The 118,988-nt window shown below is 42.9% G+C and overlaps 1 protein-coding gene across 1 annotated transcript; it reads left to right on the top strand.

Moving 5' to 3' along the window:
- Positions 1-32,825: 32,825 nt before the first annotated feature.
- Positions 32,826-109,250, top strand: IL17RE (interleukin 17 receptor E). Its single transcript, XM_061618883.1, has 18 exons — positions 32,826-32,899; positions 39,923-40,025; positions 43,197-43,351; positions 60,171-60,186; positions 70,851-71,003; positions 73,365-73,468; positions 74,669-74,786; positions 76,094-76,233; positions 77,571-77,639; positions 77,931-77,997; positions 83,560-83,747; positions 87,308-87,355; positions 88,463-88,508; positions 96,937-97,088; positions 97,248-97,316; positions 97,513-97,564; positions 99,948-100,058; positions 102,238-109,250. The coding sequence occupies exons 3-18, from the start codon at positions 43,235-43,237 to the stop codon at positions 102,930-102,932; spliced, it is 2,145 nt and encodes a 714-aa protein (XP_061474867.1). The 5' UTR covers positions 32,826-32,899; positions 39,923-40,025; positions 43,197-43,234; the 3' UTR covers positions 102,933-109,250.
- Positions 109,251-118,988: the final 9,738 nt, after the last annotated feature.

Genomic DNA, 118,988 nt, shown 5'->3' with positions numbered 1-118,988 from the left:
GATTCATTAGAAAAGATAATAATGCTTTGAAAAACAGAATGAAGTAGAAAAAGAGGAAGGCCAAACAAGAGATGGACTGATTCTGTAAAGGAAGCCACAGACCTGAACTTACAAGATCTGAACAGGGTGGTTCATGACAGATGCTCTTGGAGGTCATTGATTCATAGGGTCGCCATAAGTCGTAGTCGACTTGGAGGCACGTAACAACAACAACAAACTCTTCTGTGCAAAGGGAGAAGCTGAAGAAGGCAACAGGATTGCTGCTTTTCTGGTAAGCCTGCCTCCCAAAGCAGCTTACAACTAAAATTCACCAAAAAAACCCCACACACAATATAATTAGGAACATGGTGGTGTCTGTTTCAGCCCTTGGCAGTTGGTGATAATTCCAGGTTCTTTCCTCCTGAGGAGAAGGGGTCAAAGGAGTTGCAGAGGGACTAAGATACTGCATGTTGATAACAATGCTGATTCACAGGAGCAATCCTTCCATTGGTCTGCAGAGTCAAGCTGGTGCACTTGGTATTTCCTTTCTGAAGCCATTTTTATTATAATTATATATAATATTAAAGTACACTGTGCTTACAGTTCAGATGGGGAACCTGAGGCCCTTGGCCTAATTTCTTGTGGCCCTCAGCATCATCCTTCTCTCTGGATGCTTCTGGCTCTCTGGACTTACCCTTCTGGCAATTGCTCCTCTTCCACTTTCTGTGTGTGTGCAAATGTAAGAGAGGGAGAGAAGAGACAGGCTGTTACGGAGAGGAAAGTTATGCAGTGCTGCATACTCTGTTCACTCTTGACTCTAGCTCAGATGCGGGGAACTTTTGGCCAGAAGTTGCTGAACCACAACTTCTAGATGCCTGCCCTAATGTTTAGCTGAAATCTACTCCTGTAACTGAAGCCCACTCGATCTAGTTCTGCATGCTGGAGCAGCAGAAAGCAAATCTTTGCCCATGTGTTTAAAAAACACATAACTGCTACTTGCTTTCTCTACCAGCAGAATGAAAGGTAGGAGTCGGACTGGTACAATTTTTATGTCCACATGGAAAGAAAATTAAGCAGAAACAGAAGAGAAAGGAACATGGCAAGGCTTACTATACGAATGCTACATACGCAAACATTCCTGTGGTGTGGGGAGTGGGGACTAATGGACAACAAAAGTGGGTTCTGTGGGCCCTCGTTGTGTCTAAGAGTTATACTGCAAAGTGGGCAGGAGAAACATCCACTACCACACTGGTTTGAAGATCTCACTGCCCTTCCTATGTTTTTGAACACATGGCTTATAATCATAAATTTTGTTTAAAAACCTTTTTGCCTATATTTTATACATTTAAATCAGGATTGATGAAATATTCTTATCGTTAATGTCAGCTTGTGCTGTTATTTGCTGTTGCTGCCTGCTAGAGCCACACAACAATGGAGCCAATTACCTAGAGAGGTAGTGGGCTCTCCAACACTGGAGGCATCCAAGAGGCAGCTGGACAGCCATCTGTCGGGAATGCTTTGATTTGAATTCCTGCATTGAGCAGGGGGTTGGACTTGATGGCCTTATAGGCCCCTTCCAACTCTACCGTTCTATGATTCTAACTATAACTCAAGCATTCATGCCACATTGTCTTTTTCTGTTATATTTGCAAATAAAAGCAGCTCTGTGTGTATGTGTACATTAGGGTTCATTTGATTTAAATCGCTTCTCTCAAAGACTCAATGATTTAAAACACAGTTTAAATCACTAGTGAGGAAGATTTTATTAAATCATTTTTAGTAGAACTACATTATTGTTTAATATAACCTTAATACATATTCAGAGATGTAGGTTTCATTAGAAGGTAGGTACACACTAAGCAATTATTCTGAATTGTTTTCAAATTAATTTTAATAAAAAATGGGATGATACCTTGGTCATTTTAGTACTAAAGAATAATGAACTTGTGAAGACATTCAGGAGATGAACTAGCTCCAACTGTTCAATTAATCAAGATATTTTTGTCACGATGTCCGAGAATCAGTACCACCAAACAGGTTTTTAAATTGTACTAATAAGATTGTTTGTTATTCTGGTTAATTTTCTTCAACAAGCAACAACATTAACAAAACACACACATGGATTTTTTAATAGTTACCTATTTCAGTTTTTAAATAAATGTAAAGTTGCTTAAAAAATAAAAGGTAAGCAATTTCAACCAAATAAACATGAGAAACTTAAAATATTGGGTGGTACAGTTAATTCAGTCATCTTCTTCACCTTTGTCTTTCTTGTTCATTGTCTGGAAAATAAAAGCTTTCCATTTTTTTCAGTTCCCAACTAAGGCTGTAATCCAATACATGTCTACTCAGAACTAGGCTCCATTGGGTTCAATGGGACTTACTCCCAAGTAAATGTGTATTGGATTGCAGCCCTATTTCTCAATTTAGAATAAATTAGTCCAAAGGAAGAAAAAATTCTGTGCCTGCAGAAGAGGTTACTGCTGTAAAGAGCTGGATTACCTCTTCAGTGGTATCCTCCTTGTTCAGATCTACTGTACTCTGTTAATCAGAAATTATCACTCTGCTTCCATTTATGAGTCATCAGAATTCTACTTCATCCACAAACATTCAGTGAAAGTAGGAAAATTCATGTTGAATGGAAAACCAAAACCTTTAGAAATGGAAAGGACTTTGTCACATTGAAAATGCTTTTATCTACAAATGACTTCATAGTAATAGCTTGGTTTTCTGAAAAAGTGATGGCACCATTCTTTCACATGACAGCAGGCTCTTCCAAGCGAAGGCAAGCTGTCAGATGGTATATATGCTTGATAATCTGCCCTGTGAACTGCAAATCAATTCTTGCAGGGAAGCTAAACTGCAGCGGTGCGGGTAATAAACTATGCCACTGCAGCTTGGAGCGGAGTCTTTGCCTGTTAAAACACACCCCTAATTCTTGCCTTTGCTGTGTGCATTGCCTTTCATGCAGGACTCTTAAAAATAAGGAAATAAAAATACTGCCCTGACAAGCTGAATTTTGTAATCTTTAAAATCACACAAATTTGCAATATATGGCCTTTTTTTTGCATACTTTATTGTTCTGTATCTGCTAGTTATAGGAAGGAGCTATGTTGGGCACAGAAATCCCACTCAAGAGATTGTCCCCCCACCCCTTGAAAAGTGTTGCCAGGATATTTTTTAGGAAGATAATTACCCCAGGCTTCACACATGGCAAGAGCCAGTATGGTGAAGTGGTTAGAGTATTGGACTACGACCTGGGAGACCAGGGTTTGAATCCCCACACAGCCTGAAGCTCACTGGGTGACCTTGGGCCAGTCACTACCTCTCAGCCCCAGAGGAAGGCAATGGTAAAACCCCTTCTGAATACTGCTTACCATGAACACCCTATTCATAGGGTCGCCATAAGTCGGGATCGACTTGAAGGTGGTCCGTTCCCATTTTCACACATGGCAGAGACTACATCAATATTAACAGCCCACTCCAACTAATGAAAAGAAGAGTCTCAGATGACCATTCTGCCCTTAGGCCTCTCACAGTGCAATTCTATACATGTTTACTCATAAGTAAGCCCCAAGGAGTTCAGTGGGACTTACTCACAGGTAAGTGCGTATGGGACTGCAGCCTCAGTCAGAGTTTTGAAAGTCCATATATTATCAAATCTATCTTCTTGAGGGTTAGAAACTTGCATTAAAGTTAACAACAATAATAATAATATGAAGGCTGATGTTTCATTTCCACTAGTATGAAGGCCTACAGTTACAAGACAGTTGCAAGGCCCATGCCAGAAAGGCTATAGGATGACTTCTGAGGGTATTTAGCTACCATACTGGGGGGGGGGAGATTAGGGGAGATGGTAGACCACATACCTTGCATGCAGAAGATCCTGGGTTCTGTCTGCGGCATTTCCAGCTAAAAGGATCTCTTGCAACAGGTGCTGCGCAAGACTTCTGCCAGAAATGGGGAAGGACTGTAGGTCAGTGGCAGAGCATCTGCCGTGTATGCAGAACTTCATGTACACCGCCTGCAGAATAGGACTGATCAAGTTATCTCCCATCTCCATAGGCAACATATTCGTAGAATATAATTAGAAGTTGTATAATTAGTATTCATGAAGATATCTTTGTCCTAAGCTTTTTTTACTAATTGTTTTAAGAAAATTTTGAAATCTGATTTAAATTTTTAAAAATTGATTTAAATTTAAAAAACTTTACAAAAATTGTTGATTTTTTTATCAACTCTGGTGTGTCTATGCATGTATATAAACATATTGCTGAAGGCTGTACTTTATCTGCTGTATTTGTTTATCGTGCAACAGATAGTTGTATTTATTTTTTATTAATCACCTTTTAAATTCTTCTCAATTTACAAATGTACCATAAAAGCAGCTAAAAATAGTTTTAAAAACAGTACAAAAATATTAATAAATACAGGTACAAAAACAATACAAAATGAACATCTAAAACAGAGACATTTTCATCTAGCTGGAAAAGCCAGTGTGGCGAAGTGGTTGGGGTGTTAGACTACAACCTGGGAGACAGGTTCAGATCTCCACTCAGCCATAAAACTCACTGGGTGACCTTGGACCAGTTACTGCCTCTCTGCCTAACTTACCTCACAGGGTTGTTGTGAATATAAAACAGAGATGGGGAGAAACATGTACGCCACCTTGAGCTCCTGGGAGGAGTACCCGGAATATGCTGGGGGATAAAGAAAGGCCGGGGAAGGAACTGGCAATCCCACCCCATATATATGGTCTGACTAGTAAACGTCACAAGACGTCACCCTAAGAGTCTGAAACGACTCGCACTACAAGTGCGGGGACACCTTTACCTTTACATTTTATGACTTTGTAACATTAATTTTATAACCTGACACTTGACTATATTCTTGTTTACCATACGTTTACCTTGGTGTATGGATTACACAGGATTTAGATAGTATGACAGAATACAAGAGAGTAAAGGTTGAAGTGAGAAGAGATCTAGCTATAATTTCCAGAGTGGTTTAACAATCATTCTCTCTTCCCAGGAATCTCTGGGAATTGTAGCTTTGTGAGGGGAACAACTCTCGGCACCCTTAACAAATGACAGTTCCCAGGATTCTTTGGGGGAAGCCATGACTGTTTAAAATGGTATGATACTGGTTTAAATGTATGGTGCAGATGGGGCCTTTTAGGGCTATGGATGTGTGTTAGGGACAAGATGCATCCATCACCATCTCACCACCTGCTCAGTTTGTAAAGACCTGGGGAGGGGAGAGAGTTGCACTCTAGCAATTTGTATGAACCATATTTTAAGAAAGCCATTCTCCATCTCTCTCCAAAAGGCAAGAGGGACATTGATTTACCAGATAACAGAGAATAAAGACATTTAGAGCATTATTATGTGGGTTCACAAACTGAAAGGTGTGCTTATCTGTAGAATCAAGAAAGACTCTTGCGATACCTATAATTTCTTTCTAGAAAAATGCTGGGCAAGTGGCATTCATTTAGCAAGAAAAACCAGTTTTCTGTTAAAATGTTTTTAATTAAAAGTGGAAGAAATTGCTTGAAAAGCTGTGGTTTTTAAACTAGACTGATGCACAGTTTTTATAGAATCTGGGATGTGGGCAGCATGATCCAACTGACTTTGATGTCCCTTACATCCAGATGACTTTTCCCCACCCACGCTTTTTTAAAAGAGAGACTTTGTTGCATGATCTCTCCCCACGCACTTTCTTGGTTTTCTGGTTATATACCTCCTCCTTACTGCTTTCCTTTCATTAAATTGCTAATTTCCTGCTTGAATTGCATTTTTACTCAGTTGTTTACATGTACAACATTCTCTCTTCTTTATTGGGGCAGGATTTCACAGGGCCAATGCTCTCCTTAATGCTGTTATTTCTACCTTGCCCTCTGGTTCCTGCAGTCCTAACATGTTCTCCTGGGGCATTTGATGAAAAACCAGCAGTGCTCAAATTACAGAGGGGGTAGAGGGGGGAGAGCTTGGAACGTCCTGGCCCCCTCAGCTATCATTGTCAGTGTGCCTGTCATGTGGCAAGGGTGCTCTGGAGAGGAGATCCGCTATGTACATCTCAGCCCCTTTTTTATATTGTATCTTCAAGGGATAGCACTGTAGCCTAAGAAGCATGTGTTGGAGGCGTTTTGGAGCAGATAGCAATTACTTCTAGAGGCTTATGATCACTGTCAAGCTTAATGCATTTCTGACCTCGTATATATTGGTCAAATTTTTCACAAGCAAATTTATTTTATTTATTTATTAAATTTATTAGTCGCCCATCTGGCTGGTTGTCCAGCCACTCTGGGCGACGTACAAAATAAAAACATACAAATACATTAAAACATTAAAAATCTCAACAACAATAATAAAACCTAGCCCACCCCAAAAGCCTGCCAGAAGAGCCAGGTTTTCAAGGTCCAGCAGAAGCTCATCATAGAGGGGGCATGGCGGAGATAATTTGGGAGGAAATTCCACAAAGTGGGGGCCACAATTGAAAAAGCCCTCTCCCTAGTCCTCACCAGTCTAGCTGTTTTAACTGGTGGGATAGAGAGAGAAATACTATTGTTAAGCATTCTTTTTCAATTTGGGCATAATGGCGTTCAGTCTGTGATAAAGACCTTGATGCAAAAACAACAGGCTGTCCTTTTTGCAAAAGTACAGCCCCCAGGCTGGTTTCACTGGCGTCACATTGGATGCTGACATCTTAATTCATGTCATAATACTTCAACACGGGATGTCTAGTAACCAAGTCTTTGATCTGTTGGAGGGCTGCATCATGTTGAGGTAGCCACACCCAAGTTGCACCCGTATCCAATAGTCGTCTGAGAGGCTCACAAACATCAGAAAAGCAAGGAAGAAATTTAGTCAGATAATTAACAAATCCTAGTAACTGCTGAAGAGATTTCGTACTGGATGGTTTAAGCATCTGCTGGATAGCTCTCAACTTTTCTGGATCTGGTTGTAAGCCTTGCAATGTTAGGTGTCCCATATATCTGCGCCTTGTTCCTTGCTGCAACTCCTCTCATGGATGGGTTCCTCATTGCTCATCTGCTGTGCCCACTGGCCTGCGTGTGTTGTTGTTTAACGCCAGATCGGTACACAATAAGACCATTCTCATCCATGATTTGATTGTGGATGAAGGTGTTGATTTGGTGTGCATTACCGAGACCTGAGTGGGTGAGCTTGGAGGAGTTGATCTGACCCAGCTTTGCCAACCCGGATACTCGGGGCAACACCAGCACAGGCTACAGGGACGGGAGGGGGGAGGAGTTGCTGTGGTCTACAGAACTTCCATCTGTCACCAGGAAACCACTCTGTCTTGGAGTTGGCTGTGAGGGCCTGCACCTGGTGTCTCGCTGAGGAAAAAGTTAACTAGGGTTGCTGCTGGTGTATCGCCCACCCTGCTGCCTGGCAGCTTCTCTGACTGAGCTGGCGGAGGCAGTCTCGGCTGTGGTGTTGGAGGAGACCGGAACGATAGTGCTGGGTGATTTCAATGTCCATGCTGAGGCTGCCTCTAGTGTTCCGGCTTGGGATTTCATGGCCTCCACGATGACCATGGGGCTGTCTCAAGTTGTCACTGGCCCAACACATAGGGCAGGGCACACCCTCGACTTCTTTTTTGCTCCAGATGGAGAAAGGGGTGGTCTGGAGATGGGGGGGTGGATGTCACCCCATTGTCATGGTCAGATCACTTCCTGGTGAAGTTTAGACTTATGGTTCTGATTCTTCCCTGCAGGGGTGGTGGACAGATAAAGATGGTCTGCCCCCGGAGCCTAATGGAATCCACTGGATTCCTGAATGCCCTGGGGGAATTCCCAGTAGATAGAGCAGGTGACCATGTTGAAGCCCTTGTCGCGCTGTGGAACAGTGAGGCACATCGGGCTCTTGACACAGCGCCCTCTCTGGCATTGTGGAGCCCGGCTTGCACCTTGGTACACAAGTGAGCTAAAGGCAAAGAAACAGGCTGGATGACGGCTAGAGCACAAGTGGCAAAAGACGTGCTGTGAGGCTGATCGGGCACGAGTAAAACATCATAATTATGCCTACTGTGTGGCGGTGAGGGTGGCGAAGAAGACCCACTTCTCTGCCTCCATCACATCCTCAAGTAGCTGTCCGGTGGAGCTTTTCTGTATTCTCAGGGGTCTGTTGACATCAATTCCAGGAAATGGAGTCTTAGAACCTTCTTAGGCCCACTGTGAATTGTTTGCAAGGCACTTTGAGGGTAAAGTTGCTCGCCTCTGTAGCAGTCTTGTTGCTCCATCCACATCTACTGTAGTCCCCAATGAAGTGTCCAGTGCAACTTCTGCTGCAACTTCTTGGGAATGGTTTCAGTTGATGCGGTCTGATGACATAGACAAGTTGCTTGCGATGATGCGGTCAGCAACATGTCCTCTCAACCCTTGCCCTTCTTGGCTTATTACAGTTTGCTGAGGGAGTTTGACCAAGTGGATCCAGGGTGTAGTCAATGCATCGTTGCGGGACAGAGTGGTTCCAGCCACCTTGAAAGAGGCGGTGATTCGACCACTCCTGAAAAAGCCCACCCTGGACCCATTGGTTTGTGACAACTACCGACCGGTTGCAAATACCCCCTTTTTAGGGAAGGTGATTGAGAGGGTTGTGGCACAGCAACTGCAAGTACTCTTGGATGAAACAGATTATCTTGACCCGTCCCAGTCTGGGTTCAGGCCTGGTTATGGGACTGAATCGCCCTTGATCGCCCTGATGGATGACCTTTATCGGGAGAAGGACAGGGGAGTGCGACCCTGTTGTTCTTACTTGATCTCTCAGCGGCTTTTGATACCATTGACCATGGTATCCTTCTGGGCCGACATGGTGAGATGGGTATTGGAGGCACTGTTTTACAGTGGTTCCGATCCTATCTCCAGGGTCACTCTCAGAGAATAGCATCAGGTGATTGTCTTTCATCACTCTGGCAGTTGTGCTGTCGGGTGCCAAAGGGTACCATCTTGTCCCCCATGCTCTTTAACATCCACATGAAGCCCTTGGGAGCGGTCATCAGGAGATTTGGGGCGAGGTGTCAGCAGTATGCTGATGATACCCAGCTCTATTTCTCCATAACATCTGAATCGGGAGAGGCCGTGCAAGGCCTGGACCGTTGCATGGACTCGGTAGTGGGCTGGATGAAGGCCAATAAACTGAGTCTGTGGGTTGGTTGTTTCCGAGTTCAGATAATTGGTCAGTTGCATGCTTTGGATGGGGTTGTACTCTCTCTGAAAGAGCAGGTCCGTAGTCTGGGGCTGCTCCTGGATCTATCTTTGTCACTAGAGGCCCAGGTGACCTCTGTGGCTAGGAGTGCCTTTTACCAGCTTCGGCTGATAAAACAGCTGCAGCTGTTTCTAGGCCGGGATAGCCTGACCACTGTTGTCCATGCACTGGTAACATCCAGGTTGGATTACTGTAATGTGCTCTATGTGGGGCTGCCCTTGAGGTTCGTCCGGAAGCTGCAGCTGGTGCAAAATGCGGTGACGAGACTGCTCACTGGGGCAGGATATTGCCAACACGTCACCCCGCTGCTGAAAGAATTGCACTGGCTGCCCATTAGCTACCAGGCCAAGTTCAAGGTTCTAGTTTTGGTGTATAAAGCCCTATACAGCTTGGGACAAGGATACCTGAGAGACCGTCTTACCCCTTATATGCCCAGTCAATCACTGTGCTCTGCAGGTGAGGGCCTCCTGCAGATACCATCTTATCAGGAGGTTTGTTCTGCACAATATAGGAAACGGACCTTTAGTGTAGTGGCACCTACCCTGTGGAATTCCCTTCCCTTAAATATTAGGCAGGCGCCATCTCTGTTATCTTTTCAGCGCCTATTTAAGACTTTCCTCTTTCAACAAGCCTTTTAAGTTGAGACCTATCCCAATTTAAACAAACAAACAAACAAACAAACATAGTCAGTTATAGCCTCATCTTATTTTTATTGAGTTTCAGATTGACTTTTCTCACCCTTTCCAGGAGATGAGATTGCGATCATGGTCAGCTATGGCATTCTCCCTTGAATCTCCACAGCCATATACCAAAATGTCATCTGCAATTACACTGATTCCTTTGAGACCTGCCAATGCATCTTGTTGGTGGCGCTGATACTCTTCTGCTGCTGGTTTTATTCAAAGGGCATTCTCAGCCACCTATAATGTCCTTCTGGGGTCCAAAATGTAGTAAGGTGGCTGCTTTCTTCATCTAATAAGATTTGCCAATACCCATCTTTTGCATCTAAGACAGAATATTTTTGCCTTGGCAAGTTCTGGTAAGATTTCTTCTATGGTGGGCATCTGGTAGTGAGCTCGTAATAATGCCTTGTTTAAATTACTTGGATCTATACAGATGCGAAGTTTACCAGGTTTCTCTATGGCTACCGTGCTGCTTATCCACTTGGTAGGTTCTGTCACTTTGGCAATTATTCCATCTTTTTCCATTTGTCTTATTGCAGTTATGATCTATCTATCTATCTATCTATCTATCTATCTATCTATCTATCTATCTATCTATCTATCTATCTATCTATCTATCTATCTATCTATCTATCTATCTATCTATCTATCTATCTATCTATCTATCTATCTATCTATCTATCTATCTATCCCACCCTTCCTCCCAGCAGGAGCCCAGGGTGGCAAACAAAAATGCTAAAAGCACTTTAAAACATCATAAAAACAGGCCTTAAAATACATTAAAACAAAACATTAAAAAACATTTTTTTAAAAAGCTTTAAAATCATCTTTTTTTAAAGGGTTAAAAGCATATTGTTTTTTAAAAATATATTAAAAAGCAATTCTAACACAGATGCAGACTGGGATAAGTCTCATCTTAAAAGGCTTGTTGAAAGAGGAAAGTCTTCAAAAGGCGCCAAAAAGATAAGAGATGAATATTATTTATTTATTTATATCCCGCCCTTCCTCCCAGCAGGAGCCCAGGGCGGCAAACAGAAACACTAAAAACACTTTAAAACATCATAAAAGACCTTAAAATACATTAAAACAAAACAACGTTAAAAACATTTTTAAAAAAGCTTTAAAAACATCTTTTTTTTAAAAAGGGGTTAAAAACATTATTAAAGAAAACATATTAAAAGTAATTCTAACACAGACACAGACTATTAAATGTGCCAGGGACTCCTCGTGGCATATGTTGCACCGGTTGCACAGTGTCATCCACTTTGAAATGTAAGGTGCCAAGTCCCTCAAAGATGTCATGGTAATTTTTAAGAATTTGTGCCTTTGCTATGCCACCTTGTACTTGTTCCACAGCTAAGGTACTGTTGGCTTCAAGTCTGAGTGTATGAATGTCTTATGTAGTATTCAATGTTATCAGTTTCATACGTTCACTAGTGCTTGCTAAGAGGAGGGTCTTTTGCCTAGAATTCACAATCTGGAATTCTAGCTGATATCTTTTTCCTTGATATTCTGCCTGCAGCACACATTGACCTAGTGGTGTGAGAATTGTGCCATCATATAGCCTCAGCTTAGCTTTCCTTGGTGATGGCTTTGCCTCTCCATCTTGCATAGTATTGAGATAATCTCTGTAACTCATTACATTTTGAGATGCACCATTGTCTATTTGACATTCAGTGTCTTGCTTGAGCCAGAACTGCAAAGTTTCTGGGCAAGGTGCTAATACAAGTTTGACAAACCACTTTTTTGTCTTAGGGCTCATCCAGACGACTGCAAAATGTGTGACACACCCGCTATGTGTGTTCATTATTTTTTGGTCGTCCAAATGACGTCTCGCGCTGTTACGCATTTTCGCGGGTTAAATCCACTCCTTGCAATACCGGCAAAAATGCGATTTGCTGTTTAAAATCAGGAATCATCCGCTGTGCCTTCAGGAGTTAGGATGCAATACTGCGGACTTTACAGCTGATGGGCGGGTTTTGGGCTTTTCCCCTTGCCCCTTCTCCTTATTCCAGCCAATCATATATCTGCACTTTTCCGCATGTGCAAGAATAAGCCCGGGAAAATTGAACCAATCATCACAATGGTGGGATGTTGGGGGGGGGGGAATCTGTAACTACTGCGCAGATGCATTTTATTTTTTGCCAGCCTGCAAACTGGGCGGCCGCTCGGGGTGAGATCTGCAACGCACAGCAAGCGAGAAAGGGGTGGTAGTAGGTTTCAGCCTGCCTCCGGAAAGCTTTGTCAATTTCATTGTACTTGCTGGGGTTTTTGCTTCAAATCAGAAAAGCATACATTCCTTTAAGTGTAATATCACAAATGCAAACAAGAAAAGGGGTTCTGGTCAGTTTCAGGGAGAAGGGGGGGTGACAGGTTTCTTCCTTTTTTTGAGAAATAAGTGCAATTGCCAGCGTGTGTATCTCCTTAAAAATCAATAAAGGCAGAAAAGCATACATTCCTTTAAGTGTAATATCACAAATGCAAGCAAGAAAAGGGCTTCTGGTCGTTTCAATCCTGCTCCTGAAAGCTTTGTCAATTTCATTCTCCCTGGGAAGAAAAGGGAGAATACAAACAAGGCAGGCGTGAAACCGACCAGCAGCCTTTCCTTCCTAGGTGAGAACTTCTTTACAGCCATATTGTGCTTCGTTGCAAAGGAGGAGAGGAGCATACATCATTTTTTTTTGCTGACCAATTGGTTGATAGGGGAAGGTTTTAGAGGCAGAGCTTGGAAAAAGCGAAAAGAATGTAGGGGTCTTACCATTGCGGGTGCAAAAAAGTGTGTTTTTTTAATTGGGAAAGAGCAAACTAAAAGGCAAAGTGAGGACTATCAGATGACAAACCGAATATGGAAACCATGGATTATCCCACTCCGTTTGGATAAGCCCTTAGTATGTACTGTTTTGATGTCATGCATGTAGAAAATATCACTGTCTGACTTACTGTATAGATCATCATTGCCGATCTGTTTCACATGCTGTGCAGATTTTGTTTGCAAACTCTTGCATAATGATTTATTTGATCACAGCTTCTGCAAATAGTTCCAAATGCTGGGCATTTGCCACAGTATCCACAACTCTCACTTTGAAATCTTCTGGGCTCAGCACTATTTTTGCATAATGGCATATGCATGCTAGAATGTCTATATTTGCTGAAATAATGCATGCTATCAGCTTCTGAAGGGTGCATTTCTTGCATTTGCACAAGGGTTTGTTCAATAGCCTTGCATATGTCTATGGCTTCCTGCAGAGTCAAGGCAGGCCTTCGGAGCATTCTCATCTGTGCTCCCTTGTCCTTAATGCCTATAACCAATCTGTCTCTAATCAATTCTTCTTTCAAAGTGCTATATGCACATGAATCTGCCTTTCTGCGTAATTTAGTAACATACTCATCAGGTTCTTGGGCACATTTGTTACAGAGATAGCATTCATATATAACATTTCTAGTAGGTTCAAAATGCCTTTGAAGCTCTTTTAGCAATTTGCAAGGATCTTGTCTGTCTGCTGCTGTAATATCAAGGTGCTGCTGGAGCAAATGACATTCTTTTCCCGTCACTGATAGCAGTGTTGCAACCCTAATCTGTTTATCTTTGCCATCCAATCCTGTTGCTATTTCAGAATTCACCCACTGCGCTTTGAAAAACATCCAGTTATTAAAAATATCACCTGCCATGTTCATGGGCCCTGGAACTGGAATCATGCTGGCCACCAGTGTTTTTGTTGCCTTTGCAAGCAGAGGTGCTTATTTATTTATTTATTTATTACATTTTTATACCGCCCCACTAGCATAGCTCTCTGGGCGGTGTACAACAAAGCAATACAAATATATACAATAAAATCCAATAATAATATACAACAAAAATACAAAAAATACAAAAAGCTAAAAACAATTACAACACATTTTAAAACTGAATTAAGATAGATTAAAAAGCCTCAGAAAAGAGGAAGGTTTTAACTTGGCGCCGAAAGGATAACAATGTCAGCACCAAGCGCACCTCATCAGGGAGACTGTTCCACAGTTCGGGGGCCACCACTGAGAAGGCCCTAGTTCTTGTTACCACCCTCCGAGCTTCTCTATGAGTCGGAACTCGGAGGAGGGCCTTTGATGTAGAATGCAGTGTACGGGCAGGTTCGTATCGGGAGAGGCGTTCCAACAGATATTGTGGTCCTGCGCCGTATAAGGCTTTATAGGTCAAAACCAGCACTTTGAATCTGGCCCGGAAGCAAATTGGAAGCCAGTGCAGGCGAGCCAGAACAGGTGTTATATGTTCGGACCACTTGGTCCTCGTTATCAATCTGGCCGCCGCGTTTTGCACAAGCTGTAGCTTCCGAACTGTCTTCAGAGGCAGCCCTACGTAGAGCGCATTGCAGTAATCCAGTCGCGAGGTTACCAGAGCATGTACGACTGATGTGAGGTCCTCCCTGCTCAGATAGGGACGTAGCTGGGCTACCAACCGAAGATGGTAGAACGCATTCCGTGCCACCGAGGCTACTTGAGCCTCCAGTGACAGGGAAGGATCTAAAAGAACTCCCAGACTACGAACCCGCTCCTTTAGGGGGAGTGTAACCCCATCCAGGACAGGGTATATATCCACCATCTGATCAGAGAAACCCCGCACCAATAGCATCTCAGTCTTGTCTGGATTGAGCCTCAGTTTGTTAGCTCTCATCCAGTCCATTATCGCGGCCAGGCAACGGTTCAGCACATTGACAGCCTCACCTGAAGAAGATGCAAAGGAGAAATAGAGCTGCGTGTCATCAGCATACTGATGGCAGCGCACTCCAAATCTCCTGATGACCGCACCCAACGGCTTCATGTAGATGTTAAAAAGCATGGGAGACAGAACCGACACCTGCGGGACTCCACATTGGAGAATCCACGGAGTCGAGCAATGTTCCCCAAGCACTACCTTCTGGAGACGACCCGCCAAGTAGGAGCGGAACCACTGCCAAGCAGTACCACCAACTCCCAACTCCGCGAGCCTCTCCAGAAGGATACCATGGTCGATGGTATCAAAAGCCGCTGAGAGATCAAGGAGAATCAACAGAGTTACACTCCCTCCATCCCTCTCCAGACATAGGTCATCATACAGGGCGACCAAGGTTGTCTCAGTGCCGACACCAGGCCTGAAACCCGATTGAAATGGGTCTAGATAATCGGTTTCATCCAAGAGTGCTTGAGCCCTCCTTTTCTTCAGAAAAGCAGATTCACTTCTGACACTGTAAGAAACAACGGTTCTGAAGAGACCAAGACAAGATTTTTAGTGAAGCAGTTTCAAAAGCTTTATTATACGTTCTTGCAACGTCTTGCAAGAGCGGGTGTCCACAGGATGGGCACACCCAAATGACATTGCTACAAATCTTTTATCCTCTAGCGCGACGCTGTGGTCCCTCCCCTGTTTCCTCATTGGACAGAGTACTCCAGAGGTTACAGCCTATCAGAGCCGCCTGTCCCTGTCACATGAAACTCCTCCCCTGTTTACATCTCCCATTACTCAGATTTAAGCTACCTCATACCTATATTTATTATTTTCCATATATGGTATTTTACTCCCCTCCCTTGCACATTAATTAAGCAGAACATTCTCAGAACACTCCCATTACGACAAGCAAAGTAAAATTTCCCTATGACTCTGCCAAGCAAAACCCCCCTTTCTATATTAAAACAGACTTTGACCACAGATTGTCCAGATAGCCATCTTACTTCATTATCTGAGCATAAAAACACCTTTTAATCATTTAAGCGTAAATCCCCTTACTATTTTAAAGTGGAACTTTGACTGCAATCTGTCTGTTCTGGCTGCTTTTTATTTGAACTTCAGACAGATGTCCTATTCTAAGAAAAAGTCCCTTTTCTTCATCTAAGTTAAACTTCAGCCTCTATAGCATATCTATTACAAACAATCTATCAATTTATTAACTACTTATTCTTAACAATAAAATAACATTTTATTTATCCTTAGAATATTCTGAAAAAGCAACACAATATATACACTTCTCACAATCCCTCCTCTTTTTTATTTCATCCTTTTTGTTGTCTTTTTCATTAAGTCTTCAGGTTTTTGTATGATCTCACATCGAGCTTCCTGGAAGGACAGAGAATCTTCCTCTGATTCTGCTAAGAGCAACATATTTTCGTTATAAGGAGGGGGTTTCAAAAGCATTTGTTTAATTACAGCTGTCTCTATTACTTTTTGTGCTAACCCACGTATACATGATATGATGCAACATCCTACAGCAGTCAATACCCCTGCTACTATTATCAGTGAGGTAAATATATAAAATCCATCCCTTCTATTTTCCAAATTTGGACTCCAGCCACCCAGTGAGTTCTATACCTGATAGAGTCTATATAAATACCTTTGTCAAATGAAGAATCTATTGCCTGTCTTTTACTTCTTCTACTAAACATTTTAATTTGTTCAAATGCCAGGGTAAATGGTTTTGCCAATTGTGCTATAGCACATGTCTCTGTCCAGTCTTCAGGAAGGATAGCCTGTAATGTTCCACCTCCGCAATACCACCATAAGTCTGCCCGTGCTACTTAAAGGTGAGAAGAACTACTTGACCCATCTCCTGTACAACCATCCAAAGTTCCCACCTTTTGGGTGGTTTCTAGAAACTCTGGCGAACACTGGAGGTGCCCTTACGTCTCTAGGTTTTAAGGCTGGGAACTGGTGGGAAAGCTCTTGACAGGTCTCATTGTTCCAAGCACTCCCATGCTGGTATAGAGTCAACAGGCAACTTATTTTGGTGGTACTGTCTGGTCCTTCTATAGAGGAGGGAGCTATTTGTGCTATTAGCCTGCCTGTTGCACAAGCATAGCAGTTCGACTATATATTTTACCCATCCTACCCAGGCATTTTATTTCTCCATATCCTGTCTCTATTTTGAATATAAGCACACGGGCTAGGACCGTCCTAACCAAACTGCAATTTAGACTCCTCCTACCTTCTCATGAACTCCTGTCTCGCCCCTCTGCCTCCCACCAAGCTTCTGCCGGCTGCCCCCCTTCCTCTTCCTCTGGTTATTAAGGCAGAATACGCATATGTTCCTAGCCTGTTTGTCTTCCATCTCGCCCCTGGTGTTGTAGAGGGTGTTGAGGCAGGGTTGTCCCTCCTCACTGTCCTCGCCTAACAGCAGGACATTGGTCAAGTGGGCGATATAGCTAGAAGCCAGGCGCAGTGTCTCAATCTTGGAGACGGGTTTGAGGGGAATGAGGGTGCGGAGGGTCATAAAGGCCATGTTAATTTTCTGGGTCCGGACCTTCTGGCAGGCATTGGCCACCTGCCGCTTTTTCACCATTATCATGAATTTTATATTTTGACATATATTTCCCTTTCCTGGTTAAACAATATAAACACAAGAATTAACACTTATTCCTATTGCTATTCCTGTTCAAAACTGCCCATCCTGAACCTCCATGACTTTTACCCTATGGAGGTCAATCTGTGGTGGACTGAATGACTTTTCTTGGGCATTTTTGGCTCTTTTTTTTTTCCTCTGATGGGAGTGTTATTATCTGGAAACAACATTCCAAATGTTATTTTCCCCCAGGTAACACAACTCCCATTCTAACTTTCACATTGTTAAGACTAATCCATCTCTTCATCTTTGGTAATCTCCTCACAAAACCAGAGATATAAGAAAATGATCAACAGACAAATGATTATTATTATCGCAATTCCAATCCCAACAATTCCTGTACAGCCCACCTCAGGGACCATTATACGTTTAACCCCTACCCGGGAGTATTCTATCAGGTGCAGGTCCAATCTCAAGGGGTATTTGTACTAGAACCCTTGGTCTTAAGTGTTCAGGTTTCTTGTATACAAATATTATTGGTTGAAACCCCCCCACTCCCTAACAGGCAGAAATTTGGTTTCTATTATAACAGGTAACCTTCTTCCCATTTGTCATTCAATCTTATTCCTTAAAGGGGGTCCTAACCCAAGTTTCCTTCCATCCCCACCCTGAAGTCCGAATATCTATTTCTGGGGGTTATAAATTCTTAAATCTTTCTTTATCTGTCCAATCTTGATCCTCTAAACCAATTCTGTAGTAGTCCTTCAAAGGAGTAGTCGTGATGTCTGTCCAAGAATTTATTTGTGTCTTATCAACAGCAAATTCCAACGACGGGGTTTGGGCCAAAGGTCCCTTTTCTCCTTAGAGAGGATATAAAAGAAAATAATGCCAGTATCTAATTTTTCAATAACTGATTCTTGGTCTCAAAGGTTAGTGTGTTCCCCACACCCCCAAACATGGTAGTCTATAATTTCCAACCACTATACATATTAAGTCCTGAAGCACTGGGTCATGAAGTGAATGTCCACCCTCCTTGTCATGACCCAAAACAAAACCAAAATATTCTTTTGCCCAATACTTGTTGTTTATCATTATGTATTGAGGCAATGAATGTGTATTATTCTTGACATAAAAATACAAATAATTTTAATACCATGATTATCTCTGATATTATCCCAAAACACCCCTCAACCACAGAAGAATATTTTCTATAGTTAAAGAGTATCTTAGGACAACACCAGATAGGTATCCAAGTATTCCATTTTACCTTATCCCCAAACAAAACAAAACAGAGAATTCCCTTAGAGTGAAATTCTCACATAAATAACCAGACACTGTCCTGCCATGAAATTTACATGCCCTCACATATACCCCCTTTTTCCTGGCAAAACAGTATACAGATAAGAATCCATTGAAAGGACAACATCAGTCTAGGTCCACTGGTCCAGGCAGTTGGCCACCTGCCACATCCATCGGGCCAGACACAATGACTTTCCCCCTACAAAGGACTCCAATATTTAACACTTATTATTATCAAACTTAAAACCCACACTGGTTTTATAATTATATTGCCCCTTATTTTATAACGTTGTCACAAACAGGCACTTCCTCCTGTTCTATAAATAGGAATCTGTCTATGTTAGCACAGAAACAGTTCCTTTGTGGGCAGTTTTTAAAAAGTTGGTCTTTTCAGCCTGTGCTGGAACAATTTATCAAACTACTAGTTTCTCCATATTAAATATTAAAAAGTAGAGGTTCTGTTTCAGGTGCTTTCTCCTAAGCCAAATGTCAGGCTGTAGTAAAAAAAACAACAACGCACGCATGTGAACCTTCCCCTGAGCGACCTGCTCAGCTGGGAAAGTCCCTGCCACTCAGTTGAGAGAGAGAAATGAAGTAGTCTCTTCAACTGGATGTTACCCCAAAAGTCCATTCAGATCTGGACTTTCCAGATGACCGTTGGACTGGATTTCAAGGAAACTGGCACAGCTGAAAGTCCACTTCAGTAGACGCCCAGCTGTGAAGTTTCTACGGTAGGAATACCTTTTAGTTTCTTAAATATCTCTCCTTACTTTTCATAGACTAACATTAATATGATTTTTATCCTATCAAATGATTAAAGTATACACATGTGCCAATTCTGTATACAGAATTTCTCAATGTTTTTCATCTAACAATTTACCTTAAAATTGTGTTTGATTTAGCAATATTTATAACACTATTTCCTAATTAAATCAATCAAACTCATTTATATCTCATTCTCCTTATATGTAATTACTATAGTCATGACTCCCCTTTCTCTTCTCATGACATTGTTCACTTTCCTGGGATTATATACTTATAACCAAATATTGTCTATCTCAATTATTTTTAATCTTGAGTGAGTGTCCCCACTCAGGCACTACTTCATAACTACTGAGAAACATTCCAAGTTTTCCTAAGAACCTGAATGTTTATACATAAATCCTTACTCATTAGACAATAAAGGGGTAGGATAGAGTAAGGATTAGAGTAATTTCCCTCGTAAGGGATATACATGTAAAATCATATGGCAGTTCCAAATTTTTAAAATAATTGGCCCTACACTAATAACCCAAATAAAATTTATATTCATCCTATAACTTATCAGAAATTTAATAGGCTCTCTTCTCATTTAGGGGGACCTAGTTGTCAAAACTGGAAAACCAAGTCCTACCTTCCAAAGCCATTTTAATGATTTTAATTCTAAATCAAAGATTCTTCTGGGAACTGCTGCTTTTTGCTTTAAGTGCTTATATGAGTATGCCACAAAGACAAGAATGCTACTGAAAACATGCCATATTTCTCATACATTTTGGACTTTTTACTTTCTTATTTTCTGCTGCAAAAGTGACAAGTGGGTAAAACTGACCACCTTTATACACATTTTACTTCTTTTTGCTCTCAATTTATTTTTCTCCACAACAAATCCTCTATAATGTTTGGGATCTCCTTACAAAATCCAGAGGATGGGTTGTGGGGTTTATCTTAACTTGGGTGCATTAATTTTGGTCTGAATCCTAATATGACCTCCTGCACTTGGTTCTCATTTTCAAATTCCACTCTTTATCTAACAACTTTCTCCACCTCTCAATTGAAAACACTGGAGTGAAGGGAACAGCCTTCTTCTAAATTTTCCTTTTCTTCCTTTTCCTTATTTAATTCGTTTTCTGTGGTTGTGGGCTTCCCCCAGGCACCTGGTTGGCCACTGTGAGAACAGGATGCTGGACTAGATGGGCCACTGGCCTGATCCAGCAGGCTCTTCTTATGTTCTTATGTGGACATTACCTGTCCCACACCACCCTTTCTAACACATGTACAATGTCCAGACCACAATTCTCACCCTTATTGGATCCTTAAATTAATGGCCTTGACTTAACTTCACAACATTGTCCATCTCTTTTGTCACATCCTTAATTCCCAACACCAACAACACCAAATGATTATTCAAACCTAATTTTCTAATTGTTTTATTTCCTGTTTGATGAAACTGGGGACAATTTCTATAATTGGTACTGATGGAACTAATATATTAATTGTGATTGGTTCTGACTGTAAGGCAGTTTCTCTTGCCTTTTCATTAACTAACTTGTTTAGTTACTGTATAAACACCCATACATCCATAACTTGTATCCCCCTGTGACTTCCTTTGTGTAGAATAGTCATTAATAGTGGGTCTTGTATCAGGCTCTGTTTGAGTTGTTGCAACTTTACTGGAAGTTGATGAGGGGCCAGAGGGAGCTATGGATGGACTGAGGGAGACCATCAATTTATCCAAATTAATCAGGTCTACTCCAGGCAGTTCCCTCAGTTCTATATTTCCTGAATAGGGTGGAGGGTCCCAGGGAGGACTTTTAGATTTCTCTACCTCCCTTGTCTTTTTAGTTGGTTTATTAGTTCTATCCTGGATCTTTCTGAATCTTAAAGAATAAGAGTTCTCACGAACATTTCCCACCCAACATGATGCATAATCTGATTCTTCCTGTGAGAATGGTTCTTTATTGTTTACAAACAACAACAACAACAAAACTTAAACGTTGACAAAGCCAAGCCTCAAAGGCTCCAAATTTGGGCCAAAGTATGGCTGGAGGTTGTAAGGGTTGGCTTGGCCATTCAAAACAACAATATCTAATCATTTTCTTCTTGTCCTTGTCTTTTGTACAAGGCAAGTCTTCCCATACTCTCAACATTACTCCCCATTTTATTCATTAATCAGATTTTCTTTCACTCTTTCCTTTCGTTTCGTGTTTAGAACACGTCTCAGTCACTCACATTCAGGTCTGACACACACTCACACTTTTAAGGCTAGTACCTTCCTCTTCCTGTTTTACACACAAGAAGACAGGTCCAGCCCGGGACTTTATCCCCACTCCTCCTGTCTCACACACAGGACAGTAAGGTCCAGTCCTCGACCAAGATCAGGGAGCCTCTAACTCCTCACACCTGGACCACCAAAGTCAGGGAGCCTCTAACTCCTCACACTTTGACACCAAGGTCAGGGAGACTTCAACTCCTCACACCCTGGCTATTTTCCAGGTCAGGGAGCCTCTAACTCCTCACACCTGGACCACCAAAGTCAGGGAGCCTCTAACTCCTCACACTTTGGTTTACCAAGGGACTTCCACCCTTTTTCTACTAAGGTATCACGTTTCAATCCCAGAAACGTAGCTCCCAAGGAGTTTAAACCCCCTGGGCCTTCAGAAGGGACTCCCACCCCTCTTACCTTGTAGTCTGACCATCAAGGCAATACTCACACTAACCTTCCAGTGCCTTTAATGTTTTTCTTACCTTGATCCGTGCACGGAGTTGCCTGGTCACTTCCACGCGTGTCTAGGTGGCGTGCCTACCGTTCCAGGCCTTTCCTTTCCAAGGGACTCACACCCAAGGAATTTCCCCCTGGTTCACAAAATCCTGTCTTATTAAATTAGGTCCTGGGACCTTTTTGTCAGTTGAAGGACCAAACTGTCCCCCTTACTACCTGGGACTGTTGAAAGGTCAACAGGACGCGTCTTCCCACAGTAGAACTGGGACCAGTGGTCACTCCAAAGACTGTATCCCGGACAAGCCCCTATCTGTAAGAAACAACGGTTCTGAAGAGACCAAGACAAGATTTTTAGTGAAGCAGTTTCAAAAGCTTTATTATACGTTCTTGCAACGTCTTGCAAGAGCGGGTGTCCACAGGATGGGCACACCCAAATAACATTGCTACAAATCTTTTATCCTCTAGCGCGACGCTGTGGTCCCTCCCCTGTTTCCTCATTGGACAGAGTACTCCAGAGGTTACAGCCTATCAGAGCCGCCTGTCCCTGTCACATGAAACTCCTCCCCTGTTTACATCTCCCATTACTCAGATTTAAGCTACCCCATACCTATATTTATTATTTTCCATATATGGTATTTTACTCCCCTCCCTTGCACATTAATTAAGCAGAACATTCTCAGAACACTCCCATTACAACAAGCAAAGTAAAATTTCCCTATGACTCTGCCAAGCAAAACCCCCCTTTCTATATTAAAACAGACTTTGACCACAGATTGTCCAGATAGCCATCTTACTTCATTATCTGAGCATAAAAACACCTTTTAATCATTTAAGCGTAAATCCCCTTACTATTTTAAAGTGGAACTTTGACTGCAATCTGTCTGTTCTGGCTGCTTTTTATTTGAACTTCAGACAGATGTCCTATTCTAAGAAAAAGTCCCTTTTCTTCATCTAAGTTAAACTTCAGCCTCTATAGCATATCTATTACAAACAATCTATCAATTTATTAACTACTTATTCTTAACAATAAAATCACATATTTTATTTATCCTTAGAATATTCTGAAAAAGCAACACAATATATACACTTCTCACAACACCATGTTTCAATAGTGCTTTCTTTGCTGAGAGAAGAAACCTGCTTGCTTACAAGATCTACAGTGCCTGCTCAGGCTCCTCCCACCTTTACACTAGAGCTCAGCCTTCAGATCTCCATGGCAGTCTCCCTGCAGTTCCCCCGTTGGATGGAACTGCTACCTATTCTAACAACAATCACATGACATTTTGGATATGCAGTTTGTATTGTATATGAGTCACAGGGGTGGGGAGAAGCAGGGATATTTGTTTATCATTGTACCACATGCGCAGTTTGCTGTTTGAAAACAGCACTATTGCATTACAACAGCTTCCTGTGCTGGGACATGTGGTAAGCAGTCTTTTCCAGGTGGTGTTCTAACCAAAATGGGGAGGAGGCAGAGACGCGGAACATATTGGCGTACTGATAAGACGGAATTGTGTTTGAAGATGATTCTGCAAACTGAGGGGATAGAGCATATAATGGCTAGCACTCCTATCCCTAATTCTCAAATATTTGTCAAAGTCTCTCGCTTAATGAGTCAGGAGGGCTACGTAACGGATAAGGCCCAGGTGGTCTCCAAATTCAAAAGAATAAAAAGTGCATTCTTCGATGCCATGGAAAAATGGGGGGGGGATTCCCAGAGAATAGAGACCACCATTCTATAAACAAATGTGATGGCTATGGAAGGCCTGTGGGAAGCCATCGTGGGAGGACAGGCACCCTCCAAGTAAGTATTGTCTCTTAAAGAGTTTTTTTTAAATTCTTTATTGAAATTTCAAATACACTCAACAAAATTTTTCTGCTGCAAAAATTATAGAAAAGGATTGTTAATTCCTTCACATTACCCAAGTCTGCAGTGTCGTAACACTTGCATGTTTACATATGTGAATTTTGATAGTAAGTTTGTTTGCTCTGTTCCATTTCTAATAGAACATTTGTAATTTGTGATTACCCTTGCACTGAAAAAAAGGCCCTAAGTGGAATTAATGTTCCAAGCCTTACCTATGTATTAACATATGTTTTTTAGCGGCAAGAAGAAGAGTACTCCAAAGAAATAAAATTACTGAAGAAATACAAAATGAATTAAGTGCGTAAGATGAAGATGTGCCCAGACTAGAGGTAATCGTTCGCCATCAACCTGTGGAGGAAAGTGGATATGACTCAGGTACGCATCGTGTTCCCTTAAGTCCTGCTAGCATTTACCCATTTTTCATTGCACTCTGCAATTGTATTTACTATATCCATTACTTTTTATTCGCAGTTCATACATTCACAGACAGTGCTGTTCAAACTGACCCTATGGTGAATAAATCCACACAGACCACAAGCCTTGATGGCATCATGCGGAATATAAGTGGTCTGGATCGCAAGGTCAATGCTACACGTTAGGGTACATTTTAGTTGCCTACCATATGTTTATTATGCATTTCACATGTTGCTTTGAATTTATAATTAAAACCTCAACTCTTAGTTTGAATTTGTTGTGTTCTAACTTTTCTGTTTTTTTCTTTCCCCCCCCAGTTAAGATGCTGTTTGACAAAGTTGAACAAATAAGGAATGAAGTAACACAACTAAGAGAGATGATACCTGCATCTGACAGAAGTGAATAAAAGGACCATAGCATTTTTTCTCTGATGTAAAAGAGTTGTTTATGTTTTCTAAATTAATTTTGTTACTCAATATGAGAGGGGGTTTGGGGCGTATTTTTCTCTGATGCAAAGAGTTATTTATGTTTTCTAAATATATTGTGTTACTCAATATGAGAGGGGTTTTTTTACGTATTTTTCTCTGATGTAAAGAGTTATTTATGTTTTCTAAATTTATTTTGTTACTCAATATGAGGGTATTTTTACTTATTTTTCTCTGATGCAAAGAGTTATGTTTTCTAAATTTATTTTGTTACTGAATATTAAAAAAGCCAGCACCTTGGATTACAGATATTTATTTTTACTTTTATTTTTACTTTTATTTTAGTACTCATCTTTGTAAGAAAACAACAGAAATAACCATGTTGCATTTACAGTAGGGCCCCGCTAATATGGTGGGTTAGGGACCAGGCCCCCGCCATAAAGCGGAAATCACCGTAAAGTGGGGCCCCATAGACTATAATGGGCCACGTCGTGAAAAAATGATGCCAAAACAGCAAAATTGGCTTTAAAACGGGGAATTTCCCCTGCTTGAAAGCTGCCACATCAGCAGAACCCCGTAATGCGGAACGCCGTAAAGCGGAACGCCGTAAAGCGGGGACCTACTGTAGTTTGAAGAAAAAATATGTTCCTAGACAGAATTTAATGGCTTAAATAAAGAAAACTTGTTTTATTGAAAAGGGTTGTTTTTTTTAAAGAAAACAATTGTAGGGGTTGTTTCATACATGAAGAAGCCCCTCCGCATGCCAGCTTGTGTGGTGAAGTGGTTAGAGTGTCGAACTAAGAACAGGGAGACCAGAGTGCACATCCCTATAGGACCAGCCAGTCACAATTTCTCAGCCTATGTTATAAGGGATAAGGGATATCAATGAAATATGAAGATATGGGAACTTTAAAGAAATAATTTATTTTACAGAAAAGGTTGAATTTTTTATTTTAACAGTTACATTTATGGTTAATGTCACAAAGATATACAGTATTATGCATTTTAAAAAGCCCTGTTTTAAAGATTTTGTAAGAGCCAAATACTGGCTTGCAGTCCAATATACGCTTTTCCTCAGGCCCAAATCTTAAAACTAAAAAGAAATTAAATAGTGCCGTAATTGAGATGAGATTCCTCAGACTGCATACACGTCATACATTAAAAGCACCTCCTCCCCAAAGAATCCTTGGAACTATAGTTTGTTAAGGATGCTGAGAATTGTAGCTCTGTGAGGAATAAGCTACAGTTCCCAGAAAATGTACATTTAATGTGAATTAAATGTATGGTGTGAATGCAGCCTCATAGCAAGAACTAAAGAAAGGTTCATCATTAGATATTCAAGATTAAGGCTGCAATCTTAACCTCACCTGGGAGCAAGCCCCATTTAATTCAATAGGGTTTACTTCTAACTTGACATGGTTAGGATTACACTGAAAATTGGTGTGCATACCCACCACAAAATCAGTAGGAAGAGGACTTGGATGGACTCAATTTGATACATTTGCTCTGAGGAGGGAGCTGATGCTCCTCATCCCATTACCATGGTTCAGAGATGGCCTTAATAATACAACAGCTCTAGAGTGTGAACAGATAACTGTTGACTCAGAGGGTGTAGATAGATCTCCATTTCATAAATGCAGATTGCTTCTTTTTATTTATTTATTTATTTTATATCCTACCTTTCCTCCAAGGACCTCAAGGTGGCATACAAACAGGGTTCTCCCCCTCCCAATTTTATTCTCACAACAACCCTCTGAAGTGGGTTAGGCTGAGAGACAGTGACTAGCCCAAGATCACCCAGTGAGCTTCATGGCTGAGTGGGGGTTTGAACCCTGGTCTCCCAGGTCCCAGTCCAACACTCTAACCACTATACCACACTGGCTTCTGAGTTCTGTCATACTTTTTAACCCCGTTTTATTTACATATTCCCATCAATGTGATTAACAGGCAAGATAAATCATACTGTATGACATATGGTAATCACCATTGGTTTATTTCATTCTGGATTAATTTACTTGAAATGTTTTCATCATCTCTAATGTGAATTTGAAAGATCTCCTCATGCTTCATAAGTTAGGGAGGATTTAATAAAATCTACAAGCCTGACCCCTTACTCTCCCCCCCCATTTTGGTCAAATCATAATTCTTGCCCACCCCCACTTTGCCTTCCAAAAACAGGTGGGCCATGAGAGAGCCAGTGTGGTGTAGTGGTTAAGGTGTTGGACTACGACCTGGGAGACCAGGGTTCGAATCCCCACTCAGCCGTGAAGTTCACTGGGTGACCTTGGGCCAGTCACTGCCTCTCAGCCCCAGATGAAGGCAGTGATAAACCCCCTCTGAATACCGCTTACCATGAAAAATCCTATTCATAGGGTTGCCATAAGTCGGAATCGACTTGAAGGCAGTCCATTTCCGTTTCATGCTGAATCGAGCGGAGGCTTGCCTCTGTCTGCCTCCCCCTGTAATGCAAGCATTTAAAGCACATTGTCACAATACATACAGTTCAGAACAGATTAGATCTCCTTCACGTACAAGTTAGTTTAAGGGTGGCCTTTTGTAGTAGGGCCCAACCAGCTATGACAATTACAACCAGTTTAAAGCCCGGCAACTTGCAAAACCTGAAGCACCCAATGATTGCTGGAAGTGTTTACAAAAAATAATAAGAAGATCGATGGGAGATGACATAAGAACTATGGCAATGTTACAGGATGAACAGATTCCCTTTTTTGGAGAAAAGGAATTTGTATACGTTGCTTTCATACCTTGTTGCTTGCATACGTTGTTTATATAACTGATTGTTTATATAACAGTGCTGTGCAAGCCTGTGCGTGTTGACTTAGAAGCAAGTCCCACTATGCTCAGTGGGACATACTCCATGATAAGTGTGTGTAGGACTGCAGCTTAAGACTGTGACCCTAAATACAGTTACTTACAATAGTATAGTGGCAAATTCAGAAGTGCAGGGTCCCTTCATGTTAATCACAGCCATGGACCCTCCCTGTTTTTTGTTTTGCTGTGGGGTTGAGAATGAGATCCTTGATAATGCCTAGGAACCAATAAACATGAAATAGGAGTGTTAGCTATTGAGAAAGGTCTTTTCAGTGTTTGACTCACCTCCTTTTACTCTGGTTGGCTCCAATCCACAGGAAAGGATAAGGCAGCATGTTAGAAGACTCTTCTCAGTGGCTAACATACTTCCCTTTCATGCTGATTGGCCTGTAGGATGTTGCAGACAAAGTAAAGGGTCTAAGATCCCCCAAGACTCTGCACAACAACACCCCTGGTTACTCAGGACTAAGCCTCATTAAGCATAGGTGGGACTTCAGAGTCATCATGCATAGAACTGCACTATCTAGAATTCCCAGCCTGGGCCCTCCAGATTGTTTTTGAACTATAACTCCCATCATCCCTGACCAGTGCCCAAGCTGTCTTAGGCTGATGGGAGCTGGAGTCCAACAACATCTGACTGAACAGCACCAGGCAGAGGAAAGCTGGTGTAGAACTGGATAGCTGATCAGATTCTGTTTAGGTGGAATCATATGTAGTTTGAGTCACATGCACATCCTGTGACAGGTCATGCCAAAAGTTATCAGACGGAATATTTCTTCTGTTGTAGTAGTAGTAGTAGTTGTTTAGATTTCTTACCTGCCCCTCACCACAAGGTCCCAGAGCAGGTTACAGCAATTTTAAAATCAGTTTCAAACAAATACAATCACAATAATAGAGTGGGTCCTAAAATATATCCTATCTTTGTATTTTCCATTTCTGACAATTGACCAAGAGGATAAAAATAAAACCAAATTCTGGTTAAATTCTGTTAAAGCAGGTAAGTTCTCAAGGTGGGCTGTCATCTGTTAGTATGGGCAGTTGACCCCAGACTAAGATAGCTATAAGTATATTCAGGCACACATAGTTCATGCATACATAGCTCATTGTGGCTTCCAGAACATCTCCAGGCAGGCTTGAACTTAGGGCCCTCTCATTTTAGAAATTAAGTACTGCTCAGTTAATAAGGGAAAGGTGCTCTTAAGTAATTATACTTAATTACATACCGCCTACAATCAAACAGGAGCAGCTCCTTAGTGTGATGCCTCTTGGTTTTTAAGCTTTCTATCATTATGAAGTTTGAACATTACTATTTAAGTGGTTGTTATCTGCCCTGATAGGACTTGATGGATTCTAACTATTAATATGTTAAATATTAGTATGACTTCATATGTACCCAAACTGAACTCCAATGAACTTGGTGTAAATTAACCCTTGCCCTTATTCTGATAAATTGAATGTCAGTTCCTCTTTCATTGTAAATAACTGGGAGGAGGGGGAATGTTTAAGCCAAGGGCTTAAAGGGTTAAATAAAATCTCCTTCCTTCCTTCACCGGGGTCCTGATCTTGATCCCACACACAGAGAGCTGCTATATAAAGTTTTTTTAAAAAAAAACATGCAGGACAAAACTATTTCTGGAGTATGGTTCAACCCTTACCAATCAATGGAGCTCGCTACCAAGTAAGGCTACAATCCTATTCACACTTGTGTGGAAGTTGTGATGGGGAGAAATTTCATTTAGTTTGCATTTAAAGCCAAACCCTTCAAACTCACACTTTCCAAAACAATGTAAGAACCAAAGCTGCTATCTTTTGAAATTCGGACTTATTTGAATTTTGCAGTATAGTTCTTCAACCAAATAATGGTTCGAAGAATACATATATTAGGGGAAAGTGTGCATGAAAATGAATATATTGGTGAAAATAACATACAAAATGAATTGTATTAGGAGAAATGGCTAGCAAAAATGTGTACCTTAGTAAAAGCTGCTTACAAAATGGTTTATTAGGACAAATTCACACTAAAATGCTGAAACGTTTTCATGAGGATTTTTTTTAATTGCATATTGCTGCAGAAATGTGGATAACTGAATTTAAGACTGGGAAACTTAGAAATGGAGAGAAATGAAATTAACAGATCCTTCCATCCCTGTCTGGAAGTGAATCCCGCTGAACACAGTGGGCCCTACTTCGGATCAAACATACACAGGCTCAGGCTGCACATGTGCATATTGGCTTACAGTATTAGAATAATTAAATTAATTTATAATAATACCAATGAGATGAGGGGCAAGATGTCCATGATATGAGAAAATGGCTCCAGTAACAAATAGAGACCAAAGATTCAAAACCACAACATGCAGAGTTGGTACCATAGTATGTTGTTTCTGGTTTAATTTGTTCTAATAAGCAATTATTTGTCTTTTTCGTGGTCCATGTTATCTGCAAAGCTCTCCTCCAACACCACATTTCAAATGAGTTGATCTTTCTTATTTGCTTTTTTCACTGTCCAACCCTCACATCCATACATTTGTTGTTATGTGCCTTCAAGTCGATTACGACTTATGGAGACCCTTTGAATCAGCGACCTCCAAGAGTATCTGTCATGAACCACCCTTCTCAGATCTTGTAAGTTCAGGTCTGTGGCTTCTTTTATGGAATCAATCCATCTCTTGTTTGGCCTTCCTCTTTTTCTACTCCCTGCTGTTTTTCCCAGCATTATTGTCTTTTCTAGTGAATCATGTCTTCTCATGATGTGTCCAAAGTATGATAACCTCAGTTTCATCATTTTAGCTTCTAGTGACAGTTCTGGTTTAATTTGTTCTAACACCCAATTATTTGTCTTTTTCACAGTCCATGGTATGCTCAAAGTTCTCCTCCAGCACCACATTTCAAATGAGTTGATTTTTCTCTTATCCGCCTTTTTCACTGTCCAACGTTCACATCCATACATAGAGATTGGGAATACCATGGTCTGAATGATCCTGACTTTGGTGTTCAGTGATACATCTTTGCATTTGAGGACCTTTTCTAGTTCTCTCACAGCTGCCCTCCCCAGTCCTAGCCTTCTTCTGATTTCTTGACTATTGTCTCCATTTTGTTTAATCACTGTGCTGAGGTATTGATAATCCTTGACAAGTTCAATGTCCTCATTGTCACCTGTAAAGTTACATAAATCTTCTGTTGTCATTACTTTAGTCTTTTTGACGTTCAGCTGTAGTCCTGCTTTTGTGCTTTCCTCTTTAACTTTATAACCATAGTATAGTCCCACTATATTTCATTACACTGGAACTGGAACTTAGTTTAGGAAACAGACTATGATAATGTTATATAATTTAGGGTCTTGGCTAAGAGGGTTAATGGAACAGAACTGGACACATCTGTAATGGCACATTGTTAGTGGCACATCTATTGTCAGGGAAGGTACAAGTTAACAGATAGGATATTCAGATAATAAGATAGCTCAAGAAGGCTAAGTGATTGTCAGAGGAGATGATTCCTACTCAGTCCCCACCAACTGAGTCAGGGGAAGGAGGCAATTGTCTATGTGTGAAAAGGACAATAGGCTGCAGTTTTGGAGAGACAAAGCAAGACACAGACAAAAAAGTGAGTTTGGATTCTATCAGGCCAGAGGTGGGGAACCCCCTTTCCGCCTAAGGGTTGCGTTCCCTTCTGGGCAGCCTTCTAATGCCTGCATGCCAGTGGTGGGCAGGGCCAGAAGCAATACTGGGCAGAGCAATGAATATAAATGTTACCTTTGTACAGTAGGCTAGCTTCTACCAACACATCCCAGAAAACAAGAGGCATGATCAATTCAAGGTCACATTCCAGCCAGGCAAAAAACACTTGAAAAGTATTGCCAAATAGGGACAGTGGGAGGTGTGGGTGGGTCTGGGGAGAGTTCTGAGGGCAAATTAGAGAAGCCTGGGGGGCTACATCTGGACCCTGAGCTTGAGGTTCTCCACCCCTGCTATAAGCCAACAGATACTTGGGGTGTTGGCTGATTTTCTATCTTGAGATCTGATTTGGGAGCAGTGAACTTGGCCACCCATTTGGAGTGTTCATGCCTCCATCTATGCTCAACCTGTATGTTTGTAACCAAACTCAAACATCACAAACCACCATAATATCTCTAATTACCTCCTTCCAAAAGAAACCAAATCTGGGTACGCTGCACACCCTGGAACATCTCATTTTTCAGAGAAATGGGATGAGTGTAACAGTGCTTGTTTCCAATATGATTGATCAGTTGCTGATTGGTTGTCTGAGGATGGTAGCTCTCTTTCTCCTTAGGCCACAAATACAAAGGGCTCCAGACTACTTGTTTCTTCAGCATTCATGCTGATTTGCTCACACAAAGTTCACATGGTTGTTAGTCTATGTCCAGTCTTTATTGAGCATTTCTTCTGATTTGTTTAGAGGGAGGTTATATGACAATGAACACTCATCCTGATTTTCTTGGGGGAGGTTTACACATTTTCCCATTAATCATGCATTCATTCCATACTTTTCAATGCATTTCCCTGTCAATAAGATCATTTTTAAAAATATATATATTTGTTTTGCTAGGGTGACAGAGGGGTTTAATTCACCTTAATTATGCAAACCTAAAGTTCCAGTGTGTATTTAAATCCCTCCCACAAAATAGCGACAGTCTGGAGCCACTCGAAGGTTAGCAAGCTTTCCCCCCACTTTTTTTTTTGGCAGGAAATTTGGGATCAATGTTCAATAAATTGCTTTGATTTCTGGTAATAGGTAAAGTGTTTGTATTAATATGTCAACCTTCTCCAGCCTCTTTGTTCAGTCTTTTGATTCAAAGCAGCCAGCACCACAGAGATGGAATACATATCCCAACATACAGCTGAGGAGAGAAAAATTGTGATCTGATACCATCCTGGAAGTAGATCCAAGGACATCTATTCCTACAGCAATATCTGCTAGCTCCAAGCTACCTGGCCCATAGCACGAGGCATGTTCTGCATGACTCATGGGTGGGTGGTGGTGAAGGTCCAATTGTATATAGTAAATATAAGTGGTATTGGCACTACAGAATGAGATACACAGAAACAGCTGCAGTGAGCTTTCATGATGGGCCAAAATGCGAAAACAGTTGTGAGCTTTCATACCTAAAAAGGGTGGGGGGCCCTTTTGAGACAGTTATTTGGAGCAAAAGTAGAATCAAATATGATGAAGGAAAGCAACAACAACCAACCAAGTCTTGTTTTACTTTAAACACTAACACATTTATTGAGGCACACACACACCTTTTTGCGGACTTGAGCCCAGTTCAAAGTCTGCTGCAACAGACTGAAGAAGAGTAAACCAGCCTTGAGAGTTTTAAAGGCTGCAATTCGATGCACCTTTACTTGGAAGCAAGTTGTGTGGAACTCAGTGGTGCAGGTAAATAACTTTAGATTCTGTACTTAATGGTCTTGCTGGGGGTGTGGAGGGGGAATTTCTTTAGATGGCAATATGTATTGCTTCAACTTTCAAAATATGGTAAGCCAGTATTGCTGCATTTTGAGCCCCTGCTGCTTAGTCTGCTGAGTGGGGCCCTGGATTTCTGCCCCCAATTCCTGCCCTGCCAACACCACTGGTGGGACTTAACTTCTGGTATAGAAACAGGCTACACAGCTGTTGATCACTGGGGATTAGGATTGTCAACTTCTTTAACACCTCCTCCTCCTGTGCCTTTATAGCAGCGTCATCTACAGATGTTGGGAAGACAGATAGTGCTTATCTCTATGTTGCAAAGGCCTCATATCCTGATTTCTGTGCAGGGTAGCCAAGGTTTTTTCCCCCTGGTCAGTTGGCAATCCTTCTTAAAATGCACTGAGAACACAGATGTTATTTCATCCAGATAGCAATTTTATAGCAGGTTATAGAAGGGAAGGTAGGAACTAGTGGAGCGCAACGGCCAACAGACAAAGCCACAAATCTGGATTCCCTGCTTTGAATCTCATGCCTGCCATGAATTCACTAGATCTTTACACAAGCTGCTATCTCTCAACCTCAGTCTCTCCCATCTGCAATATGGGAATAATCATACTGCCCTATTTACAGGGTTGTTATAAGGATTATGCAAGATAATGTGTGAAGTAGTAGTATTATTAGCTCACAAGAGTATTACCCAAGGCCAGGAAAGCTAGCTGAGAGATATGAACACAGGAAGCTGCCTTACTATTGACCGTTCTAGTTTAGTTCTCTTAGTGCATGTTTAAGGTTTTAGACAAAGATCTGCCCCATACCCAATTATCTTAACTTTTAATTGTGTATGCAAAACATGTACTCTTATCACTGAGCCATGGCCTTTTCATTATGAAATATACATCTCAGTCAGGTTTTGAAAGGGTGACCATCCAATCTCCAGGTAATACACCTAAACTGCAATTGACTCAATTGGGTCATATTACCAACTTAATCCTAGTTTAGAGTAAGAGAAGTCTAATTATTTATTTATATTATTGCATTTATACCCAATGCACCTCAAGGTGCCGTACATGTTTCTCCCCCTCTCCATTTTATCCTCATAACAACCCTGTGAGGTAGGTTAGGCTGAGAGGGAGTGACTGGCCCAAGGTCACCCAGAGAGCTTCATGGCCAAGTAAGGATTTGAACCCTGGTCTCCAAGGTCATAGTCCAGCACTTTGCCACATTGGCTCTCATACATTTAGTGTATGTATGTGTCCCTCCCCCACCCCACAATATCTAGTTCCTGCCTTAGAAGAGTATTCTGAGGCCCATAGATGGACAAATGCTCTTGCAACATGATGGGTTTATTTTATACCATTCCTGTTCTTAAAGGCCATGTAATCTGAGATAATCCCCTACCCCTAGAGGGGTACATGAGCCTTCATTTAAATAAAGGGCCTCTATAAGCATTCATTGTGATTGTACTCTAGGAGACAAATTGCTTAACAATAAAGGGGCTAGCGGCACCTCAAAGTCTAACCAATGGCATAAACTTTTGTTGCTCAGAGTGCCTCTTCATCAGACACATGAACTGCCAGTTTAATATAACGCATCTGATTAACTGGACTCTGAGCAACAAAAGCTTATGCCATAATAAATTGGTTAGTTTTTAAGCTACCATTAGCTCCTTAGTTGTTTTTCCTACAAGAAACGAACATGGCTAGCCCTCTGGAAATGGTCTCATAAGGATAATTTCACCCTGGTGGTTTTTTTACCCCAAACAGAAGAAGACAAAATTAATTTATGTGCCTAGCCCTGTGGATGTGTACATATAGCAGTTTAAAGTGGATTCGATGCATCCAATGTGTATACATGTTTTTCACATCGTCCATATGACGTTGTAGCTTGCATTCTCCCTGCCCGCCATTTAATCTGGATTTTCCTGATCTGCAGATAATGCAGTAAGGGGAAAAATCCAATATAAAATAACATGTTACCCAAGTGTGAAAGCACTGAAGTGGATTGTGAAAGCAGGAGTTTATGTGTGGTGACATGTTCTTGGTGCCATTTATCACAACACCCCTTACTTCCATTTGTTTCTCACCTGAGCCCAATCTATCCAGTTTGTTTCCATTAGGGATAGGGGAGAAATTTGATTCGGTTCACATTTAAAGGAAAAAGTATCAAGGTTGCAATTTCCAAAACAGTAATGTAATGAAATAGGCAAATATAGTTTGGGAATTATAGTATGTGCAGTGTTAATTTGACACAGCAGAGAATGTGTTAACCTGATCCACATAGAAGCAGAAAAACAAAATTTCTAAAGTGCTGTGAAGGCAGGATGTTCTGCTAGCTTGTTCACCCCATGTAACGGGACACCATCCAAGTAGATAGTGCTAGGAACATGGAGGAACGCTCAAGGCCAGAACGCTCTAAATGCAAGACAATGGAGCACACTGAAAAGTGTTGCTAACAAGATGGGAGGGGCTGTGTGCGAGCCATATATCAATGTATCTGTGTAGCTATGCTTGAGACTAGTATTCTGGCGATAGCCGAATGCTTCGTCTCTCTTTTGCAAAAGATATTGGTAATCAATAAAGGTGTTGTTTTATATCCTGGTTTCCCATCTGGTAATTATTTGGAGTTTCCCCCAGATGAAAAGAGCCTTTTTGGTGTAACAGTAAGAGAAATGAAATGCAGCCATCCTTGGAAATTTGCACGTAAACAAATTTTACAATGCAGTTCTCCAACCAAACAATGTTTACAAAAATACATATATTAGGTGAAAGTGTGCCTAAAAATTAATATATTACTGAAAATCATGCAAAAATGCATTACATTACGAGAAATTGCTTGTAAAAATGTGTATGTTAGTCAAAACTGCATACAAAAGTTTTATTAGAACACTAAAGAATTTTCACAAGGATTTTTTACAAAAAATGCAAATTGCTGCAGAAATGTGGAGAACTGAATGGAAAAATGAAAAACAGAGAGAAAGCAAAAATGGCCTGCTGTATTCACCCATTCCTAGTTTCCATCAGCCAAAGGAAAAAATCCAGTGTGCCTAGTTCCTTGTTGAAAGCACATCCACAGTATTTTATTTTTAAAACAACTTTTTTTGTGCAAAACTGCATAGAATAGCTTATTTTAATAGCTTATTTAGAATATGCATAAGATAGCTGTATTAAAAATAAAAATAAAATTGGCCCTTGCAGATAGAGGAGGCAGGAAAGGAAAAGAGGAAAGAAAAATGCTATCTCCAAGTCCAAAGTCCCCTCTCGACCCAAATTGCTCTCCCCATTCTGCCTAGGCTGTGTGAAATGTACTGCTTATGTTCTCCTTCGAGTCATGCCGCAGCTTCCTGTATTGGGTAGGTCTGGAAATCAGAGGCGCCAGGGCCTTAACCTGCCCATCTGTTCTTTGTCTGTTGAGATGCTCCTCAGTGGGCTCTCTGCTTGGCGGGGTCAGGGGCAACACACAAATATATTTTTTATTTTTGTAACTGCTGTTTTGTGTACATCTGGTAAATAGTTCAAAACTTAACCCTTTTGCCCACTGTGAAACATGCTTGAAGGTTTGGCTTTGGTGATACCTTGTTGTTGTGCTGTCTTTCCAAGACAAAACAATATTTTAAAATTGGTGCACATGCACAGGCAAACAGATACCTGTGTGCATGCCCATAACAGACCTCAGGTTTCCAGAACTTCCAGAGAGTGGGGAAGTAGTAACTATGGGGAGGGGACATTGCTCAAATACATCCTATTTAGCTCCATCAACTAATGTGGACAGAAAACATCAAGACTGGTTTAAATGGAAAGCATTCATGTTTGGACCAAAGTACACAAATCGGATCTGTGCAATTCACATGCACATTAAAACCCTGATGTGTACACAGCCTGTAGTATGTGCCTCTCAGTAGTATAGGGGTGGAGGTGGGGATTTAATCTGAGCTGGGATCCATCTCTAGGGTCTGTTTTCAGTGCTGTGGCTCAAGGCCTGGAACCCATTATTCCCACTAATAGAACGAGTGTCTCTGAACATGGACAGAGACATTTGCTCAGGTCTTTTCAGAAAATTAGTCAGTCCTCCTTACACATCAGTAGTGAAGTGGCTATGACACTGAGGCATGATCCAAGAAAGCTCCCCTGGAGATCAGATCTTATCTCAGCCATGAAGTCACCCAGTGGACATGGGGCAGCCATTATTCCCTAGTGGTAAGACAGGGAATGGTCATGATCTATCTGTGGTTTCTATCCTGGGGGTTGTGAAGTCATCCCAGGGGGTTGCAAAGAGCCAAGAGAATAATTATTTATTAATTTTAATTTTAAAAAATTAATGAATGGCTGGTCTGTGCACCACCAACTTGTGAGCCTGCACTGCATGTGCATGCAGCCGCTTCCGCTTCCCCTTCCATCCAGCTGGCACAGTCAGTTCCTGCTGCGCAGAGAGCTGAGCAGTACAGCACTCAAGCAAGTACGTAAAGAGAAGGGGCCAGCTGGATTTATTTAAGCTCCAGCACCTCTCCCTCCACTCTCTTTTGTCAGTGGCAGTAAGGGAAGATCAATCAAACTGATTGGCTCTGGTTGTAGAGACAGAGGGATCCTAGGAGGGGTCCGCCTGCCAAAAATTAATGGGACAGAGTCCTGGTAGGGTTGTCAGGTTCTTGGCCTGAGACTGATCCTGTATCTTTAGGAGAAGAGAAAGTCAGCCAAGTGCAGGTGTTCTTGCAATACTGTAATGGGAAAAACCACAAGGTGGAATTTTCCCTTCCCCCTGCACAACTTTTAAAGATACAGAAGACCTCCTGGTTGCCAAGCCTGGCCTCCAAGAGGTCCCGGAGCTTCCCTCCATGAATACACACCTGGGCACTCGTTAAACATTCATTATATAGTTAACTTGTAGTACAAAGTACACATGTCTACTCAGAAGTAAATCTCTTAATATTTAATTGGGCTTACTCCCAGATAAATCAAATTGCAGACTATTCTGTTGAAGCTTTGAAGCTGTACTGCTTTTTGGGGGGGGACATTGGGCTTTATAGTACAAAGATGTATCATTCTGGTTCAGGGGCGTCACTACCGGGGTACAGAGGGTGCGGCCCGCACCCAGGTGTCACCATGAGGGGGGTGACACCCAGAGCTGCCCCGCCCTGCGCCGTTGCCCAGCAAGGCTGCTCCAACTCCTTGGAGGCGAGCAAGCGCGGGAGCAGTGTCGGTGGGGTGAGGGAGGTGTGCCAGCGTTCCCAGGCCTTCTCCGGCTAGGTGCCCCTCCGGCGCGCACCCTCCCAGGGGCATGGACGGGGTGGCTGGCCTCAAGTGTGCACTCGCAAGCCCAGCCACCTCGTCCATGCCCCTGGGAGGGCGCGCACTGGAGGTCCGCACCCCCCCGCACTCCCGCTAGTGACGCCGCTGTTCTGGTTAAAAGAAGTAAAAATTTATGTCTATAATGCCAGGATGTAAGTTGCAACCAGGTCTACTCAGAAGTTCTATATAATTCAGTGGTGCAACCGCTATATCAGGTAGGTTTGTCTGAGAATTAGTGGCGATCTAAGACAGTAAGTGAGCAAAAAATGATGGGCAAAGAAAGTTTTTAAAATGTTAATACATGTTCAGTATATTTTTATTGCTGTTTATCAAGGCTTTCATACAGTTGTATACGTTCATATAAAATATTTTTTAGAATATTTTAAAATGTGTTCAGTTGTCCAAATTTTGTTGTTTTTACTCTTGAGTTGGTATTGGAGGAGAGCAGGGCTCTTGTGCTTTAACAGCTGTGTGGAAGGCAGAAATTAAACAGAAACTAAATTAAGTCTTTTCTAGTATGTAAATATAATTACGGGGAAAGCTTCACCTGTTGTCATTCTCTCTGTTAGACATATTATTATTACTGCCATATGGAGCTTCCTGAGCCAAGGGCTGCAGAGGAGGCATCATTGTGTACAGGTGGAACACTTCAAACCAGAGTCTAAATATCCTGGGATCAACCAGGCTCTGTCCAAGACTCTGGATGGTTTACTTTTATCTCCTTCAAAATTTGCTAAAAGTTGTTCTATATTTTTGTAATCTACCCTGGAAACTTTTGGTGCAGGGCAGATATAATCATCATATTTGTTTTGGTGATGAATAAAGAGTGACATTATTTAATGCTTCATTATGTATTTTCTCAATTAACAGAGACTAAAATTACAAAAATTAGAATGTGGGGGTTGTGAACATTTTTGAGGTTACAAAGGGGGTCCTGTACTCATAAAGTTGGGAACCACTGGTCTATCTGAACTGGCACATGATGTAGTCACCTTACTGGAGGCAAGCAGATCTGGGTGTGGTGGATGGGAACTGCCTGGGAACCCTGTGTATTCTACCCCAAGGAAGAAAGGTGGGATATTCATGTAATAAATAAATAATGCTGCTGACCTACCTCACAAGTCCGTTGTAATTGTAAAAGGATCTCTGAAATAATGTAGTGATGCATTTTGAACACTATGCATGCTAAGCATTAGTATATTGGAGAGAGATTGTAGATCACGAAAAAAAATTATTTTCAGGCTATGTTGAGCCCTTTGCTTTTAGCAATTAAACATGTTTGGAGCCTATTGAACTCTTAGTACAGTCCCTGCCCAGTCTGGACAAAAACTGGGTGGTCTGGTCTTTGTAAGCTTTGTGGTTCTCCTTCTAATCAATGTGCTTTTCTTGTATTTGTGCCCTTGGATGTAGCCATTGCCCATGTGGTGAGGATATATGAAAAGAGAGCAAGGCTTGGGTGTGGTGGAATCAGGCCAGGAGGGCTGGCACCTGACAGAGCCTGGGTAGAAGAGCTTCCTCTCCTCTCCCTTTGCGTCTCTCGCCCAGTGCTTTTGCACATGCTTCCCTTACCACATTGGCTTCTAGCTTGGCGTAGAGTGTCCCCATTACCTGTAGAGTCAGCCTTACAGGAAACCTCAGCTAACCAGGTCACCCACAGCTTGTTCCAGTTTCCCAACTTCAGTTTTTCATCAGGTTTTTCTTTCTGTAGGTGGGGACAGAGCAGAAAAGTGGAGGAGGGATGACTCTGTGCAGTAGCTGTCTGAAAGATGTGAGGAGGGGAATTCACTCTGATGGGGAGCACGTAGAGGCTGGTAAGTTTAAGCCTATCTGGGGAGCATTGCATGTTCTGGGGGGCTGGACTTAAGCAGAGAGGTATTCAAACGTGACCCCAAAAGCTCTCCCTTTAATTTGAGCTTCAGCTGTAAAACCCTCCAAAGTTTCAGACAGGGAGCCTCTCCCAGCCCAATCATAGAATAGTAGAGTTGGGCCTATAAAGGCATCCAGTCCAACCCTCCACTCAGTGCAGGAATCCAACTGAAAGCATAAGCTGGTGCTATTCCATGGAGCTGAACTATTCCCTGGGAATTGCTAGTTCAGGCACCTCTCCCTCTCATCTGGAGAATACAACTCCAACCCCATGCTTATCAGAGTACTCTGTCCTCCAAACCTGGATGCCATCAGAGATCCTGACTCTCTTTGCTGTGCTGCCATTGTCTGCAGTGCATATAGGATATAACAGGGGTAGCCAACATGGTGCTCTCCAGATATGGTTAGACTTCCTACACCTCGAGCCAGTGGCCAGAGATGATGGGAGTTGTGGTCCAACATCTGAAGGACAACATATTGGCTACCCTTGGTGTACAGTGTAAAGCCAGGCTTGTGGTGCTGTGGGAGCGCTGCAATTTACATGCGGTGCACATGCACACGCACACCCATACACATCCATTATGGGAAGCCCTGCTCTAAGCTGGGAGTGGGGAAACATCACTGTAGAAAAAGAGCAATGCTGGCACTGAAGCCTTAAAGCAAGGCTCAGGTGACTTGGGAGGAGTGTCCCTTGATAGTTACATAAGCAGCAGCAGACAAGGAGCACCATCAGAGTCTCTCTGGAAGGAAGGTTCAACACTGGGGGGGGGGTTGCAAAGGGAGCTTCATGATTCCTCTATCACACAATTTTCGGTGTCTGTTTATGCTGTTATTCTCCGCATGGGTTTTAACAGACTTAGAGTTCTGTGGTGAGTAGGGATGGGCAGCTACATCCATTTTGGTTTATAATTTTTGCAGTCTTAAGTTTGGTTCTCTACTTTTTGACATCAGGGTGTTCCCCAATCCTCATGAAAATTAATCAGCATTTCAGTGTGACTTTCTTCTAATACACACATTTTTGCATGCAGGTTTTCCTAATAACCACATTTTTTTGCAAAGCAATTTTCCCTAATATTTTTGTATGTTATTTTCACTAATGTGTGCATTTATATGCACCCTTTACTACCATATGTAGTATATGCATTTGTGTACACATTAGTTAGCGGGAGAACCGCATTGCAAAACTCAGAGAAGTGCAGATTTTGAAGGATGGCTGTGTTGCAGTTCATGTATAGTTTGGAAAAGTATGCATTCCATAAGTACACCTTTAAATGTGAACTGAATTTCTTCCCCATCCCTAATGGTGAGGTGTGGGGAGGACAGATAGACAAAAAGCTGGGCAGGATTATGGCTGAGAGGGACAAGGCTGGGAGAGGATCTGGGTGATGGTTCAGGCTGGCTCCAGCTGAGGAGAATTAAGAAAGATGTCCGTGAAGGAATATCTAGAGGAAGAATTCCCATTCACAGCAATCTGCTCTAACAATCGGAGATTTCAGAGAGATAGGCAACCTGAAATAAGCTCCTCTCCCCTCTTTCCCCATCTTCCTTCCTTAAAAGTCACCTTCCCCCCTCCCCACTTTATCTTGATGGGATTTCTTCCCTCCTTCATCTCTTCCAACCCTTTTAGTCCTGACTTTAGTTTGCATTAGCATTATTTTTGTCCCAGTTAAATACTGGGTTTCTAATGTAAAAATACTGTGCGCACTTCATCCTGACAATTGGTGCTGAACAGAAATATCGCCTCAGTGAAACTTCAGTATCAATTTTCAGGTTGTGACTCAAAAATAAATGTGCTCCCTGAAACATATTTAGTTCAGTTCATTTGTGGCAATGCTAGGGCTAGTTACTAGTTCCCAGCTCCTTATGTGCACGAAAGTTTGAAACATAGCTCAGTCAGAAAAGTTTAAAAAAGAACTGAAGATTTTATGTCCCTGAACTCCAAAGTAAGCACTGGATATCTGTCCTTCAAGATCAATAACGTTCCCTAGTCAAAACTGTCCTGTTTGTGCAATGTTCATAAGCAGGCCAGCTGTTCCTGATCTTCCCAATGGTTTGCAACACAGTGCTAGAAGATTGCGGTGTCCTTGCATTACCTAGGCAGCAAAGTGACACTCCTTATTTTTTTGGTGGCTCACATCACAGAGCTGACAGGAAGTCAGAAGTGCTGCCTGGTTGCCTAGGCTACACCGAGTAGCTGTCTTCCCCTTATCCTCCCACCACAATGGGCAGATGTTGCCCATGTTTGTAGCCTATCCCAAATATTTGACTAAAGGGGAAGAGTCCTCCATCTTCAAAGGCCACAAATAGGGCTGCAAAATTTGGGTTGCTACTTCATTTCTGCTCTTCTTCAAACTCTTCTCCACTTGGTCAGTATTATTCCCATTTTACAGATGAGCCCTGCCACAAGTTCAGAGCTGGTTGCAGTGGTCCTGTATATGAGAATGTGGGATTCAAAGTCCAGTTTACTTACTGCTTCAGTTGCAAAGATCACCCAGAAATATAAGAACTGGGTGCAGAGACATAAGGCAACAGGTCCCTAGAGCAAAGCCTTATGCCAGGAGGGGCCACTCAGACCCCACAGGACTTTATAAGCAGCAGGATATGATAGGCAATATCTATCCATTATTCCCTCAGCCTCAATTCTCCATCTGTAAAAGAAGACTATCCACGACGTACTTTGCAGGTTTGTTGCAAGGAAACCTTGCTCCTGGGCACAAGCCTTGAGTATAGGATGGGCTCTAAAACTGTAGAGCACCTATGTGAAGGGGAGCGCACTGTTGGCTAATTCATAGGAGCTGATTGCCCTTTAGCCTCTTACTAAAGGCTAGCAATGATTAATCCAAGGTCTGCTGCGTCCTCTCAGGGAATCCCACAAAGACATCATGGCCGAGGGGGGGAAAAAAACCCCTGAGTTTCGAGGTTTCTCTGGGTGTCCCAGCAACATCCAGCGGCTTCTGTAACAGCTGCAGCAGCAGCCAAGGAATGCAGCCAAGCAAGCCGAGTTACGTTGGGGCAGGGCAGAGCTCTGAACGGAGAGACGGAGGGGTGGAGACTTGCCTCTGGCTGCCTGGCCTAAGTGTGTGTTGAGATTTGACTCTCCGATTGTTTAACAACAGCCATGTTCCGGCCTAGCTGAGCTCCAGCCCGGCATTCCATGGGGAGGCCCACGCCAAGTGCTCTGCTGCTCCTCACCAACGTCCTGCTGAGCCTTTTGTCTGCTGCACCCCAGAGTCACCTGCCTCCTGCCCGCTTGCGACTCCTCACCAACTTCGTAAGGATGTTTACTTTACTGGTGCAGTAATACGTTGTTATTTTGGGGAAGGTGGGAGGGAGAGTAAGGAAAATGGATATTCCACTCATTTGTATGGTGCAGGAGTTTAAACAACGTGGGTGTCCCAGAAGCTTGGGCACTGACCCATTATTGGTTCATGGGAAAGAAAGCCGTGGAGAAAAGCTGGGCACCCTTCGTCATGCCCGTTCCTTGAGCAATTTGAAGCTCACAAGCCCAGGCCACTGTTTGTTTTTGTTAAATGTGTGTTTCGGGAGGATGTCCTCCTTGTCTCAGGTGTCCACTGTGCTTCTTCCACTTTCCCCTGTGGTTGACTTTGGGGTATCTGGAGGTGATCAGTTTGCTTTTTATGTGGCTCTGATGCGCTGTTGCGTGATGTATCGGCCAGTGTGACTGATCGGAGAACTGGAGGCTGGGAAAAGAGGATGTGTGCTTAGTAATGGCATAAATGTGATTAGTGGTCCATCAGTGATGCTGACAGCAGGGTAGGGTTGTAGTCCCCAGTGGAGCAACTGAAGCAGGAGCTGCACATGGTGAAGGTGCAGGATAGGCCCCTGCAGTGGAGTCCCTCAGAAGGATCTGGCAGACGCCCTGCTCCTTTGTCCACGGCATTGTTTTTCTCTTGGCTATTGCTAACACGGCTGTGTGCAGCTGCTGTGAAAAAAGGAGAATGCCATGTTAGGGACCATTAGGAAAGGGACTGAAAAAATAAAACTGCCAGTATGATGCTGATATACACTTGGCATTCTGTGTACTGTTCTGGTTGCCTCACCTCAAAAAGGATATTGTAGAACTTGCCAGGTTTCAGAAAAGGGCAAGCAAAATGATGAAGGGGTTGCAACGTTTCCCCTTTGAAGAAAGGTTACAACCTTTGGGGCCTTTTAGTTTGGAAAAATGGCAAGTAAAGCAGGGGTGGGGACGATAGCTCAGGGCCATCCAGTGAAGCTGAATGTTGGATGAGGACACACAAAAGAAAGTACTACTTCATCATTAAACAATGGAATTTATTCTCAAAAGATGCAGTGGTGACCACTGATCTAGACAGCTTTAAAAGAAGATTACACAAATTCATAACTCACCACCATGGCTGTGTTCTCCCTCCTCTGTCAGAGGCACCATGCCTCTGAGTCCCAGTTGCTGGGAATCACAAGTGGGAAAAGTTGTTGAGCTCAGGTCCAGTTTTCAGGCTTCCCAAAGGCATCTGGCTGGCCACTGTGAGAACAGGATGCAGGACTAGATGGGCCAGCAGAGCTCCTTTTATGTCCAGTGCTTTGGTTGAGCCAGCCCCAGTAAAATGTAGCTTGGCCATAAGCATGTGAGTGAGCACGCACAGAGCACATTTGCTTCACTATTGACTTAATACAGCTAACCCTCATGCAATAGGGAATAGGTGGCAGGCAGCGTTTCAACCTGATATGGCTTTGAGGCAACTTTGCGCCTCTTTTGAAAAGAAATTAGACAGTGACTGACATTAAATTGCAACCTCTTTGGCTCCTCAAGCACTCTGTGTCCACCCTGCTACACTCCAGGCAATCTCCATTCATGCACGCACTGTTGTCTAGGCAGCCTTCCTCTCTACACATGTAGAACTGAAGGTGCTCCCAGGGTGTCTGTTTGATGCAGATTTTGCTGAACAACACCCATCAGCCACAGCAAACATGGCCAATGGCCAGGGATAATGGGAGTTATAGCTCAGCAACATCTGGACAGCCAAAGGTTCTCCAGTCCTGATTTAATGGGCACATCAATTCCTATTTTCTCACTATTAGTTTCTTTATTTAGTATTGAAATTGGTATTGCTGCCTTTCTTAAAAAAACAAACAAACTAAGGTGGCTATGTGTATTAAGCCACAAAATTGTATTGAATTATATTGTGTACTGCAGCTTAACTGCCCGCTGGATCTGTATGATCAATATAATTGCTGTCTCTCTCATACATGTTTTGAACAGGCTGAAGTGTGATATGACTATGAAAAGAAACACTTCTACCTACATGAACAAAAGTGCCTTCTGGTTTGTAGAGAAATGCATATTTTCACATTAACATTTCAAAATATTCCTAGGGAAAAGGCACATTACCAGACCTCACCAAATTGCCCCGCTCATTTGGTTTGCTGGTGGCCACACTGAACATGCCTGCCAACTTCTGAAAATCTGAGCAAGCAGAAGATGTGCAATCTGTTCCTATACACAGGGCCGGCTCCAAAGGGTGGCCAGGTGGGGCTCTGGCTGAGGGGCCCTGGGGCTACAGGGGCCCCTCTACTCCCCTTCTGTGATTTGCGGCAGGATTGCTGCCGCGGATATCATGGCGAGAGCTCCGGAGCCCCCGCCATTCCCTTGCTCAACTTACCTTTCTCGGCTGTTGTGCGGTTGCGTGCACAGTGCTGCCCTTAACCAAGATGGCAGCCGAGGCTTCAGCCCCTTAGGAAAACCTCAGCCACCATCTTAGTTAAGCGCAGTGGTGCACGCGCAACTGCACAACAGCCGAGAAAGGTAGGTTGAGCAAGGGAATGGAGGGGCCTCTGAAGCTCTCGCCATGCGATGCACGACAGCGATACTGCCGCAAATTGCGGAAGGGGAGCACTGGGGCCCAGGGCAGGCTTGTGCCCAAGGGCCCTGGCATATCTGGGGCCGACCCTGCCTATACACCAGGTTGCCAACCTTTTTGGGTCTGTGGGCACTAGAGGAAACTAGAGGAACAATTGTGGGCACCATGCACCCCCCCATACAATAATGCACACTCATTCTCCCCCTGCTAGCAATTAGGCTTGAAAAAGCCTTCAATTGGCTACACAGAGGCTCTTTCAAGCCTCATTTCAGCAAGGGGATGAAGGCTGTGGGCACCAGGGAAGGCCTCTGCAGGACCATGAGTGCCCACGCACACCATGTGGGCCACCCCATTCTATATACCTTTGCTGAGAATGAAATTCAATTGACATAATATCAACCCTCAGGCTGCAAGCTAGGAACAGCCCCTTTTCAAAAGCTGAGTTGCAATGGAACTCAATTTACACGTTCAGCAAAATTATTTGTGTAATCTGTTTGTTTACTTATTTATTTACTCTATGAAATTGTATCCTGCCTACATATATAAAAACCAGTACAAAATATGTGTGTGTTTGCTTAAAAAAAAAGTACGTCCTTCCTTTCCACCAAATGGTATTCAAGGCGATTATCAGCAATAATTCAGATACAGTATAATAAAATATAAAGTAAATATATAGGTAAAACACCAGTAAAAACAACCAGTAAAAAACAATTGCAACAGTTAATGCAGTTTATGGACCAAAAATCTGCCTAAATAAAAATGTCTTTGCCAACTAATGGAAGGTCATCAGAGACGGTGTTAGACAGGCCTACCTCGGCAAGGAGTTCCAGTGCCTTTTTGGTGTTGCTTAATGTCAGCATGATATTTAGCAGGCACAACTGTTCCTCTTCCATTGGCATCTATTCCTGCTATGCACAGAAATGTAAGCACAATTCTGTGTTGTAAGCACAGAAACTGTTTTTGGGTAGCAGCTGTCAATATTACTCTTGTACACTTTCACCTGCATATAGGATTGCCCGGTTTTCAACTCATCCCTATTCCTGTGCCATTCACAGCCAACTGAATTGCAGCTATTTCTTTACGATAATGTTTACCTCCATGCTGTGCAAAGCTTCACCTGCAGACTTCTGCACATTAAATGGCAATAAAGACATGAGCTGGTCAGTTGGTAACCCTTGCTCCATTGGTACTCCCTTTGCACTGCTCCTGTCATCTGCTTCTTTCATTGCTAAGCAGGGCACTTGGCCTCCTGAAAGGTGCTTACTCCGTTAATCCTACCTAGAGTTTTCCCCCCTCTCTGGCAAGGCATTTCTGCTGCTAACCACTGCATGACTGCAGAAATTTGACACGTGACAATTTTCAGTCATCAAATTTCCAGGTCAGGAAAAGCAAACGTCTTGAATATCTGCCTGTTGTGCAGCTGGTAAAAGAGAAAGGAGCCCTGCCCTTTGTGTGTGTCTATGTGGCAGGGCAGATATAACTGTCCTACCCTGGTGCACAGTAATTTTGCTTCTTTACAGTAGTTAGTTACTCCAGGTTCAGAAACTCCAAGCCTTTTTTAAAAAATCCCCAACTAGATATATAAAAATTCCTTAGGTTTTAATTACAAAAGCTGTGCTCCCTTGAGCAAAGAGCGTTAGAGTTACAGTGTTAAGGTAGGCTCAAGATTATGGAGGAGTACATGCCTTCCCCCTGTTCTATCTTCTCATATGCTTTTGTAAAAGAGCCCGTCCCTCATGTTTTCCTCTCAGGTAATAGAATTACCACCTTTTTGTATGCCATTAACATATGGTAGACATCAATATTAAGTCAGTGTGGTGTAGTGGTTAGGGTGTTGCACTAGGACCTGCAAGACCAGGGTTCAAATCCCCACTCGGCCATGAAGCTCACTGGGTGACCTTGGGCTAGTCACTGCCTCTCAGCCTAATCTCCCAGGGTTGTTGTTGTTGCGATCAAACAAGGAGATGGAGAACCATATGTGCCACCTTGAGCTCCTTGGGGGAAAAGGTGGGATGTAAATGCGATAAATAAATAAAAATAAATAGAAGCTTTTCATATAGCAAATATACATTGGATAATGGAATGGACCAAGGAATTTCAGGAGGAAATCACCATGTGCTTTATAGATTACAGCAAAGCATTTGATTGTGTAGATCATGAAAAACTATGGAATGCTTTAAAAGAAATGGGGGTGCCACAGCATCTGATTGTCCTGATGCGCAACCTATGCTCTGGACAAGAGGCTACTGTAAGGACAGGATATGGAGAAACCAATTGATTTCCAATCAGAAAGGGTGTGAGACGGGTGTATTTTATCACCCTTCTTGTTTAATCTATACACTGAACATATCATACGGAAAACATGATTGGACCAAGATGAAGGAGGTGTGAAAATTGGAGGAACAAATATCAATAATTTAAGATATGCAGACGATACCATACTACTAGCAGAAACTAGTTAAGATTTGAAATGAATGCTGATGAAAGTTAAAGAGAAAAGCACAAAAGCAGGACTACAGCTGAATGTCAAGAAGACTAAAGTAATAACAGAAGATTTAGGTAACGTTAAAGTTGACAACGAGGACATTGAACGTATCAAGGATTGACAATACCTTGGCACAGTTGTTAACCAAAATGGAGACAATAGTCAAGAAAACAGAAGAAGCCTAGGACTGGAGAGGGCAGCTATTTATTTATTTATTTTTATTATTAAATTTATTAGTCACCCACCTGGCTGGTTGTCCAGCCACTCTGGGCGACGTACAAGGTAAAAACAGTACATAAAACAATTTAAAAAATTAAAAAACAGTAAGAACCTAACCCGCCCCAAAAGTCTGCCTGAAAAGCCAGGTCTTCAAGGTCCGGCGGAAGCTCATCATAGACGGGGCATGGCGTAGATCATTTGGGAGAGAATTCCACAGGGTGGGGGCCACTATTGAGAAGGCCCTCTCTCTAGTCCTCACCAGTCTAGCTGTTTTAACCGGTGGGATCAAGAGAAGGTCTTCTGAGGCTGATCTTGTTGAGCGGCATCCCTGCCGATGCTGGAGGCGCTCCTTCAGATAAACTGAGCCACAACCGTATAGGGTTTTAAAGGTTAAGACCAACACCTTGAATTGGGCTTGGTAAACAACCGGTAACCAGTGCAACTCCTTCAACACAGGAGTGATGTGATCTTGCCGGCGGCTGCCTTTAATCAGACGAGCCGCCGCATTCTGTACCAGTTGTAATTTCCGAACCGTTTTCAAGGGTAACCCCACGTAGAGCGCATTACAGTAGTCTAGGTGAGTGGTGACCAGGGCATGTACCACCGGTGGGAGCAGATGGTTGGGAAGGTAGGGGCGTAGCCTCCGTATCAGATGAAGTTGATACAGAGCTGCCCGGCTCAACGCTGAAACTTGAGCCTCCATGGACAGCTGGGAGTCAAGAACGACCCCCAGGCTACGGACCTGGTCTTTCAGGGGCAAACGTACCCCGTTAAGCACCAGGTCTGTATCCCCCAACCTTCCCTTGTCTCCCACAAACAGCACTTCGGTTTTGTCAGGATTCAGCTTCAGCTTATTCCTTCCCATCCAGCCACTCACCGACTCCAGACACTTGGACAGGGTTTCCACAGCCAACCTCGGTAAAGATTTAAATGAGAGATAGAGCTGCGTGTCATCCGCTATGACACTATGAGAGAACTAGAAAAGGTCCTCAAATGTAAAGATGTATCACTGAACACTGAAGTCAGGATCATTCAGACCATGGTATTCTCGATCTCTTTGTATGGATGTGACACTGAAAAAAGCGGATAAGAGAAAGATCAACTCATTTGAAATGTGGTGTTGGAGGAGAGCCTTGCACATACCATGCACTGCTAAAATGATGAAACTGAGGTTATCATACTTTGGACACATCATGAGAAGACATGATTCACTAGCAAAGACAATAATGCTGGGAAAAACAGAAGGGAGTAGAAAAAGAGGAAGGCCAGACAAGAGATGGATTGATTCCATAAAGGAAGCCACAGATCTGAACTTACAAGATCTGAACAGGGTGGTTCACAATAGATGGTATTGGAGGTCGCTGATTCATAGGGTCACCATATGTCATAATCAACTTGAAGGTACATGACAACAACAACCACCCATCATTTCATCTACATATCAGGAAAAGCTGTGTTCATTTATATTCCTCATGCCACTTTTACAGATGGCTTCCCCCTCTGTCATTAAGTTATCCCTTCCTTGTAGGCCTCCTGTTTTGGGCCTGATGCAGGACCAGATAACAGTGTCATGAACAACTCAGGCAGAAGGGTATGGGTCTTCTCTAAAATGGGATCTGTATTCTCATGCATGTCTTAATTTAAACCCACTACATCTCTCATCCACAGAGGCACATACCTAATTGAGTAACATTTCAGTGATAACACAGGTTTGTCAGTGGTTTGTTATTGCTAAGGTGTTACACAATCAGAGCTCTCTCTCTCTCCTGTACACACGCACCATACGCACCACCCTCATACACGCACCACCCTCATACACATGGAGAAAACTACATCTGTAGTGACTTGTTAAGTATATATCGCCAAATCCATCCTTGGTGAGAATGGAACACAGAAGCTGAAGCAGCCTGTAAATTGCCACTTTCCTGTGATAAGAATCACTTGTGGGCGACCAGACAGAGAAGTGTTACAAAACTTGGCTTGCTTTTTCCCCCTGTTAGGCCACAAATGACTAATATTGGATTGTGTGTGTGGGTGAACTAGTAGCTTCTGTGAACTTGTTTCTCAAAGCCGGCCCTACCATTAGGCAGAGCGAGGGAACTGCTTCAGGCAGCTGATTTTGAGTATCATGCAAAGGCAGCATCTTATTAGCTATTTAATTTATCATTACCACATTTCTCTATTAGGGTGAGGAAGAGGTGCTTGTGGGATTGTCTCGCCTCAAATGCCAAAATAACGTGAATGGCGCTGGGTACTGTGCACCTTCACATTTTATGTATTTGGAGAATATGTTTTATGCAGTTCTCATTCAGTTCTGGTCATTGACTATAGTAAAGTTTGATTGATTGATGCGCCTCGACTTTTGAGTAGGGATGGGTGAATATGTTGGTTCTGCTTTCTCATTTGTCCATTCTTAAGTTCAGTTCTCCACATTTCTACATCCGTTTGTGATTTTTTTTAAAGTCCTCATGAAAATTCAGCAGCCTTTTAGCGCGAATTTCTCCTAATATATACTTTTTTTAATGCAATTTCACCTTATACATATTTTTGTGAAGCAGTTTTCATAGTGTAGTATGTTTTGGTATGCTATTTTCACTAATATATATGCATTTCTGTACACATTACTTGGCTGGAGAACTGCAGTGCAAAATCTGGAGAAATGCGCCTTTCTGAGGATGGTTGTGTTTTGGTTTCTGTATTGTTTCAGAAAGTACAAATTTCTCCACCATCCCTACATTAGAGGCAGGAAGTGCCATTTGCTGATCCATCTCAGGCAGTAAAATGTCTGGAGCCAGCCCTGATGTTTTTGCTAGTTTGAGTTTAACCAAGGCATCAAAACACAGAGGCTAGTATCTCTAGAACCCTGATGTCCTGTCCTTCCAGCCTTTTAACATTTCGCCAGCACTGAGAACCACAGATCTTTTTCAAAGAATGTAAGACTAGCCCTGCTGGATCAGTCCAAATGTCCATCTAGTCCAGCATTCTGTTTCTCAGAATGGCTGATCGGTTGCCTCTCGGAAGCCCACAAGCAGGGCATGAGTGCAATAGCCTGCTTGCCAAGCCTGGATTAAGGTGGTTACAGCATAAGCTTTCATGGACTACAAAAAATACTCTTGAGTATGAGAAGTTTCACATTTTAAAGTCAATGCTGTTCCAATTTTTAAACTTCCAATCCTGACTTGGGCCAGTCAACTACTCTCAGCCTGCCCTACCTCACATGACTGTTGTAAAGACACAGGAGGTGGTATAAAATGGCTGCAAAAGGAAACATAGCGCTTGTATCATAGACATCAAATGTTGGTTTCTTTAACCAGAACAATGCATCTGAAAGGGTCATGTTTTTATGCCCCTCCTCCCATATTAGTTTAGCTCCAAGGCTTCAATCTGAATCTGGCCCAATTATTGTGTGTTTTAGATACACAAGTCCCACTTGTGTATAGCTGAGTCTACTCCCAGGCTAGTGTGCATAGGGACTGATTCCTAACAGGAGTTATCTCTTAGGCCTGTAGCTAGGGTTGCCCGGTCAGAAGCATCCCAAACCCTGAGATTTCAGGGGTGGGCCCTAGTGATGTCATGGGGGTGGGCCCAAGTGATGTCATGGGGTGGACTCTAGTGATGTCATTAAGCATGATACATTAAGCATCAACCACAGTTGCTTGGAGCATACAATTCAAACAAAAACATTTCTCTGATTGGAAATTAAGATAGAAATCTTAGCTAAAAGATGGAGCCTGGGTAGGGAACATTTAATCTAGCCAACTTGCTTCTAGAAAGAAGGGTTTAAGTGCCTTCAGGCCAGGCCAGTCACCAGAAGGCCACTGTAAGAAGTAAGGAGCCTAGGATTGTGTAGATGTTAGATGGGAGCACTCAGGACTAAAGATGGGTGCCCCTGAAGGCTGCATCTAAACACATTTACTAAGGGACTAAGCCCCATAGAACTCAACAGGACTTACCTCTGAGTAGATATGGTTAGGATTGTGCTGTTGGTAAGGCTTGACTAGGGATCCTCTGCAAAGATATCGATATCCAAGCAGGGTTGGCAACCCCTGCCTGCAATGCCCTGCCCTTATCTTTTAACATGGCTGCTCCAAACTTCTTTACAGATTTGACCCTTCACTTCAGAAAGAGGTCTGAGAAATGAATCAGAGTAAGAATTTCTACCTTTTCTGTCTACCCTGTGGGCTGCTATAAAGTTATTGTAGTTATTGTAAACCACCCAGAGAGCTTCGGCCATGGGGCGGTATATAAATACAATAAATAAACAAACAAACAAACTCACTTTGACAACCAACCCAATTCCAGTGAGTAATAATTGACAGAGAGAGAAAACACGTGGTTTGGTCTACCTTCACAGGCAGCAGCTTGGGAACAACAATAGCAGCCACACTTCCCAGTATGTGAATTCTCTTTTACCGCTATTGGGCAAGAAACAAACCATCATGCAACCAACAAGGTGCATCATCAGTGGGTTTAAGGGGATTGAGCTGAGTGCATGGAACCACTGTTGTTGCTTCTATGGATGTAAGGGAGTGAGGTTAAAGGTAAATGAATTGCAAATAAAAACAACAACAAAAGACAGTGATGATTTCCTAAATGTAATACCATACCAACCACAACAAGATTCCTATGAGTATGGCAGAAAACTCAGCATCCCACAACCAGTCAGGATTCATAACCAAAACCCAAAATTAAACAAATCCTGGCAGCCAGTCAGCCAAGGTCACAGAAATCCCCATGCAGCACAACCTAACCTGGAGGCTGCAGTTAATGGAGAATGCTATGGCACGATTACTGACATGAGTGAGACCATATCAGCACCTAATACCTCTGCTCTGAAATCTTCACTGGTTGCTGATTTGCTACCGGGCCAAGTTCAAGGTGTGCTTTCCATGTTACAGGTTCCACATAGTACTTGTTCTGCTCTTTTAAGAAATTCAGTTCAAAGGAACTCCCTGCCTATTGACATTAGGCAGACACCTTCGTTGTACTGTTTTCAGTCCCTGCTAAAATCATTTTTTGTTTAGGCAAGCTTATCCAGGCATGTAGAAGCTATTGTGTTATTTATCTGTTTTTAACCCATTGTTGGTTTTGTTATTTTGAATGTTTTTAAATACCTGTCTTTAACTGTTTTTGCCAATAATTCTATTGTTTTAATTCCTTCTGTAAACCATTCTGAGATTTTTTAGAATAAAGTGGTATATAAATGTTGTAAATAAAATATATAAATAAATTTTGGAGTCACTGTGGCCCTTGAGTCTCTTTCCAATTTTAGGCACAAAGGAATCTGTCTTATACTGACTCAGGGTGTTTGGTACCACCTAGCTCAGTATTGATGACATGAACTAGCATTGGCTTTCCAGGATTCCAGGCAATAGTATTTTCCAGAAATTGAATTTTGAACCTTTGCGTGCAAAGCATATGTCCTACCACTGAGCTACAACCCTTCCCCTGTTTAAAAACGTATATTTTAGAATTGTTCTCTTCCATTTACTAATGAATGCTCATCGTACCTAGGGCAGATCCACACCATTAATTTAAAGCACATTCAACACACATTTGAAGAACATGAATCATACCACAGAATCATCGGAACTGTAGTTTGTTAAGGTGATAAGAACTATAACTGTGAGGGGGAAACTACACTTCCCAGGATTATTTAGGGGAAGTCATGGGCTTTGAATGCAAGTTGGATGTGTTTTAAATGTATTGTGTGGATCTACTTAATAAACTTTGCCTGCATGTAAATCATTTTAATTCATTTTTCAAAATGGAAATGAGATATAAAGTGTACTGGGTGACCATGGGCTACTCATCGTCTCTCAGCCTAATCTGCACCTCAGGATGAAAACAACAAAGGGGAACCATGACCACCCGAAGGAAGAAGGGCACACTTAAAATATAGAGGAAATAATAATCTAGAACCACAGTGTGAAATCAAATACTTATTGGGACACAGTATGAAGAAATATTTATATAAGGCATGACTGTCAAAGATGTTTATTGCTTACACAACCTATAAAGATATTTATAGTGCAATCCTGTGTTTGTTTACTCAGAAGCAAGTCCCAATGTTTTCAATGGGAAGGTGTTTCAAACAGGAAGGTGTGCAGAGAACTGCAACCTCAAGTGATAAGGAACTTAATTCACCCAACCCAAAATTCAGAATCATGCCACTTGAAGCTGTTTTGCAACTGTTTATACTTATTTTTATGGTTATTGGATTTTAAAGGGATTTATTTCTTATTGTGAGTTGCCTTGGTTTCCAGTCACCAACCCTACTCAAAGGGTTGTTGGAAAGACTCCACATACACACACAAACTGCAGATCTAAAAATACATACACCCCATATAATAGTTTATTGTCAAACCAGTTGGTCATTGCAGAACTTTTTTTTTATAAATCAGTATTAATTTCCTACATAATAAAAACTGTGATACCTAAGTAACCCCTGCCTAATTGCTTTTAAAATAGGATTGGAGAAGGAGAGAAAAAATTACAATACAAACACAATTCTTTGCTATGTTTACTCAAAAGTCCTATTAATGTACAGAACAATCCTAACCATGTCTACTCAATAGTAAGTCCTGTTGAATTCAATAGGGTTTACTCCAGGTATGTGGCATTAGCATTGCAGCTTTACTCCCAGAAAAGCAAGTATTGGATTAAAGTTTCATATTGGGAAGGTTTTCAAAACACTGCCCTCTTTGACAGTCCAAGAAAATTTAAACTTTTTAACTCCTGCACACAAGAGAGAAAAAAACTGAAAGCTATATACTTACTCAATTTATGAGATTTTCAGATAAACAGAAAAAAGCAACCATTTTCTGGCGTTACAATGGGGTCTAGGCACTGCCTGGAAGTCAATAATTCACAACCCTGACTTCACTTATTGGCTACGAACCTGAAAGGGCAGGGTTAGAGCAGCCTGCTACGAGCTGATTTAACAGAAGTTGGGGGTGGTTATTGGCTGATGTTGTGGTATATATCTTGTGAACCAGACCACCTAGAAATTTAAATGTTTTAAATTAAAGCTGAGAGTCTGGAGATTAAGGTGACCCACCTGGAGACCTGGAGCGGACCCCCAAAATCTGGAGTCTCCAGGTGAAAACCAGAGATCTGGCAACCCCACCTGTAGCCACTGGGGTTGAGGAAAGCAGTGTGATCTACTTTCATTTTTAAAATGATTTATTTAATGTTTATTTTTACAAGTAGAATCATACAGAAAAGCATACAGTCCATATTTTCCCTAATTGCTCAGTAAATTAAAAAGAAAAACGGTTCCCACTTTCCAGTGTTCTGTCCCAATGGGAAAACCACTGAGATAATTATCAGTATTTTTAAATTTATAGATTTTTAAAATTAAAAATAATTTGTGTTAAAATTATTATTTGATGTTATACCTCTTTTTTATAAAATAATGTTAAGTATAGTGGGCTGCCTGTATTGTTCTGTTTGTTTTGCGTCGGTACTGACCCCCATCCTTACTATTAACCCTTCTGCCCCTTCCTCACACACAAAAAAGCCAAGGCTGCAATCCTGTATCTACTTACCTAGGAGAGTAAGCCCCATGAAACACAAAAAGACTTATTTCTGAGTGGAGATGTATATAATTGTACAGTAAGTTAATGATACAGTGAATTCTTAATGAGCCCCTGGACTTCGATTCTTCCATAGAAGGAGACATGCCTAAGCCTCTTTGCAAAGTTTTCACACTTTTACCATTTGAGGGAAAGTGATTCTTTAGCATCTACCCACAATTACTGTGTAAATGTACTTGCAGAAAATAACTTGTAGGAAACACCTGATTTCAGGTGAACCCACCACAGGGAAGATACATCCTGGTTGCTAAGAAGGGCAATGAGGAGCAATCTAGTAGCCCTTTAGAACTATGGAGATTCCAAGGACTAGAAAAATCAAACAGAAGCAGGAAAGAAAAGTGTAATAAAGGGGAGGGGAAAACAGCACATCTTTAGGAAACCTGGAATTCCTATAAGCTGGTGTTCAAACAAGTCAATCATAGTTTTTACTTTACTTATTGGCTAAAAACATGGAAAAATGGGAGCTGCTGGGCTGGCTCATCTGACAAGAAATAGATTTTGGTCCATAACTTTCCCTCTAGTAGGACTAACGTTTTAAAAAGAAAGAAAGAAAGCTCATAGTTCCACTTTCTCTCAGCCTAACTGTTGGCATGGGCCCTGGTGTAGTTGTTCCAATTCCATAATTGTAATGCCTCTCACCATGCTTTGTTTGAACCCGAGCAACTACTAGTCAGGGCACACTGCTTCTGACTGAATGTGGATGTTTCACAGAGCCATTAAGGCTGCCACCTAGGCCACTGGCCATCATTTCATCTTGTGGCAGTGGCTGCATTGTCATGTCATGCCAAGCCAAACCATGATTTAGCACAAATGCGCTGGCTCCTGAAGAGAAGATCACAGCCACTTTGCTTCTCATCAGGGCCAGCACCAGAGGGCGGCCAGGTTGGGCCCTGTCTGACGGCCCCTAAGGGGCCTCTCCTTAAGGTGCAAAGGTGGCACTCCCATTCTGCGATCCACAGCAGAGTCAGATCCTGCAACCCAACCCGGCTGCATATAATGAAGAGGGAGCTCTCGGGCACCCCCCAATACAGAAAGGATGGGCTTCGGACTTCCGGGAAGGGTGACTTAGCCTGTGCCTGCTTTTGAGACGGGCTCCTGCCTCAAAAGAAGCTTATTCAGATATATCAGTCAGTTTTTTCTTTTTTTTTTGACTGATTAAACTTCTCCCGGGTAGGGAGAAACGAAGAGATTAACCTCAAAGCCTATTTTTGTTGGGACGACCAGATCTCATTAATTTATGGGACGAGGTCCAGCCGACGAAGGTGGGACGGATTTTCAACAGCAAGCTCTATCTGTTAAAGCGAACGTTCATCTTATCTTCTAAGAGAGAACGCACTAACAGGCAAGCACCCTTCTTTCTATATTTTTCTTTTACTTGACTTAAATTGTTGCTGTTTAAAAGAGATTTGCCAGATTGATCAGTTTTTGACATCTCACTGGGGAGCCATAACTTCTCTCTGCTACGCACTAATTAATAGCTTATCTCTGTTTTTGTTGCAAAAAGCTGTCCTGGATTTGCATTCTAAAGATATACACAGAAGAGGGATTTCTATTCCAGATTTTTATTTTGAAAAATATTATACTGTTTTGAGACTACTCTCTTTTTGGTCTATTTTATTTTGACGAATCTGTTTCTTGACGATTGCCATTAATTGTTTCGATCCTGGGAACTGCATTTTGTTTACTTAACTATTGGAGAGATAAGGCTGTCTGCTCTGTTTATACTGTGATGTCACCAAGTTTGGAGTATTAACCCAATTGTTGCTGAAATAAGAAGTGGTTTTCCTATATTTTTCTTTTAAAATGGCAATTAAGAAAGTGGCTGAAAATCTGGAAATAACTATGTTTCAGAAAATAATGGATGAGATTGAGATAACGAAAATTGAATTGAGTAAAATGAAGCAGGAGATTAAAGATATAAGGGTCCCTGTGAGAGAGGTGACCCTGGAAGGGGTCCCTGTGAGAGAGGAGACCCCGGAGATTGGAACAGGGGTCCCTGTGAGAGAGGAGACCCTGGAGACTGGAATAGGGGTCCCTGTGAGAGAGGAGATCCCGGAGATTGGAACCAACGTGGAACAGGAACAAGATTTGGAGTCTATGGACTTTAGAAATAAAATCTATTGTTTGGAACTCAATGTTATCTCTGAAGAAATGAATGAAGATTCTAGAGATAAAGTTATCAATGGCATGGATAATCTTCTGGACTGGAATGATGTGATGGAGCCCAATATAGAGAAAATCTATGGAATTAACTGCAGCCATGTGACAATGGAAAAACTTTTAAGAGATGACCCAGTGTATTTTGAAAAAAAGAACAGAGATATGATTTTACAGCAGTATTTCAGCAACCTATTCAGAATGGATGGCAAGAAAATATTTGGGATAGAGGTAATTCCCATCAGACTCTTACTATATGACTATGGCTTTGACAGCAAGATTATTATGGAATACTGATAATGGAAGATTGGATATTGAAATTACTGGACTTAACAAGACTACTGAAGATGGAAGATGGAAAATGGAACTAATAGAGATAATAGAATAATGGCTACTGAAATTATTGAACCTAACAGATTCTGATGTGATGGATTAATTGAAATGTTTATTTTGACTATGGTTATGACAATAAGATTATCATAATTAGTAATGAGATGGATTAATCGATATGCTTATCTGGAAAAAAAAATTGATAGATATATTTCTTAAAGAATTGAAACCTCTCTTTGACTTTTTGTGGAAAGAATAAAGTAATGTTTATGAGATTTGATGATTAAGTAAGATAACTACTGGAGGAAAGTGATTTTATAATATGACTTAAGAGACAGGATTGTTATATATTATAGACTTATAACTGATTTGATCTTTGACAAATGGGAAGTCAATATTTTACTCTTTATTTTTTATTTTTGTTTTTTTTTTTCTTTTTTTCTTTTTGTTTAACTATTTTTGATTTTGTTTTTTGTCTTTGAATGTTTTATGATTTTGTCTTGTATGTTTTATGAAAATCTGAATAAAAATTATTGAAAAAAAAAAAAAAGAAAGGATGGGCTTCAATAAGCCTGCACTCATGCCTCACTTACCTCTCCCATCAGTGTGAATGCTGTGCGCTTATGCCTGCCATCACCCAAGATGGTGGCAGGGGGCTTCCCTAAGGGATGGATGCCTCCAACTGCCATCTTGGTTGATAGCATTCACATGATATGAGAGGTAAGGGTGTGTGTGTGTGCATGCTTTTTGAAGTCTGCGCTGTTTGTATTGGGGGGAGTGTCTGGGAGCTCCCTCTCTGCAATCCATTGGCTCCATACCAGCCATATGGGGTGTGTGTGTTGTGCTATGGCACTGCAGGCTCAGGGCAGGCTGGCACCCAAGGGCCCAGTCATGTCTGGCACCAGCCCTGCTTCTAATGGGGCTTTTTAGGTCAGTGCAGGAGCTAAGCTGAGGGATTGGTTTAGTGTATTTTCTGAACCTGGGATTCCAGTAAAGGTCTGTCCTCCTTAACTATCACCTGTAGCCAAGATTTGTCCTACGAATTGCAGACCATGGTTAAGGAGGACAGTTCTTAACCATGATCCCTGGTTAGGATTCCATGGTAAGCCAAACCTTGCCTTAGCTGCCATTCCCCACTGACCTAAAAAGCCCAGGAAGTAGCAAAGCTCCTTACCAGGAGCCAGCATGTTCACACAATTATGATAAGCCATACTCTGGCTTACTGTGACGAGCATCTCCATCAATTCAATATGCATTGTGTAAAGAACTATTTCCTTTTACTTCTCACTATTTTTGGCTAGCAAACATCTGTGGAATCTGCACATCCTCACAGCCTTCAGCATGACCCCATCTGTCTGTTTTGCTTCTGGCAAATATACTTCTGCCTTGGACTGCAGGGAGGGATGTTGATTCCACTTTCCCCCACTAATCCTTTCTCTCTCTCTCTCTCTCTTTTTTCCCCAGGAATGCAGAGCTAATGGTAAGAAAATAATCATCCCTAAACTACTGCTGTGTGCTGACTGCAGGTGCAGCAGGGAATCGTAGACATCTGGGGATGGAAACTGAGAAGGAAAGGTTTTGGATCTGTTAAACTCTGGGATGTTGGCATGGAGTGCAGGAGAGGGATGATGTTGCATAGGATATAACAAGGGGTCCCTCCAGAAGACCTATTTATTTATTTAGCTTTCAGTTGAGTATAATGTAATGGCTAGAGTGTTGGACTATGACCTGGGAGGCCACGGTTCGAATCCCTACTCAACCATGAAGCTCCCTGGGTTACCTTGGGCCAGTCACTATCTCTTAGCCTAACATACTTCACAGGATTATTGTGAGGGTAAAATGGAAAGGGGAGAACCATATATACCACTTTGAGCTCCTTGGAGGAAAGGTGGGATATAAATGTGATAAATAAATAATAAATAAATTTGCTTGCACAAAGCTTGCAGAGAGGTTAGATTATATCTGGCCTTTCTTGAACATTTGTTCTGATTTGTTTGTGGGTTACTTATACAACAATGAGCACTTGTCCCGGTTTGCTTATGGGGTATTTAGACATCTTCCTGTTAGCAATTCCTTTATCCCACACTTTTCAATGTGTTTTCCTATCAGTTGCCAAACTGCAAACAACTGTTTTTCCTTTCACATTGGATTTGTTGTGCCAGGGTGACAGATGCTTTAATCCACTTTTCAGTGTTGCATACCAGAACTTTAGCTTCATGCAATTAAAGTTCTGGTGTGTTTATGCCCTGACCAATGGGCTCTCAGGTTTCCGAGATACCAAGGAGATGAGACAAATAAGCCAGACTCAGCAGGTTTACTCAGAAGGAGAGTTTTATTAGGTAACTTAGAACGCTCAGGTGCATCCAATAAGGTGGAACAAACTGCATGACCTTGCATGAACTGCTGTCGGTTTGAACAACCCACAACTGGACAACAAGTACAGATTATATAGGATTATTGTTTACAAGCACAGTTGTGAATAACTAATTGCTGCAAAGGATTAGGTCATGGCTTTCCCAGCATAGCACTCCAGTGATGGAAGCTCTTTCCCAAGGTCATACAGCATAATAATAGCTGATAAGCACAGCCTCTAGTTTCCTGGCAGGGAGTTAATTGCTCCAAAGTCTACACTATCTGGTTAACAAGGCACCTTCCCAGCATCACACAGCATTCTTGGCAGAGCATCCGACTGGAATGCTCGTTAGCAACTTCAGATTAGGCCCCAGGTGGCTCTGAGCTCACATTGGCCGTCCCTTGACCCATTTTATGCTGAATGCTAGACTAGAGAAAACTAAGGCTGGGGGGGAATACAAGTCCCCCTTGCCTACAGGCAGCTATTCTGCTGGTGAAGAGGCTGAGCACCTGCCTAGTGACTGATATAGTGTGTGACATTGAAAATTTGAAGGCACCCAAAGGCTCAGTGAAGGCCAGCTTTTCTTAGACTGTACTTGGTTTGGTGTGGAGATAGATGTTTGAATGTTTCTCCCATGGAGGGGAAAAACATCTCCGTATATTAAAGAAATAGTGTGTTAGAGAGATATTTAGATGGACTCCTCCACCCTGACATGTTAGCTTTCTATCTGCATGGAGTTATTTCCATGGCAATCAAATATGCAACCCTCCACTTGCAGCTTGAAGTAGTGCAGGCCCTGAAAAGCTTTGCAATTTGATTTTGTCAATTGCATAAACTGGCCCTGATAGGAGGCAGTCTTCTGTCTGAGATCCAGCATACAATATTCTAGGGAGTAAATGCCGCTGAACTTAATGAAGGTTTCTTCTGAATATACATGCATAGGGTTGCACAGTTAGGGCACTGGGCTAGTGCAGTATTCCAAAGAAGGTCCTGTGCTGCTCTGATGCAGCAGATTGCTATTCCAGACCTGAGGGGGCCAAGCTCCTTCTTTTCTGCATATTCACTTGAATCCTAACTCTAGGGCTGCATCCATTGTGAGAGGAAAAGAGAATGAAATATAGTATGATGCTATGAATGTTTATTCAGCAGTAATCTCCTTTAACAGCATTTAACTGTAAGCAAATTTCCTTCTAAATAAGGCCCTCATTGTTAGGAAAGCTATCCATCTTAAACTAGCTCTCTGTGTCAGCAGGAATTTTATATTGTTTTATTATTTTTAACTGGCTTATGTTTGTAAATGGTTGCAGCTGTGCAATCTGCCTTGGGTGATCTATGCCCCAAAAGGCAACCTATAAATACTTTTATAAATAAAATAAAAATAAATAACTAGGTGCTTTTACTTGTATATTTATGCTTTTTTAAAAAATGGAATAAATGGATGAAATAAAAATAAGTAGGAGTCTATGGGCAGGTACATCTGCCAGGTAATTTATGAGCCCATTTTCATCCCTTTTTGGGGAACTCACACCAACAGTTCTGTTTGTCGGGGTTTTCCTCACAGCAAAGTAAAAGCAGCAGCGATACACTGTCACAGTTAAAAGAAACAAAAGTGCAGGGTTCACTTCCTGTGCTGTAGGGCTGTGTGCGTTTTACAGCAGAGGAAGGAAGAATGTGTAAATGGCTTTGGTGTTTACATAAACGGCAAGCACTGGCAAGTATGTTTATAGTTGGCTGAAGTACTGGCACTATAATACAGATTTCCAGAGGAGTATCCATGTTTAGTCTCTTGCAGCAAAAACAACTGAAGCTTGTGGCACCTTAAGGACTAAAGGCCCCTTCGGATTGTGTGTTTATTCTGCAACATGTCACTGACAATAATAATGCATTAGTGGTGGATTTATATTGGATGGTCCACACATAATTCCACTTTATTAGTTGTTCTGCCGTGCTTCCCGAGAGAGCTTGGAAAAGTTACTTTTTTGAACTACAACTCCCATCAGCCCCAGCCAGCATGGCCACTGGAATGGGCTGATGGGAGTTGTAGTTCAAAAAAGTAACTTTTCCAAGCTCTGCTGTGGTGTAGTGGTTAAGGTGTTGGACTAGGACCTGGGAGACCAGGGTTCGAATCCCCACACAGCCATGAAGCTCACTGGGTGACCTTGGGCCAGTCACTGCCTCTCAGCCTCAGAGGAAGGCAATGGTAAACCCCCTCTGAATACAGCTTACCATGAAAACCCTATTCATAGGGTTACCATAAGTCAGAATCTACTTGAAGGCAGTCCATTTCCATTTTGCCATGTTTCCCCAACATTACCACATTATTGCTCTCTGGAGGAACCCTCATGCATGAAAGTGGGACAAAAAATAAACTGGAAGATTTGTGGCATAAAAAGTTACAGTGTTTCAGCAGGAAGCCACAGGACATGTATCAACTGGAAACAAAGCAGTATGTCCACCCAAAACTTTTGCAGCGCAGAGAGTATTGGAAGCAGGATAGAGTATAACTGCCCTGATACCATGATGAACACAAATCATCATGAATGCACAATAAAAAGGACATCTGTAGGGGTCCTGACAGATTTATTGTGACATAAGCTTTAGTGAACTAGAGTCTGCTTCATCAGATGCATGAAATGTTATTCTACGTTGGCAGGGATATATTACAAAGGGTCCCTGGCTAGGAGGGGTGGGCATGGGAGAATTGTAATTAGTAGGGTTAGAGGGGAATTAAATGCATACAGTAAAAACCTGACAATATGCTAAAGTTACAGTGAGAAATTCACAGAGCAACATTGGATGATAACACAAAACTTCCTGGCATTGGCAATTTAATTAAATATTTAATTAAATATTCTTAAATTAAATATTATATCTATTAAATATAAATATGATTATACTTATATCTAGATAAATATTACTAGTGTTAATAGATAAAACTCATAATCTTTATTCCATTGTTATTCACTGATTTCAATCTGGAGTTTCCCTTTGAAGATCTTTTATTTTATTATTTATTTATTTATTTATTTAAAATATTTCTAGCCCGCCCTTCTACCCTATAATAAAGTACTCAGGGCAGCTTACAAAAATAAAATCAAACACGTACATAATAAAATTGTAAACAGTAAAATCACAAAAACATTAAAATAAATTAAAATACATAAAATACTATGTATATATATATATATATACACACATATATATGAATATATATGGGGGTGGTACTAAAGGGACTACAAAGGTAAAATTTAACGTAGAAGGCATAAAATCAATGTCAGGCTCTACTTCAGTCCCTCCCAAAGGCTCTCCAGAACAAGATTGTTTTCAGAAGTCTCTGGAAAACCAACAGGGAGGGAGCAGAGCAGACTTCTTGGGGTAGGGTATTCCAAAGCTTGGGGGGCACAGCTGAAAAAGCTCTCTCCCGCATGCCTGTCAGTCTAACATCTTGTATTCCAGGCATGCAGAGGAGATGATCTTAAATCCCGGGCAGGTACATATGGGCGTAAGCGGTCCCACAGGTATATTGGTCCAAGGCTTTTTAGGGCTTTAAAGGTCAGAACCAGCGCTTTTGTTTAAGGTCAGTGACTAACGAGAGTGTCTTGGGAGATTATTCTCTGGTTTCTGAACGATAGGACCCAAAATAAGCTTCCCTTTTTTTATTGAGTGAACATTCTGCTGTGTATCTCTGCACTACAAATGAGAGGAAGCTATTCAAAAGTAGTTAACTGGCTGTGGCTGCAAACTAGCTTTAGTCTGTTTTAAGGATCAGGCAACAGGATGAGGTGGGATGCAAGGACAATGGTGCAACTAGGCCTGGACCTTGATGCTGAAGGCCAGACCCAACAGCTCATGCCTGCAAAAGACCACCCAGACAGTGACAGGTGATGGGGCTGCAGCAAGCAGGCTTCAAATCAGCACCTAGGCTAGCCTGCCAGAGCTCACCTGGGCTGATACTGGTCACCACACCATCGTTCTTCTTTAAAATGAAATAAATAAATAAATAAATAAAATATTTAAATAGGGTGGCCTGCAATGTATGAACAATGCATGTTTTATAATATTTTCTTATAAAAACAATATCCTTTTGTAACAAACAGTGCTCTTTCCCAAGTAACCACATTTTCACCAGGGCAGCGGAAGCAAACTCAATTCTGTTCTTGTAGTGCAGGGACATGGAACCTATCACCCTCCAGGTGCTGCTAAACCGCAACTCCCATAATCCCTGGCCATTGGCCATGCTGGATTGGCCTGATGAGAGCTGGAGTCTAAAACATCTGGAGAGCCACAGGCTCCCAGGTGTGTATACAATACAAATCCGCTCATGCTCAGAGTTGGCAAGCTGTTATTGTTTACTTGATCTAATATGTCAGGAATGTCAAAGCAGCTGTAAAGCAGGAATGATGTGGGAGAGAAATTAAATGTTAATTGTGTGCTTCAGAATTGAAGCAATACATGTGGCCATCTAAAAGGGGAGGTATTTTTATTAGTAGTAGCAGTAGCAGTAGTCGTCGTCACTTACCCAAAGTGACATTAATGTTAAAAACAAATATACTATAAAATCAAAGCAACAACAACACCTTATCCAGCAGCAGCACAAAATCAACCTGTTACAGCAGCAGATCCAGGTAAAAGGGGACTGTTTTTTCCTCTGTACATCACAAGGAGAATTGGCTTAATTAGGGATTGAAAATCAGGAGACAAAAGGTTGGTGCCTTGTTCTGCCAGAGACTCCCTGTGTAAAGTTAGTGGTGTCATGTTAATTCTTTTTAGCTGTCCAAAAATTAACATAGAAGCCGTTTAAGGTGATGATGGTGACAAAGGTGAATTAAATGTGGCTTTAAAAAGAACCAGTGTGGTGTAGTGTTAGAGTGCTGGACTACGACCTGGGAGACCAGGGTTCAAATCCCCACATAGCCATGAAACTCACTGGGTGACCTTGGACCAGTCACTGCCTCTCAGCCTCAGAGGACAGCAATGGTAAACCACCTCTGAATCCCGCTTACAATGAACACCCTATTCATAGGGTCACCATAAGTCGGGATCGACTTGAAGGCAGTCCATTTCATTTCACTTTTAAAACGTAAGAGGGGCATGCCTGAGACTGCAAATTTAAACCCCTTAACTTGGAAGTAAATTCCATTGAAATCAATGGAACTTACTTCAAAGTCAATGTGTTTTAGATTGGGATGTATATTGTACACTAATGGTGGGGAGCCTGTGGCCCGTGTGCCTAATTGGGATTGCCAGGGCCTCCCCATTTGTGTCATGAGACCGTTTTGGCAAAGCCACACCCACCTGCCCTACAACTGAAGTCACACATGATGTCCCAGGCTGTGGTCTGAAGGCACATGAGGCCAGTTCCCTGCTGAAGCTAAGCAGGGTCAGGTCTGGTCAGTGCCTGGATTGGAGACCACTTGGGAACCATATGTAAGCTGCCTTGGGTTTCAATTATTATTATTATTATTGTTATTATTATTATTATTATTGGAAAGGAACTGGCAATCCTACCCCATATGTACGGTCTGCCTAGTAAACATCGCAAGACGTCACCCTAAGAGTCGGAAACAACTCGTACTATAAGTGCGAGGACACCTTTACCTTTTTATTATTATTATTAGATTTATATCCCTCCCTTCCTCCCAGCAGGAGCCCAGGGCGGCAAACAGACATGCTAAAAACACTTTAAAACATCATAAAAAGACCTTAAAATACATTAAAACAAAACAACGTTAAAAACATTTTTTAAAAAAAGGGTTAAGAACATATTATTAAAGTAAACATATTAAAAGCAATTCTAACACAGACAAAGAATCATGAAAAGAAAGGCAGGATATAAATGTAATAAATAAATAATAATAAAATAAAATGTCAGGTGTGGAGCAGATAAAGGTGTGGCTCACTTCTAAAGGGGCTAGCAAAGTGCTGTGTGTAGCACCCTGCGTGGCTCTTTCCAATCTGACAGTCAGCTGATCTGGGGGGGTTGCAAAATGCTGTGCTGGGTGCTTTTTTAAATTGTTTTTAATTTTTTTTAATTGTGGTTTTAATTTTTTTTTTGTGTTTTAAAATTTGTATATTTGTTTTTATTGTTTTTAATTGCTGTAAACCACCCATAGAGCTTCGGCTATGGGGCAGTATATAAATGTAATAAATAAATGCAGCCACAGAAAGCTTTGGCAGCATAAAAATAACAGACAACATCATCCCAGTCTAGCACATGCCTAGGAAAAAAGGTAAGTCCTTACTTGACACCAAAAATATGTCAAGGAAGGCACCAGGTAGACCTCACTGGGGAGTGTATTCCACAGGTGGGGAACTGAAAAGGCCCTCTCCCTTGTCCCACCCTTTGAGCCTTCTTCACAAGAAGAGCTAAGGGTCTGGGTAGGTTCATGTTGGGAGAGGCATTCCAAAAGACCATGAAGTTGAGGGTCTAAGGGCTTATCCAAATGGAGCGGGATAATCCACGGTTTCCATATTCGGTTTGTCATCTGATAGTCCTCACTTTGCCTCTTAGTTCGCTCTTTCCCAATTAAAAAACATGCTTGTTTGCACCCGCACACGCAGCAGTAAGACTCCTACATTCTTTTCGCTTTTTCCAAGCTCCGCCTCTAAAACCTCCCCCTATCAACCAATTGATCAGCAAAAAAATTACGTATGCTCCTCTCCCCCTTTGCAACGAAGCACAATATGGCCATAAAGGAGTTCTCGCCTCGGAAGGAAAGGCTGCTGGTCGGTTTCACACCTGCCTTGTTTGTATTTGCGATATTATGCTTAAATGAATGTATGCTTTTCTGCCTTTATGGATATTTAAGGAGATACACAGCTGGCAATTGCACTTATTTCTCAAAAAAGCAAGAAAGGTGTCACCCCCCCTCCTTCTCCCTTTCCTTCCCAGGAGAATGAAATTGACAAAGCTTTCCAGCAGGCTTGAAACCGACCAGAAGCCCTTTTCTAAGTTTGTATTTGCGATATTACACTTAAACTAATGTATGCTTTTCTGATTTGAAGCAAAAACCCCAGCAAGTACAATGAAATTGACAAAGCTTTCCAGAGGCAGGCTGAAACCGACCACCACCCCTTTCTTGCTTGCTGTGCATTGCGGATCTCACCCAGAGCGGCCGCCTAGTTTGCAGGCTGGCAAAAAATAAAATGCATCTGCGCAGTAGTTGTAACCTCCCCCAACACCCCACCAATGCAATGATTGGTTGAATTTTCCCGGGCTTATTCTCGCACATGTGCAAAAGTGCAGATACATGATTGGCTGGAATGAGGAGAAGGGGCAAGGGGAAACGCCCAAGAACCGCCCATCAGCTGTAAAGTCCACAGTATTGCATCCTAACTCCTGAAGGCACAGCGGATGATTCCCGATTTTAAACAGCAAATCGCATTTTTGCCGGTATTGCAAGGAGCGGATTTAACCCGCGAAAATGTGTAACAGCACGAGACGTGATTTGGACGACCGAAAAATAATGAACACACATAGCGGGTGTGTCACACATTTTGCAGTCGTCTGGATGAGCCCTAAAATTACCTAGCAGTGTTACTGTGCAGGTGGCTTGTGTATTCCAGTATATCCTACTAGGGCTCCTCCAGGCAACCTATTTATTCAGCATTCATTCTAATTTGCTTGCACAAACCTTATTCTTTTTTAGACTAAATCCAGTCTTTATCGAGCATTTGTTCTGATTTGTTTGTGGGAAGGTTATATAACAGTAAACATTCATCCTGCATCCATCCTGATTTGCTTGTAAGGTGTTTAAATGTCTTTCCATTAATCATTCATCCATCCCACATTTTTCAAAACATTTACTTATCACTTTCCAAACAGCAAAAAGCCTGTTTGTTTTTGAAGTGAATTTATTCCAGTAGGGCAATTGAACGGTGCAAGTTCTGGTTTGTGCTTGAATCCCTCCTGCAAAATAGTGACAATCTGGAGGCACCCTCAGTAATTACATTTTTTACATCTTCTGTTTCCTTCAAGGAGCTTAGGGTAGCTTGTGCTGTTCCACTTCCTGTCCACTTTATCTTCCCAGCACCCCTGTGATGTAGGTTAGGCTGAGAGATAGTGACTGGTCTAAGGTTCTTCAGTGAGCTTTATGGCTTAGCAGGGATTTGAACTAAGGTCCTTTCAGTCCAAATCACATACTATAGCAGCTAGAGCCACTATCCAACACTGGATTGGGCATATGACATCTAGGAGCCCACCTACTGTGAAGATGGTCACCTGAGTATGAAAGGAAATAGCACAGCTGGGCTCAGGCAACTCCACAAATGCTACTGGGAGGCTTGGAATTAAAGCATATATCAATCAAATCTTTATTTACAGTCAACTGACCACAAATACAGAACATAATATTAGATGTTAAGAAATAAAAAACTACATAGTAACACAAACTACAACCAACAGCATACTAGATTGTAAAAACAACTCAATTAGTTTAATTACCATTAACAATCATACAGGGTCTGGTCAAAATGGCCAAGCAAGAATTTTGCCACTTGCTCAGTAGTTTCCTTATCTGAGCCCTCAAATAAAACAATCAGAAGCAACTCAGAGGAACGGCCTGGGAAAAGCTGCATATTATTATTATTATTATTATTATTATTATTATTATTATCCCACCCTTTTTCCAAAACTGGAACTCAAGGCGGCTTCCAGATGATTACATATAGTTACAAACATACAAAACTACCTTAAAAATCAGACTATTTGCAATATTAAAACGATTTAAACATACAGTTAAAATGAATCAAACTCAGTTAAACAGTAAAAAACAACACAGCAACCTCTGCAAGCCTCGTCCTTAAGAACCATCAGTTCTAAAAGCCTATCAGAATAAACAGGTCTTCACCTGCTGCCAGAAGGACTGCAAGGAGGAAACCATTCTTACCTTCCTGGGAAGGGAGTTCCAGAGCCTAGGGGCAGCCACCGAAAATGCCCTATCTCGCGTCCCCACCAACCGTGCTTGTGAAGGTGTTGGAATAGAGAGAAGGGTCTCTTCTGAGGATCTTAGGGCCCGGGCAGGCTCATATAGGGAGATACGGTCTAACAAACCAGACTGAAATGGATCCAGATAATCTGTTTTATCCAGGAATCCCTGGAGCTGGGAGGCCACCACATGCTCTTATTACCTTGCCCAGAAATGGAATGTTGGACACTGGCCGATAATTATCCATTATAGAGGGGTTCAGGGAGGGTTTTTTCAGCAAAGGCCTTACAACTGCCTCCTTTAGGCACATTGGAACTCTGCCTTGTTGTAGGGAGACATTGCCCACTCCCTTCACCCACTCGTCCAGTCCACCTCTGGCCCTTTTAATGAGCCAGGAAGGGCAAGGGTCTAGCAGACATGTGGTAGCTCTCACTTCTCCAAGGATCCTGTCCACATCCTCGGGCTGTACAAGTTGAAAATAATCCATTATTATTGGACAAGCAGGAGCCAAGGTTACATCCACTGAAGCTGTATCAATGATGGCATCCAAGTCGGAACGAATCTGAGTGATTTTGTCCGCAAAGTGTCATTTGGGCTGTTGAGTGGTCTATATTACCCTCCCAGGGGCCACAATGTAAGAGACCTCTGACCACTTGAAACAACTCCGCTGGCCGGCTCCCCACAGACACAATGGTGGCAGAAAAGAAATGTTTCTAGGGTATATTAGATCTTTTCTGGCCCCTTCGTAATAACTACAATTGAACAAGACATGTGAAATAGACTCCATTGAAGCATAGAGAGCAGGGGGGTTGATTGGTTTTTGGCCCTGAGAATTTACGTTGCTCCTTCTGTTCTTTTCTACAGTGCATGGTCCCCTGCTCCTGTCCAAACCCCGATGTCAGCAGAAGCTGCAGGAAGGCCCATCCCGGCCTTTGCCCATCCTTGCTCTAAGCACAGTTCAGCTGTGCCATGAATGCCAGACATGTGTGCGTGTTCATTTGGCTCTGAATGGTACAGGTATGATGCATCTTTTGATACCATTGACCATGGCATCCTCCTGAACCAGCTCTATTTACAGTGGTTTTGGTCCTACCTCCAGGGTCGGTTTCAGAGAATAGCACTGTGTTATTATCTCTTAGTTTCCTGGCAGTTGTGTTGCAGGGTGCCACAGGACACTACCCTGTCGCTGATGCTATTTAACATCTACATGAAGCCATTGGGAGCAGTCTTAAGGAGATTTGGGGTTAGGTGTCATCAGTATGCTGAAGATACCCAGCTCTGTTTCTTTGTAGCTTCTGAATCAGGAGAGGCTGTGCAAGCCCTGGACCAGTGCCTAGACTCAGTGATGGGCTGGATTAGGGCCAATAAACTGACTCTGAATCCTGGCAAGATGGTGATACTGTGGGTGGGAGGTTCCTGAGTCCCGGGAACTGGTCACTTGCCTGGTTTGGATGGGGTCACACTCTACCTAAAGGAGCAGGCTTGTAGTCTGGGGGTGCTCCTGGGCCCATCTCTGTCACTAGAGGCCCAGGTGACCTTTGTGGCTTTTACCAGTTTTGGTTGGTAAGACAGCTACTGATGTTTCTGGATCAGGTTAGCCTGGCCATTGTAGCCATGTACTGATAACCTCCAAAGTGGATTACTGCAACATGCTCTATGTTGGACTGCCCTTGAGGTTGACCTGGAAACTGTAACTAGTGCATAATGCATTGGCTCTTGTGCTTCCTGGGGCAGAATATCACCATCCCATTTTGCCACTGCTGAAAGAATTGTATTGGCTACCAATTAGCTACCAGGCTAGGTTCACAGTGCTGGTGTTGCTGTACAAAGCCCTAAAAGATTGCCTCATCTCCTATATACCCAAGCGGTCACCACGTTCAGCAGGAGAGGGCATCCTGCTGGTACCATCCTATTGGATGATCCATTCTGCATGATGTCAGAATCGGACCTTTAGTGTGGTGGCACCTCCCCTTGTGATATAAATAAAATAATAAATAAAATAAAATAACTCCGTCCCATTGCATATTTGACAAGTGCTTTCTCTATTGTCTTTTTGGCACCTCTAAAGACATTCCTTTTTCAATAAGCCGTCTAAAATTTCTGTCCCAGTTGGTATCTGTCTTGGATCTGAATGGATGTTATGTACATGTTGTTTTAAATTGTTTTCTTAAAAAATATTTATAATTGTTTTTATATGTGCAATTGTCTTAACTGGTTTTATATATTAACTTGTTGAGTCATGTTATATTGTAAATATATTGGGAAGCAATTCATAATTAAAATAAATTAATACTAACACTTCTCTCACATTATTTAATAAGAACTAATGTAGGAGAAGACAAGATGGTCCTGCAGGTCTCTAATGATGAGAAATTGTTGCAAGGTGCTGATGAGAGGTGCACGGATCATCCTCTTCTTGGTTTGGAGAGGCGTGCTCGTACATCTGCAAAGTTGCTGGCCTGCTCTGTCCTTGCCCCTGTCCCAGCCTCACTTTGTGGGGAAGGAAGAACATGTTCTTGAGGAGCCGGTTCTCAAGCAGACATGTGTGGATTCTACACTCCCCACCACCCAAATTCTGCTGCTAAGAAATAAGATCAGACTGAAATAGGTAAAAAAATACCTTCCTGGTTCTATGTTTCAGTTTCCAAATAATCTTGAAAAGGACAATGGCATATAGAGGAGGAGCAAGGAGCCATTTTTAATCTTTCATCTGCAGCCATGAAGACGAGAGACCTGGTTTTAAAAAATGGAATGTCTTAGGTCCTCATATGGCATCAAGTGTGGAGTAGGTACAGATGCAGCTTTGCAAAAACTGACAATCAGTTGATTGTTGGGACTTGCATAGCCCATAGTGCTGTGCATGGAACTTTGCAAGCCCTGACAATCAGCTGACGGCTGATGACTTGCATAGCACTGTGCATCATCTGATTGTCAGTGGCTTGCAAAGTGCGCCTGGGCAAAAATGGGCCAGTTGATGTCATTAACAGGTGAACAGCTCCTCCCACCTGTCAAATTTGGCCTGCAGGGGCAGGTAGTAGAAGATAAGGTTCCAGCCCACTTGCCAAATCCAGTTCCCCACCCTTGCCTTAGAACCCCCAACTTCATATTAGAGAAGCATATTTTGGGCTTGAACAGCAAACCTACAAATGCAAGCCATGCATGCAGCCTTGTTGGCACCATGAGAGGTGGAACAACGATGACTGCTGCTTAGAAACTGCAGTATCAAGCAATGTACAAATTATTAAAATAATAAATAAGTAATAGTAGATGACAAGCTCTCTCTCTTCAGGATTTCTTCAGGATTTGTTGTTGCCTTGGGCTGCCTGTGTCTCTCCTTAGCGCTATTCTCTTTCTCTCTTTCCCCCCCCCCGACCTTAGGCATTGAAGGACTGGAACTGCATTTCCTGGTTCTACGTTCTAACCGTTCTGGCTGGCTTCAGATCTTGAAGAGACGGAAGCACCAGACAGATACAGGAATGTTGGTTAGTTATCGATGCCCCCTCCATTCCTGCGGATTAGTTGGACTTAGATTGGGATGCTCCTTTTTTCCCCAGGTGCCTCCATGTATTAGTTGTGTGACAGGCAGAAATTCAGCTAGTTAAGTTCTCCTTTATTTCCATGCTGGGAAAACTGCAGCCGTAGAATTTCTGCTTGCCATGCAGCTGTCAGAGGTACAAGAGTTCTGCCAGGAAAGGAAGGTGGAAACCTTGTACACATCAGAGCGCTATCCCTTTTTGGCTGCTGCATTAGGAAACTACCAGTCTTGGTAGATTCCTCATTCATAGCGGTGTCCATTTAGTAGCAGTGCATACATTTTTGCAAAATGTAGAAGCCGGTGGAATTTTCTGGAAACCAAATGGTCAGGGATGATGGCAGTTGTAGTCCAGTAACATCAGGAGGGCCACAGAGTCTTCATCCCTGGCCTAAATTACAGGAATGGGGGAAACTTGCATACAGTCTGTGTACTATTCTCTTGTGCTCCCCAAACCTCCAGCTTTTGATGGTTCTGTTGATCTACCACACGGTGTGTTCTGTGGTGTGTATGTCAGGAAGTAGAAAAATCACTAAGGACAGGACTAAGCCCTAGAACCTGTTTTCAGTGACAGACTTAGTTCTGTGTAAAATAATAATGATTGGGATGTCTTTGAGCATGTGCAAAGTGAAGTCCTGTTGAGTAACTGCATACATGCTCTTCGAGGCTTAGGAATAATTGTATTCATGATTTCCAGGCAAGCTTGAGGCACGGCATCCCATCGCTTATTAGCAAGACTTGTGGGAAAATATTGTATGGAAGTATTTCCTCCTACACGTAACAGATGGAGAAGACTTGGGGAATTAAGAGAGTTTGCTTCACCGTTTTATGGTTCATTTCATGAGGGCTAGAAATGTGCTTTTAAAAACGAAAAGCTGATATGTTAAAGATCCTGCACACGTCACTGGGTTTAATGCTGAGAGGTTTGAATGGTTGTGACTGAGCTATAGAGTGTGAAGTATTGCTTTTAAGTCACTCACTCTGGCTTTTTAAGAGATTCACCAGAGAATAGTTTACGTCGCAATACTGCAGCACTCACTGGTTATGGGGTTACTCCTGCTTGGGACAGGCTAAGGATCCAGCATGATTTACAAGCAGAGAATATTGGTGGGCACCATTTTCACTATGGCCTTCTCTTCCCTAATGGCAGGTGCAGTTTGATTGTTTCCCGGCAGAGAGTGGCCAACGGGTGCTTGTGTCGCTGGAGACTATTCCAAGTGGGGTGCTAAGCCTCAGCCAAAGCTTTTTCATCACTAACAATCAATTGGGTAAGATACAGCCAGGATATATATAGGCCTGCTCTGTTGCTGCTTATATCTTCTATTGTTAAAGGGTCTGGAATTCTGTGCTTAGAAAAGCCTCCAATGATCTCTAATGGGAATAGGGTTGCCAGGCCTGGCCTCCCAAGAGAATTTCACCTTGTGGTTTTTCCCATTACAGAGTTGCAAGAACACCTGCACTTGGCTGACTTTCTCTTCTCCTAAAGATACAGGATCAGTCTCAGGCCCTGAACCTGGCAACCCTAAATGGGAATCAATGGTACCCAGTATAAAACTACTTAAACATGCCCTCCTTGGCATACAGAACTGCTTTGGAGAAATAAAAATGGCAGAATGAAGCATTACTGAAGGGAAAGGGATTCTGTCACTTCCAAACAACTTACACATTGAACATTGATTCTGATTTGTTTGTTCAAAGTTTGAAGGAAGATTAGACAATGTCAGCTATTAACTGAGGACCAGTGGAGGCTAGTCCACTAGGGGGAGTGGGCACTGTCCCAACAACCCAGTCTGCCCTTAGCCAGCCTCCATCTGCCTGCCTTCTTACATATCTCCAGTCCAGGGGAATAGCACTGCCTTGCTGGCTTCCCCCTCCTTTGTCTCAGCATTGCCCTTGGAGAACTCAGCAGGGAGAATGATGGGGACAAAACTAGAATTAGCTGGCTCTGCTTATCATTGGCTGTGGCTCCACCTATCATTGGCTCTGGCTCCGCCTACTGTTGGTCTCCCTGCTTTCCGCCCCACCAGTCCCAAAGGCAGAGCTTGGAAAAGTTACTTTTTTAAAACTACAACTCCCATCAGCCTCACTCAGCATGGCCACTGGATTGGGCTGATGGGAGTTGTAGTTCAAAAAAGTAACTTTTCCAAGCTCTGCCCAAAGGGCACCAGCCACCACCATTGAGCATGCATTCTGATTTGTTTGTGAGGTTAGATGGCATTGCATCAAGCAAGAGTTATCCCACACTTTCTGGTGCATTTCCCAATCATTTGCCTTGTTACAAAAAGTTTGTGGGGGAAGCTGGCTTGCTGTGCAAGAGCTCTAAATCAACTTTAATTGTGCAGCCTGAACTAGCTAATATGTCACTGAATCCCACCTGAAAATGGGGCCCTCTGGAAGTGCACTCTGTGGCAGCCCTGAGCTGGCAAAGGTAATGCTGGGGATGGAAAGTGACAAAAGGAACACCGTTGAGAGAAGAGAATGACCAGTCTTGGAGAAATTGTAAACTTGGTAGAAGGAACGCTGGTGTTGTGGGCCTTTGCTTTCTCCTCTGCCACAGCCTGTTTTCCTCTCCTAGGACCTGAATTCTGCCACAAATGGCTGCCAGAAGCACGGGCTATTGAGGTGTCTGTTCCTGAGGGCCCTGCCATCAGTGTGCGACTCTGCCACCAGCTGGCCCTGGAGTGTGAGGAGCTGCGCCAGCCTTTCCATCAGCAGGTGGGACTTCCCCTTGGAGGGGGAGGGGGAGGACCAGAAATGGGCCTGGCTGGTAGGCAGGAAAAGCAAGCAGGCAGGACAGGAAAGTGATCCCTATGGGGAGGGAGGTCTTCAGTATTTTCAGGGGGAGCAGAAGCAATTTTGGTAGAATCACTAGGGAAGAGGATAGTGATCCTGTAAAGCAGTCAGTGACTGCATACATACCATACATTTAAAGCATTTGGCTTCCCCAAAGAATCATGGGAGCTATAGTTTGTTAAGGGTGTTGGGAACTGTAGTTCTGTGAGGGGCCAACTGCTGTTCTCAGGATTCTTTGAAGGAAGCCATGTGCTTTAAATGTATGCAGCCAATGTCTTTGGCATTAAAATGCCAATAACCCCCCCCTTTTAATCTGGATTTATTCTTTTCAGGGGAAATCCGATTCATTTAAAAACAAATCTATGCCAATGACCCGTTTGCAGTATCTGAATGACTCTGAATGAGTAGACAATACTGGGTTAAATGGATAGACCATCTGGCTTGGTATGTCGCAGCTTCTTATGTTTCTCTGCACTAGCTGGTCTGATGCTGAATAAGACAGCTGTGTACGTTCAGTGGGACCTTATTCCATTGTCCTTCACGTCTGCAGGTTTTCCTGGCCACCATGGGCAGAGGGCAGGATGGGGACTGTGTGGGCTCATTCAGCTAGCCGGAGATGTGATCCATCCATTGGCAGATGGGGTATTGCTGCTGCTGCTGCATCACCCTCTTGGCTGTGGTGGCGATGCCACTCACTGGGGTGTAAACACCAAAACCAGAAAGCAGTTGTTCTATTGTTATTTTTTAGATAAGTCCTTAACAAAAGCCATGTGGCTGAAATGCATTGGGCAATTTGTCAAAATAAAGAATATTTATTTTTTGGCGTCTTTGAGAATTATTTCTCCTGTTGTCTCATCAGTCACTGGGATAAGGCAGGGCAGGGCAATGGTGGGGGAACACCAAGTTGGTGGGAGCAGGGGGCGCAGATACATGCACACCTGTGCCCACTAGCAACCCGGTACTTCCCCCACCTGCCTGCTACTGCCCCATTCCAGTCCGAGCAAGCAGCACCACCATCACAGCTGGGGCAGGCGACGCAGCAGTGACATCCCACCTCACAGCCCACAACTGATGCAGGGCTGCAAAGGAAGAAGGAATGAGATCAAAAGGAAAAGACAGGAGAAGTGGAGTCTGGAGGATGAGGAGGGCAATGTGTGGGCTGGGTCAGAAGGAATGCAAGCTTATGGGATGCTCTCTTCTTCTATTACGAGTCTAAATGCCTTTTGTGGTCCTGTTCTCTTCTTCCCTTCTTCTGCCAGGCTCTGGTTTCCAGCCATCAACCTGCCGTACTGCTGTATGAGCTCCTGCTTCCTTGCTTATGTATTGAGGTGCGTGTGCATCAAGTTGGGAGGCCAGTGGCAGCTGGTGGCTCCATGTGGGGCAGTGGAATCCGCTCCGGGTTTTAGTCCAAACTTTCAAGGAGCTGTTGCCAGCTACTCATTTGCAATATCTGAATGACCCTGCCTGGAAGCACCCTAAGACAGAATGGTCTTGCCTGTCTTTGTTTCTTGGGTGCCTGTTGCCACATGGCTATATGCTAGGACACCTATGGGGCCCACAGAAGGAATCAAGGTTGGGAAGCAGCCAACTTGCATCTGATTTTCCCCACTTTCTCCTAGGCATCGTATGAGCACCACGATGGCGTGCGCAAGAATGTGTGCCCGTTCCAGGATCAGCCAGAGGCCTGTGAGTCTTGCTTTATTTAGGGCCAGGTCTGATGACAAGAGGTATCTGCCATACTAGCTCTGCATAAGTGAGGGCAATATCATTTCTTTAACCAAGAGCACAGCTGGGGTGGGGGAATGAGAAAGGAGGCAGTAGTAAGACCTGATGTGAAGGACAGAGGTGCCACATTTCTTTACTGGCCTCTGCTCTTGGGCCTTTAACAGGACCTTCATGTGCAGAGATTAGCAAGTGTATTTACCTTGCTACCATGAGATTTTCATCTGCTGTTTTCTGCATATCAAGCTGCTGTAAAGGCACAGAAGTAGGCCACTCTGGTTTTTTTCTGGACAGTTGGCAACCCTAATGAAAGAATGCAACCCCCTGTTCAGTTGGAGCTCTGTTGACTCTTGGCTCTGTCATTAAATCTGGGCTATGCCTCTGGGCTAATGCATTTGCCTGGATTTAAAAATGTGAGGTTTTGTTTTGTTTTGCTGGAGGTGTGCATTTGATTCAAGAAAGAGTTTATTAGCAGACAAAAGAAAGCCAACACAGTGTAATGCATAAAGTGGCCAACTTGAACCAGATGGTTCTGGGTTCAAATCCCCGCTTTGCCATGAAGCTTACTAGGTTGCATTTTACCTATTGCTCTTGATCTCCCATAACGAGGAACTCAAAGCTACTACCACAGGATTGTTAGGAGCAGACATGCCTAAGATATAAGAAGCAGGGAAGGGAGAGATTGCGGGGTGTACTTTGGCACAACTCCACATCCCATCCTCCCTAACTTCAGACAGCTGCAAACTGATACGCTTGTTTACGGTTGCTCAAGCATAGGAGGATCCGCCATTAATCTTACGGGGGATCTGTCTGCCATCTCTGCCGTCTGCTAGAGGTCTTACAAATTAGTGACCAATACACATGAAGGCCGTTGAAATAAATGCCCAGCCAAGTATAGCAGCTAAGTTAAACTCTAGTGCCGGCCCCCACTGCCTTACTCAGCAAACGGGGCAAATGGGGCAAGGGGCACGGAGCTAAGATGGTATTGACTAGAAGTAATTATCAGGAGCTGGGTCCAACTGTGGAAGAAACTACTGTGCTAAATAGTGTCCAGAACAAGATTACAGAATACTTTTTCCCCATTAACGATTTACCCCCCCCCGACGTCTCAGAAACCCTTATCTAACTCCACGAATATATGGTTGGAAAATGAATGGACTGTAGCGCATCCCCTTTCTGCTAAACTCCATACGTCCTTTCCAGCTGCTAAAAGCCTTGCAGAGGAACTGCAGGATGCAGGTTTAAATTTTTCCTTGAGCGCAATAAACGATGAGCCGTCTTCAGAATTCCTTACTATTGACTCCTATCGCCCTCCCATGGGTCAACCACCTATAACCTCAGCTGAGAGTGAAAAGGAAAAGGACGGATCCCTTTCTTTAGACCCCCCACAAGATTGGCAGCCCCTTCTGCTTGCGGAAATGAAGTTAGTTAAGGCATATATTTCAGAAACAATCTACTTACCACGCTGGTGGGAGTATTAGTGCCCCCAAGTGGTGGAGGAACAGCTTCAGAACACTCTATCTATAGACCTGAACCGCCTTATAACCGCACTCTAGTCATGAGCAAAAATAGAGGCAGAAAGAAGAAGAAAAAACCCACTTCTACCTTAAACACCAATCAACCCAAAAAATCGAAAAATATGAAGAACAGCCAGTACAACAATGCTAATAAGATGAACTTTAAACCTCTGTTCAAACAACTGGATGCTCCAATGAAGAAGGATCCACCAAAAGCCCATTGCCAGGGCGCCCGGAGAAAATCTTTGTTGCAGCTGATGGAGACTCAGTCAGATTCTCAGAGCTTTACCTCGGTCAAGGACAGTGCAGAACTGGAGTCTCTTCTGAGGGACTATTCGGAGCAAAGGCCTGAGTCAATTGAAAGACACTCAATAAGGTGGAACCTGACACTGCAATCGGACAAGCTGGTTATCGGGTACAAACATAACGCCAAGGGACGGCGCCCTCTATTTCCGAGTATCCTGTTCCTGGACAACTGTTTCCGCCAGGCGACGCTTGCTCCATGGCGAACAAATTTCATCAGATCAATGAACAACATCTCCAACAACGTGTGGGATTGGCGCCTGATTATTACTTGTCACTCCAGCAAGGAAGTCAACCAAATTCTTAGCGCAAGGGGCAGCCTAAAAGGAATGGGTATATTTGTTCAAAGATACTATACTAACGTTAAACCCCCAATGCCGTTAGTTGGATCTCACCTACGCAGTTTGTCCGGTAGCATGGCCGATTCCGGAGATCCTTCAAGGTCCATCAACTACACGCACACTGCCCACAGTCTAGGTTATGGGGTGGTGAAAACTGTGACCACCTTATCCCTAAATCTAACAGGCACTCAAAGGATCCCAAAATTAATTATGGGGGAATGTGTCTTGCTCGCCTGGCTGGTAATCATAACTTGACCATACTAAACGGCCTTGAACATTTAGGCGCCAGTGCGGAATACACCTACATTTCCTCTCACGGAAGCAGTGTTATCGATTATGCAATGATTGCCCCCCAACTACTTAACTTGATCTCTGCCTTCAAGGTAGGAAATAGACAAAATAGTGATCATTTACTGCTCACCATCGAGTGCGCTTGCCCCAAGAATCTCAAGCTAGCGAATTTCCATAACCCAACCGCTAGCGGCAAGTATTTTAAGGGCAGAAGGACAAGATGGTCATCACAGCTGGCCCTTAGGTCTGAAAATTTCCTTTTCCCCCCTCTGGCTATCACCATTCGGGAAAACTTAAGGAAACCCAATAACCCCCAGTCACCTCTAGACGAATATTCATCTTTAATTTCCAATTTGAACAGCGTCCTTTTTTCTAGACAGCTTGTCCCCAAAAAAACCCTTAGCTGTAATGCGAAATGGTTTGATGGGGAATGCTTGGCCTTAAAATTACAGCTGAGGAATGTTTATACACATTATCGTCAGCAAAATCTCTCCCAACTTCCCTCTGAATATTATGCCATCAAAAGGGAATATAAATCTCTGCTGACTACTAAGAAAAGGCTATCTGTACAGCAAGACTGGGAGACTTTAGTTCGGGTATCGAGATCTAAAGATTCCAAAAGCTTTTGGGCCTTCATCTCTAATGCTTCCCGCACCGAACTCATAGTACCCTGTAATATTTCCCCCCAGACCTGGGTGCAGTACTTCACTGACATGTACGCGGAAGTCCGTCACCCAGATCAAAGTCCCTTTGCCCCCCCTGATCTATTGGCTCTTCCGCCATGGCCCCCTGTTTCTCAGGGAGAAGTAAAAGCTCTGATTGCCGCTCTGAAGACGGACAAGGCACCCGGCCCTGACAATATCCCGTCAGAAATGTTAATAAAATTTCCAGACTGGTGGGCGCCTATTCTAGCCAATCTATTTACCAAAATCAATAATACCGGTCTTGTACCGGAATCTTGGAGTGAAGCAATAGTCGTGCCTATATTTAAGAAGGGAGACAGAGAGGACCCCTCTAATTACAGGCCAATTAGCCTATTATCGATCATTGGCAAATTATACGCTGCATACTTGAAAGTAAAGCTTGATGCCTGGATTGAGGAATATGACATATTAGGCAAAGAGCAGGCCGGGTTCAGGAAAGGCTGCTCGGTCTTCGATCACTGCCTTGTTCTGAGTCACCTGGCAGAAAAATACAGCAAGCTTAGAGGCAATGGCCTATATGTGGCCTTTGTGGACCTCAAAGCTGCTTTCGATTCAATTCCACGGAACAACCTATGGAGCAAGTTAGCAAACACTAACATCGACAAAAGGCTATTAACTCTGATCTACAACTTATATCAGCGCACTTCTCTACGTGTACGCTGCGGTAGAGAGGGAGCTTATCCGACTCCATTCTCTCTAACAAGGGGGTGCAACAGGGGTGCATACTAGCTCCCCTGCTTTTCAATCTCTATCTAAATGACCTGAGATCATTTTGTCTCTCTCAGGAATTTCATTCCCCCAAAATCGCAGATGTAAGATGTCCTTTACTTTTGTACGCAGATGATGCGGCTTTGGTTTCTCTTTCCAAAGTGGGTCTTAAGCGAATGCTCCAAGCCTTTATGCTTTATTGTAGTGATAATCGACTGATCATTAACTACTCTAAAACCAAAATCTTGGTATTTTCTAATCGTAAAATAACCTCTCCCTGGTCAACCAATGGACACCAAATTGAACAGGTCTCCCATTTTAGGTACTTAGGAATCATATTCCACTCCACGATGAAATGGACAACCCATATCAGAGTGGCGATCAAGAATGCCCGAAATACAGTAAAGGGTGTATTACGCTTCTTTTTCACCAAAGGGGGGCAGTATGTGCCAGCAGCTATACAGGTTTTCAAAGCCAAAATCATCCCCCAAATTCTTTACGGGGCCCCTATATGGATACATTCATTTAACTCCTCAGTGGAAGCAGTCCTTTCCCTTTTCTTACGTAGGGTGCTTGGCGTACCGAGATGCGTCGCTTCTGCAGCTCTTAGGTTAGAGTGCAGTTGCGCATCCATGGAATGTACTGCATGGCTGATGGCCGTAAATTTTTGGGCCGATCGTGCCTATAATCCGCACCCAGGCTTTACAATCTTCATTGGATAGAGCCTCTAAAGTATGCTCTCCCCTTTTTTTGAAGCTAAAAATGGATCCTGGAAACCTTGCCCCTTATCTAGATTTTTTCACAGTACCCAAATTTAGATTGGCCTTTACCGAGGCCAGATTCAATTCCCTACATTCTGCTTTGCTGAGCGGGAGGTTCTCTGGCCTTCCCACCGTGCAACGCCTTTGTCCTTGTGGTATGGGTGCCATTGAAATCCTTCAGCACTCATTTTTAATTTGCCCCCTATATCTTCTGTTAAGGGAAAAATTCCTTTCCCCTCTTCTGGCAAGGCTCCCATACAAGCCTCCAGAATTCACAATATCTTACTTGCTGGCTGATTCTGATAGGGAAATCTCCCTTCAAGTAGCTAAGCTTATCTATGCCTCCCAACAAATACGGATATCTCTGCCCCCGAGTGTATACTCTTGTCTTGATGCAATTTTACCTTGTACTCTGTTTTAATGTTTTATCGTGTTTTTACTTTATTCCCTTTTTATGTTGCTCGCTGTATATACTGTGGGTCTTTGACCGCAATAAACTTGAACTGAACTGAACCTATTGCTCTTTCTTAACCTAAGACAGTTCAGAGGACTATTGCAAAGATAATAGCAAATGACTCCACCTGTGTTACCCTGTACTTCTCCATACAGTGCATAGTTAAACTGCAGAATTTAATTACTGCGAGGGGAAGGGGTGGCATAAATTACTGAGAATATCATCTGGCAAAGATGGGTAACTTGTGGCTGTCCAGATCTTGCTAGACTAAAAGTCCCATCATTCCTGACCATTGGCCATGAAGACTGGATCTGATGGGAGTTAAGAGTCCAACAGCCTATGAAGGGCCACAGGTTCCTCATTGCTGTTCTGTGGTGTCAGTGTCTGTTTGGTGATTATATATTTTAGTTCTAGTGATTATATATTTTCCCCCACCTGCCTCTCTAGATGGTACAGATCTATGGTCCTCCGTGCAGTTCCGTGACTACAGCACCAGTGACAAGGCTGAAATGGCTATGTCTCTGAGTGGCCGGTGCCTGCTTTCTCTCACTGCTTCCCTCTGCTGGAAAGAAAGTGCCACTCCGGAAGCAACCTGTCAAGACATTCCCAATTCCACGATCACTGGATTAGATCAGGTGAAAGGCTAGGAGCTCAGTGGGATGGTGATGAATGGCGTTTGTGGCTCGGTGAATGGGAGGTGGATTTTAGGAACCCATTGCTCCAGGTACAGATTTAGAGACATCATTTACTTGCAAATGTAAGAAGCCCATTTTTCAAGTAGAGTAGGGATTAGGAGGGGGGGCGAAAATGAATTTTGTTGGCACTTTAATGAAAATCTAATTGGCACTTCTTAAAACAATACATGAACCGAAACACAGCCAGCCATTGAAATTCGCACTTCTCTGAATGTTTTGATGCAGTTCTCCAACCAAATAATGGGTACAAAAATGCATCTTTGGGGGAGAAAGTGTGCAAAAATGCATATATTAGTGAAAATAACATACAAGAATGCATGCCTGTCCAATAATGATGGATTCTTTTCAATTTGTACAGCCCGAGGATGTGGACAAGATCCTTGGAGAGGTGAGAGCCACCACATGTCTGCTAGACCCTTATAAAAAGTGCCAGAGAGGGACTGGCTGAGTGGGTGGGGGGAGTGGTTAATGCCTCCTTACACCAAGGCAGAGTTCCAGGTTGCCTAAAGGAGGCAGTTGTAAGGCCTTTGTTAAAAAAGCCCTCCCTGGACCCCTCCATAATGGATAATTACCAGCCAGTGTCCAATATTCCATTTTGGGGTAAGGTAATAGAGCGTGTGGTGGCCTCCCAGCTCCAGGGATTCTTGGATGAAACAGATTATCTGGATCCATTTCAATCTGGTTTCAGGCCTGGTTATGGGACAGAGACGGCTTTGGTCGCCTTGGTGGACGACCTACGCAGAGAACTGGACAGGGGGAGTGTGTCTCTGTTGGTTCTGCTGGACCTCTCAGCGGCTTTTGATACCATCGACCATGGTATTCTTCTGGGCCGCCTTGCTGGGATGGGACTTGGGGGCACTGTTTTGCAGTGGCTCCATTCCTTCCTGGAGGGACGAACCCAGAAAGTGGTGCTGGGGGATTCCTGTTTGACCCCTTGGCCATTGGCCTGTGGGGTCCCTCAGGGCTCAGTTTTATCCCCTATGCTATTTAACATCTACATGAAACTGCTGGGAGAGGTTGTCCGGGGGTTTGAGGTTCGGTGCCATCAGTATGCTGATGACACCCAACTCTATGTCTCCTTTCCACCTAATTCCAAGGAAGCTGTCTTGGTTTTAAACCAGTGTCTGGCGTCAATGGTGGACTGGATGAGGGTGAACAAATTGAAGCTTAATCCAGACAAGACAGAGGTGCTTCTGGTCAGTCATAAGGCGAATCAGGGAATAGGGATTCAGCCTGTGCTGGATGGGGTTACACTCCCCCTGAAGACACAGGTTCGCAGTTTGGGTGTGCTCCTGGACTCAGCGTTAAATTTGGAGTCCCAGGTTTCTGCAGTGGCCAGGAGTGCTTTTGCACAATTAAGATTAGTGTGCCAACTGCGCCCGTTCCTGAGCTGTCTGATCTGGCCACGGTGACACATGCCTTAGTTACATCCCGTTTAGATTACTGTAACGCGCTCTACGTGGGGCTGCCTCTGAAGACTGTTCGGAAACTTCAGTTGGTACAATGTGCTGCAACCAGAATGCTAACTGGGGCTGGTTACAGGGACCGTACTACCCCCCTGTTAAAAAAGCTCCACTGGTTGCCAGTCTGTTTCCGGACACAATTCAAAGTGCTGGTGTTGACCTATAAAGCCCTATACGGCTTAGGTCCAGGCTATTTATCAGACCGTATCTTCCTGTATGAGCCTGCCCGGGCCCTGAGATCTTCAGGAGAGGCCCTTCTCTCAATACCCACATCTTCTCAAGTACGACCAGAGCTTGGAAAAGTTACTTTTTTAAACTACAACTCCCATCACCCCAGCCAGCATGGCCACTGGCTGGGGCTGATGGGAGTTGTAGTTCAAAAAAGTAACTTTTCCAAGCTCTGAGTATGACTAGTGGGGACGCGTGAGAGGGCCTTCTCGGTGGCTGTCCCTAGGCTTTGGAATTCCCTTCCTAGGGAGGTAAGAATGACCCCCTCTTTGCAGTCCTTCCGCCGACAAGCAAAGACCTTCCTATTCTAACAAGCCTTTGGAATTGAAGGCTAAGGATAGGGCGTGAAGGGTGCTGCATTGCTAATGTCTATTATATCATTTTTAAACTAGTCTGAACTCTTTTAGCTATATGTGTGTATGGTTTTAATATTGGAAATAGTTTAATCTTATTTTAATGTAGACTTTGTATGTTTTTAATTGTATGTATTTTTTATCTGGAAGCCGCCATGAGTTCCAGTTTTGGAAAAATGGCGGGGTATAAATAAAGATGATGATGATGATGATGATGATAATAATAATAATAATAATAATAATAATGCTATTAAGGAAAAATGCTTGGGAAAATGTGTATATTTGTCAAAGCTGCATATAAAATATGTTTATTAGGAGATATTTACACTATAATGTTGACAAATTTTCATGAAGATTTTAAAAAACCACAAATTGCTGCAGAAATATGGAGAACTGGAAAAATGAGAAGCTGAAATTAACAGATTTGTTCATCCTTAGTAGAGAGAGGGAAAGTTGGAGGGAAGAATTGTCCCGCAGGGGACAATTTGCACAGTTAAGAGCCAGAGGTTATCCCAGGGTAGCATTTCAGGAGAACAGTCATGCATATGGACTTTTGTTTAGGGACACAATGTTGCTGGCAATTTCTGGGTTATTTTGCAGACTGGTGTATTTTATCTATGAAGCTCTGGACTTCATCTGAGAGGATCTGCTTTCTGGAAAGGAAGGAGACCTTTCTATGGAAGACAGAGGAATCCTAGGGCAGGCCTTACTCTGAAAATGTTTATATGTCAGATTGTTAGTGCCCACTTATTAATGATCCAAGGATGCTGTTATGATGCCTTTCATTCAGAACTCCTGCCTGCCTTCCCTGCTTGCCATGACGCAGTTCTGTTGGCCACAGCAGGTTGGGCAATGGACCAGTGGAGGAATGTGGCAGGATGTCTAGCCGCTGGATCCTCACTTGATGCCTTAGAGCACCAACGCAAAGAATTGGCAACCCTGTTGCACAAACAAATTGTTCAGGCTTAAAGATATATACTCTTTAAGGAGAAAGCAGGTAATTAAGGTATTGAAAGGATTGTTGAACTGAAAGAAGCATCTGTGTGAACATGGCCTTAGAGAGATTTATATGCACTGCCATTGGTATCAGGAAGACCTACTGACTACACCTGCTTTACACTGGGGGCAAAGATAGGAGGCTGAGGCAAGAGAGATAGTTTCAGGAAGGCCATATCCACAATGCGGTATGGATATATGTTGTGAGACTACAATTCCAGTCATCCCTGATCATTGGCCATGCTGGTTGGGGCTGATGAGAGCTGGCGTCCAACAACATCTTGAGAGCTACAGATTTCATGTTCCTGCCATGATGGGTTGTGGGAACTGATATAGGAGAGAAGACTATAGAATGATACAGGGTTTTCATAGGATGTTCGTGGAAACTGCTTAGAGATTTTGTAAGCAATAAATTAATATAAATAAATAAGACTGCCTTGATATGTTCTTCTTACTCTAGGAGTACATCCTTGAGGATGTGGATGTTCATCCTCAGCTCTGCTTTAAGGTGAGACCCACTTCTCAGTCACTGCCACCATACACTTGCATGCCCGTTGCTTAGTGTTAGATCTACTTGGGGACTGAGCATGCTCAAAGCTTCTGTCATCTGCAGCAGTCTCATTCAGCACAGTCTCAGGAGTGTAATTGAAATCTTGAGACTACACACTCCCTGTCGGAGTAGGTAGACAGCATTGGGATTTATATAGGGTTTTTGTATAGGTTATATGAGTGAACATCATTTCTACTCGTATGGAAGGATATGACTTGGCATGTCCTGGAGGAAGGTGGACCTAATCCAAGGGAAGGCTTCTCAATTCATGCTGGATTTCCCCCATATGTCCTAGAGACTAAGGTTGCACTTGATAAGCTTTAAAAAGCATAAGAATTGCCCAAAGGAGGATGACCCTGGGATGTGCAGTGCAATCATATCAAGTTGACTCAGAAGTAAGTTCCACTGTGTTCAATGGGGCTTACTCTCCAATATACAGTCTTTGTTGCTCCAGATGAGCAATAGTGTAATGGGCTCAAACTGCAGGTGCAGCTTGGGTTGGACATGGGGATGTAGAAAACTGCCTTATACTGAGTCAGACCATTGATCCATCTTGTTCAGTATTGTCTACACCAACTAGAAGCAGCTCTCCAGTGTTTCAAACAGAAGATGCTCCCAGCCCTGTCTAGAGATGCCGGGGATTGAACCTGGGATCTTCTGCATGCAAGATACTCTACCACTGAGCTATGGCCATACTTTCTTAGCTGTTCTCTAACTGCATGGGTGGAAGAGGTTGCTTCCAGGGATGGTGTGAAATCTTCATTGCTGGAGGTCTTTCAGAACTGATTGGACAAACACATGATTGGATTAGTATAAGTTGGCTTGATCTAGGAGGTCTTTGTATAGTCAATTCAAGTTTTGTATCTAAGGTTATCCATCACTAAAGGAGTAGGGAGACAGGTTTTCTTTCCCACTAAAGGTGCTTGATGCGCTTCTCCTGAAAAAAGGCAGGCGGCTAGATCTGAGAACTCCTGATTTCATTGTTCTTTTGTTCTCTGAGGGTGAGGTGCCTGATTTGGTAGGACCAGTCACAATTTGTCCAGTAACTTTGTTTTCTCTTTCTAGTTTTCCTACAGGAACAGCAGCCACATTGAGTGTCCACACCGGACAGGTGAGTCTGCTTAAGTCACAGCACAAACCTCTGGCTTGGTATCATGGAATGGTCGGAAGGTGATGGGGCAGGAGGTGATTGCTAAACACTGAAGAAGGGATCATGCTGATAAGGGTCTCTCTTCCAATCTAGGCCAGATAGGAAAACTAAAGGGCCCTTTGAGTATCCCTGAATGAGCAGGGACTTACTGGTTCTGACATTTTATACTTACCATTTAGCACTCTTGTTCTGCTGTAACCTGGACATAGCCTTGTGTTTATGCCTCTTTCATTTTAATGTTGGTGGGAAGCAGGATGCCCGCCGGGGTGTAACATTTTTACAGCTTCCAGAGGGGTAGCCCTGATGTTAGTTTGTTGCAGGAATTTTATTTTAAAGGGCTCTAGTCCACAGATGCTTAGGCCACAAGAGATCTGTGTTGGTCTTTAAGGTACCACGGGATACTTTTTTGTGCACATGTTTAAACATAAGAACATAAGAAGAGCCTGCTGGATCAGGCCAGTGGCCCATCTAGTCCAGCATTCTGTTCTCACAGTGGCCAACCAGGTGCCTGGGGGAAGCCCGCAAGCAGGACCCGAGTGCAAGAACACTCTCCCCTCCTGAGGCTTCCGGCAACTGGTTTTCAGAAGCATGCTGCCTCTGACTAGGGTGGCAGAGCACAGCCATCAAACGAGGGTACAATTGGGTTTCAGCATTAACAATGCAAGCACAGCTCTTCTAGATTATAGACAAGGCAAGTTACAAGACTGCTCAAAACTAACCAAGAGCATTCAACTTTAATATCCACATAACAAGCCACACTGCTTTCACAAAACAACTTTTTAAAATCCACATAACAAACCATTCTGTTTTCACAAAACAGCTTTGGGGGGGCATTGACATTGACATATTGTTATAAACTGGCTACAAACAAGGAACTCTTTACCTTCATCAGTTCATTGTTTATGGACAACACATTTTCTACTGGTTAACAGGATTATGTCTTTACATTAACTACTGGGTGGCTACTAGTTACAAATCTCTGAAAAACAATATTAGCTGAACAGGACGCTCTTCTCCCAACAGAGGCCTGTATCTCCATAAAAATGCTGTGGATCAACATTTCTGTATTGTATTTCTCCCTTTTGCTTAGTGCCAGGTTTCCTGGAAGGCAAGCTTGAGTGACCTATAACCCACATGCTTTGTTTGTACAAGATGCCAGATTTAATTCCTGGTACCTCCAAATAAATAAACAAATAAACCCCCAGATAGGGTGGGGAAACAGCTCTGCATGAGAATGTGGAGAGCCACTGCTAGTTTGAGAAAGCAATACTAGGCTAGATGATCCAGGTCTAACTCAGTATGAAGCAACTTTGTATAATCTCTACAGAGTCCTGCCTCTTTTCTGTTAGCAGTTTTCTTGGGGATGAAATCTGCAGAGCTAGCTCTGTGTGCCTTTGTGATATCTTTCATCAGATTTTGCTATTACAGTTGCAAACTTCATTTCCTTGAGGCCAAGGTGGCGGACCTGGAAAAGCTGAGAGAGGCAGAGAGGTGTGTGGAGGAGGCCTTCAGGGACGTTATAGCTGTGTCCCACTCCAACGATGATAGCTGTCCTGCTATCATGGAGAACGATGGTCTCGGGGAAGGAGAGCATCCAGCTGAGGAAGAGGGAAACGATCCCTTAGAAGGGACCCATTCCTTGGGGGATGAGCAGCTATCCTCTCGTGCCGAGGATATATCTCCAGGGGGTGGAGGGATCCTTGTAGTGGGTGATTCGATCATTAGGAACATAGACAGTGGGGTGTGTGATGGGCGTGTAGACCGCAAGGTGTTTTGCCTGCCTGGTGCGAAGGTTGCGGATATCGCCCGTTGTTTAGATAGTTTGGTAGACAGTGCTGGGAAGGAGTCAGTGGTCGTGGTGCACGTTGGCACCAACGACATGGGGAAATGCAGCCGTGACGTCCTGGAAGCAAAATTTAGGTTGCTAGGTAGGATGCTGAAAGCCAGGACCTCCAAGGTGGCTTTCTCTGAAATGCTACCGGTTCCACGCGCAGGACCAGCCAGACAGGCCCAGCTTCGCAGTCTCAATGCGTGGATGAGACGATGGTGTCGGGTGGAAGGGTTTGGATTTGTTAGGCACTGGGGAACATTTTGGGACAAGCCGGGCCTGTACAAAAGGGACGGGCTCCACTTGAACCAGAATGGAACCAGACTGCTGGCACTTAAAATTAAAAAGGTGGCAGAGCAGCTTTGAAACTGACTGAGGGGGGAAACCCGACAGGAGCTGAGAAAGGTCCGGTTCGGAATAAACCTCCCCCCTGGGATAAAAACCAAAGAGTGATGAAATTTTAAAAGGGGTAGGCCTAGAAGTAGGCATTGTGAGAGCAGGGGCACAGGATATAAATTCAGAAGAGCAAAATTACCACAGGCCTAACCACAAGTGCCAAAGACACTTGAAGAGAGACACTGCTTACAAGTGCCTGTACGCTAATGCTAGGAGCCTGCGAACCAAGATGGGAGAACTGGAGTGCTTGGTCTTAGAGGAGAGCATTGATATAGTGAGCATAACGGAGACCTGGTGGAATGGAGAAAACCAGTGGGATACGGTTATCCCTGGATATAAACTATATCGGAAGGACAGGGAAGGACGTATTGGTGGCGGAGTCGCTCTATACGTGAAAGAAGGCATTGAATCCAGCAAGCTCGAAACCCCAAAAGAGGCAGACTCCTCCACAGAATCGTTGGGGGTGGTGATACCATGCCCCAGGAGGGACTTAATACTGGGAACGATCTATCGTCCCCCTGATCAAAATGCTCAGGGAGACCTTGAGATGAGATATGAAATTGAGGAAGCATCCAAACTAGGAAATGTGGTAGTAATGGGTGACTTCAACTACCCGGACATATGTGTTCCAGTCATGACAAAGAAGCAAAGTTTCTAGATATTCTAAATGACTATTCCCTAGACCTGGTCATGGAACCAACCAGAGGGATGGCAACCCTGGACTTAATCCTCAGTGGGGACCGGGACCTGGTGCGAGATGTAAGTGTTGTTGAACCGATTGGGAGCAGCGACCACAGTGCTATTAAATTAAACATACATGTAACTGGCCAATTGCCAAGAAAATCCAACACGGTCACATTTGACTTCAAAAGAGGAAACTTCACAAAAATGAGGGGATTGGTAAAAAGAAAGCTGAAAAACAAAGTCCAGAGGGTCACATCACTCGAAAATGCTTGGAAGTTGTTTAAAAACACTATATTAGAAGCTCAACTGGAGTGCATACCGCAGATCAGAAAAGGTACCGCCAGGGCCAAGAAGATGCCAGCATGGTTAAAGAGCAAAGTCAAGGAAGCTCTTAGAGGCAAAAAGTCTTCCTTCAAAAAATGGAAGTCTTGTCCGAATGAAGAAAATAAAAAAGAACACAAACTCTGGCAAAAGAAATGCAAGAAGACAATAAGGGATGCTAAAAAAGAATTTGAGGAGCACATTGCTAAGAACATAAAAACCAACAACAAAAAATTCTATAAATACATTCAAAGCAGGAGACCATCTAGGGAGACAATTGGACCCTTGGATGATAAGGGAGTCAAAGGTGTCCTAAAGAACGATAAGGAGATTGCAGAGAAGCTAAATGAATTCTTTGCATCTGTCTTCACAGTGGAAGATATAGGGCAGATCCCTGAACCTGAACTAACATTTGCAGGAAGGGATTCTGAGGAACTGAGACAAATAGTGGTAACGAGAGAGGAAGTTCTAAGCTTAATGTACAATATAAAAACTGACAAATCACCGGGCCCGGATGGCATCCACCCGAGAGTTCTCAAAGAACTCAAAGGTGAAATTGCTGATCTGCTAACTAAAATATGTAACTTGTCCCTTGGGTCCTCCTCCGTGCCTGAGGACTGGAAAGTGGCAAATGTAACGCCAATCTTCAAAAAGGGATCCAGAGGGGATCCTGGAAATTACAGGCCAGTTAGCTTAACTTCTGTCCCTGGAAAACTGGTAGAAAGTATTATTAAAGCTAGATTAACTAAGCACATAGAAGAACAAGCCTTGCTGAAGCAGAGCCAACATGGCTTCTGCAAGGGAAAGTCCTGTCTCAGTAACCTATTAGAATTCTTTGAGAGTGTCAACAAGCATATAGATAGAGGTGATCCAGTGGACATAGTGTACTTAGACTTTCAAAAAGCGTTTGACAAGGTACCTCACCCAAGGCTTCTGAAGAAGCTTAGCAGTCATGGAATAAGAGGAGAGGTCCTCTTGTGGATAAGGAATTGGTTAAGAAGCAGAAAGCAGAGAGTAGGAATCAACGGACAGTTCTCCCAATGGAGGGCTGTAGAAAGTGGAGTCCCTCAAGGATCGGTATTGGGACCTGTACTTTTCAACTTGTTCATTAATGACCTAGAATTAGGAGTGAGCAGTGAAGTGGCCAAGTTTGCTGATGACACTAAATTGTTCAGGGGTGTTAAAACAAAAAGGGATTGCGAAGAGCTCCAAAAAGACCTCTCCAGACTGAGTGAATGGGCAGAAAAATGGCAAATGCAATTCAATATAAACAAGTGTAAAATTATGCATAGTGGAGCAAAAAATCTTAATTTCACATATACGCTCATGGGGTCTGAACTGGTGGTGACCGACCAGGAGAGAGACCTCGGGGTTGTAGTGGACAGCACGATGAAAATGTCGACCCAGTGTGCGGCAGCTGTGAAAAAGGCAAATTCCATGCTAGGGATAATTAGGAAAGGTATTGAAAATAAAACAGCCGATATCATAATGCCGTTGTATAAATCTATGGTGCGGCCGCATTTGGAATACTGTGTACAGTTCTGGTCGCCTCATCTCAAAAAGGATATTATAGAGTTGGAAAAGGTTCAGAAGAGGGCAACCAGAATGATCAAGGGGATGGAGCGACTCCCTTACGAGGAAAGGTTGCAGCATTTGGGGCTTTTTAGTTTAGAGAAAAGGCGGGTCAGAGGAGACATGATAGAAGTGTATAAAATTATGCATGGCATTGAGAAAGTGGATAGAGAAAAGTTCTTCTCCCTCTCTCCTAATACTAGAACTCGTGGACATTCAAAGAAGCTGAATGTTGGAAGATTCAGGACAGACAAAAGGAAGTACTTCTTTACTCAGCGCATAGTTAAACTATGGAATTTGCTCCCACAAGATGCAGTAATGGCCACCAGCTTGGATGGCTTTAAAAGAAGATTAGACAAATTCATGGAGGACAGGGCTATCAATGGCTACTAGCCATGATGGCTGTGCTCTGCCACCCTAGTCAGAGGCAGCATGCTTCTGAAAACCAGTTGCTGGAAGCCTCAGGAGGGGAGAGTGTTCTTGCACTCAGGTCCTGCTTGCGGGCTTCCCCCAGGCACCTGGTTGGCCACTGTGAGAACAGGACGCTGGACTAGATGGGCCACTGGCCTGATCCAGCAGGCTCTTCTTATGTTCTTATGTTCTTATACTTCATGCATCTGAGGAAGTGGCCTCTAGTTCTCAAGGAAGCTCATCCATGTCTTTCAGTTTGGAAATAAACCCAAAATAAGGCAATAGTTTCTCCTTATTCTGTGGGTTCTCCATATACGCAGATCTATATTAGCTTGCCCATGAAAAGAAAAAGGGTTTTAAAAGTCTCAAACATGGACTTCTACTCACTTGCTTCCAGGATATATGGATTGTTGAGGTGTCAGCTGAAGAAAAGGAAAATGGAGGGAACAGGGAAAAATTAGCCTGCTTGAATCTAACACAGGAGTAATGGGAATTGTAGGCCAACATCATCTGGAGAGCCAGATTTCCACATCCCTGCCTTCACAGCCTTTAGTGAAGGTTCTGTTTTCCGGGATTGGGGTAGGAATGCATAGCATGCCGTTTAAAAACTCGGTGTCAGCTCTACCGCGCCTTCTGGTTCCAGGAGTCCTCAGGACCCCGGAAGGTCTCTTGTGCTCAGAGTGCCCCCTGGTGGGGAACTTGCTCAAAGAATTCTGTTGCCCCTTTCCATCACAGGACTCCCTTATATTTATTTTGTTCTATATATACTGTGCCCTCACTTTCCCGCTTTTTCACCCTTCTCCCTCTTTCTGGCTCAGCACTAGGGATGACAACCCTAGACATTCTGCATTCTGCCCGATCACTCTTCCTCTTCCCCCTCTTTGTTGACCTTGCTGGGGCAGCCCAAATTTTGTTTATAGCTCACTTCTTCTCCCTCCACCTCCTCTTTCTTTCCTTGTTAACCTCTCTCCGTAGTTTCTAAACCATATTTCTCCTCTGCCATTCCAGCCCCCCTCCGCCTTCTTTTCCCTTGTGGGATTCTCCCCCAACGTTCTCAGACGCTGACCTTTCTATCTCTCAACACGTGCAGCTCCCACTCAACTGTGTGTCGACACAGCTGTTGAATCAAATGAGAAGCGCGGGCGTCTGATGGAGTTCTTTCCCACTCTGCTCCCCATGCTATAGGGAAGTTTCAGAAATGGTGAAAGGAGAAAGAGCACCTTTTCCCTTTCTACTCTTCTGGTGACTTCTCTCCCCCTCCTCTTGGCCCTCCCGCACCCACATCCCATAGGCTACATAGCAACATAGGGTAGACCAAGGTCACCAAGTGCCATGCCTTGTAGAGGTTTAAAGGTAAGAACATTTATCATTTTTATGTGTCGACACACTTGGATGAAACGGATTATTTGGATCCATACCAATCGGGTTTCAGGACTGGACATGGAACTGAAACAGCATTGGTCGCTCTGGTGGATGATATGAGGAGGGCATTAGATAGGGGAGAATTCACCTTTCTTGTCCTCCTCGATCTCTCAGCGGCTTTTGATACTGTCAACCACAGTATCCTTTTACATCGCCTGGAGGAATCGGGAATAGGAGGCACTGTACTACGGTGGTTCCATTCCTTTCTTTCCGACAGGCATCAACAGGTAGCATTGGGGGAGGAGGTTTCAGACCCTTGGCCTCTCAATTGTGGTGTGCCACAGGGCTCTATCCTCTCTCCCATGCTATTTAATATCTATATGAAGCCGCTGGGGACAATCATCAGGAGATTTGGGCTGCAGTGTCACCAATATGCGGATGACACTCAGCTCTATCTCTCGTTTAAATCTTCACCACAGTCTGCTGTGGAGACCATGTCCAAGTGCCTGGAATCCGTGAGTGGATGGATGGGAAGGAACAGGCTGAAGTTGAATCCTGATAAGACTGAGGTGCTACTCGTGGGAGACAAGGGAGGGCTGGGAGATGTTGACCTGGTGTTCGACGGGGTGAAATTGCCCCTGAAGGACCAGGTCCGCAGCCTTGGGGTTGTTCTTGATTCCAAGCTGTCCATGGAAGCTCAGATTTCGGCAGTGAGCCAGGCAGCTTGGTATCAATTACACCTCATTCGTAGACTGCAGCCCTACCTTCCTGCTCATCAGCTCCCACTGGTGGTACATGCTCTGGTCACCTCTCGGTTGGATTACTGTAATGCGCTCTACGTGGGGTTATCCTTGAAAACGGTCCGGAAATTACAACTTATACAAAATGCTGCGGCTCGACTACATACAAACTGTCACCGCCGGGAACACATCACCCCAGTGTTGTTCGACCTACACTGGCTTCCAGTTATTTTCCGGGCCCAATTCAAGGTGTTGGTATTAACCTTTAAATCCCTATACGGTCTTGGCCCAGTTTATCTGATGGAGCGCCTCCAGCGCCACCAACCATGCCGCCCAACAAGATCAGCCACACAGGACCTTCTCTCAATCCCGCCAACTAAAACAGCTAGGTTGGCGGGGACAAGAGAAAGGGCATTTTCAGTGGCGGCCCCCACTCTCTGGAACTCCCTCCCGTATGACCTTCGACATGCCCCTTCCCTGAATGTATTCCGCCAAGCTTTGAAGACCTGGCTCTTCAGACAGGCCTTTGGGACTTACGGGGAGGGTTAAATTTTTACGACCAATAGCCTACTACTCTGTACTGGAACTGTTTTATTGTTTTATTGTTATATTGTATTTTATGATGTATTTTATTATGATGTAATGTATTGTTGTTAAATTGTACGTCGCCTAGAGTGGCCACCGGCCAGATAGGCGACCCACAAATTAAATTATTATTATTATTATTTATGGTAATCACTGCAGTGAGGATAAAGAATGGTAGACCGCAAATATTGTATATACATAAAATATGGGGTCAGCCATATTGGTCCTATGTTTGCATTTTTCCTTTTTAAAAACAAGCTTACCCCTGCAACAATTGCCAATAGCAAGAGCAGTGCTTTTTTGTGAGTGTACTCACTGGTAGAGAGTACTGCCATTTCTTTTTTTGCTGCCCATGGCAAACATTTTGTGCTGGCACCCATTACACTTTTGTCAAGGTATGAGTACCGCCACCTCATTTTTTACCAAAACAAGCACTGAGCAAGAGTATTAACTGGAGCCATTACAACAACCTGATGTTCTTCTCTTCTAGACACTGCCTGGAAAGTATCTGTGAGTGTGAAGTTTTTGCAGCTCCACTTACATTTTCACTCCCGCGTACCAGCATCCTTCAGTTCAGCCTTTTGTCAGAAGCAATCCCCAGGGCAATGTGAGCTTGAACCACCCCTCTATACCATCACCCATGTAAGTGACGATGGACACTGCAGAGGAGGAGAGAAGGAAGGGACAGTTGGGTTGGGTCAGGAGGTCAGTCAGCCAGGACTGATGTGTGCGAAAGGGTTACATTTTGTAGTGTAGCAGAGGACTGGGATTTTAAGCCTAACTCATGTTTATGTTTTGCAGCGAGAGGGACCGGGCCTGGGAGATCTGGATCTCATCCTCCCTTGGCAGGCCTTGAGGAGCTGTGTACTGGTAAGGGTCGACCTCATTCCCTATTTTGTAACTTATCATTTGGTTAGAAAACCATTTCAGCAGTAGGTTGGGATGGGTATCATAGGTCAATTTTATTGGCCAGCTACCTGACAATTGCAAGATGTGCAAACTAATGCAGTCTTGTCAGCAAATCCAGTTCAAGTATTCTACCCTCTCTCTTTTTCCTGTTTGTCAGGTCTGGCGTTCTGATGTGCGCTTTGCTGGCAAACAGCTCCTGTGCCCAGATGGTAAGTTACAGTGCTATGTTAGGTTGGGAGTGAGATATAAGGAACATTACCTTGCCCCAGTGTGGAGAGTGGCAGGGTGTGCTATGTCCTGCATGGTTGTTCCTGGACGTTTCAGGGAACAGTGCTGGGTCCCATCTGGATGGGGAACAGTGAAAAGTTTCCTTGGAAAAGGGTAAAAGGTCATATATCTAGAAGTACCTGGCCTTGCATATAGAAGTTGGGCTGGGCTACATCCACACCATACATTTAAAGTGCATTACTTCCCCCACAGAATCCTGGGAACTGTAGTTTGTTAAGGATGCTAGGAATTGTCGCTCTGTGAGGCGTAAACTATGATTTCCAGGATTCTTTGGGGGAAGCCATGCGCTTCAATATAACACCTATTTTGCCAAAGTGAGGGGGGAGGTAGTATGTGTTAACTTTGAATTGTATTACAAATTGTATTGTTTTATTGATGTATTATTGATGTATTATTGATGTTTGATGTATTGTTGATGTTTTATTGGTGTATTTTTATATTTTTTGTAAACCGCCTTGAGGGCCTTTTGGCCGGAAGGCGGGGTAGAAATATTAAAATCAAATCAAATCAAATGTATGGTGTGGGTGTGACCGTAGTAGTGCATGAATCACTAGTCCTTTTGTGCAGGGATAGGGCACCGTTTTGTTCAACCAGTGGATGGGGAAAGTATCCATATCCTCTGAGAAGATAGTAGGATGGAATCCTCAAGAGCTGTTGATGTGATGCTAAGGTTCCAGATTAGGGTTAGTCATAACAGGATTAGTAGCACACACATACCTTGTAGAGAAGAGATGGCATCAAAACTTTCAACTTGAGGTGCTAGATAGGTGTTTGGAGGCAGTGATGTGCTGGATGTGAGCCAACAAAATGAAACTGAATCCTGAAAAGACAGAATGTTGTGTGCTCCAAGTTCTCAAGTCCAGGAGGTGGGAAGGCAGCCTGTTCTGGATGGGGTTTTATTCCCCTGGAAGGAGCAGGTTTGTAGCTTGGGGGTACTCCTGGATCCAACATTGTCACTTGAAGCCCAAGTGGCCTCAGTGGTCAGGAGTGCCTGTTTCCAGCTCCAGCTGGTTCACCAGCTGTGGCCCCTTCTGGACAGAGACAATTTGGCTACTTCCAGATTGGAAGATTGCAACGCACTCTACGTAGGCCTGCCTTTAAGAGGACTCGGAAGCTTCAACTGGTCCAAAATGCAGTGGCCAGATTACTGCCTGAGGTTGCTTTTAGAACTCATAATAACCCTTGTTCTAAAACAGTTGCATTGGTTGCCAGTTTCCCCCCCGCCCCCCAGCCCAATTCAAGGTGCTCACATTAGTGTATAAAGCCCTAAATTACTTAGGCCCCAAATAGCTGAGAGACTGTCTCCTTCCCTACAGGCCCTCTCAAATTATAAGAGAAGCAGAGGGAGCCTTCTTGGTAGTTTTATCACTTTAAGAATTTTGGGGTGGCGGCCCAGGAGAGACCTTTCTCTGTGGCAGCCCCTAAGTTATAGAATTCCCTTCCAACGGAGGTGCACCTGGTAACTATGCTGTATATTTTCATGAATGCTAAAGATGCATCTCTTTACCCTGGCCTTTGGCACTTGAAATCTATGTTTTCATGACCCACCCTATTCTTGTGATTGTGGGCAGATAATAAATATAAAAACAACAACTATTACTACTACTACTACTTTAGAATGGACAAGTGGGATCTGTAACAAAATGTTGCAGCTTGGAGGATTCTCTTCAATAATACTTGATTTCACCACCCCCAGAGACACTTAGCATTTTGTGGCCGCTGAGCATGTTTGGTCCTCATTGGTCTGTTTTGGTTCTCTCTCCACCCCCTTAGGGTTTTTTTTTTAATAAACAAAGTGCTTATGCGTATGTTGGGGTTTCCCAAAGCCTGCTGATATCTCCCCCATGTGCACGAATGGTGCCTTTGGCTACATAAGGATTGATGCTCAGAGAATGAGGTCACTTATTAGCATTTAGGATGGCAGTAGAGACAGCATACATAGATCCCTGCAGTGATGGAAGATTAGCAGAAGATTGCTTTTAGTGAAGTTTTTTTTTAAATAGTCTTTACTGAAAATTTTCCAAAACATATGAACATACAGATTAAAAATCAATACCAACTAACAAAACAAAGGGAAAAAGGGGAAAGGAACACAAAACTGGGAGAAAAAGGTGTTTCGCAGTTGTTGAGAGACACAATAACATTTGTTCAGTTCTTATTAAAATCATAATACATTTTCCAATTCTACAGTATGAAGATGTTTCCAGGTGAGCAATGATAATGTATTAATCCATCCAAAACTAATGGAAGGGGTGGATTTAGTCGAGGTTTTACACCCACTTTCACACCTCCTTTTTCTGCTAGTTACTCACAGGCACTGGGGGCTGCTGGCCTTTGGAGTGAGCCTGGGACTAGGATTGCTGCTGGTCACAGTCCTTCTGCTGATTCGCTGTGGTTTACGCAGGCTTCATAGAGGTAAGAAGCACTGGAGGGACTGAAGGACTGTGTGCCTTTGTGTATGGGGTGGCAAATGTCATCAAAAGGGGAGGAACTCCAGTAATTCAGTCATGTGTGGTGAAACAATTTTCAGTGTAGTAGAATCTTCTCTATTTCATCACATAGGGCAAGGTTAGCCTAGATGGTGCCCACCATATATTTTTGTTGGAATGCAACTCCCATCATCCCTGACCACTGACCATTCTGGCTGGGGCTGATGAGAGTTGGAGTCCAACAACATCTCAAGGGCACCATAGGGGCACATTTATGAGAATGGATAATCCCTTAAGAACATGTGCTTGGTTTCAGTTGGCAACAAGGATTAAGGGGTTAATCCTAAAGCTTTTCAGAAATGGTGGGTTGAATACGAAAAAAATCTTACTATGTGGTAGCATTTGTATGTGTAAAAATGATAGGCCAAGCCATGCTTATGCAGAGGGTCACTTTTTTCCTTGGAATCAAGGGGTATGGTCAGTAAGAAAGACTATGGCAGGACGAGTTTATTAATTAATAAAGTTTTTTTTATAAAATGGTGTCCATACTACCTTTCACTCCACAGAGTAAAAGCAGTTTACAGAGAAAAACACACACAAAGCAGTTTATAGCAAAAAAAAAAGTACGGTAACAACAAATCATATCCATAAAACATATCCATAAAAATGTATCAATAAAATAATTAACATCATTTACAGTAATCAGGATGCTAAAAACTGGCATTAACAGCCTGGGAATGTCTGAACAAATAGGTATGTTTTTAAAGCATGCCGGAAATACCAAGCAGTTGGTGTCTGCCTAATCTCCATGTTGAGGTCATTCCATAGGGTAGGCGCCACCATAAAGAAGGCTGTCTTCAGTACCATCATAAGGTGAACTTCTGCAGGCCATGCAGTTAACATGGCCTCCTTTATTAATGGTTCATTCTTCTCAACATTATTATTATTATTTCCATTTATAGACCGCTTGCTATCTAAAAGATCTCAAACAATAGAAAACACAAGTACAATAAAATATATTAAATTAATTTACAAAGCAAAATGCATAAACAATATCCATTCATTCATTGGGGATCACTTGTGGCCGAGTAAGATTGTCTTCCAGGGTTTGGTTGGAAGACGCCTGTGCGTGAATTTGTTTTATGTGGGGAGATCGGTGCACGACGATCAACACACAATCTTGACAGAAAAAGGCTTACATAAACACAGTATAAAAGTCAGAGTTCACCAAGGGAAGCATAAGCCGCCCTCCCCACTCTGTGAAAGTGTCAGAAAACTGAAATTATGTTAACCATGGAGGAGGGCAACAAGCAAGTAAAAGGTTATTGCTCCCCTGGTGTAGCTTGCTGTCATTTCCCTTGCATCTCCTTCCTCCTGGGGAGGGGGCGGTGGGAGCGCCTGGCGGCTGCGAGGCTCCAACACTCAAGCCTCTGGGGGCCTGTCAGCAGGAGGCTTGCACGGCCACAGCATCCCCCCTCATGAGGCTGAAGCAGATGCGGGCCCCGCTCTCATTCTCTGTGATGGCAAAGCATCTGAGCAGGTCAAAGTGGTCCATGCAGGAGCAATACGAGTCCTGGTGCTGGTTCACCAGCCACTCCCAGCGTGCCTGTCCTTTCTGCCTGAGTCCATCCTCCAGCGCGTCCTGCATTTCCCATTTAGTTTCAGTGGAAGCATGAAACAACTAACATCTAAGATGAAGTTTCTTCCTTCAGCTGTTATTTTGCTTTCTGCTCTGGGCAGATGCTTATCATTACCAGAGCCTCCATCTGCACTCCAGTGAGGTATTATGCTTCCATTATGGTGTAACTGGGAGTGGACTGCATTCCTTCTGCTTATCAGTCCTGACTTCTCAGCCGGAAACTGTCTCAGACAAAACAAGATGAAGGAAACAGGATTAATCAAGGCTCATTCTGCAACACCAGACATGATCCTTCCTATAATCTGCTAGGAAGGGATATTTCAGAGAGATGGAGATTTCATTATTGCCAATGATTCGTGCTGCTACTGCTGCTGCATTTAGCCTGATTAGAAGATCTGTTATAGCTCATGGTTGGGAAGCCCCATTAAGCAGGGACCTAAGACCTTATGAGTTGTATTCCTGATGCCAAGGCATGGGGCAGCCTCTCACCCATCACCTGCAATCACTTTTTCCCTTCTCTCCCCAGATGTACCCAGCAAGCACAATTCCCGTCCCATCCTGCTGATCTATTCTCCTGATTCAGAGGAGCACAAGCAGTTGGTCTGTGCTTTTGCTGCATTGCTGCGCTCTGCCCTGTGCTGCCCTGTGCTGTTGGACCTCTGGGAGCTGGGCCACGTGGGGCGACTCGGCATCTTGCCCTGGATGTACGCCCGGCGAGAACATGTCAGCCGGGAGCAGGGCCAGGTGCTGCTACTGTGGAGTGTGGGCAGCGCTCGTGCCTATGGTCTGTGGCAAGGGAAGAAAAGTAGAGATGGCGGGAAGGTGCCGGAGCCCCATGACCTGTTTGGGGCAGCAATGGCCTGTTTGCAAGGTGAACTGCAGGGTATGCCTGGGACTGTGCAGCAGAGTGACTGGGTAATAGCCTACTTCAGTAAACTGTGCGGCCGACGGGATATTCCCCATGCCCTACGCTTTCTTCCCCGCTACCGCCTGCCTCAGGAGCTGCCAGGCCTGGTCAGAGTACTGCAGGGCCCTTCCAGCTCAGCACCCAGCTGGCTCCATGCCAGTGCCAAGGCCCTAGTGTGCCACCTGCTCAAGGCTGAGAAGAAGAAAGGTCCCCGGAGCCGGGTGTGTCAGCCTTGGAGGACAACCACAGAGAGGCTTGCACGCTCCCTTGCTCCACTTGCTCATCCCAAACTGCACAGGCCAAACTGCACTTGAGTGGCTGCTAAGAGATGTGGGTCCTTCTCCCATGTGGAGCGTGTGGGTTGTGAAATGCAGCTGCCTAAAGGTTACAGGCATTTCATAGGGACAAAGCAGGGCTCAAAAATGGCTGCTCCTTTATGGAATGTAGAAAGCCAGGCTTTTGTAGCCTGCTGGGCCTGTGAATCTAGAAAGGAAGGGCCAAACTCAGCCAGGTATCTTAAGCTAAAGAGAGGTTGCTCTGTTCACGGTGGCTGCTTTCACACATGGGGCTAATAGCGCTAGTTTAACGGATTAAAAAGGTAGTGCTTTGTTTCGGATTTCAAAAATCCCTTTCACAGTGTAGTACCTGTTATACCAGCATTTTGCGCAACAGTCTTTCACACACAGAGCAGAGTTTTTCCCCTCCCTTCATTCGGCCTCACGCGACACCAGATGAGCAGGTCTTCATCTACCTTTGGCTTGAGGCCTGTTCTTTCGGTGCGTAGGGGGGGGTGAAAGAGGTGTGATCGCGATCAGCTGAGAGGCGGGGCAGCGCAGCAGCAGAGGCTCTGGTTGAGCACAAGCAGCAGCAGCACAGGCTGAGCTGGGAGGGCTGTTGGTAAGGGCAGGAACGTACTGCATGCTGGGATGGCTGTCACGTGAGCAGCGGCAGCTAGCACAAAACTCCCGCAATCTTCCGGGTTCCCAGCCTGCTATCAGAATTTTTCTGGTATCATTTATTGAGGAAATTAGCTCTAAACTTCCACTACATTCCACCAGAATTCCGGAGCTACCCGTTATGTCATGTGAAAGCTCAAATTTAATGCACAAATTAACAGGAAATAAATCGTCAGAATAACGGAATAAAGTGCAGTGTGAAAGCACCCCAAATTAGGCCTAGGCCTCTGAGCCCCTCCACCACAAAAAAGAAGGGCCAAATTCAGCCAAGTAGAGGCTGCTCTGCTCACCAGCTAGGCCTTGTCTCACAAAGTGGCCGTGACAACTCTTGCCGTGCAAATTATAGTGCTCCATAAGTTAATACTTGTACCAGGCAAGGCAAAGGAAAGGTCAGAAGGCCACTTCATGGCCTTAGCGCTGGCAGAGGGGCTGTGCAATATTAATGTTGTTTGTAGTCATGTGTAATTCATGTAACAGTCCCCAACGATGCAATGTCTGAGAGCCGCCCTAGAGGACAGGAATGCTGGCCATACTGAGAGAAGGCCTGACCAGGTAGGCACCAGGGGAAAGCCAATACAAATTCATTGGCTAATAAGGCAGACTGAAATCTTATTGTCTTCACCAGCAGGCAACAAGAGCCATCACTTCAGGGCTGTTACCACAGGATTGGCGCCTTAGGAACATTATGCCTACACTCTCTAAATTTTCAGCTTTCTTTTTAAAAAGTGGGTCTCTCTAGCCCCTTAACTTGTGAAGATATAACAGACAGCATGCAGGCAGCGTTCTACCCAAATGAACACTGTTAAGGAATGTACAATTAAAAGTGTATCAGGCTACCTGTATTTATATTCTGGTTATCAGCCTGCCTCTCTTGTCCAAATAAGAACAAAGCAAGCATGTCACCAAGGAATATGTCAAGGGAACTCTTATTCTGTCATTTGTGTTGAATGTGTTGGACCTACTCATACATGGGTCCTTGTTTTTCTGTTTTATCTATAATAGGGTAATAATTTTTTAAAAAAAAATATTTGGCATAAAGGTCAGTTTTATGCTCAGTGTGTATATATAATACCATTCATCCTTGAAAAGGCAGATTGATTCATGTCCTATTGCAATACACATGGACTTTGGTTATCTTTTACAGAACTTGAGGTGCTTCCAGACAGGAGCTTAACTTACAAATGGGTCATTGAGATATTGCAAACCGGTCATTAGTAACAGTTGTTTTTTAAAAATTTATTGATTGGATTTTCTCAAGAAGGGATCAATCCACATTAAATTGGACAAAAATGCAGGCTGGTGTTTTGATTGTCATGTGTGATGCTGCAGAATTTTTTTGCAAAAATGAGGAGCACCAATCCACCATTTCTCAATTAAACAGGTTTCTGGACCTCATAGCTGTAAAGGTAAACTCAAAAGCCGTTGGGAAAAAAAAGGCTGCAGAGTAGAGGGGTTCTTTATGGCACCCTGCCTTTCCCTAAAGGGTTCCAGTCTGCTGGCTTTCTTTCTAAATGACCATTGTGGCTCAAGGCCTCTTACCATTGTATTTATTTATTTACAAAATTTCTAAACCACCCTTCTGTTGGTGTGTGCGGTTGTTGCGTGAACAGCTCGCGTTACTTTAGAAGTAAAGTGGTCAAGAAATCCATAGACAAAGAACTTGGTTAAGAGTCTTTACTCAGACACTAAGGCTTGCAGCAGTTACAAGCAGCTTCATTCCCCCCCCTTCGGTACATCATCACTCTTCAAAAGCAAAAGTACGAAAGACACAGACAGCACTCTAACATCAACAGTTAGACCTTTTCCCAAGCTGTTATCTACCGTTACCATGACAACTACTGGCCTTGGATGTCTGCTCTCTCAGGCCAGGCACAGCAGATAAGGCTGCTTCTCCAGACACTTCTTGTAACTTTCCAGACTTTCAGACTTGATGGAAAAACACTCAGTGACAGTACAGTACAATGGTCAACACCTTCATCCAAACGGATCCTAGGGTATGTAAAAGAATAAGCATAAAAACATATTATTCTGAAAGACGTGAAATATATGAATATACCAAATGTGGCTTGGTTTCTTCCTTTTATATATAGTTTTAAACTCTGGAGCAACGTGTGTGTGTTGTATTCATAACATGCACTCTGCTGCAAAGCAGGAAGGGATGTAACTCAGTGGTAGAGCATGTCTGAAACGCAGGAGAGCCACTGCCAGACTGTGTAGACTAGAAAATAATGAGCCAGATGGACCAATAGTATGATTTGCTAAAGAACATCCTCCTGTGTTCTGTCATTTGTCTCAATGTGGTTTACTTCCATTTGTCCTTAGGGTTACACTGCAGGATTTAACAACTTGTGATACATCACAAGGTTAATGAAGTCATGTACAGATGCTGCCCGAGGGCTTGATAAACTTCCAGTTAATGCTGCCTAATGTGGATTGCAAACACAGCAAAGGTTGTCAAACACATGGCCGGCTGTAATACAAGCCTGGTGGACTGTATTTGATTTGAAAGGTATACAAAGTTGGGTTACAGCAGTCTTAAAAATCACCTTCTTCCAGTTAGTAGTGTAGTAGGGACAGCTTCAGCCATAGGACAAGAAATTCTGATACTTCAGTTTTCAGAAGTCCAAATCAGTCCAACTGCACATAAGCTGGCGTGTATGTGCCCAAAAGGTGTCACAGAGTAAAGGAAAACCTTTTGTCTTTTATATCTCTAATCTTTTGGAATAGGACTCTTCTTCTACCCTTTTTGTTGTCCTCTTCTATTTCTATACAACAACTATTGTATTAGTTCTCTTTGTCCCTACGTACTGGTTGCTGTATTGTTGCATTTAAGGTTCTGACCATGTTTCTATCTCCTTTTGCTTTTCCTTTCCTTCTCTCTTTAACCATTTTAAGAGTTTCTTCAGTCATCCATTGAGGTCTTTCTCTCTTTTTAGCTAGAGGTATTGTCTTTTTGCATTCTTCCCTGATAATGTCCCTGACTTCAGTCCAAAGTTCTTCTGGTTCTCTGTCAACTAAGTTTAAAGCCTCAAATCTGTTCCTTATTTGATCTTTATATTCTTCTGGGATGTTATTTAAATTGTATTTTTGCTTTATGATTGCTTTATTGTTCTTCTTTAGCTTTACTCTGACTTTTGGTACGACCAGTTCATGATCTGTACCACAGTCTGCTCCTGGTCTTGTTTTTGCACAAAATATGGAACTTCTCCATTTTCTGCTACCAAGTATATAATCAATTTGATTCCTATATTGACCATTTGGTGATGTCCATGTGTACAGTTGTCTTTTAGGTTGTTCATAAAATGTGTTTGCAAGAAACAGATTATTGGCTTCACAGAATTCAGTAAGTCTTTCTCCTGCTTCATTTCTGTCTCCTAAGCCCCATTTCACCACAATTCCTAATTCTTCTCTGTTCCCTACTTTTACATTCCAATCCCCCATGATTATCAGCACATCTTGTTTTGGTGTGTGATCAATTTCTTCCTGTACTTCTGCGTAAAATCTCTCCAATTCTTCTTCTGCATTTGCCGTTGGAGCATAGACTTGGATGATGGTTATGTCAATAGGTTTCCTGTTTAATCTCATTGATATCACTCGCTCAGACCTTGCATTATAGCTCCTAATTGTTTTTGCTACATCACTTGTCACTATTAAAGCAACCCTGTTTCTTCTTAATTTCTCATTTCCTGCATAAAATATTATGTAGTTGTCTGATTGAAAATGCCCCATTCCTGTCCATTTTAAGTCACTCACGCCAAGTATTGTAATGTTGATATGTTCCATTTCTTGCTTGACAATTTCTAACTTTCCCTGGTTCATGCTTCTCACATTCCATGTTCCCATTGTGTAAGTTGTCAAACTCCAGACTCTTCTTTCGCATCTGTGTGCATCAGCCTCCGGGCTTCCTTTCGGCTTTGACCCAGCTGCGTCTTTAGTCACAGTACTACTCATACTTGTCCTTTGTTCTTCCCCAGTAGCTTGGTGAGTGCCTTCTGACCTGAGGGTCTCATCTTCCAGCACTATCTCGTGTTGTATTTTGGATACTCAGTTCTGAGCAGTTAAATGATCAGTTGTATGTGTAAACTGACACCAAAGGATAACATTGTGTTTAAAGAGATAGGAAAGTTTGGTCTATATGGTGTCTGATTTATGTTACCTCATTTATCCATACACATTTTCATGATGCTGTGGTCATTCACAGAGGAACATGCAAATATGAACTGGATCCAAATAAATGTTAAATTAGAGCTTTTGGTGGTGATGACTATTATATTCAGGGATGGGGAGTTAGCATCTGTTTTTAATTTATCATAAACTTATACTTGTTTTGTAAATTACTGGTATCTCTGCTGAGGAATGTAGTATATTACAGATGTAAATAAATGGCATAATAAAACACAGGGTTTCCATATAAGTCACATGTTTAGCAGCTGTGCCTGTAACTCAAAATGATCTTTGCCACTGATTTTGTGACAGAGGGTGTGGTGGCACACATAGCTAGCCAGACACCCATGTTTCCTGCTTGCCTCGCTTTCTTGATTTCGGTGAAAGAGAAGCACACAGGTAGAAAAGAATAACAGAAAGGGGGGCAGGTAAAGGGACTTCTTTTAAACCAGGCTAGGACTGGCGAGGGCAGCTTTGAGAGAACTAGAAAAGGTCCTCAAATGCAAAGATGTATCACTGAACACCAAAGTCAGGATCATTCAGACCACGGTATTCCCGATTTCTATGTAGGGATGTGAAAGTTGGACAGTGAAAAAAGCGAATAAGAGAAAAATCAACTCATTTGAAATGTGGTGTTGGAGGAGAGCTTTGCACATACCATGACTGCAAAAAAGACCAATAATTGGGTGTTAGAACAAATTAAACCAGAACTAACACTAGAAGCTAACATGATGAAACTGAGGTTATCATACTTTGGACACATAATGAGAAGACATGATTCACTAGAAAAGACAATAATGCTGGGAAAAACAGAAGGGAGTAGAAAAAGAGGAAGGCCAAACAAGAGATGGATTGATTCCATAAAGGAAGTCACAGACCTGAACTTACAAGATCTGAACAGGGTGGTCCATGACAGATGCTATTGGAGGTCGCTGATTCATAGGGTCGCCATAAGTCGTAATCGTCTTGAAGTCACATAACAACAACAACTCCATCTAGTACAGGGGTGGAGAACCTTCAGTTATGAGGGGTTATGGCAGTTGTAATTCCTGCTCTAGAATAAATGGAACTAGATTTAAATTAAGCTCTTTACTACTAGCAGGTTAATGAATAGTCTGGCGGATGTGGGTCCAATCTGTGGATGAGAACCAGAGCAGATAGCTCATAGGATCATCTATTTTCTATACAAAGGCAGGCTGACCCTTCCTTCCTTCCTTCCTTCCTTCCTTCCTTCCTTCCTTCCTTCCTTCCTTCCTTCCTTCCTTCCTTCCCATGCATGTTGTGGTCAGATCCAATCTTTGGGATTTTTAAAAAAACCTCTATTGCTGCTACCCGAGGAGGTACGCCTGGCGCCGACACTATTATCTTTTTGGCGCCAGGTTAAAACCTTTCTCTTCTCTGAGGCATTTTAATCTAAGTTATTTATGTAAATGTTGTAATTGGTATTTTAGATGATGTACTTTTATATTTGTTATATTGATCTTGTAATTTTATTATTGTATATGTTTCTATGTTTGCCGCCCAGAGAGCTGTTTGCTAGTCGGGCGGGATATAAGCTGAATAAAATAAATAAATAAATAATATTTAATTAAGATGAATAGTATGCCAGATGCTGAGAACAGCTTTATTGGGTGAAAAACTGGCAAATGTTTATCTTCAGCTTCCCAGTGACCTTATGCAGTAAGTCATAATGAGTCCAATTTTACAAATGATTAACTGGGAAACTGAAATAAACAGACTAACCAGTGTCATCCAGTGAATCCATTGTGGAAATGGGCTTTGAAGCCATATGTCTTGTTGCAATCAAATCCACTATCAGTTGTGGTACATTAGTTCTTAGAGCCGTTGGTACCAATGGTGCTAGGCAGAGCAATCCGAAGTACAGGCATCCCCCAGGAGGTGTGGCTGCTGACAACCTGCCAGCACAAAAACCACTGGATCCCAATTCAGTTTGGTGGCAGCTGGGAGAGGCCATGGCTGGAGGAAATTTCATGGGATCAATGGAAGTCCCAAACACAAGGTACTGGGAATTTTCACAGCAGCCACTCAATACAGTTGTCATCAAAATGCCAACCTATACTTTTTTTTACAATTAATCCGGATCTTCCCTAAACTTGGAAAATCCCATCAACAAAAACAACCTATCAAGCATCCACAGTCACCGCTGGTATGTAAGCTCATTAGCACATTTATTTTGGTAGGTGTTTTGTCATGTGTGTGGTGGCCTCTATTGCTGCGCCTGTACTCCCATTTGCCCCTCACCCCAGTGCAAAGTAGCAATTTTGTTTCCAGCAGTCAAACAACAGGAGCAGGACTATCCCCACCGATTGTCACATACTGAAGGTACACAACAGTATGGAGGAACTGTTCTCTCAAGGTACTCCATACAGTACATATGAACACAGCTGGTTTTTTAAAAAAACAAACAACAACACAAATATTAATACAGAGGTCCTGGACAAGACCCAACTGCCAGGGTCTATATGATGACCTATGTTGGAAGAGAGAAAGGAGGAATGTGTCCCTGTTAATTTTCCTTGATCTCTCAGCGGTTGTTTATACCATCAACCATGGCATTCTTCTGGAGAGGCTGTCTGAGTTGGGGGTGGGCAGCACTGATTTGCAGGGGTTCCAGGCCTACTTGGATGGTCACTCTCAGAGGGTGGTGTTTGGGGAATGCTATTCAGCTGAGTGGAACCTTCAATGTGGGCTCCCTCAGGGTTAGATTTTATCTCCCATGCTATTTAATATCTACAGGAAACTGCTGAGTAGGGTCATCCAGAGTTTTGGAGTGCTCTGTCAGCAATATGACACACAACTCTTCATTTACATCTGCAGGTGTGGCAATGGATGTGCTAAATTGATGTCTTGCCTCAGTAATGCACTGGATGAGAGCCAATAAACTGAAGCCTATTTTATTTATTGTATTTATATACCGCCCCATAGCCAAAGCTCTCCGGGCAGTTTACAATAACTAAAAACATTAAAAACAAATATACAAATTTAAAAACACATCTTTTAAAAACCATTTAAAACACAATTTAAAACCATTTAAAACACATGCTAAAATGTCTGGGAGAAGAGGAAAGTCTTGACCTGGTGCCAAAAAGATAACAGTGTTGGCACCAGGCACACCTCGTCAGGGAGATCATTCCATAATTTGGGGGCCACCACTGAGAAGGCCCTCTCCCTTGTGTGATGGTATAGAAATGAAGTTTTTAAAAAAGAGACTGAAAGAAGAAAAGGGAACTAACTAAGAGGGGTATTTGCAGAGTGACCTGTAGGATGGACTGACAAGACTGAGGCACTGTTAGTGGGTAGTTCTCAAGACTGAATGTTTGGGTTGTAGCCTGCTCTGGATGGGTTTCCACTCCCTCTGGAGCAGGTAAGTAGTTTAGAGGTATTCCTGGATCCATTACTGTCGCTTGAGACTCAAGTGGCCTTGGTGGCACAGAGTGCCTTCCATCAGCTTTGATTGGTGGCCCAGCTTCACCCCTATCTGGACAGGGATAGCCTAACCTCCAGGTTAGCCTACTGCAATGCATTATATGGGGGGCTGTCTTTGAAGACAGTTTGGAAACTCCAACTAGTGCAGAATTCAGCAGCCAGATTGTTGACTGGAGTAAGTCAGTCTGCACATATAACACCAGTTCTGGCACGGTGGCACTGGCTACCAATTAGTTTCTGGGCTGAATTCAAAGTGCTGGTTTTGACCTATAAAGCCTTATGTGACTCAGGATCTCAAGGACCACCTCTCCCTGTATGAACTGACCTGGAGCCTGTGTTCATCATCAGAAGCACTTATTCATGTGCCCACAGGAGGCCTGGAGGATGGCAACAGGACAATGGGCCTTTTCAGTAGTGGCCCCCTGGTTGTGGAATGCTCTCTCCAGGGAGGCACGCCCTGCATCTTCTTTATCCATCTTTAGGCATCAGGCAAAGTCTTTCCTTTTCACTCAGGCCTTTGGCCCTTGATGTGTGCTGTCTTAAGGTTTTTTTCCCCATTTGGGTTTTAAATTTTTATATTGTATACTTTTAAATTTGTTTTATACTGCATATTTTTAAATCTGTTGTAAGTTGCCTAGAGACTTGGGTATGAGGCGACTAGCAAATGAAATAAATAAATAAATAACGACAAATATCTATGGCTGAAAAGAACGGGAATGGGCGGAAAATAACATGCCAAACTCACACACAGATGAATTTATCTCCATGACCCATATACAGCTCCCATTTGGAAACATCCTTCCTGCATTTTCCTAGGTGCAAAATATTGTTCTTTGGGGGGGGGAATAAAATGTGACAATAATACAACAAAAAGCACAACCTTGAGAGATATGGGGTGCAAGAAACAGGAGGCAAAGGTGCAATTACTGCTCCAATGGAGCCTCACAACTGCACACTAGATTTGGGTTCTGTGCTGAACCATACCTTTCACAAATGAAAATAGGGACACTCACTTCTAATGTACTTCTAATGCCACCAGATTCAACCCACCTACCTTTTCATGCACTGGAAAAAAAAGGAAAAAATTAAAAGGCCAGGCAGGGTTAGCTCAACTATGCAAGCAACAGAAGTGTCCTCTTGGGATGCCACTGCAGCTTGGTGAAGGGCTTTGGACCAATGTGGAGCCCTTGCAGACACACTGTCTATAGTCTGTAGCTGCTGCTTGTTCCAATGTTATTTTGGAGTGGAATTGTAGTGAACTGTCCACATCACCAGTGGCGTGTCATTGTTTTGGGGTCAGGGTGATGATGGTGGTTTTTTCCTATACATAACAAAGATGGGATGTGTTTGGATTGGGAAAACAATTGTGGCTATAGCCATTTAACCCTTCTGTCCCCTTGCTCCTCCAACTGGTAAATGGACTTATGGGTACTGATAGCCCCTTTGTGGTTTTGGTTTTTAGTTTTTTTGTATTTATTACCTGGTATTCCGGAATATAACAACAAAACAGATAACTTCCTGTTAAAAAGTCTGATGAGGGGAGAAAGGCGCAAAATGGAAGTTGCTCAAACCACACACCCTGAACACCACACAAAATGTGGGAAATTGCACAGAACATTTTCCACACAATGAAAATGTTGCAGAGCCATTCCAGATCTTTCACAAATGTCAGAGTTTTGCAATAGGACAAGTGGTTTGACAACAACAATATTCCAGAATAGCGATGGAATGATAATAATGTCATGTGGAAACATGCAGGAAAATCTGAGGAAGGGGAGAGCAGCTATAGCACTATAAAATGTATATCTGAATAAATTATCATCTTTCCTAGCCTTCAGAAAGCTTATCCATCAACTCAGCTCTGTAAGCATTATCTGTAAGGCAAGAGAGGAGCAAGGAGGCAAATGCTGCAAAGGACACAGCTAAGGAGCCATATGTGGTCATCACCACATTGCAAGGACCTGCTTGTCCTTTGCTAAAGATTCCAGAGGCTAAAGTGCCATTTTCTAGTTGGTTTGGGCCACACGGCAATTGCAGGAGGGAAAAAAAGTTGGTTTTGCTGGCCAGCCAGTTTCTCTTTTAATAGACAAGAACAGCTTCTTCTCTTCTTAGGCCATCATTACTGCAGCAAGGGCTTTTTGTAGTGCAAGGGGTGAGAGTTTCCCACACTTCACTGCTTCCTTGGTTCACTTGTTCGAGTTATCTGGAACTATTTTATTTAAGCAACTTCCTGAACTGCTTATGACCCATTTGGTCTACTTTTCATCCCTGTTTTGATCTATGGCAGGAATGGGAAACCTTTCCAGATGTTGTTGAACTACAACTTCCTTTGTCCCTGACCACTGGCCATGCTGATTGGGGCTGATTGGTGTTGGAGTCTAACAGCATCTGTGGGACACACAAGTTTCCCATCTCTGTCCTAGGGTGAGCAGACAGATGGATGGTTCTGCACCAGTATCTGACATTGCAATTATATTTATTTATTTATTTATTTATTTATTTTATTAATTAAACTTATATACCGTCCGACTAGCAATAGCTCTCTGGGCGGTGAACATCAAAAAATGCAATAAAATTACACAATCTAATAGAACAAAGTATATAAAAACTGTACAATCTAAAATCAGATACAACAATTTAAAATTAAGTCAACTTAAATTAAAATGCCTCAGAGAAGAGGAAGGTTTTAACTTGGCGCCGAAAAGATGATAATGTCGGCGCCAAGCGCACCTCCTCGGGGAGACTATTCCATAGTTCGGGGGCCACCACTGAGAAGGCCCTAGATCTTGTCACCACTCTCCGGGCCTCCCTATGGTGCCTGGAGCTGGTCAGCAACCACTCGTTCCAAGATCTTGCCCAGGAATGGAACATTCGCCACTGGTCTATAGCTGTTGAAATCCTCAGGGTCCAAGGAAGGTTTTTTCAGAAGTGGTCTCACCGCCACCTCTTTCAGACAGCCAGGGACCACTCCCTCTCGTAAAGAGGCATTAATCACTTCCTTGGCCCAACCAGCTGTTCCCTCCCTGCTAGTTTTTATTAGCCAAGAGGGGCAAGGATCCAGTACCGAAGTGGTTGCACGTACCTGTCCAAGCACCTTGTCCATGTCCTCAAACTGAACCATGCATGTTCAAAGTTGGGAGCATTTCCCATTTACTTCCAAGTAAATTTGCATAGGATTGCAGTCTGAGAGGATGTGTGCAAAGATGTGCATTCCTCCATTTTTTGATGGGGGAAGAAGTTTCTCTTGTCTATGGTGGCAAAATACCTTTACAGGCCCACAGAAGGCTCTTCTCTCTCAGCCTATTCTACATTGCTTTCATTCATTCGGCAACCCATCCCATCCAGTGATAAGCTAATGTCAGCACTCTCAGTTGTTAGATTTTCCCCACCCCACCCCATAGTTCGTGCACCTACATCTGAACACATCATTTCTTTTGGACTGTCATTGTGTGATATATAACAATTCAGAATGCTTTGGTCAATAGCATACAGTCATGAGTGGGGGGAAATGTTTGGAAAATGCTGTCACTAACACATTGAAAAGAAAACTATCTCTGAGAGAGCATACAATATAATATTAAAAGAAATACAGCACATTTCGATAAACAAATTCACTGTAGGGTTGCAAGATAGCAGCAGTAGTTTAATTTTTTTGCAAATTATTTGTGTTAATTAGCTTACCAATGGCAGAATATTTGTGTCATCAAAAAGAGTTCTGTAAATCACCACTGTTATGTACCTGATTATCACTGTCTATATTTTTTTGCATTTCATTTTCCCCTGAACACATTTTTCATACCCCCCACCATCTATATATATGAACCTGTAATTAGGGATGAACACGTCTCTCAGTTTCATTTCCTCTCAGTTTCTAATTCTTTCCAGTCTTAACATTCCATTCTCCACATGTCCAAATCAGTTTGCTTTTTTTAAAAAGTCCTTATGAAAATTCATACTTAGCGCTAATTTCTCCTACATACATTTGTAGGTGATTTTGCCTAACGTACACATTTTTTCAAAGCAATTTCCCCAATATAATGCATATGTGTGTTATTTTCACAAATATATGCATTTTTATGCACACTTTACCCATGTGTATTCATGTTTATACATATTATAAATATGGCTGGCTGGAGAACTGCAGCACAAAATTTGGAGAAGTGAGAATTATGAAGAGAATTATGAAGAATTACTGTTTTTTGGTTCTTGTGTTTCAAAAAGTGCAAATGTGGTAGGTTCACTTTTAAATGCAAACTGAATTTAATTTCTCTCCCACCGCTGGCTGCAAGTCAGGATAACACTTCATGCAGAAGATCTTAAGAAGACCTCCTTGGACACAGAAGTGTTTACAACTATTGCCCAGTGTAAAATATCCTCCTTTGAGGCAAGGTGCTTGAGAGGGTGGTGGCAATCTAGCTTCAGGCATGCTTGGAGGAAACTGGCCTCGTCATGACACTGAAACTACCTTGGTCACTCTGGTTGATGACATTTGTCAGGAGAGAGATGGGGGGAGTGCTACCCTGCTCATTCTTGATCTCTCAAGATACTGTTGGCCACAGTATCTTCCGGAGCATCTCAGTGAGGTAGGGTTTGGGGATACTGTGCTTCAGTGGTTCTGTTCCTACCTCCAGGGCCATTTCCAGCACCATGGGAGTTGTCCTATGGTGTCCCTCAGGCTCCATATTATCCCCCATGCTTTTTAACATCTATATGAAGTCGCTGGGAGGTGTAATCAGGAAGTGTGGAGTGAATATGTGGATGACACCCAGCTCTGTCTCTTTATCAGTGGCGTCACTAGAGATGGTGTCACCCGGTGTGGTAACTCATGGTGTCACCCCCATGGACCTCCTCCCGTATCAGACCATACAGAATCCTTAGTAATGTTTTTTGTACTAATGTTACTCGTAAATCGTAATTCCCATATATCACTGAATGTAATGGCAATAGTAGTGACATAAACAACTAGCAAAATTAAAATTACACCTTTGAATTACAATATCATACGCACAGCTCAAATTCTTGCTCTTATTACTAATGGGAGTTAATTATCTTGCATATGCCCATAGTAAATTTTAAGATACTTTCAGACCCTCAGCAATTTTCAAGTGGTCTACGTAGAAGAAAGGTTTGGGAACCCCTGGAATAAGACACCTGCTTATGTCCCTATGCTGCTCTCTCCCCTCATTTACGGGCCTGGGATGCTTGCGTGTGGACACACCTCCTTACAATTATGGAAAGTGATTCTTAATAATAAGTCTCCAGACACAAAGTTACATAGGTATTTATCAGTTGTTTAGTAGAAAATTCAGAAGTGCAGAGTCCCTTCATGATAGTTACAGCCACATACACCCTTTTTTGCTCCTGGATTAAGAATGAGATCTTTGTTAATGCATTCTCTCACAACAACAAACATCTCTAGGAGCATGAAAGTGGAGAGTATTAGCAACTGAGAAGAGTCTTCTCAGTGGCTGACTCACCTCCTTTCACTCTGATTGGCTCCAATCTGCAGAAAAGGCAAGGAAGCATATTAGAAGACTCTTCTCAGTGACTAACACACTCCCTTTTCATGCTGACTGTAGGATGCTTGGAGACATAGGGACCCTGCTCCCAAAAAAGCAGAGGGACTAAGATCCCCTGGGCGACTACCCTCCTGGTGCTTATGGACATGACCGTAATATATTTTGTAAAGTGCAAGTTCGATATTTATTAAGTGTGTTTAGGATTACACTGATGGCATTCCCAAATATGTACTTTCACACAGACTTTGGTTTTCCATAACACAATGTTTGTCCAAGCCTCCACACTTGGGGGGGGGCACTACTTGCACACCCCTTCCATAAGCACATCAAAGTTGGATACGCACCTGAACCAAGACCGAGACAATAGGGCACTCAAAACAAAAAGGTAATTACAGTGGCTGAGTAGATCTTGTACAGTGGTTATACTGACTGGGCAGCCACCGTCCTTCACATTTTACAAAATACTTTTTCCTATACAAAGATTAAATTTCTGTGTATGAAAAAGTAATATATGAAGTGGTCTCAATAGTGAGAAAAGTAAACAAGTGAATGGTGATCCAAATGTTTTTCATTCTCACGTTGTGAAGCTAGCTGCCAGATGATGTATCACCTTCCCTACGCATGCAGCATAGACTGAAAAAACAGCACCCAAGCCACCATTCACTACGTGCACATGTTCTTTCCAACATGAATCTACAGGTCTCAAAAAATAATGTGTGACAAAGTCCTCAAACACCTTATAACATGCCTCAAACATGGTCTCTTGTTCTACCAGCATGCCTTCACACCATCACTTTGCCAAAACATAAGGATAGGTAAATTGCTTTTAGGGAGGTTCACAATTATGATTTCCTATTTATTTAATCTAAAAATATTTAAAATACATAAAAACAGCCAGGGGAAGATATTGAAGAAATATAAAATAAATACAAATAAAAAAGGGGGGGAGTGAAGAGACCTTAAATGTGCTACTCACCATCTCTCAGCCTATCCTCCCCTCAGGATGAAAACAATGGAGAACCATGACCACCCCCAGGAAGAAGGGCACACTTAAAATGTAGAGGAAAAAATCATCTACAACCATAGTGTGAAATCAAATACTTATTGGGACACAGTATGAAGAAATATTTATATAAACATGACTCTCAAATATGTTTATGAATTACACAATCTTTAAATATATTTATAGTGCAATCCGATGTTTGTTTACTCAGAAGCAAGTCCCAATGTATTCAATGGGGCTTACTCAAACTGGGAAGTGTGCAGAGAACTACAGCCTCAAGTGATAAGGAACTTGTTCTTTTAAGTTGAGACCTTATCCCAGTCTGAGTCTGTGTTGGAATTGCTTTTTAATATGTTTTTAAGCCTTTTCTTTTTTTAAAAGCTTTTAAAAATATTTTCAAATAAGTTTTAATATATTTTAAAGTCTGTTTTTATGATGTTTTAAAGTGCTTTTAGTGCTTTTGTTTGCTGCCCTGGGCTCCTACTGGGAGGAAGGGCGGGATATAAATCAAATAATAAATAAATAAACTTCATTCACCCAACCCAAAATTCAGAATCATGCCTCTTTAGGCTGTTTTCCAACTGTTTATTCTTGCTTTATGGTTATTGGATTTTAAATGGCTTTATTTCTTGTTGTGAGCTGCCTTGGCTTCCAACCCTACCTCACAGGGTTGTTGGAAAGACTACACACACACACACTGCAGATGTATAAATATATACAGCCCATATAATAGTTTATTGTCAAACCAGTTGGTCATTGCAGAAAAATCAGTATTAGTTTTAAAAAAATCAGTATTCGTTTCCTACAGAATAAAAACTGTAATACCTAAGCAAGCCCTGCCTACTTGCTTTAAAATAGGACTGGAGGAGGGAGGGACAGAAAGAGAACACAAACACAATTCTTTTTTACATTCACCCCAAAGTCCCATTGATTTTCAGCACATTCATAACCATGTCTACTCAAAAGTAAATCCTATTGAATTCAATGGGATTTACTCTGGACATATGGGATTAGCAATGCTTTTACCCCCACAAAAGCAAGTATTGGGAAGGTTTTGAAAACACTGCCCAGGATCTGACTCCTACACACAAGAGGGGAAAAAACTGAAATGTATATACTTACCCAATTTATGAGATTTTCAGATAAACGGGAGGGGAAGGGGGGGAAACCACCATTTTCTGGCCTTGCAATGAGGTTTACTAGACACTGGCACAGGTCAAACAAACACTTCACTGATTGGCTGCAATCCTGAACGGGCGGGGTTAAAGCTACAAAGTGCTA

The sequence above is a fragment of the Rhineura floridana genome, chromosome 3, assembly GCF_030035675.1.
Source record: "Rhineura floridana isolate rRhiFlo1 chromosome 3, rRhiFlo1.hap2, whole genome shotgun sequence".
Classification (NCBI taxonomy): Eukaryota; Metazoa; Chordata; class Lepidosauria; order Squamata; family Rhineuridae; genus Rhineura; species Rhineura floridana.
Note: the sequence above shows the minus strand (reverse complement) of the source record. Positions and strands in the feature narration are given on the sequence as shown.

Excerpts from the sequence above, each read along its gene's own strand:
- IL17RE (XM_061618883.1), top strand. The coding sequence starts at position 43,235 with ATGGGGAGGCCCACGCCAAGTGCTCTGCTGCTCCTCACCAACGTCCTG. Across the intron at positions 74,787-76,093 it reads CATCACTAACAATCAATTGG|GACCTGAATTCTGCCACAAA; the intron begins GTAAGATACAGC and ends TTCCTCTCCTAG. Across the intron at positions 88,509-96,936 it reads TGAGTGTCCACACCGGACAG|ACACTGCCTGGAAAGTATCT; the intron begins GTGAGTCTGCTT and ends CTTCTCTTCTAG.